The 121,896-nt window shown below is 34.8% G+C and overlaps 15 protein-coding genes and 2 pseudogenes across 19 annotated transcripts in view; 6 read left to right on the forward strand and 11 right to left on the reverse strand.

The window, feature by feature from the left end:
* The window catches only part of LOC110657762 (probable mitochondrial import inner membrane translocase subunit TIM21), a 3,880-nt gene extending 1,180 nt beyond the window's left edge, over window positions 1–2,700 (forward strand). The window contains 8 exon segments of the mRNA XM_021815119.2: window positions 34–52; window positions 635–798; window positions 1,177–1,211; window positions 1,213–1,260; window positions 1,262–1,351; window positions 1,465–1,513; window positions 2,088–2,207; window positions 2,383–2,700. Coding sequence (XP_021670811.2) covers window positions 34–52; window positions 635–798; window positions 1,177–1,211; window positions 1,213–1,260; window positions 1,262–1,351; window positions 1,465–1,513; window positions 2,088–2,207; window positions 2,383–2,559 — 702 coding nt within the window. The 3' untranslated portion in view covers window positions 2,560–2,700.
* A 226-nt stretch (window positions 2,701–2,926) lies between these two features.
* On the reverse strand, window positions 2,927–3,768 carry LOC131177854 (uncharacterized). The gene is made up of 3 exons (XM_058142971.1): window positions 3,481–3,768; window positions 3,284–3,360; window positions 2,927–3,193 (listed from the first exon to the last, which is right to left on the reverse strand). Exons 1-3 carry the CDS (start codon window positions 3,712–3,714, stop codon window positions 3,175–3,177), a joined length of 330 nt encoding a protein of 109 aa, XP_057998954.1. The 5' UTR covers window positions 3,715–3,768; the 3' UTR covers window positions 2,927–3,174.
* A 375-nt stretch (window positions 3,769–4,143) lies between these two features.
* On the reverse strand, window positions 4,144–7,792 carry LOC110657760 (putative UPF0481 protein At3g02645). Of its 2 annotated transcripts, none has more exons than XM_021815113.2 (2): window positions 7,653–7,792; window positions 4,144–5,697 (listed from the first exon to the last, which is right to left on the reverse strand). In XM_021815113.2, the coding sequence occupies exon 2, from the start codon at window positions 5,663–5,665 to the stop codon at window positions 4,352–4,354; it is 1,314 nt and encodes a 437-aa protein (XP_021670805.2). In that variant the 5' UTR covers window positions 5,666–5,697; window positions 7,653–7,792; the 3' UTR covers window positions 4,144–4,351. The 2 variants fall into 2 exon arrangements, with proteins under 2 accessions (XP_021670805.2, XP_021670807.2); XM_021815115.2 differs by having other exon boundaries at window positions 4,144–5,665; window positions 7,653–7,731.
* Window positions 7,793–12,573: 4,781 nt separating this feature from the next.
* Window positions 12,574–18,257, reverse strand: LOC131178001 (UPF0481 protein At3g47200-like; annotated as a pseudogene).
* Window positions 18,258–18,431: 174 nt separating this feature from the next.
* LOC110657759 (uncharacterized) lies at window positions 18,432–20,462 on the reverse strand. The gene is made up of 3 exons (XM_021815112.2): window positions 19,240–20,462; window positions 19,066–19,137; window positions 18,432–18,739 (listed from the first exon to the last, which is right to left on the reverse strand). The coding sequence occupies exons 1-3, from the start codon at window positions 20,002–20,004 to the stop codon at window positions 18,734–18,736; spliced, it is 843 nt and encodes a 280-aa protein (XP_021670804.2). The 5' UTR covers window positions 20,005–20,462; the 3' UTR covers window positions 18,432–18,733.
* Window positions 20,463–21,137: 675 nt separating this feature from the next.
* LOC110657758 (uncharacterized) lies at window positions 21,138–24,633 on the forward strand. The gene is made up of 9 exons (XM_021815111.2): window positions 21,138–21,707; window positions 21,813–21,914; window positions 22,048–22,272; window positions 22,402–22,460; window positions 22,561–22,652; window positions 22,774–22,886; window positions 23,230–23,292; window positions 23,675–23,757; window positions 24,312–24,633. Exons 1-9 carry the CDS (start codon window positions 21,363–21,365, stop codon window positions 24,322–24,324), a joined length of 1,095 nt encoding a protein of 364 aa, XP_021670803.2. The 5' UTR covers window positions 21,138–21,362; the 3' UTR covers window positions 24,325–24,633.
* A 131-nt stretch (window positions 24,634–24,764) lies between these two features.
* LOC110657804 (uncharacterized) lies at window positions 24,765–28,557 on the reverse strand (annotated as a pseudogene).
* A 25,530-nt stretch (window positions 28,558–54,087) lies between these two features.
* On the forward strand, window positions 54,088–56,361 carry LOC110657757 (homeobox-leucine zipper protein HAT3). Its single transcript, XM_021815110.2, has 4 exons — window positions 54,088–54,509; window positions 54,829–55,139; window positions 55,235–55,314; window positions 55,720–56,361. The coding sequence occupies exons 1-4, from the start codon at window positions 54,344–54,346 to the stop codon at window positions 56,063–56,065; spliced, it is 903 nt and encodes a 300-aa protein (XP_021670802.1). The 5' UTR covers window positions 54,088–54,343; the 3' UTR covers window positions 56,066–56,361.
* A 1,066-nt stretch (window positions 56,362–57,427) lies between these two features.
* Window positions 57,428–60,303, reverse strand: LOC110657756 (actin-related protein 2/3 complex subunit 5A). The gene is made up of 4 exons (XM_021815108.2): window positions 60,069–60,303; window positions 59,929–60,001; window positions 59,682–59,782; window positions 57,428–57,794 (listed from the first exon to the last, which is right to left on the reverse strand). Exons 1-4 carry the CDS (start codon window positions 60,164–60,166, stop codon window positions 57,659–57,661), a joined length of 408 nt encoding a protein of 135 aa, XP_021670800.2. The 5' UTR covers window positions 60,167–60,303; the 3' UTR covers window positions 57,428–57,658.
* Window positions 60,304–60,841: 538 nt separating this feature from the next.
* LOC110657755 (uncharacterized) lies at window positions 60,842–63,180 on the forward strand. The gene has a single exon (XM_021815106.2). The coding sequence runs from the start codon at window positions 60,990–60,992 to the stop codon at window positions 62,871–62,873; it is 1,884 nt and encodes a 627-aa protein (XP_021670798.2). The 5' UTR covers window positions 60,842–60,989; the 3' UTR covers window positions 62,874–63,180.
* Window positions 63,181–64,587: 1,407 nt separating this feature from the next.
* LOC110657753 (phosphatidylglycerophosphate phosphatase PTPMT2) lies at window positions 64,588–68,415 on the forward strand. Of its 2 annotated transcripts, XM_058142973.1 has the most exons (7): window positions 64,588–65,266; window positions 65,642–65,762; window positions 66,037–66,153; window positions 66,276–66,305; window positions 66,474–66,556; window positions 66,653–66,742; window positions 67,794–68,415. In XM_058142973.1, exons 1-7 carry the CDS (start codon window positions 65,060–65,062, stop codon window positions 68,166–68,168), a joined length of 1,023 nt encoding a protein of 340 aa, XP_057998956.1. In that variant the 5' UTR covers window positions 64,588–65,059; the 3' UTR covers window positions 68,169–68,415. The 2 variants fall into 2 exon arrangements, with proteins under 2 accessions (XP_057998956.1, XP_021670797.2); XM_021815105.2 differs by lacking the exon at window positions 66,037–66,153 and having other exon boundaries at window positions 64,592–65,266; window positions 65,642–65,764; window positions 66,212–66,305.
* A 1,110-nt stretch (window positions 68,416–69,525) lies between these two features.
* LOC110657752 (cationic amino acid transporter 9, chloroplastic) lies at window positions 69,526–74,417 on the reverse strand. 2 transcript variants are annotated; one of them, XR_009147119.1, is made up of 9 exons: window positions 74,092–74,417; window positions 73,218–73,630; window positions 72,707–72,883; window positions 72,358–72,582; window positions 72,096–72,272; window positions 71,660–71,896; window positions 70,898–70,987; window positions 70,478–70,787; window positions 69,526–70,391 (listed from the first exon to the last, which is right to left on the reverse strand). XR_009147119.1 is itself a non-coding variant. In XM_021815103.2 (8 exons), the coding sequence occupies exons 1-8, from the start codon at window positions 74,327–74,329 to the stop codon at window positions 70,644–70,646; spliced, it is 1,701 nt and encodes a 566-aa protein (XP_021670795.2). In that variant the 5' UTR covers window positions 74,330–74,417; the 3' UTR covers window positions 70,459–70,643. The 2 variants fall into 2 exon arrangements, 1 of the variants encoding a protein (XP_021670795.2); XM_021815103.2 differs by lacking the exon at window positions 69,526–70,391 and having other exon boundaries at window positions 70,459–70,787.
* A 5,383-nt stretch (window positions 74,418–79,800) lies between these two features.
* On the forward strand, window positions 79,801–94,828 carry LOC110657750 (protein ARABIDILLO 1). Of its 2 annotated transcripts, XM_058142975.1 has the most exons (13): window positions 79,801–80,294; window positions 80,561–81,976; window positions 82,420–82,578; window positions 82,664–82,744; window positions 83,658–83,789; window positions 84,493–84,620; window positions 84,989–85,076; window positions 91,251–91,345; window positions 91,924–91,987; window positions 92,302–92,477; window positions 93,399–93,620; window positions 94,099–94,183; window positions 94,343–94,828. In XM_058142975.1, exons 2-13 carry the CDS (start codon window positions 80,621–80,623, stop codon window positions 94,517–94,519), a joined length of 2,763 nt encoding a protein of 920 aa, XP_057998958.1. In that variant the 5' UTR covers window positions 79,801–80,294; window positions 80,561–80,620; the 3' UTR covers window positions 94,520–94,828. The 2 variants fall into 2 exon arrangements, with proteins under 2 accessions (XP_057998958.1, XP_057998957.1); XM_058142974.1 differs by having other exon boundaries at window positions 79,801–81,976.
* A 517-nt stretch (window positions 94,829–95,345) lies between these two features.
* Window positions 95,346–100,672, reverse strand: LOC110657751 (uncharacterized). Its single transcript, XM_021815098.2, has 12 exons — window positions 100,343–100,672; window positions 99,993–100,077; window positions 99,148–99,199; window positions 99,045–99,065; window positions 98,892–98,945; window positions 98,463–98,513; window positions 98,194–98,256; window positions 97,941–98,006; window positions 97,672–97,710; window positions 97,241–97,357; window positions 97,051–97,143; window positions 95,346–95,864 (listed from the first exon to the last, which is right to left on the reverse strand). Exons 1-12 carry the CDS (start codon window positions 100,443–100,445, stop codon window positions 95,601–95,603), a joined length of 1,008 nt encoding a protein of 335 aa, XP_021670790.2. The 5' UTR covers window positions 100,446–100,672; the 3' UTR covers window positions 95,346–95,600.
* A 7,511-nt stretch (window positions 100,673–108,183) lies between these two features.
* On the reverse strand, window positions 108,184–114,604 carry LOC110657745 (plasma membrane ATPase 1). Its single transcript, XM_021815090.2, has 20 exons — window positions 114,466–114,604; window positions 114,274–114,372; window positions 113,918–114,055; window positions 113,680–113,814; window positions 113,288–113,467; window positions 112,893–113,099; window positions 112,634–112,753; window positions 112,132–112,251; window positions 111,695–111,817; window positions 111,505–111,609; window positions 111,276–111,420; window positions 110,578–110,742; window positions 110,253–110,491; window positions 110,115–110,147; window positions 109,935–110,016; window positions 109,655–109,815; window positions 109,194–109,406; window positions 108,813–108,995; window positions 108,537–108,715; window positions 108,184–108,441 (listed from the first exon to the last, which is right to left on the reverse strand). The coding sequence occupies exons 2-20, from the start codon at window positions 114,340–114,342 to the stop codon at window positions 108,345–108,347; spliced, it is 2,694 nt and encodes an 897-aa protein (XP_021670782.2). The 5' UTR covers window positions 114,343–114,372; window positions 114,466–114,604; the 3' UTR covers window positions 108,184–108,344.
* A 3,533-nt stretch (window positions 114,605–118,137) lies between these two features.
* LOC110657744 (non-specific lipid-transfer protein A-like) lies at window positions 118,138–118,914 on the reverse strand. Its single transcript, XM_021815089.2, has 2 exons — window positions 118,379–118,914; window positions 118,138–118,287 (listed from the first exon to the last, which is right to left on the reverse strand). Exons 1-2 carry the CDS (start codon window positions 118,717–118,719, stop codon window positions 118,278–118,280), a joined length of 351 nt encoding a protein of 116 aa, XP_021670781.2. The 5' UTR covers window positions 118,720–118,914; the 3' UTR covers window positions 118,138–118,277.
* Window positions 118,915–121,057: 2,143 nt separating this feature from the next.
* LOC110657743 (non-specific lipid-transfer protein A-like) lies at window positions 121,058–121,669 on the reverse strand. Its single transcript, XM_021815088.2, has 2 exons — window positions 121,273–121,669; window positions 121,058–121,176 (listed from the first exon to the last, which is right to left on the reverse strand). Exons 1-2 carry the CDS (start codon window positions 121,611–121,613, stop codon window positions 121,167–121,169), a joined length of 351 nt encoding a protein of 116 aa, XP_021670780.2. The 5' UTR covers window positions 121,614–121,669; the 3' UTR covers window positions 121,058–121,166.
* Window positions 121,670–121,896: the final 227 nt, after the last annotated feature.

A 121,896-nucleotide genomic window follows, 5' to 3' on the forward strand; every position in this document is an offset into this window, starting at 1 on the left:
AATTTTTTTTTTTTCTTCCATTTTATTCTGCAGGAGATGCTTCATGCTAATGGTTAGTGACTGATTCATAATTTGCACCTAGTATGAGGGTTATCACTCACTCTTTTATTCACATGCTTAACAAAATTTTTACTCTCCATTAGGTCCTTTCGCATTTGGTTCATCTTTGTGTTAGGAGCCTTCAAATTTGTCATTTGTCCCCTTAAGGGTTCTTTTAATGATCATCCATGTTACTTGTTGGAAACATCAGATTAGTTGAGATTGGAGGCTTTTTTTTTCTTTTTATAATCTTTTCTTATGATTTTTGTACACCACTGTAGTATAATATGGATTGTTTTTATTGGTTTGCAGCATCATTGAGAAACTTATACTAGGGTCTGAGATCTTTTAATATTCTGTAAGATACTCTTTATGTAAGGAACTACTAAAATGAAATGAATTATGAATCCTAAAGGTGTTACCATCTCCAAGATAAAAAGGATTTGTAGCCATACAAGTCAAATAAGCCATTTCACATTGGCATTTATTTTCAAGTATGCATATCCGCTTGCTTGCAGAGATATTAAGGGAGTAGAATTTTACATTGACATCTTTCCCATTTCACAATTTATTTCTTGACAGTAATGTTTGGCAGGAAATACTGTTCTTCGTGGAGGGCACCTTGATAAGGAATGCATGGTTCGTCATGGATCACAATACCAACTCATGAAAATCCATGGAGCAAACACTGTTAATCCTTGCTATGCTAGATCATTTGCTTCAAAAGCTTCCAAGCAAACAGAGGAAAGAACATCTGAGGTTTGAATTCAAATTTAAAAACTCTTATGTTTATGTGGCACCTTTTTGTAGCAGGTCAGCATAATAGTGGGAATAGATATTTTGCATGCAATTCTGTCATCTTGATCCATATTTCTGAATATATCACTAAATGAAGGTGTAGCTTTAGTGTGTGTGTGTGTGTGTGTGTGTGTGTGTGTCATTCTCATTGTTGAAACAAAGCTGTATATCTATAGGAAATCATGAAAAATAAGTTGTGCATAAATTAGAATATTTCATTCTGATATGAAAATATTTCAAACATTTCTGTTCACATAATAGCTGAATTTTTTGTTCTCTTGATTTTAAGTTATCTCATATCCTAAATTTGTTACATGTATTCTTCCTGCATGAGGACAGACTAGAAAAGAGGTATCTACGGTTGAGGATCCCTTGATGCTCCTCGTATAATATTCCAGAGAAGCCTGTGACATTTGCAGAGGGCATCCTACAGTATTATTATTCTTGCAGGACTTGGAGTTGCGGCTGCTGCAGGTTATGCCGTTTTCAAGGAACTGATATTTGAACCAAAAGAGTAAGAATTAATTTCCTTAATTAAATTATGTTACGGTTAGAATTTGGGGATTTTTTTTTTTTTTTTGCATTCTTCTTTGATTCCGCCCTAATTCAAAATATGGTCTATCATAGGTACAAGATTTTTAACAAGGCTCTCAAAAGGATTCAAGATGATGCTCAGGTTTGTGAAAACTAGTGCATGCAGTCTTAAACTTGTAATTTTTAAAATGACAGTTCTATTTTGTATGGCTTGTTTTGTTCACCTAAAAAAGAAGTGCTATGTTGGGCTCTAGAGCTGGTTGGTGAAAGTCCCTGGGAAACAGAATAGGAATCCGAACATGAGGCTTTAGCCTTGAATGAAACAAAACTAAAGAAGAAACAAAAATTTTATGATGTTGCAGTAGTGAAATGCACCAACATAATCACCTGTATCATATAGCTACTATATGCAAACGAGGGGCATAGTTCCTGCAGTCTGGTGCAGTTGAATTGTGCAAAACTGCATGGTGGGCTTATTGGTTCAAAATTATTTAAAATGCTATCCTCAAAATCATCAAGGATTCTGAATATCATAGGCAAGAATTTTGGAAATGTAATATGTGATTCACATGGCAAATTATTAGGTTAGTTCTAATTTGCATTTATTATCCTGTGATGTCATACTATGGCGCTACTCTGTAGCACCAAGCCATGAACTGTAATTTTTTTATAGTAATTCTTGTGTTCACTTGAGCTCAAGTGCACTTGCTTTACAGGTCAGGGTGAGGATTGGATCCCCTATTACAGGTTATGGTCAGGAAAGTCGAAATCGTGCTGCTCGCCAACGTATTCCCAATAAGATCTACACTGATGAAGATGGCGTGGAGCATGTACTGGTAACAATGAGAATTTTTTTGGTAGTAAAAGGGCACACAAAAACGGTCTTATGTTATTGATGTCCCCTTCATAAAAGAGAAGGGTTCAAACATCTACAATAACTAATGAGAAATGATTATAATATTGGCCTTTAACAACCATGTCTTCATATGTCTACATTAAAATTGAATGCAGGTCAATTTTTATATTCGTGGGCCACATGGAGCCGGCAAAGTTTCTGCAGAGATGTTTAAAGACAGGGTGGACAAGCAATGGAAATACACATACTTGATTGTCCAGATTATGCAACCCTCCCAATCGCAATTGATTCTAGAGTCTTATATGCCGGCACCTACCATGGTGCCTTCATAAAAGACGTGTACAACTATTCCAAGTTTACAAGTTACAAAGTTTTGGTTGTACCAATTTACTGCACATTATATTCATGACTAATTCTTACCAACAGTCATGCAAAATTTCTGAATTTTTCTATATAAAAGAGGTTTTGTCTTAGCTTTCTCGAGTTCTGGTTTTTTACCTTTCTAAGAGAATAGCGCATAACTTCTGATAAATGATTGAGTGTTACCCTACTTTTCATTTGGCATGTGAATTTTGGAACATTGTACACTTTTGAATCTCAATGCAGCCTAAATTCAAATATTTCATGGCTTCTTCTCATGCTAAATGCTTAACCATTTGATCCTTCAGCTCCTGAACCAATGGTGAGGAGATACATCACTAAAAAAATTAAAAATTTGAACATATCATCTATGGACGGCAATGTGTATTACAAAATCAAGAGACATTCAACTCAAATAAAGACCCATAATCAATCACTCTGCATTCTTGATGCGTCTTCACTTGGTCATTCCAATGGTAAAGAACCAATTGTTTTAAACCTCTTGTTTTCATCACTTACTCAAACGATAAAGAACCATCTGCTTCCTCAACTGAGGTAAAGCTGTGTCTGCAACTTTGAGACCTTCCTCATAGATCATTTGCTCTTCTGGCAAAACAAATGGCAGACAATAATCAATAGCCATATACCAAGTAACAACCCAGCAAAAGTACTGTATGTAAATGGGGAGAAAGCAACACTTGCTCCTCTCGTGCTCTTGGAGGAATCCCAAGTCCGGTCCTTACATTAGTTCCCATTTCTATAAGGTCCTCCACCTGCAAAAATATATGCATTCAGCAATCAACACAAAATTATACAGAAAATATAACCAAATTGGAAAGATTAGATCTTTTAACATTTTATATACCATACAAGAAGACGGAGAGGTGAGATACCTTGTGGAACCCAGAGGCTTGAAGGGCAGCAACAGACGCGGAGGCAGCGGAGCCGACGAAGAGAGAGGCGACCGCGAAGGCTTTAAAAGGCATTAGGCGAGAGTCGCCGGCGTAGCCTTTCCGATATGATGACGTGCCCCAAACGAATTGGGTACAGCTTGCCAAGGCCCACCACCACCACCCCGGGATCCCATGGCCGTCCTCTCCAGCACGGCTGCTCCTGTCGGCGTCCATTTTGCTATCCCAGTGCTGGAGCCACCACCTGCGTCTTTTTTTCAATGTAACCTCCTCTCGATTGTGTTTGGCCCATGGGCCTTCAATTTAATTGCTGGAAAAGCTTAACCCACTATAATGTCTCCTATATTTTTTACTTCTAATTTAATTTATTTATATTTTATTCTTTTCACAATTAAATTAAATTTTATTAATTTATATAATTATCAAAATATAAATTTTACTTTATAAAAAAAAAATGATATAAACTCTCTCCATATCTAATCTCCCATATGTTGATAACTTAAATTTAATCTTCTACACTAATTAATTTATAATCTATGTGACGTAGAACTTTACATATAACATAGTTTAATGTCTGAAAATTTTTTATATTTTAAATAATATACTTCTTATAAATTAAAATTATATATAATTAAAGAAGAAAAGTTAAACAAAATAATTATATAATTAAAACCATGATAATTTCACTCGAGCCCGAGTTAAAATTGAACCAAGAAATAAAAATTAAAACTAAGAAAATGACACGTCCAAGCTCAAAGGAAACGTGAATTACAAACAAAGAAGCTGTGAAAAGCAAGCGAACTGACCAAAGAAAAGAAAACAGAGGAATTAAGACAAGGTATGATTCTGCAAATCATAGTGCTAGGACAGAGCAAATAGTTTGTATCAAAGTGAGAACCAGGAGCACAACTGCAGCAACAGTCCCAGTACCTATCCAAAGATCACCAAAATAAACGCTTCTTAATGCAGCCATGGTATGGTTGCAAAAATTTTCATAGTAGCCATTCAGCTGTTCAGACATGAAATAGTAACAGGACTGGACTTCCGCAATTTGATTGCACAGTTTGTTAACAAGGTCGGCCACAGCAGCACTGTCGCCCAGCCCATTAACAATTATTTTCTTCCCAACAAGCAAATCCACATCTTCAGCTGTGTCAATAAGAAAATCCCACAGCCTAATGTAACTGCAGATGTAAGTTTCGTATGGATAATGACATTGTTCAAGGGCCATAAGATTTCGAACCACATATTCTGTGGTATCGTCAATATCAAAGCAAGGAAGTTGTAACTCAGCTCTCCAAAGACATGGTATTCCCCTTACAAATTTAATGTTGAGGAAGCATTCATTTCGAGCCGGCTTCAGCTTCAATCCTGCCCGGTGCAGCTTGGTTATGCTACAAAGACTTTCAATGCTTTTAGCGTGCATTATTGGAGGGTGCTCAAAAGACCAAAAATATCTAACCAAATCAGTGAAATGTAATGGTTTTCGGTTCACAGGGTTTGGAATCTTTTCTATTTTCCTGGGCTTGTAGTTGGAGAAGTATGTGCAGGTGAGGTCAAGAAAAGGTGGGTACTCGATTTCATAAATATTTTTTTTGGCAAAGTCGTATATTTTCTCAAGAAAGGCGAAGGGTAGCTGATTTTCAAGTAAAACCAAGTCTTGCTGTACATCAGTTCGCAGCCAGGGTTTGCCTATTATAAAATCTTTGGCATGGTCTTTGGTATGTTCTTTTTCTTCGTGATTTCTCAAGAAGAGCTCAAGGATGAAAACACTATCTAACAAAATCATATTAACCAATTCAGTGTTGCAGGTTTGAGAGATATCATCATAATAACCTCGGATGTCTTCTTCACTAATTATATTAATAAGATCACTCAAAAATTCGCTTTCTGTTTTGCTCTCCTGCCTTTTGCAAAATTCTTTTAAATATCTCAGCTTCTGGATTTCCATAGCCTTGAGTTCTGTTTTGTGGTGGTGAATAGGGCCTATAGAAATTACCTGAGGAGTGTAGGCTTCTTCATGGATTTTGCGAAGTGTAGGAGGCACCCTGTAGATACATACAGAATTGGAAAAGGTAGTCTCTAAATTTTCTGGAATGTCAATTATCAGTTGATTGAGTGGTTTTTGAGTTCCCTTGGAAGTGCTTGCTGAGTTATCCTCCCCCATCTGTCAAGTTTCCCACCAATATTAAGTATCAACTGCAACACCATTTTTTCCAGAAAAACACATAATTAAAGAAATTTTATATTAAACAAAGAATTTGGCTGGCAACCAAATAAAGTAAGTGCATATTTTGATTGATAATATTGCCCTGGTAAAAACAGACTCCTATGCCTGAGAACACTTCTTAGAACTGGTATATTATAGCCTTAGATTACGACAAATGAGTATCCATTAATAAATAAAGATGTGAAAACATGATTGAAGGCAGAGCTCAAGATATAATGAGAATTGAGTGCTAAAGATTTTGATATGGGAACTACAACTAAGTTGATTGAAGAATTTAGATAATTTAGGCGATTCAATTTGCATAAGTGGGCGCTCTCTATGAAACAAAATTTCAAAGATATTGGAATTAAGGTGTTCAAGGGAATAAAATTCCAGCAACATCTTAGCTCTGGTATCATGCTAATTCAATACAATATTTTAACTGATGGTGTTAGGAAATGGAAGATATTTTTTAGATAATTACTATAATTAATAATTAAGATAAAATAAGCTAGATTCATGTATTGAGGAAAATAAAAGATTAAAAATACATGAACTATGATGTTTAGTTAACGATGATAATTAGATAATGATCCATATATTTAGGGATGTGTGCAAGGTAAGGATGTAGATGCATGCGTAACATATGCTATATATAAGTACTTAAGCTATTGTATTATGTGTGGAAAAAGTTATGGAAATGAAGTGAATGGTTATGATATTTCTATCTTATCTATCTTATTCCTATTATTCCTTCCATTTATTTATCCATTTTGATTTAGCTCATTATAGTATCAGAGTATAATTGTTAACAAGTGATATCAAAGCTCTCTCTACTTAAAGAGAATTGTGAGTCATCAAAGGAAGGTTTTTCTCGGTGTTTTGTAAAGAGAAAAATTGAACACTGACAAAAAAGAAAAGAAAAGAAAAAGAGTAAACAAGTCTACTAACAACTTTTTAGGGATGGGACCTCCAATGTTGATAAGCAAAAATTACTACATATGGGTGATAAAAATAAAAAAAAAACGTAGGCATATTTGAAGGCTTTAAACTTATGGGTAGCAGTTGAACTTGGTGGTGATCCTCCTCCACTAGGGACAGATCCTACCATGGCTCAAATTAAATTTATGAAGAGATGATGGCGAGAAAACTCAAGACACTCACTCGTATTCGTTTTCACCAGGATAATGGCCTGTGAAACTCTAAATGAAGCATGGGAGAAGTTAAAGGCGAAACTTGAAAAGACAGAAAAATGGACATTTGCAATGCGGGAGGAGCTTGGAATGATCGATAAACATAATATATAGGAGATGGTGGATAGACCTAAATCCAAAAAATACAACAAGTGTCAAATGAATGTCAAGGAAGCAAGATGTTGTCCATCAGTTAACAGCAAAAGCAAAGTAAATGGGCACTACTTTTATTGCTAACCAAGCGACAATGCTAATGAAAGTTCTTAATGATTTGTGTCAAGATCAACATGGAAGAATTGTCATCAAGGTAAGATAATCAATTTGTTATTGTGATGGCTTAAAATCTAGTGTAACATGGATGCACAAAGCATATGAATATCAAATTTCATGCTGTAAGATGAGCTAAAAAGGAAGGAAAAGTGCAGCTGATTCATTGAAGTTTAGATGATCAGTTAGTAGAAATAAGACAAAGCATACAAGGATTTAGCTATTCAAAGATTTGAAGCTAAGACTTACCAAGGAAAAATCTCAAGGAGGAGATTGTTATAAATGCAAGGTTTTTCTTGATAATTACTATAATTAATTAAGATAAAAACAAGCTAGATTCATGTACATAGAGAAATGAAAGTTACTGTCAATATAAGCAAATACAAAAAATAAATAGACAATACTACATATCAAGAGCATACGAGTTATCTAAGAATTAAATGAAGAGCTCATATTTAATAAAAATAATAATAAATAAAACACACCTCACTTGAATGGCTAAAGCTTACTGACTGACAATACCAAGAAGAAGGCTGCAAAGAGCACCAATAAATAGCGAAGAAATAACGAACAATGTAGCACAATAAAGCAATATGAGCTTGCAAGATACTTTGCCTCAATAAGAAGAGAGGGAAGCTCAAAGCAAAGTATAATTCCACCAACAATTAATCGTTTAATGATAAGAGAATGAAGCAATATGAGCTCGCAAGATACTTAGCCTCAATAAGAAGAGAGGGAAGCTCAAAGCAAAGTATAATTCCACCAACAATTAATCGTTTAATGATAAGAGAATCAAGCAATATGAGCTTGCAAGATACTTAGCCTCAATAAGAAGAGAGGGAAGCTCAAAGCAAAGTATAATTCCACCAACAATTAATCGTTTAATGACAATACGTAAATTAGAAAAAAAAAATCAAAGAGGGCATAAAGAACGAAGAGCAGAACTTCATTTTCAGCATTTTTTTCCAATTAAAGAAAATATGCTAATCTTTTGCATGGGGTTTCGAATCCGTTATAAGTTCAAAATCACACACACACATATATATGTATATATATTAGTGTAGAATATTAGAATGGATATGTATGATGACAAGTAATTTGAGGAAATAATTTATTTTTAATTATGAATTCAAAAATATCAAAATTTTAACAGAAAATAAGCAAAACCAATAAATCAGTAAAATGTGATCGTTTTGGGTTCATGGGATTTGTTGGTTTTACCTGGGAATATAGTCGGAGAAATACATGCAGGTGAGGTCAAGAAAAGAAAGCTCGTGTCTTTTATCAAATGTTTTTTTGTGGTTTCACAAGAAAGAAGAAGGTTAGCTGATTTTCAAGTAAAATCAAGTCTTGTTGTACTTAAGTTCTCAGCCAGTGTTACGTTTACCTGTTATAAAATAAAATAAAATTAATTTAAATCTGATGCAATTAAGGACTTTCAATGTTCCAAAGAAAACTTGACAGCATCAATATTTTTAGTTCACTCTTTCTGGAAACAACATTTGATTCCCAATCCCAAATACTGCATGTACCCTGAACTTTAGATGTCTTATTGTGAAGCTACCAGCCGCTGAGAATTATGGAGCAGAGAATGTGTGTTAGATAGCCATTAGCCAATCATGTTTGTTTAGTTTCATCCATTGAATTAATGTGAAAAAATTACTGAGGTTTTCATTGTTTAATGTATTAACATATGGTTTTTTTTTTTAATGAAAAGGACTTCATTAAGCAAGATCAAACAAAAGAACATCACTAAGTAACTCGGAAGGGACAGGGCCCCACTCCCTGAGAACCAAGAGAGGAGGCGCTGAATGCGCCAAGCAATGAGCCACTGAATTGGCTGTTCTACGGACAAAATAAACTGAACATTCGACAAGCTCTGAGAGAATAGTTTTACAATCATTAGTAACAGTACCAAAATAAGAACTATCCTGACTATTACTAGTGACAGCTAAAACAAGGAGCTGAGAATCTGATTTAAAAATAACTTTGTTTAGGCCTTTGTCTTTAGTCCAACTGAGGGATTCACAGAAAGAAAGAGCCTCCCCCACTTTGGGATCAAGGGGACCCACCATCTCCCTATGACAGGCAAGAATAAGGTTGCCCAGATCGTTGCGCAAAACCCAACCAATGCCAATATGATTGTTATGCTGTCTTGGAGAAGCATCAAAATTAAATTTGAGAAAACCTCGCAGGAGATTAGTCCACTGCTCCTTGTCAATGGGAGGAGCATAGTTTGGTAAGGAGATAAGAGGGTTGGGTTGGGGAGCTCTTGCCGATTGCCAATGAGCTAGAGAAGATGAGGCTAGGCTCAAAACTTGCGAAGCATTGCTACTGGAGTTGCTCCAAAGGGAGTCATTCCTGCTCTTCCATAAAGCCTAGAGAATCATACAGGCCAGTTGGCGAGCCTGGAGATTACACAAAGCAAAAGTGCAGCTAGCCAATCAAAAAATTGAGAACCCCAAATGCTACCTATACCCGGGATGGAGTTCCAGCACATTCTAGCTGTTTGACTGTGCATGAAGACGTGCTCAAGAGACTCGACATCAGCCACGCAAACTGAGCAAACACTATCAACCTCAATATGCCTATTAATAAGAAGCAAATTAGTGGGGATGCAGCTAGAACAAGCTCGTCAAACCAAATTCTTGACATTTGGAGGGATATTGAGATTCCAAAAAGATTTCCAGAAAGCAACATTTGAGGAAACATTATAATTTTCCCTATTAAGGAATCTGCAAGCATTCTTAACCGAGTAGGCACCATTCTGCTTGGCACCATGTCCAAGAATCCTCTCGGTTGTGGGTGCTAAGCGAAATTTTTTTAATCAAAAGAAGGGATTTTTACCAAAAAGGCGAAATAAAAAAAATTATACAAAAAAAGATGAGTTTGAGATGAGTTTGAGAGTAATTTGAAAGGCGTTAGCATTAAAATTTATTCAGAAAAGAAAAGTAATAACGTCCAACTTTTCTTTAAATAATAAATAATAATTAAAAAAAATTTAAAAGTTGGACACTACTTATAATAGCGTCCAACTTTTCTTTAAATTTTTAATTATTTTATTTTATATTTTAAATAAAATATAAATATTATTTTAATAAATAAAGGCTGTGGCAAACATCCAGTAGTCCCTCATCGGCAATAGCTCACCATAAACGGCCTGAATCATGGTGAAAGGCCAGTTAGCGTGGAAAGAAGAAGGTGACGCCACCGCAAGCACTCCTAGCTCCTTGTCGGCATTTCAGACCTCTAGTCACTGTGTGATTAATGTCAATGGAACTCAGGGAACTTGAGCCTTCTCCTCCATTCCATATCACCAAAGTTAATAGGGGTTTTGGACGGAAAGTGAATAAAGAGAGAGATAAGGAGGCAGTAGCTTTCCAATGAAATTTCAGATGATCCGATCATCGGATCAATGATTTGACACTATCGATGAATTCAGCGTGTCAGAAACTTTCAAGGTAGGACCACTCCCGCTCCGATTGGCCACCGTCTAAATAAGATAACTATCGGATGGTCTAAGTGCTTGGTGAGATTTTTAAGCTTTTTCTATTCCTGTAAATTAAAAATAATTATATGATAATTATTAATAATTTATGGGCTTTGTTTAAATGCCATTGGATTGGCAATAGCTCACTGGAACTCAGGATTGAGTTTTCGGCCCAATGTAGACGTGTAGGGAGCTGACCGAGAAGTTGGCAATGTTTAGATTTGTTTCCAGTGTTCTCAGACATTTTTGACGCGTTTCAGATAGCAGAATTTGCAAAGGTAATTTTGAGCTTAAGTTGTATAGTTTTTACCTTAGTTAAACCAGCTGATTAATCTGTAAAATATTCTTGATTTAATAAAATTAAGTGAAATAAATTTAATAATACAAAGATGATTTAAAGGACCTCTAGGAATATTTTTATAATATTTGAAGTGCTAAAAATAATTATTTAGACTGCAGAAGAGTTAGAGATCAAAGTTAAAGTTTGGACAATTGAACCTAGATTAGGTGTCTTGTAGGCCTCGGATGGGCATTATAATTATTGTTGTGGGCCTAAGGCCCTATATTGTTGCCTTTGATTGAGTTTTCTTGTATGAGGTTATATCCAGCTATAAGGAAGACTCTGTCAAAATTTTGACAAGAACTTAGGATTTATTCTTACTTCTATAGTTTGAATTAATTAATTAATTGATTTTATCAGTCTTTTGATAAAGGTCAGTGTATATGTATAGGTGATCGGTATCGGCGTCTTCTCCTTTCAATCAGACCAGCTGCAGTCAAGTCCATCAGTCTGTGAGTTAGATATTGATTATTTTTATAATTTCAATATTATTTATATACCTGGCATACTCATACATTTTTATAAATATTTAATTATTTATGCATATAATTCGTTAAGATATTCTAGGAGCATTACTGTTGTTGCATATTTATTTGTTAATAATTATTTGTGATTACCACCTAGAGGATAATTTAGAGTTGTGTGTGTGTGTGTATGATTTGGACGGATAGTCATAATTTGAGCTAGTCTCGCTGGAACCAGTTCTTATGAATATGGAAAGTCGAGGTAAGTCATGGCTTTGAGTTGATATTGCTGGGCTCCGCACTTGGATTTAAGTGAAAGTTAGGATTGAATTAAGCCTGCTGGCTAGATTTGAATTGAGAGAGCTAGGAAAGCTCCCATATTTATGTATTAATATGATACACTGGGTGCGTGAATAGCTTCAAATTATCTCCTCATATAAATTTTTGGTGAATTATTTGTATATGTGTTGAATGTGTATTACATGGTAGAATTGCACTATTTTTATGTGGTTATAGAAATTACATCTATAATCAAATCTAAACTATATGAGTTCAACGCTCATTCATGTTCAAATATTTATTTTTCAAGTTGTAGAAGGAATAAGTTTATTTTTGGGTTTAACCTGTAATTTTTTTCGTAGGTTGTGGTGCTTCTTAAGTAATGATTTTTATTATGTTTATTTATTTGTTTGTTTATTTATTTATCTATTTATTTAACTACTAGAACTTCACTGTGATACTAGTTAATATATATATTATATTAATTAAGAAAAATTAATAGTATTAAATGATTTGTATATGCTATGTATTAGGGTTGAGCTATGCTCCCTTAATAGTGAATTTTTGATAATTATCGAGTTAAATTGGTCTACATTAATTTATAATATTTTATTTTATTTTATTTCGTATGTCGGGCCTTGAATTTTTTGGTCTGGTCATGGATTTGATAACAGTAAGGCCGAGAGTTTTATACTGCTCTAAGTTGTATCAGTTCGGCTCATGCAATCAGGCCGTGACAAAGCAGCTTTTTTACTTCGCCCTACTGAAGGTGGCAAACCTAGGTAAGCATATAACCAACAAATATTGAAATAAATAAACAATGGAAAGCATCATTAGAATGACAAGTTGAAATGAATGCAAAGCAAATAGACAGCCCCAGTGCCTCTTCAAAGATCGCCAAAGTAAACGCTCCTCAATCTAGCCATGGTATGGTTGCAACAATTCTTGTAGTACCGATTCAACTCTTCAGAGAGGTGATAGTAACAGGACTTGACTTCTGAAATTTGATTGCACAGCTTGTTAAGCAGGTTGGCCACAGCAGCACTGTCGCCTAGCCCATTAACAATTATTTTCTTCCCAACAAGCAAATCCACATCTTCAGCCGTGTCGATAAGAAAATCCCACAGCCTAATGTAATTGCAGATGTAAGTTTGTTAGGGATAATGACACTGCTCAAGAGCCATGAGATTTCGAACCACAAATTCTGTGTTATCGTCAATTTCGAAGCAAGGAAGTTGTAGCTCAGCTCTCCAAAGACAAGTTTTTCCCCCTTCAAATTTAACATTGAGGAAGCATTCATCTCGAGCAGGCTTCAGCTTCAATCCTGCCCGGTGCAGCTTGGTTTTGCTATAAAGACTTCCAATGCTTTCGGGCATCTTTATTGGAGGGTGCCCAAAAGACCAAAAATATCTAACCAAATCAGTGGAATGTAATGGTTTTGGGTTCACAGGGTTTAGAATCTTTTCTTTTTGCCCGGGCTTGTAGTTGGAGAAGGATGTGCAGGTGAGGTCGAAAGAAGGTGGGTACTCTTTTTCATCAAATTTTTCTTTGGCAAAGTCGTACAGTTTCTCAAGAAAGGAGAAGGGTAGCTGATTTTCAAGTAAAACCAAGTCTTGTTGTACATCAGTTCTCAGCCAGGGTTTGCCTATTATAAAATCTTTGGCATTTTCTTTTTCTTCGTGATTTCTCAAGAAGAGCTCAAGGATGAAAACACTGTCTAACAGAATCATATTAACCAATTCAGGGCTGCAGGTTTTAGAGCTATCATCATAATAACCTCGGATGTCTTCTTCACTAATTATATTAATAAGGTCACTTGAAAAATCTCTTTCTGTTTTGCTCTTCTGCCTTTTGCAAAATTCTTTTAAATATCTCAGCTTCTGGATTTCCATAGCTTTGAGTTCAGTTTTGTAATGGTGAATAGGGCCTATAGAAACTACCTGAGGAGTGTATGCTGCTTCATTGATTTTGCTAAGTGCAGGGGGCACCCGTTAGATACATACAGTATCAGAAAAGGTAGTCTCTAGATTTTTTGGAATATCAATTGCCAGTTGTTTGAGTGAATTTTGAGTTTGCTTTGAAGTGCTTGCTGAGTTGTCGTCCCCCATCTGTCAAGGTTCCCTGCAATTTTGAAAAATGGAACAATATTCAATTACTTACCAGTATCAACTGCAACACCATTTTTAACAGAACGAAGAAATGGCGCGCATCCTCAGAGAAATTTTATATGAAACAAAGAAATTTGGTCTGCAACCAAATAAAGTAAGTGTAGTGTATTTTTTGATTTATAATTTCAGGTCTCATTCAATTACACAGAGATATTGTACTGGTAAAAACAGACTATTACATAACATTTCTTACAACTGGTATGCTATAGCTTCAGATTAGGAAAAATGAGTATCCATTAATATGTAAAGATGTGAAACCATGACTGAAGGCAGAGCTCAAGACATAATGAGAATTGAGCGTAAAAGATTCTAACATGGAAACTACAACTAAGATGATTCAAGAATTTAGATAATTTAGGTAAGAAATCATGGAAGTAAAATAGGAAATAAAATTCCAGCAAAATCTTAACTTTGATATCATATGAATTCACTGCAACATTTTAATTGATGGGCTGAGGGTGAGGGGGATATATGCATCAAAGAGACACCTTACTCCTATGTTCATGAAGAAGTTTTGTGGAGGTAAAGTATTGTTTTTAAAGTAATAGCTTTGTTTGAGAGTAAGGTTATTTAAGGAATGTAAGGTTTTTTAAAGTTTCAAAATTTTCAAAATTCTCACTTTTAACCTGCAAAATTAGTGGATTTGAGAGGTTTTGATAGATACACTCTATCCAAATATACTATCAATACAAAAAATAAATAGACAAAACTATAAGAATAAAATGAAGAGCTCATATTTAATAGAAATAATAATAAGTAAAACACACCTCACTTGAAAGGCTAGTGCTTATTGACTGAAGCTTGCAAAGAGCACCATCAAATAGCAAACGTTCAAGCATGAGAAAATAAGGCAATAGGTGCATGCAAGACACTTAGCCTCATTAAGAAGAGACCAAAGCTCAAAGCAAAATAAAGTATAATTCCACCAACAATCGTTTAACAATGAGTAAACTTAAAAAAATCAAAGAGGGCATGAAGAACGAAGGGCAGAATCTTCATTTGTAGGATAATCACTTTTCTTTCCAATTGAAGAAAATATGCTACACACACACATATATATATATGGATGGTGACAAGTAATTTGAGGAAATAATTTATTTTTAATTATTATAAATTAAAAAATACAAAATTTAAAAAGAAAAGTAAATCCAAATCAGTGAAATGTGATTGTTTTGGGCTCATAGGGTTTGGAATTTGTTATTTTTTCCCGGGCACGTAGTTGGAGAAATCCATGCAGCTGAGGTCAAGAAATGAAGGTTCGATCTTTTATCAAATCTTTTTTGTGGCTAAGTCATATAGTTTCACAAGAATGAAGAAGCGTAGCTGATTTTCGAGTAAAATAAAGTCTTGTTGCACATAAGTTCTCAGCCAGGGTTACGTTTACCTGTTATAAAATCGTTCTAATATTCATTATCTTTGTGACTTCTCAAGAAGAGCTCGAGGATGAATACACAGTCCAATAGAATCACATTAACAAACTTGGTTAAATATTAAATAAAAAAATCCCGCTCCAGACTCACCTTTTGTATTATTATTTTTTTTAATGTGCTATCATTGTTGCGTGTTTTTCACGCTCTGATAATTTTTTTATGATAGAAATCAGCACATTATTTTGATTTGAGGGCTAAAAAAACGCAGAGACCAACATCGCTGGGAGAATAAAGGAACTACCAGCCAAGGTTTTGGTGAAGAATGCGAAGGGAAATTTCACTATAGACAGTAAGATAAAATTTCAATCAGATGCAAGGACTTTCAATGTTTCAAAGAATGCTTGAAAGCATCATTTTTAATTCAACCTTTCTGTAAGCAACATTTGATTCCCTAATACTGCATCTACCCAGAACTTCAGATATCTTATTGTGAAGCTCCCAACCACTGAAAATGTCAAAGCAATTTGCTGTTAAATGCAATGCCAAATAATTGATAATATTCATTCTAAGGCCCATATATGATTCATCTCAGAAAAACAAAAACACTCATCTGCAATGATGATGATTATTGTAATAATAATAACCAACATATGCAGAAAGTTTGAGCACCTCAATTCTCCTCCGCAGCTTGTTACAGAAGGTCCAAAGCAGCTCAAGCAGAGCAATTCTTAGTTTACACCTAGATTGCATCTCTTAAAAACATTTCAGCAGGCTTTGGAATGGAAAAGGTGAACTGTTCAGCAAATAATGTGTGTGTTCACTTTTATATTCCACTCGTGGGCTGAATAGCTCCAACTATCTACCATCACAGCTGCTACTTTATTTCTGTAATTTAACATAATAACAATAATAATAAAGTTCAAACCTTTCTTTGTCTGCAAAAATAACAGGATCAATGGAAAATGAATAACTTTTCACGCAAAAGAATTGATGCCTGCAAAACCACCAATACACTTAACTCCCCAACAACAAAATCTGGAACCTAACTATTAGACAACCTAGTGAACCACAATAGAAAGAATTCTTAAATACCAATTCTTTCAACTGCTTTGAATGCTCGAAAAGGAAAATCACAAACCACATCAAAGCAATGGAATTCCAAGTTTGTAAAAAATTAACAAGACAGTAACAATATGAAAGCAACTAGTTCTAACTGTAACATTTGCAAATGCACATCAAGTGTTATTTCAACTCATAGAAGTCTTCGCTCCTCCAGGCACAAAGCTTAAATTCCAGAAGCATAACATGACTATCTAGATTATGAGGTGCGAACAGACTTTAGGCCCTAAGATACACATTCAGTGTTCATTTGTTCTTTTCAGTTTTGCAAATGAAAAGCTTCTCCACAGACATGATGGATCAGAACTCCCCATACCATGCATGTTATGAGAAATAAAATGGGAAGAGAACATCAAAAGCATTGCTCAACCCAGCTCCCAACACAGATGACATCAAATTTTATCATTTCAAATGAGATCAATCAATAAGTTGAGATTGTAATCAAGAAAAATCAAACTAAAACATTTATACAGATTTTCACAATGAGCCCACTCCATTTGTGAACCTATCCGTCTCAGGATTAGAGATGATAATTCCAAGACCTTCATGATTGACTTTCATTATTGATCTAGACACATACGATTGGAGATATGCAAAAATTTGCAGATGATATTACCATATTATATCTAATACACAATGTTCATCTTACAAAGCAAGCTGGGAAGTCGAGATAATATACAGAAGAATAAAACTAACATCTATGTCAGAAAAATTCACTTATAAAGCCATAACGTGATCTAAAGTTGTTTGGAGTATGCAAAAAAAAGTCTTTGCCTTGCATGCTTACATCCACTATCTCATTTTCCTCATCATTAAATTGTCTAGTTTAAGGCTAATTCTTAAAATTTACCAATAATACACGTATCAACTAAAGTCTCATTTAAATGATTGTTGCTCAGATGCTAGACCACTTCTATGATCAATTGCTGATCTCATATGACTTCTGTGCATCCCTGTGATCCAGATTACAATTGCAATGATTGTAATGAATCTGCAATAAAACTGCTTTTGTTCTAATCAATTAATCTCGTTGCGTCGCTTGATTGTACTCCTCACTAACAACAATGCTGCACAAATAACTTGCACAACTTTCAAATAAGGAAAGATAAGCAGCATCAAGCTACAACCAACAACTTTTCAAAGAACTAGTTTTTCACCAAATTGATAAAGGGCTGGTGATTTCCGCTATTGCAAGAAGAAAACAACAGAGATAATGAGTACATAAGATAACCATGTCCAGAACTAAATAAGGTTCCAACACACTACACAGGTAAATTGTTCCGATATTTCAGCCTGATCAAACAACTGTGCTCATAAGTTTTCATTAACCAGCAAGCAAATCTCTTGATCTACCATGAAAAGGAGGGAAGGGTGGGGTTGGGGAGGGTTTCTTAAAATTTTTTGGCTACAAATTGCATCAATCAAATATGCTGAAAAGTAGTATAAAATGGTTAAGATAGTAGCTCACAAACTACATCAGACACTTGCCAGAATGATCCTCATTCACTCCTAAATAATCGTTTGACAAATGAAGGCAATCAATTCTGAGTGTGCATCAATTTTCAAATTCTGAAAAATCATATAAATGTGGATGCAAAATCTTAATAGTTGTACTTCCATGACAAGATAAAAAAACTTTAGTACGACTATATATAATGTGGCCCCACAATGCAATGCCTTAGATCGCTGTGCCAAAAACTACTCCGCTTACAATTCTAACAAATAAACAACACAACTTTTAAAAGGAACACGTCTTGCTAATAATAGCAATATCACACAAGATCACGTTTTGCCAATAACGACAATATCACATTTAATTATCAAATAATCACACTTTCCTTAAATTGATTAAGAACTAGTAATATAAACTTTTCCTTTTTCATCTCTTACTAAGTGCACATTAGGAAAGAAAAACAATACAGATATCAAATGTAGAAGTCAATCGCTACACTACACACCAATTATTTGCGACACAGAAGATATTTCAACATGTCAGCTAACGAGAAAAAATATCTCATGAATTATCATGCAAAATAAACAGCCTAAAAAACATTTGATTTCATATTAACTGAAAACATAAACAATGATATTAAAATTTCTACCCATTGATTGAGAGTTCTTATGTACAAACTACAAAGTCAGTTACTCAAAACTACGGACTATAACCCTTCAAACTTGCAGTGAGCTCCTTGCTGTATAGAGAAAAGGCACAAAAACAAGATATATTTGTTACCCTTTCATCTTTACAGGCTCATATTTTTTTTACTCTTTAAGCTGACGTCAACAAGTTGGGCAGCAATTCACCTTCAAGTTCCGAGTTTATATGAATGGATCATCTAACCCTGCATGAACAGCAGAATTCAATCATCAACTCTATAAAAAAATAAAAAATAAAAAATAAAAAAAAATTAACTTGTAATGAAAATATGGTGCAAATTAGAATTCCATGATCATATGATTTTTATTGCTTAAAAACCCATCGAATCCAGTAAGCCGCCTTATGTTGTTTGTTATCTTTGTCACCTTTGCTAACAAGCTTAACAAATGTTAAGTTTCTCTCTATTTTCCAATAAAAAACAAAATCTAGGCAATTTTATTCCCCATTGAAAGGCTAACTCATCTACCCAAAAAAAATAAAGTTGACAGTTCAGAAACATCGATATCGGACCTTCGGAGGAGTATCAGAAACTTTGTATATATCAGGCGTGATCGAAGCCAACCACAATCCAGGAAACAAGCACTGCAAAACCATCATAGAAACAATGACTTATTGGCTAATCGAAACTTCAGCTGAATTTCCATGAATAAAACAAGAATATAGAAACAAGGAAAATTGACGCACATCAAGTTGTTTCTGAACATGCTTAGGTCTCTTCTTGGGCCTCCTCGCAGGCTTTGACCCTGTCAACGCAAAGACATCCTCTTCGATTTCCTCTTTGGTAAGCGAGATCGAGAACTTTAGCTTCTTGTCCTTCTCTCTCTCTTTCTTCTCAGCCATCTTAGCATCGTTAGCATTCCGTAACCGAGTCAATTCAGGGCGACTCGGTTCCTGAGCTTTGGTTTCCGGCTCGACAGCTCCACCAATCTTCGGTACACCTCCATTCCCATTGGGAGCCTTAGTCACCGCTCTTCTTGGCCTCAGATTCCATGTTTTCGTTATCGTCTCCTCTGCATCGTCCACAACTAAGGTCTGATCCCCTACATCGGCAGAATCGTCGGCGGACTTGCTGCTCTTAGTCCTGATGCGAATAAAGATCTTGGATATCTTGTCGGAATTGTCAACCGCAGTATCCGAAACCCCCAATTTCTTCTCAGATTTCTCGGTCCTCCGATCAGGAGACGCCACCGAGTTCCCAGTTTTCGCGCCGTCAGAGACCGGATTTCCATCATGGTCGGCGGTGTCACGGTGTGGATATTCGTGTGAGGAATCAGCGGCAAGCTTGCGAAAGCGATAGTTATTGGTGTGGTTCATGGACCATTTGAGATCCTGTAAAGGGAAGTTATGGAGAGGCTGGTGAGATTTAAGAGTTGAAGAAGCCATGGCTGTGAATTCAGTAGCGTCAGTATGAGGTGAAGTTTGGGTCTGGGAGACGGAACGAAACACCATTGATGGATGGGAAGAGAGAGAAGCTTCTCTGCTCTCCGATAGCGTTTGAAGATTGAATGAAGTAAAATTGAGACTGAGGCCTTTATAAAGAGCAAGAAAGGAAGGAGTTGAAGCAGAGACAGGTTTTGATTGGGTAAAGAGCTGCAATGGAGGAAACTGAATTCTCAAAAGACGAGAGAATTGAAGAGAAAGAGACAGAGAGGAATCTAAATCCTAAGGCCAAAGCAATGAAAGCAATGAGGAGAGGAACAAAGAGAAATAGAGAGGTGAAAGAGCATGTGCGTGTGTGGCCTGTAAGGAAGAGAGGCAGAAGCAGTTACTTGTGTAATGCCTCGTGGCTCCTGATCTGCAGTAGCCAGTTATTTTATTTTTCATATGCCGATAGTGCCCCTCTATGTGGATTTGTATTTGCTGTGTATTGCCCAGTGGACGGTTTAGAATCAAGTGCGTGGCAACTGTACAGTTGAGGCTCTGTTTGGCAAACAAATTAATTACATTTGGCCTCGTTCCTGGACTGGGTTTGGATTTCGCAATAAGAAGTACGTTTTCTTTCCCGGGAATATAATTCAAGATAAGAAAAAATATAATTTAATTTAAATTATTTTTTCTTATCTTGAATTCTATTAGAATAAATAGATTTAATTTGATTTAATTTAAATAAAAATATGATTTTTTTTAATTGAATCAATATACGCTCAAACATAGCAGAGCCCAGTATATGAAAAATACTGAAGCACATATGTATTGAAATATAAAAAAAAAAATAAAGAAAACCCATTTGATGGTGGCCAACAGAGTCCTAGTAAATGTATCCATGTGGAAAGTCAAAATGACGTCAGTATCATTTCCCGTGGTCATTTCCTGTGGTCTTGTTGTCGGATTATTTTTCCTGATTGTTACTTGTTTAGAAACAATCTACCGAGCGAGGATCCTTGAATAACCACATCCAAGCCAGCTTTAACGGATAACGATTGTGATTTTCCTTTTCGGACTTGTCGATTGCATACTATTAAATGCTGTCGCGTTCGAAATTCTGCAGCAACACTGCACAAGCAACAATAATTAATCAAATATTATCATTGAATGTTGCTTAACTTTAAAGTGGTGAATCTCTTTGAACCATTTGATCATTGCCATTATAACAGGTACTGCTTGCAATATCAGAAGCATGGCCAACTCCTGCATAAAATAGGGTGAATCCCAAGTCCATTTTGTATGTCCATGCTTTCACACCATGGCACTAGCAGAGTGATTGGGTCCCAATCCGAAACAGAATTACAGAAAGGGTATAATTGTAAATCCGTAGGTGCAGTTAAAACCCCCCATTTGAGATTCTTTTCGCAAATTGACTGGCCTCAATGTATTTTCCATACCCTTATGTGCAATACTATCCCCAGCCCACATCGACAATTATGGCCCAACAGGGAGAAATTCCGATGAACCCTGCTCCATCTGTCGCCTTGCGCCACCCAGAAATGTCAGTTACGGCCAAGCGCAGCCGTGATGAGTTTGAAGTTGCGACGGTCTCCGCAGCAGGTGAGACGGAAGGATCGGCCTCAAAAAGGGCCAAATCGCAAGACATTATATTTAGGATCGTAGTGCCGTCGAGGCAGATCGGGAAAGTCATTGGCAAAGAGGGGTGTCGTATCCAGAAGATTCGAGAAGAGACCAAAGCCACCATCAAAATCGCCGATGCTATCGCTGTACTCATCGATTTTTCAGTTCCAACTTCGTTCACTTAGGGTTTCAAGTTGTGATTTGTTGGATGAAGATCTAAGAATGCTTTTATTTTATTGTTATTTGTGCAGCGACACGAAGAGCGCGTAATAATCATTAGTTCGAAAGAGAGCGATAATTCCTTTTCCGATGCTGAGAATGCCCTCAAGCAAATAGCTACTTTGATTCTAAAGGTGTGATTGCAAGAATTAGTGATTACCCTTCATCGTCTACAGTATTGAGCTATTATGAGTTTGATTAGAAATTTCACTTTTTGGCTTTTCATAATGTGGCGTTTTTTTTTTTTTTTCTAATATGCATGTACAGGAAGATGATAGTCCAGTGGAAGCATCAAAAGTGGTTTGTGCAGGGCATGTTGCTGCAAACACTATAAGAATGTTAATAGCAGGTTCGCAGGCCGGTTCTTTGATAGGAATGTCTGGTCAAAACATTGAGAAATTAAGGAATTCATCCGGTGCCACCATCACAGTACTGGCTCCAAATCAGTTGCCTCTATGTGCTTCTGCTCATGAATCTGATCGAGTCCTGCAGGTGAGCTTGTTATCTTCAATTTAATTAGCTTGCTGTAAGATTAAATGGGAATCAAATTCCTGGTTGATTCAAAGCAGCAATAAAGAGTCTTGCTAGAAAGAATATGATTAAAATTTCTGTTGAATTCAGATATCAGGAGATGTACCTGTTGTGCTGAAGGCTCTAGAGGAGATTGGTTGTCAACTCAGGTAGGTTTTGTTTGCATTTTTTTTTATTGATATTATGTTGTATGCTTTTTGGACAAATATATGCATGGGATTATTTATGCTTCATTTGCTTCTTGCTTAGGGAAAACCCGCCAAAACAAGTGATTTCTATCAGTCCAACATACAACTATGCTGCAGTTCGACCAACCCAACCATATGTTGACCCAACTTCAGGTTATTCAATGTTTCATATTTTAGAACAATACTATCTTTCAACTGCTACGTTATGGGGCTGCATCAAGTTTTAATGTTTTGTGTTATAACCACATCATCTTTAGGACAACCAATCTTGCAGCTGCTTATGTAACCTTGGAGATGATGGTCTCGGAGACATTAGTTGGTGGCTTGATTGGCAGATGTGGCTCCAACATATCAAGGATCAGAAATGAGTCTGGAGCAATGATCAAGGTAGGTGGATCATCAATTATTAAGTTGTAATCTACAAATTAATTTGTTGCCATGCAGAATTCAAGGAGTGAGTCATGTCCCTTGGCTAATTGATACTACAGATATATATATATATATATATATATATATATATATATATATATATATATATATATATGGACCTTTGTCAGTTTAAGGCTCAAATGCCTTGTTTGCTGTTTTATCAACATTTAGTGGTTTCATAACTTAGCTAAGCTTTCATTACTATAGTTTAGCTTTAATTGATATGCATCATAAGTAATACATGAATATTAGCTGGTTATTTATTTTTGTCCCCTGCTTTTTTGTGGTTGCATGTTGGCAGGTTTATGGTGGAAAAGGTGAACAGAAACATAGGCACATACAATTTGGTGGCACTGCTCAGCAGGTTTTTTTTCCAAGGGTTTCCAAGAAAATTATTAGTGCTTCTTTTTCACAGAAAATAAGAAATTGATATTATTATGTCGTGGAATATATAATGTCAATGTTGGTTTGAGTGTTGTGGCTTGGGACTGGCCATCATTTGTGTAATTATAACCTGTGTTAAAAGGCTGTCTAAAAGAACTATGAGGCTATACTGGTAGGTTAAAGTTACAGAATAGGCAAAGTATTTGCTAAAAGTTTGTCTAAAATATCATTTCTTCAGATTATTTAATGTTGGTTTTCTTAAAATTAATGATGTTGGTTAAAAAAGACTGTTGGGTTTTAGGATGAAACTTCCGGGGTTTTTTTTTTTTTTCCTAAGTTAAAAGTTGTTGATTGTGTAACAGGTAGCATTGGCAAAACAGAGGGTAGATGAATACATTTATTCTCAGTTAGTGCAACAAGCTGGTGCTCAAGCTCAACCGTCATTGTAAGTATTTCTCTTTGTGTGCTCTTCATGGTCTGAGGGAGAGTTTGCTCAGTGTCTACTACTGGAATTTTCCCTCCATTTTCCAACATTCTTGTGGAAGGAAACATCTGGAAAATATAGATCCAATGCAACTGTTGTAACTATACACGTCCCAATCACTGACAGATTTGTTGCTTAATTGTCTTATGGGTATATGAGACAGTTTCATTTTGTTTCAAATTATTAACAAAAACTTTTAGACAAATTTTGTTGTATATTGTTGATTATCACAAGGGCTGAGATCAAGAATTCAAATGTGCCTGCCTATGTATCTAGCATATTTCTTAAAATGATCAAGTCACAGAAATTGTACCACTGAGACATGAAATTCAGAGAGGTTGATGATGATCAAAACAATTACAAAACATGCATCATAGGCCAAAATTGCATCAAGTAGTGATTCCATTTTTCCCCATTGTGACAGCCAACTGTTCATAGCTGTAAACTCAGTACCCTTGCTATGCTAGAATATAAGTCATTTTCGGGGCCTTAATTAATACCCATGTCATTCTCAGCTTGCAGGGGTGATGAAGCTGGAATTTAGGAGCTTTTATGGAAATTCACTGCTACAGAGTTCTTGGCAACTTACGCTCTCTCAAGACTTCATGAATGTTGATATAAAGATGAGCCATTGTAGATGGGGGACCTATGCTTGTTGTGTTGCAATTATGTACAATATCTATTAATAGTAATGATTAATGAAAGAGTATCCTCCTATTGTAATGATTGATTTTAGATCCTTGAAATTTTATCATTTTCATCTGTAAACATGAACATCTTTAGGAATCTGCGCGGTTAGGCAGAACAAGTACAACACAGAAGGGCTTTTCTTTTTTCCCTGGTTTTGGGTGAAACAACGTGATATTTGGCTTCTTTTTGAGCATTAGTTTTGTAGCATTAGATGAGAAACCAAGGATCAGCCCTGGCGTGTTGAAAAGTTTTGTTAGTACTCGATGATGATGATGATGATGATGATGATGATGATGATGGTCGTCGCTGGTTAGGGTGCACAGCACACCGTCAAAGGTCAATAAAAAGGCTTAGAACAAAAGGTTTCGCTCGGAAACCCGATCTCTTAAGGATGAAGCTTTGTGAGGGACATTTTCAGGTACAATAAATTCAAACATAAATGAAAGTTCCGTCATAAGAACAAAAAGTCCGCGAATTTTTAGCCTCGACTCATTTCTATAAAATCGATGGCTAGTACAGGGATACCAGTGAACCGGGTTCATTCAAAAATTTATCCACAAATTATACCCAGCTGCAATACTAACATGCAGATGCAGGTTGGAGAAAGTTGAGTCCAAAAAAATTCGCAAACAACTTAGGGGCCATAGGAGGAATGCGCAAGGGCTGGGGAGCCTTAAAATTCACAATCTTCACATGGACATTGTACCTGCAAGAACAATTTTTAGGATAGAAAGAATATATACATAAAAAAATATATATATGACATAGACTAGCTCAAGATGATGACCCAAAAATAAACCAGAAAATGGTTTAAAGTTACTTAAAAACAAATTACTTTTCACGTAGGTACCTGATCTTGCGAGTCTTTGAGGCACGCCGATCAACAATCTTTCTCTTCTTAGTTTGCAATTTTTTTGGAGCGTAAAAGGCCGTTTCTGAGGGCAAAAAATAAAGAAGATTCAAAACAATTGATACAAGTTATTATTAATACCTAAAAAGTTCAAAATGCAAATTCAGGTGAAGTTCATATGGAAATCTCCTTCGATTATTGATTGTGAAACTAAAAAATGTCCATAAACCATCGATTCAAAGATTCATTTACAGCGTAAAATAGATCTGCGTAGTCAAATATTGGGTGAAAATGCATCCAGCATGTGTAGACAAAAAAGATGTAAGTGGTAAAAATACTAACCAGAGGATGTGGGGTCAATTGTCTCAAAAAATTCCTGCAGTAATTGCTGATAAAATTTGGGGTCATCAGGAAGTTCAGGGTCACCGTCAGGACTTGCCTCCTAATCCAATTTAAAAGGATTTAAATTAAATTCCCGTTAGATTGAAAGAAATCAACCTTCAATATGTAAGTCCACAAGTTGCAAAGACGATCAGAACTAATATTTTTGGTACAATTTCATCCAAATTCTTGTTTGCGCGCTGGTCAGGTTTAATATTTTACTGCTATCAACAATAGGTAGGCACTGCCCTCATCCCACACCTTGATTCAATCTCAAATCTTGACCCTTTAAATGGTGGGATGGCTGAACTTGGTAACTTTATACCAAATTGAGATAAATATTACTTGATTTTTTTTCGCTTTGCTTTTATGCACAGCTGCTAAATTACCTCTCCCTTGGCATTTCCAAGCTGCTAAGAAACCTGTCCATTAGTAATGCAGGCAATCAGTACATTTGTCTTTTTTTTAGTATGGGGAAGGGACTGGGTAGAAGGATAAGAAAAGGATGTATGAATTAAGAATTATTCAACTCATCATGCCATGAATTTTGCATCATTTTTGAAGCTAAACGAGAAAGAATCGTCAAATGACTCGACAGTTCCAAAAACACCGACGATTGATCTGCTTAGCTGCATTTGCTTCATCATTCTACTTGGATCCCTCATATAAGAAGCTACTTGTTCACTAACATTCTGTGATTGGAAAATAAAATACAGTGAGTTCCATTATACTTCCAGTGGCAAATTCATTTCAGGTAGATATAAAGCCAAACCAGATTAAAAGCGTGCAATTTGCCTTTAATAGCAGCAGCACCAGTCGTCACCTGTGTCTTTCTCTGCCATTTATCAATTGATTTGTCTCTGAAAGTAGCTATTCTAGAAAATGAAAGTAAATGAAGGCTTACTTATGTCACATATTTCAAATCAATAAGCATTATTTACTTATCCGTGCAAGCAAAGCAAGAAATCTTATGTTCCAATTCTAGCATATTTAACACTCAGTTTCCTGCAGAAAACGGAGATTGCCCAGTTAGGGTTTTCTTTTAAGCTTTCTATATTGTGGATTAGGTTCATAAGAAATGATGCCTCTGTCTATTTTCGCCACCATTCTTCGGCTTACCTCCTATGCATTTGGGAAATTCTTAACCATTCTTCATCACTGTCCTCATCTGATTTCTTTGAATCTTTTGAATGCTTCTTTGCAGATTTCCCAGAATTACCTTAAGAAGAGAACAGAAACTACAAAATCATAATGAGCTCCATTCAAAAGTTTTTACTGTTATTTGGATAAGCATTAATGGATTTAAATGATGAAACAATTAATTAAAGATTTTTTTTTTTCAACATAAAACCACAGCACAAGAGGAAAAAACCAACCTAATAAAAAATGAAAATTTATTAGGCTCATATGGGAAACTTAATTGCAGCAAAATCAGAACTTTATGTATAATTATATAAACAGTGGACCAGCTTTGCAACAAAATTGCAATTCCAGATCACCAATAGAATCACCTACCAAATTGCATATCAATATAGAACCACTGGAACATCCACAGCATTTAACATATGCTAGAAATAAGTAAACGATTCCATATGCACAAGCCCCAAAATGTTGAAATGTGGCCTAATGCTTGCAACACACCATTAAGGCCTAACTTCTCCATCTGAATCATAAAATGAAGACCTAACTGGTTCCTGCAGGTAATCCCTCAGAATTAAACCATAATGCTTCAAACATGTTATTCAACAAAAATATAGATAAATAAGAAATTAAGGCCACAGCATACCTGTGGCAATCTATTTGAACTTGAAAATGCTTTCTGAAGTACGAATCTAAACTCAGGAGTTCTGTCCCAGAGAGCCTTCAATAAAGATTGAAGAGTAGTTTAGATATGTTTGCAACAGCAGACCAATCAGACTAAAAAAAGGAAGTGAGTAACAAATTATTAATGATCATGGTAACTATAATGAATTAAGCATTCAGCAAATTAGAAAATATATCCACAATTATAAAAACTCATGAATGAAACTAAAAGCATAGTTGTACCTTTTGGTTCTTCACTGCTTGACCTTTAAGAAGATCTTCATCCTTTTGGCGTTTGAGATTCTTCAGTATATCTCTGAATGAGGAAATATGTTAAACATAACCAGATATATTAGTACCATCACCTGTGAGAGTAAAAATTTGCTGAAATTAGAGAAGGTTTTGAAAAGTAATGATATCATTATTCCCCTGACTCAATCTATAACACTAGTCCCACACTCCCACTGTTTCTAAAAATCCATTTTTCTTGTACATCCTTCATCTAGCACTATGCGGATGAGATAATAATTGGCTTACTACAATATTACAATTAAGCATGAAAAATTACAAACATCCCTATTGCCTTTCCAAACATCAACATTATTATTAAAGAAAATTAAAAAAAAAATTAATTCCAAAACCAATAGTTGCATTTATATTTCAATAATAAAAATGGCAATAAAAAAGCTCATCAATGGAAGTCTTACTACTCTTTGATTATGAAGATGCATGTACTCTTTCTCAAGGTCTTCCATCTCAGCATATTTATGGCTATAATTCGGTGTATCTCCCTCTCCTTCACTCTTATCTTCCTCCTCATAAAGCATTTCCTCATCCACTTCTTCTTCTTGCCCTTCTTCATCTACATCATTCTTCCACATCATTAATGCTTTGAGTAAATAAACCTGTGATATCATCTGCTGGGCAAAATATAAAGAAAAACAAGACTGACTAACCATTAGCTTCCCATTTTCCAAATAATAGAAGTCTTCTAAATCACTATCTCTTGTTTTTGTCGACCGCTTCTGTGACCCCATTTTGAACCCTAGCACTAAAATTCAAGGAAACCAAAATTTCATTGACTTAATTGCATAAAATACCTTAAATTTGCCAGTTTTTTTTTTTTAAATTCAATCAGGAATTTTCACTTCTTTTAATTTTCTCTCTTATATCTTAGGTGAATTAGGTTCTGTGCTTAATGACAAGGCAGTCAACATCTTCTCTTCCTGCCATGGATTTGTGCAGAGTTTTGCATTATAATCAATAAAACTAAAAGTGTTGTAATGATGTAAGGAATTAAAAATTAAAACAAAGATAACAGAATAAGATTAGCAATAAGATTACCCCAAAAAATTATAGTTGCAAAACCCTCCATTCAAAGGCATCAATAGTGTTGTGTTAGGAAGTATTAATTCCACAAAATTTTGAGCAGAAAATTAATTCCAAATAATTAACTTTAATTAGCTTATGGAATGGTTGTTTTAAAATTTTAATTATCAAGCAAATTACCTCAAATTAGCTTGAGGAATTTGCTAACCACCAGGCCGAGTTGTAGCAAAGCAGCCATCTAGATATCCGACCTCTGATGGTATGTTGTGAGGAAATTCTCCAAGACCCTCTTAGAGAAAATGAGAATTGAGTGCTAGCTCAAATTATGCCAATTGAAAACTCTCACTTGAAATTGGAAGACAAGCTGCCTTGGCAACTTTTAATAGTTAAAAATTTTGCCCTTTAAGTTTATTAATTATAAATTGACCCCTATAGGAATTAAAATTCACATAATTAATTCTTATAATTCTTGAAACTTTAAATTAAGTCCACAAATAATGTAACACCCATCGTTTCCTGATGTTGGAATTTCTATCACAGATGGAATATTCTGGTGAATTCAAAGATTTCGCGATTAAAAGGAAGGGTGGTAAAAGGTGTATATGTGTGTTTGAGGTGTTCAAAATATATTTAAAAATAAAAATATTTTAAAGGTTTTCTTTCCTAAAAGTTTTAAGAGTGTGTGTTTTGGGCAAAAGGAACTTCAGTAGCCAAAGGATGGACTTTCAGCAATCAAAGCCCCTTTTACTGTTCAAATACCCTTTTTGAACAGAATGGACTCCTGCAACCGAAAGCATGGCTTTCGACAGCCGAAAGTCCCTCAACTAGTAGGGGTATAAAAGAAACTAAAGCTTATGTTTCTGCCAAAACACTTTGATTTTTCTCTTCTTCTCTCTCTCTCTCAACTATTGAAATATAAAATGAGCTCTTTGAAGAGATTTTCTTGGGTTTTCAAGATCTGCAAGTGGATTCTTCCACTTAGAAGTTTGGGAGAGTATATTTATATTTTGGGGGTTTGATTCTCTCACCTCCAAGCTCCAAGAAAAGAGGTAACATTTTTTTTTTTTCATCTAATAGGTAGATCTAAGAAAGTTGATGAGAAATTAAGTTTTTACAACTTCTATTTCAGGTAATGTTGGTTTTAAGATGAGTTTTGAGGACATTTATGTATGTTAGGATTAAAGTTTTGTGATTTATGTTGAAATTGCATGTTTTTATTATTGGTTTAATCATGTTTAAGTGTTATGGGCCTTAGATGGTTAATTCTCCTTGGTGGATTTGAGAGAATCCTCATATATGTTATGTTGAGTTTGGGGAAAATCTAGAATTTAAGTCTTTGGTTAATATATGTGGTAATTGAGCATGATTTCAAGTTGTTTTAGGCCCTAGACATGTGTATATGTGTTGGGTTTAAGTTTTGGAACTTTAGAATGAGTTTGGAGCTTATGGAGAGTTTGAATCTATAGGTTTTTTACTTGAAAATTCCTAGGTTTAACTACCGAAAACCATAATTTCGATAGCTCAAGCATGCAATTTCTCAGAAAAATCTAGAAAATTTCTAAGTTCGGCAGCCAAAGTCCCATACTTTGGTAGCTGCAGTAGCTACTGCCTAAAATGGGCACCCAATGTTCCAAGGTTTGCAGTCAAAGCCCAAAACTCTAGCAGTCGAATTTGGTTCTATCTATTTTATTTCTCCTTCGATTTCAAGGTTCCAAAACCTAATTTCATGGTTCTTAAGGGCCTAAAATATAATTTTTATTATGTGTATAGAGTTTTAAAAGATTGTATAACTTTCTAGAGTCCGATTTTATAGGATCAGACTTGAAAGACTCAAAAGGTTAAGGATCCGTGAATAGCAACCGGTTGAAATAGTAGGTTGATAGGCTACAAGAGGTGAGTGACTCTAACCTTAATAAAATAAAAACTATTTAAATTTAAATTATGATCATCCTCATGCAATATGTCATATTTATTTAGAGTGTATGTATCTAAAACATGAATATATTATATAATTACATAATTATTATTGGTGCATGATGGATTATGAATGACCCACTGACTCTCCCCATGTTATGACTACGTTATGTTATGGATCCATAAAAATCCAAGGGCAGATCTTTACGACGCCCCTAATGCATGACATAGGTCATATTTTAAGTGAAAGTCCTGAAAAACCTTTGTATGAGCCGAGTACATTGGATATATATGTTAAGCGAAAGTCCTGAGGAGCGTATATATGAGCCTAACACATTGAATTCAGAGAGTCACAGGTGACAAAGTCCATCTTATGTAAAATGTTTATTTTGTGAAAAAACTCATTTGGATGATACATTGTATATGTATGAAATAAATGATATAATTAACATTGGTTAATTTACTCACTGAGCTTGTATAAGCTCACCTCTTTCCCCTAACCCCAAGTGTAGGTTTGCAGGATTAGAAGAGTTCTTTAGAGAGAGAGTAAGAGGAGTAGCTTAAGTGTTCTTCTTTATGTATAATGTATAAGTAGATGGACATTTAAAATATGAATGGACAGTACTGTACTAGTAATCATAGAAAATTGAAGTTATATAATTTTTTTAGGTATGTTTGATGACGCTTATGTTTATGTTAACTCTTTTGGGAGTATATATGTTGAATTATGATGCTTTAGAGCTTATATATGTTAAGGTTTAAATTATGAACCATTTTTATGTTAAAATGTTTATGTATGGATGAGAAAACTAAAGTGTAATGGTTTGTTATATGTTTGAGTATTGATAGTATAGGCATTAACGGTATGTTTTTAGGTTCTAAACATCTACGGGTTCCGCAACTTTAAAATTGACGATCCTAAACTTTAAACTAACCCATCCCTAACGCGATAACTAATTAATAATTATTAGGACATTAAGCAATCTAAATAAGATTTGTGCTTTATTCCATAAGCCTCTGGAATTATTTCATTTTATTTTAATCAAGTCTAACTTGATAACCCATTTTAATTCCTTACCTATGATCTTTATGTGTGTGACTTATTAGGTTCCTAATATATTGATAATAAATATAATTAAATAAAATTAACACTTTAATTTTATCATCAATTCATAATTGATTAATTATATTTGTAGATAATCATTAACATCTAGCAATGTGTAATGACCACCCAAATATTAGAACTTGTTAAAGTGATTCGACTAATCTTTCTATGATCAGTCTGTCAATGTAAATAATATCCTTTTATTATAATATTTCGATCTATAAACTGATGTATGGAATGTGTTTGCTATGTATAAATTATTTTTGTTATTCCAATGTGATTGATTAATTAAATAAGATTCTCAATCTCATTAATTAAATAAGATTCTCAATCTCATTTTACCTTACGCAAGGATTTAACAATCCACACTGGCCAAGAACAATTGAAATACTTTCCCTAATTATCTAGAGTGTTGAATTCTTTCTTAACAAATAAATATATCCATATAGCTCATACTATATTTAATAGCTATCACATTTGTTATCTTTATGTAGAATGACATGTGAGCAGTATTAAAATACAGTAATTCCTATATAAGATAACTTAGTATCTCAAGTCTAAAGATTACTTACACGACTGTCATGCAAGTCTTTATATAGACACAGATAAACTTTCGTATGAAATCTTTGTACGGATCAAATTCACAAAATGCAACGTGTATGGTTTCAACAGTTATAACAACATCCAGTCTCGATATAATATTGACCAAAAACATTTTTTGAATAATAATATAATGCAGTGAAAATCTTATAATTATAACAAAATTATAATTTTTACTGCTATGTATATAAGTCCAATGGATTTTATCTTTATTAGTTAATATTAATTAAAATTAACATGAACATTAAAGATAAATCAGCCTTTATTAATAACAAAATATATATACATGTAATTAAATTATCACACTTATAACTAACACATAAATTATAGTGCATATACACTAACAGTAAATCTAGAGGAAACTCAGCATGATACAATCACTTGTTTATTTTTTTTTACTTCCGATATGCTGAAGAATGTAAAGTTGCAATCACGTGATCCTTAGTATAGTATAAACTGCAATCTGCTGTAAATGAGTTGTTGAGTGATTACTTAATCAGAATTGCTTCTTTCTCTAAATTCTATTTATCCCTCTCTTCTCTTACTCAGTCTTCCTGAGATACAAGTTTTCATTGTATTAAGTTCAACAGTAGAGAGTAACGCTGAGACAATTTATCAAACAACTTATCTACCTCCATCACAAACTTTACGCTTAAAAGGGATATCATGGAGAAATTTATGCCATTGGTTGTAAAATTTAATTGCATGCTTCTGCTTCACCAGACCATTAAACTTTAGAAGGCCAAGCAATCCAGAAATGCACAAATTGAAGGAAAATATAAATCAAAACCCTGAGACACCTACACCCAGGCTTCATTGATTTAAATGGTTTGAAGCTAATAGGAGAAAGAAACAGAGAGGAAATAAAACGCAGACCTCAATCACAACCCAATTACAAAGGAAGCCTTGTATTTCTGTCATCAAACTTCATGGGTCATTTTGTTAATTACCAATTTGTTTTCAGTACATCTCTAACACTTTCTGTTTTTTATTGGGCCAACGCCAACAATTGTCCCTAGGTAGACTTGGGCCAGAGCCAGTCTACAAATGGGTTGTTTAGCTTTAGGCCTAGTTAAGAATCGATATCCAGCTATTTTTACACCAAGAAAAGAAATCTATGGGTCCCACTACAGCATGGCTCGCGTCCACAATTGCATATAATAAAAGCGCAGTGCTTGGGTAACACCCCGCACGTGCAGACAAGGGCAACCGTGCAAGTGACGAGAAAATCCAGATTCCCTGTGTGTGGTACCCCGCACGTGCCATCACCGTCTGATTGTCTTTGGTTTTTGCAAAAATCTCCACCATCGACGGCCGATTATGTGGAAAATTCATCCGACGGTGTGGAGTACATGTTGTTTTGATTTCCAAAGTCTGTGGAACAAAAAAAATAATATATGTTTTTTTTACCAGACAATGATGAATAATAGTTGGTTTTCGATATATTGACCTCATTCGCATATGCATGTGAGCACACGTGTGCCTCCTTCTAGTTCGGTGTTTTCTCATACAATATACTGCAGCTTGTACCAACTGCCAACAATAATTACTTTTTGTTGGTATTTGAAATTTAAAAATTTTTATTTAATTAATACAAAATTTTCATAAAAGTGTCTATAAGTAAAAATTGTGAGATGATACATTTAATTTAATTATAGTGAAATTAATTTAAAATAATAAAATAAAAATAATTATTTTAAATCTTTAATTTTTAAATTTGTTATAAATATGTATGATGTGAATTAAATTGAAATTTATTTTTTAAAATATCCAAATAATGTGTTTATTCCAAATCTAAATTTATAGGATTAAATTTCTTATTAAACATAGCATTAAAAACCATTTTCTTGTGAAATTTTTAATATTTTTTATAATAATAATTCAACAAATTAAACTAAAATTATTTAATAATAGATATACATGTGTACCGATTAAAATAAAATTATTTAGCATCCTATTGAGTATGGCGCATATATAAGAAAATTATATCATATAATTAGCATTTTATAAGAATTTAATTTATTTTTTTATTTTCATTTTTAAATGAAAATATTTAAATTTTTTTAATTTTAGAAAAACTTTTATTTAAAAAAAATAAAAATTAAATATAATTGTGTAAACGCTCAATTGAATTTTATTATAAGTGAAGCTATAAAAAGTTGATAATAAAGTCCTGTTTGGCATTGAGTTTTAGAGTCTGAAACTACTTTTCTGAATAAAAGTATCATTTTATATGTTATTAAAAAAAATAGTTTGGTAAAAACTGTCTTATTATTTTAGTATTCTTATAACTAAAACCGATAAAATTTAATTTTTAATTATTTTTTAACACTCTCTAACTAATATATTTAAAAAAAAATAATTTTCTCAATAGCAATTTTAACAATAATGTCAAACAGACCCTAAATGATAAACTAATAAATAATTAACATTATTACATTTATTAAAATTATTTTAAAAAATTACTTGATAATTATAATTTTAAAGAATTTACTTATTATTGCAGATAAATTATCCTGCATAAAAAAAATAAGATAGTAATAATCTCTCCTTATATAAGATATATTTCATATTATTATTAGAGTTATTTTAAAAAATATATATATATATATATATATTCTTAAATTAGATTTCGATTTTGAATTAAACTAAATTAGACTAATAATTGAAAAATAGAAATCTAAAATTAAAGAGTGAAAGAAACCTTAAAAGAAATGCGTTAGGCTAAAGAATGATAATAATAATAATAATAATGCAGAGTGTATCCAATGATTGGAAAAGATTGGGTGTCTGGTAAGGCAGGAACAGAAGGACACGCGTGGCTGTGTTCAATTGGGGCCTTATCTTTCAATACAAATCAATTCAGTTCAAAACACATGCCTGTGCACGTGAACTCTGACGCTGCCTCCTTTACTCATCCTCATCTCCTCACGTGATATTCTATTCTCTCTTCAAACCAATCCAATGGCTTCTGTTCCTTCTTTTTCTTCCTGCGCCCATTGTTTCCTCTTACATATATGGAAAAAATAAAATTAATAATAAAATTATATAAAAAAAATTAACATTAAAGTGTTATACCATATATTTCATAAAATTTATAGTAAACTTTGAATAGCTAAACTATATGATATAATAACGTAAAAATTAAAATATAAATAATTACTAGAATTAAAGATACATAAGAAATTAAAGATTAATAAATTAATAAACTAAAATTATCAAATAAAAACAAATATACATTTAAGTTAATCAATCTAAAATTTACATAAGACTTGGATTCATTGGTTTTATCTACTTATATTTGTACAAATAAAATAATTTTTAAATTTGAATTATATAAAAGATATAAGCTAAATATACATTTTAATAATTTCTCAATAAATTATATAACATTGCAATGATTCTATGTATATTAACCCATGAAATAGCAAATCAATGAAAATTATATATATATTAACTCTCTCTAATAACTGCTTTATTATTTAATTTTTTGAATTGTAAAACTCCACCTCCACACCTTGATTTGGATATCAAAACTTGTATAAAAACATTTGATTTTTATTGCCACGTGCAAGCCATCATGATAGCACTGGAGCAAGACACACGCGCTACCCTTATTATGGTAAGCCTGCACATTGTTTGTAAATTATTGAGAAAAAATAAAAAAAAGTAAAAAGGAAAACTATTGGTAAAAATATTTTTTGGAAAGTAATTTCAAAAAAGAGAAGGAGAGAGAAGATGGGAAAATTTTAGAGAAGGTGGCGACTAGAAAGGAGGTAAATATTACGGCTCGAACTTGCAGCCAAGCCTGTACCATGATACTCATCAACTCCAGGCATTATCATCATCATCATCACAAGTGCGAGGCTCATCATTATCTAATTAATTGAATGATTAAGGATGGGCGTATGGTAGGAAACCGGGAGAATATTGTCGGCCGGTGATGGACTCCATAATTGGATTGGATAAAAACACACGTGGGGAGGGAACTCAATCATCAACCGACAAACTTTGCCCTCATTCTCAAATCATTTTATTAAACTTACATGCTCCAACTATTAATCAACTCGTGTCATTCACATTACTAACATCCGTTGCCATAGCTAGGGGTGCCCACTGGCCCTGCTCGGGCTGCGCTGCTTAGATTCAATGCTTATTAACATTGAAATTGAAATATCAGGGTTTTTTATATTTTGATTTAATTTATTATTTTTTTTTGAAGAACATCAAATTTTAAATTAGATTGAAATAATCTAATTTAAATTAACTTAATTTGAATTTGGGAAATAGTTGTCAATCTTAATGCAACTAAACAAATAATGGTGCAAATGTGTAAATTAACAAAGATTTAATTAGAATCTTAGACTAATTAAATAATCTTAAATTAGTTTTAAGTTATAATTTTAAACTTATACCGGAAATATGCAAAATGTATTGTTTCTTGGTTACGAGGTAATAATAATAACTCATATAAAACTAAATTAAGCACGATTGAATGTAAGAGACATTACTAATATCATACCATCGCTATGGAAAAAAGGAAAAAAAAAAGCCTCAAAAAGGTATTATATAATTAAGGAACATGCAATTTCTATTACTTGTACGTCGGCTTGTTCATGGATTGGATTGTATTTAAATTTGAATTAAGTCCAATCCAAACTAAGTTAAGTAGTGAATATGAATTTTCCGATCAACCCGATGCAAGAATTAGTTGGTTGATTGATCGGATTATTGGATGTATAAGAAATGCTTTGTGCTGTTAAGGCACCAAATTGGTATAAATCAAGGTGTATTTATGCTGCTCAATAAGTATCGTTTTACAAAATCGTTTAAGTAGAATGGTCAGCAAACAACCTAGATGAACAATCTATTACATTAATTTATAGCCTTTAACAATCCTAGGCCTAACAACAACTCATATGCACAATTTATAGAGTCGTTATAGATGAACAGTTCCAATAACAACACATTAAGCAATCCAAAAATTCAACAAAATAACTCTTAAAAATAGATTATAAGTTATGACAAATAAAAACCAAAACAAATATATTGTTGTTGTCAAATTGATGAACAAACAAATAATAACCAACAATAACCAACAACCATTTCAAATTGAAGAATTAACCTTGAAGAATCTCGTTGTCGTAGACCTCAGCTAGCTGGAGAACTCCATGATGAGGTACAGCAAGAAGGCACAGAAGGAGGAATCACGACGAGGTATATTTTAAGAACCTCCAAAAACTTTCATGAAGGCACAATTAGAAGAGGTGAGTGAGAAAAGGGACGCGATATGGGGCGAGAGCACTGGGTTGTGGTGCAGGGCATAAAGACAACAGAAGAGAGACGGAGAAAGGGTCTTAAAATGATGACGATAAACGATTCATGAGTGATGTCTGTAGAAATTGATTTAAGATAAGGGTACTAGAGCGAAGTGGGCATGAAGGACTGAAGGATGTGAAACATCCTAGAAACTAATTTGAGAGAGAGAGGACTGAAGATCGAAGGAAGTGAGAAAGATGAGAGCTGCATGGTTAGTGTAACACACACCATTTTCTGACATCGAAATTTCTGTCACAGATAAAATATTCTAGCGAATTCAAAAGTTTCTCAGATAAGAGAATGGGGGTAGAAGTGTATGTGTATATGTTTATATATGTGTGTGTGTGTGTGAGAGAGAAAGAGATGTTAAAATGCTTTTAAAAATGAAAATGTTTTAAAGGTTTTCATCCCTAAAAATTTTCAAGTACATGGCTTCTGGGAGCCAGAAGTTTCTCGACTATCAAAGGTATAAAAAGAACCAAGGCCTGTATTTCTGTCCAAAACACTTGGGTTTTCTCTTATTCTCTCTCTCTCAACTGTAGAGCATACAAAGAGCTCTTTAAAGAGATTTTCTTAGGTTTTTCGAGACCTAGAGGTGGATTCTTCCATTTAGAAGTTTGGGAGAGTAACTCAAGCTTTGGGGCTTTGATTCTCTCACCTCCAAACTCCAAGAAAAGAGGTAATATTCTTTTTTTTCTTGATTTAATGGGTAGATCTAAGAAAGTTGATGAGGGATTAGATTTCTATAACTTCTATTTCATGTGATGTTGTTTTTAGATGAGTTTTGAGAAGTTTATGCATGCTAGGGTTAGAGTTTTGTGATATATATTGAAATTGTATGCTTTGATGTTAGGTTAGTTATGTTCAAGTGTTATGGGCCTTAAATGGCTAATTCCTGTTGGGAATTTAAGTTTCACATCAGGAATAAACAAAAGTTAAAGGGTAAATATAAATGGTTGGGTTATAACATTAACTTAGCTAGTCATTTTGATGCGTAAAGTAATTTAATTACTTATATAAAAATGAATTAAAATAAATAAAATTATAATTTGACTAGTACTCTCTTCAAATTTAACATGATATCATAGCCCAAACAGAATCATAGGTTTTAAGCCAGCGTACAAGGCTATATAATTAGACTCGTATTGAGTTAAAAATAAACATACAAACTAATTATTAAGTGACAACTATTTGATTGCACTTGATAGGGGAGTGTTGGAATCCCACATCGAAAGAATATGAAGTATGTTTGATAATGTTTATAAAAAATTAGAGTTATGTAATATTTTAAGTATGTTTGATAATGTTTATGTTTATGTATGTATGAAAGGACTAAAGTATAATGGTTTATGGTATGTTTGAGTGATGATACTACACATAAAAATATGTCCACAAGTTTTAGACTTGCTACGGGTTTTTGCAGCCTTAAGCTGACCCAATCCCTAGTGCTGGTAACGGCCCGTAGCCTCGATCGTTACGGTTAGAATAAACAGGTGAAAATTGTGAGAAGATAAGAGATTGTTGAGTTTCTTCTAGATAATTCAACAACCGATCCAAACAAAAAAAGATGCTTTAAAGTAAATAAGCCAAACTAACCAATCCTGTAAAATAACTTGAAATATTTAATTGGTTGATTTGGTTGGTTTAAACCAAATCGTGAACAATCATAATTGTACCTTGAATTTAAGTTTTATTTCTTTTTTGGCCATTTAAAATGTCTATCATTATTTTTTCTTCTTTTAGAAAATAAGAGATATTTTATTAAACAAATACATAATATAAATATGAATTACAAAACTTCATACTATTATAATTACTACCACACTGATGGAGTATGAGATACACAATTGTTTAAAAAATTATCAAATTTTAACTATTAAAAAGTGAGTAAAAGATTAAAACTCAAACTTTATTTTTAGAAATTACTTAAAAATTTACATGTTACAATTTAATAGATAATTATTAGTTAATTATTTTTTAACTTTAAAGCATAAAAGAGTTTAAATGTCTCCATTTTAATTGCTTTTATGTTAAAAAAAAAAAAACTTTATTATCTAACTCCCTAATTATTATCTCATTCATTAAATTTCTATCGAAAAAAAAAACTATATTAAAATATCAAAACAACAACCCAACCAACAATATGAAAAAATGAGCTATAGCGACCTCTTCTATTTGCATGCTCGCATTGTCTTGTCGTGCGTCTCAAATTCTTGCCATTTATTGTTTTTTTTTTTTCTTCTTCCGTTTTACCTCTATATTTATAATTATAGGAGCGTTGTTTTTTTTTTAATTTCATTTTAAAATTAAATAGCTGGTTTCATTGATTTTTATTAATAAATACCTTTATTAGGTTTTTAATAAAATTATTTATTTTACTATTTTATTAATATTTTATTTTTATTGGGTTCTAATTAATTAAAAAATAGTTTTCTGGTTTTGTTTTTATTAATATTTTATTTATATTGCATTTTTCTTATATTAATTTTAAATTTCATTCGTTGATTTTATTTTATTTTTTACTACTCTTTATTTTATTTTTTTTTAAATTAAATTGTTAATTTTCAGTCATTTTTAATTTTTGACTGCTGACGAATTTTTAAATTAATTATTAACCAATGCATGATAAAGTTAAAGTAACTATTTTTTACAAATATTTTCTTTAATAACCTAAATTTTTAAATATTTATTTTATATGTAAATTATAATATTTTATTTTATTTTATTAAATATTAAGAAAATTAAATTGTAATTTTTTGAATTTTTGAAATCGAGTTTGATTTTCTTGAGACAATAAATTTCATCAATTTTTAAAAATTAATTTAAGAACCATGTGGTAAAATTAAAATATATTTAAACTCCATAAATTTTTTTTGAGTTTTTAGTAATTTTTTTTGTAATTTCAGGCCCCATTTTAGGTCACAAGGCAGAGTAAAAATTTAATTTCGGGTATCCTGAATCGAACTGAACCAAGTCAAATCGATTGAATTAGACCAATCCTCTTTTTCTTTCCCTCCTCCCTTGCTCGCGACCTCCCCTCCCTTCCTGTTTATTTTCTCTCCCCTCTCCCCTTCCTACCATCGGCCACCACCTCCCCTCCCTTTCCCATTTGTCGGTGCACTACTAGGACGCCTCTCCACCCTAGCTGCCGCTCTTGTTGCTAGAAAAATCGAGCTTGAATCCCTCCTCACGCGCAGCGTGCTGTTTCAACTTCCAAGGTTGATTCCCACAAATTCGATCACCAATCGAATCGGGTCCAGTCCTAATCATGTTCTATTCTTCGAGAGCTTTCTAAAAACACCAAGAATACAAATTTTCGTCGAGCGGTTTATTTGATTTAAGTCAGAGAAATTTTAGTCCATTTCGATTTTTGAGCTAAATTTCTTCTAAATTGAAAACCTCACGGCAAATCCGAGATTACTGACACGCTCTACTCGGCGAGAGCTTCTCAGCGATGTAAATTTCAAAATTTTCTAATACCGAAATCTGATGGGTCCCATGAACTTCACAGTATTTTTTTATTTAAATAAAAATTATATTCTTAACTCCTGATGTTGTGAGCTTCGCATAGATACTTTCATTTTGTGAAAATTTCACTAGTGTTTGGATCTATATTCTCAGACTGAACAGGTGGGCTGCTGGAATTATCTCAAAAGCAGGTCAATATTATAATCCCTGCCACTAATTTCAGATGCCCCAGATGGGTTCCATGCGTTAAAATTGGCGTAACTAAACCCGAACTCTAAATCCCCTTAATTGCCTAGTACCGGGTTTGGAATAAAAATCTATAAAATATTCGTGGGTAACTAAAAATTATAATTCCTTTTATAATAGCCTTATAGCACTGTTAAGGACTGCGGGATAAAATTTTAGAATTTTTAGAGCTAGTTTGAATGATTTTTGCAAAATATTAGTTTTAAATATCACAACTAAATTTTCTGATTACGTGAGTTTTGCCTAGTTTGGAGGGGCCATGTGACGTTGTTAAGATGTGGGTTTGAGACTTGTGATTTTGGAAGTGTGATTTGAATCACTTTGCAGGTTGGATAGGTCCTAGGTACAGGAAAAATTTTGTCGAATTTCTGATATAAATTAGGATGACTTTTGTCTCTTTAAAGTCTTATTTTAAAGTTAACACTGATAAATTTATAATATAACTTTTTAGGTGATTAGGGTCAGCTATCCTTCTCCACTCAGTCGCTATAATAACTTTTGGTTAATCAGTGAGTAGATATTAATTTTTATTTATGATTTCTATATTTTTATATATTCAAAGCATACCCATGCATTATTTATAAGTATATGTACATAGCTATTATTAGGCATACCTTGTGTTGCATTCTTATTTGATAAAATAGATGAAGGTATCGCCTTAGGGTAATTTAGAACTTTGTGTGTGTATTAGTGTGTGTGGTGTGGTACTGGATATATGTAGGACAAGCAGATTGACTGGAGCTAGTCTCGCTAGGGATCCTTTTTGTGATAAATCAGGGTGAGTACGACATTGAGTTAATCTCGCTAACCCCTGTATTTGGATTATTAAGAGAAAGTCAGGCCCCAATCGATCTTGCTAGCAGACATTCAATTAAGAGCGTTGTATAGGTGATCAGCTCCCATATATAAGTGTATGTTGATATTGTTAGTAGTATGCCCTAGAGCATATCATTTAGTATGTATCTTGTGTATGTTTTTATTAATAAAAGGCATTTTCACTTTTCCGTTTACATAAGATATTTATGTGTAATAGAAAAGGTCTATTGATAATTTGTTAGAAATTCTATTCTTAAGTTGTTAAGAATATGAGTGACAGTATTTCTAGTACAAAGTATCATAAATAGGTTCACAATCGAGGATACTTCATAATAAGGACATGACTTATCCAGAAAGATTGTATTCATGTTTATTTCCAAGTTATTTATATGAGATATAAATAAGATGGAATGGTTAGTCTCATGCCATATGACAAACATGATAGGCACTTATAAATGATAAGTAGGCCGAACCAATGACACTTATGACAAGCACATGGAGTTTACTCTTGTCAATGTTTTGTCATAAATTATATCAGTGCATATAATCTTTAGACCTGAGATAGCACAGTTATCTTGTATATAGGTAGTTTGAGTTTGATACTGCTTTCATACTTGTACTGTGTATGGGTATATGGGCATGTGTTGGCTCCTACTAGTTATGTATGGAGGTAGGTGTTGATCAAGATGGAATCTGTTCCTCTAAGTAAATAGAGATAAAATCCTATGTTCATTTAATTATTCTTGATGTTTCAAGTTCCTGGCCAGGACAGATAGATTTAATCAGAAAAGAGTTTCTGATGAGAAAATCTTTTTAATCAAGAACTGGAATTAAAAGAGAACATAATATTCATAGCAAATGGAGTTTGACATAAAGCATGACTCCAGCTTGAGTTGGGATTTTGTAACAGAGAGATTCTAATGCATGGTAACATATGATTATAGGTTCATTTAAGGTAAACCTTATTACTAATTAGGTGGCCATGACATGCTATGCTAGGTGTTAACCATGGTCTATGAGATGCATAAAATGATTTAGAGAAATCATTTATGGTAAGAAAGAGTTCTGATGATATTAAGAGTTGATATCATATCTCATTGCCAATTAGTGATGAGCCTAGTAAGTCACACACATACACAAGTTATCACCTAATTAAATATGATTTAATTAATTAATTAAAGAGTTTAATTGATTAATTAAATAGGTATGGCTTGCAATTAGATTGCAAAGTCCTTAGCATGACTTGAAACCAAATCTAGATTATTGGATGTATAGTATAAGTTAAATTTATATTTAAAGTGTTTAAATATGAATTTAATTAATGAGAAATTAATTAATAGAGATTAATTAATTAATTTATATTTGATATAAATTGATTAGAAGAACATAAATAATTATTTTGGGTTAAGGACTCAAAATTAAGACACAGGGGCATTTTGGTCATCTCACAGGGTGACATGTGGCACCATAAGATGGTGACACATGGAATTATACATAAGCTTGCCAAAAGTCTTTTAATCATGTAAGATGATTAAAATTAAGATTAAATATAGGTTTGACACTTGGCACAATGTGATTGGGTTAATTAAACCTATAACCAATCAAAAGGTGACATGTGGCAAGGGTTTAAGTGGTGACCAAGCTATATTAGTGTTGTTATGGAAAAATAAAACATTCAAGCTGCTGCCTCCCATTGTGTGCCGCCACCCTTGAGACTCACATTCTTCTCTTCCTCTTCATCTCTCATCTATTCCAAGAGATTAGCAAGCAATTTCTTGAATTAAAAATACTAGAAATCATTTCTAGTGTCCTGTTTACATTTTTAATCTCTTAAAAGGCAGAAATTGATTTTATAAATAATAGAAAAAAGCTGTTCAAGGGCTGCCATAGGTGTTCTTGGTGTGGACAAGCTAGAGGGACAACATCTAGTGTCCTGAAGATGCATCTCAAAGGCGCAAATACACTGCAGTGCATCAAGAGGTTAGTGTGTTTGTTCTTGATTTAATCTAGGGTTCTAAAATTGATCTGATTAATTCTAAAATCTTAAATGGCAAATACAGATCCAAAAACATATTAAAAGTGTTTTAATATGTTGTTTATCATTGAAATCAAATAGATAAAAATAAATCTTGCATGGAGCATGTGACCCTAGGTGAAAATTTTTTAATTCAATGGTATAAACTTGTGTTTTTCTCGCTTCCGCTCCTTCAATTGGTATCAGAGCCACTATATTTGCCATTTAGATTGTTGATTATATGATTTAATTGTGTTTTAATCATGAGATGATTTATCCATTGCTAGTTGCAATGGATGTGTGGCAGCATGCAAGAGAACACCTAATGGTGCACAAGGTTTGTGGCTTCATAGGTAGCTCAAGGTTTGGCTTTTTAATTTGCAATTGTTGTATGATCTAAAAGCTCATCATATGTCTAATTAAATTGTTTAATTAGAATTTCAATCACACAATTAAATTTTGATTCAAATATGAATTTTAAAAGTTGTTTGAATGTGATTCAAATCTGAATTTTTAAACTTGTTTGAATCATATTTAAATCTGATTTTTTAAAGTTGTTTGAATAATATTCAAATCTGAATTTTTAAAAATTGTTTGAATATGATTCAAATCTGAATTCTTAAAAATTGTTTGAATGTGATTCAAATATGAATTTTTAAGGTTGTTTGAATGTGATTCAAATCTGAATTTTTAAATTTGTTTGAATGAGATTCAAATATGAATTTTTAAATTTATTTGAATTATATTCAAATTTGAATTTTTAAGTTGAATATGAGATATTCAATTTAATTTAAGTATGTATGTTTTATTTAATTGTTAAATAGTGATATGCATGATGGATGATCATGGACTATAAAAGACCAATGTGATCGAATTTATTTCTTTTATGTTTCTTTGGGATTGTAAATTAATTAATTTTGGGCATGTATTATTAAGTTTGTAATAATTTTTGGGTTGTAATTTTATTTATTTAAGTTCTTGTAAATTCGCCTTGGTATGCCAAAGATTACTATATAATATTGGATTACAAGAAGTTCAAGGAGGTCAAGAGCATTGGTGGGACCAGTGGGAGGAATTCAAGATTAAGTGTTGATTATGTACTCCTTCAGCAACTCTTGTAAAATGAATGAATGAAATGCACCTAGGAATGCCCTGATTCAATTCTTGGAAGCTCAGAATTGAATCTCTTAGAAAGTCCATGATCATACCATATTTACTGCTTATCCATGAATGCATGAGATATATGGGAATGTATGCAATTATATGATATATGCATGCTAAATGGATAATGTGCAAAGTGAGACCTTAATAGTAATTAGGATGACCATAAAATCTTTCAAACAAATGATTAAGTTGGAAATGCTATAATTAAAGTAATTATAACATGAGCCCTCCATTGGAACAATTATTTTAAGAAATTTTAAATAGTTGCATAAGATGCAATTAATTTAAAAGATTTTCTTAAGAATAATTGTTAAGTATGAGATGTTGTAAATATGTAAATAGTTTGGTGGCCAATATTGGATATACCTGAGGATATTAAAATTATTTGCATAATTACTGGCTCAATGGGATCAACTTAATTAATGCAAGATAAATCAATAATGAATGTACCTGAAATTTTGAGCATTAGGGGCTAGGTAAAGGATTGAACCTTACATGAGATGTGATAGGCAAGGAATTGCTCACTTATAGTTTATTGTAATTCCAATAACTGATGTACCTGAGGATGATCAATAGAATTATAAGAATTCAATCACCTACTAGAAATCTATCCAACTAGGATTTCCGTTTTCTACTTTGGAAGTGTAGGATTTACTAAGTTAGTGGGAGGACCAATTTGATTAAAAGACCATAATCATTTTGGTTAATTACTTGATACATTTATTAATTAATCTGGTTATTTTCTGTAGTTAATTTTCTGATAATAATGAGCACAGAATAACCACCACCATCCAATATTCTTGCAAGCATACTTGATCGCAGGTTGACAGGACCTAATCTCTCTGATTGGCTAAGAAATTTGAAACTTGTCCTGAATCTTGAACATATAGGATATGTTCTAGATTCAAATGTTACTGGTCCCTTACCTCCAAAGGCCACTCAAAAGGAACATGAAACTTTGGGCAAGTGGAAGGAGCATGATATGAGAGCTAAGTGTTACATGCTTTCTTCCATGAGTAATGAGTTACAGAAGCAGCATGAGAACATGCAGAGTGCGAGTGAGATCCTCCTTCATCTACAAGAGTTGTATGGTGAGCACAGTAGGAATGCTAGGTATGAGATATCTAGGCAGCCGTTCCACATGAGGATGTCTGAAGGACAGAATGTTGGGGATCATATCCACAAGATGATTCGGCTGATTGAGCAGTTGGAACATCTTGACTTCAACATGGATTTCCAACTACAGACGGATTTGATCCTTCAGTCCCTTCTTGAGTCTTTTGGGAATTTTGTGACAAATTTCCATATGACTAAACAGGAATGCACCTTAGCTGGTTTACTCAACATACTGGTTATTGTCCAAAAGAATATGTCGGGTAATAAAGGAAAAGAGGTAGTTTTGATTGCATCTTCTTCTGTTAGAAAGTCCAACAAGAAGAAGGGCAATAAGAAAAAGAAACCTCAGATTCCTGGTCCTTCCAATAAAATAGCTAAACAGAAAGGGAAGACTAAAGCTGATGGAGGTAAAGAAAAGTGTTTTCACTGCCAGAAGGATGGGCACTGGAAAAGGAACTACCCAGAATATAGCAATCTAAAAGAATGCAATGCCATGATGAAAACCAACTCAAGTTCAAAACATATTTGGCACTTAAGGTTATGTCATGCTGCAGAAGATAGGATTGCAAAACTGGAGAAAATGGGGATTCTATCTTCATTGAGCTTTGAGCCTACTCCAACTTGTGAATCTTGCCTTTAGGACAAAATAACTAGATCACCCTTTGTTGGACAAGGGCTAAAGGCTGAAAATATTTTGGAGCTAATACATGTAATATATGTGGTCCATTTAAGAAAATGGCTAGAGGCGGTTTTCATTACTTTATTACCTTTACTGATGATAAATCAAGGTTTGGGTATTTGTATTTGATGAAATATAAACATGAATATTTTGAAAAGTTCAAAGAATTTAAATCTGAAGTAGAAAATCAAACAGAAAAGAGTATTAAAGCTCTTCGATCAGATCGTAGAGGTAAATATTTGAGTACTAAATTTGATGAATACTTGAGAGAGCATGGAATTGTTTCCAAGCTGACTCCTCCAGGAATGCCACAGCTAAATGGTGTGTCTGAAAGGAGAAATCGTACCCTATTAGATATGGTACATAGATTAGAATCAGCCTTGTATATTCTGAATAGGATTCCATCAAAATTAGTTTCTTCCACACCTTATGAGATATGGCATGGAAGAAAACCAAGTCTTAAGCATGTTAAGATTTAGGGTTGTCCAGCTTATATCAAAAAACTAAACACTGATAAATTGGAAACCAGATTAGAAAATGTTCGATTTGTTGGATATTCAAAAGATAGTTTTGGATATTATTTTTATTTGCCTACATCATAAAAGGTTGTGGTGAGTAGAGATACCACATTTCTTGAACAACAGTTTGTTCAAGAAGGAGGCAAAGGAAGGCAAATAGAGTTGGAATTAGAGAATTCTGACCAACCAATAGATCAGATGGATATAGATCCATCTACTCAACCTACACCCGTTGATGAAACATCTACAGCTGTTCCTCATAGAACAACCAGGGTATCTCACCCACCAGTGAGATATGGTTTCCTTCATGAAGAAGAACAAGAGTTGTCTACTCATAAAGAAGTAGATCATGGAGATGATCCACTTACCTATGAAGAAGCTATATTAGATATAGATTCTTCAAAATGGATTGATGCTATGAAATCTGAAATTGATTCTATGTATAAGAATCAAGTTTGGGATCTTGTTGACCCACCTGAAGGTATTGTACCTATAGGGAATAAATGGGTTTTCAAGAAGAAAATTGGTTCTGATGGAAAGGTAGAGACCTATAAGGCAAGGCTAGTAGCGAAAGGGTTTCGCCAAAGGCAAGGAATCGACTATGAGGAGACTTTCTCGCCTGTTGCCATGCTTAAATCAATTAGGATTCTATTAGCAATAGCTGCATACTATGATTATGAAATTTGGCAGATGGATGTCAAAACAGCTTTTCTCAATGGATACATTGAAGAAAACATTTTCATGGAACAACCTAGGGGTTTTGAATCCCAAGATGGTTCCAAGATATGCAAGCTAAAGAGATCCATTTATGGGTTGAAGCAAGCTTCGAGGAGTTAAAACATCCGTTTTGATAAAGCCATTAAATCCTTTGGTTTTATCAAAAATGAGGATGAGCCATGTGTATATAAGAAGGTTAGTGACAATGCTATCACTTTTCTTGTCTTATATGTGGATGATATTATGTTGATGGGTAATGACATAAGTATGTTGACAACTGTAAAGGCATGGTTGTCAAATACATTCTCCATGAAAGACTTAGGGGAGGCAACCTATATTCTTGGGATTCACATCTATAGAGATAGAGCGAAAAGAATAATTAGTTTATCCCAAAGTCTATACCTGAAAAAGGTGTTAAAGAGGTTTAACATACTTGATTCCAAGAGAGGATTGTTACCAGTAAGACATGGTATCCATCTTTCTAAAGAGATGTCTCCAAAGACACCTGAAGAAAGAGATAAGATGGCCAGGATTCCATATGCTTCGGCTATTGGAAGTTTAATATATGCAATGTTGTGTACTAGGCCGGATATCGCATATGCTGTTAGTTTGACTAGCAGGTATCAATCCAATCCAGGTTTAGAACACTAGATAGCTGTCAAGAATATCCTTAAGTACTTGAGAAGAACTAAGGATTTATTCTTGATCTATGGAGGTGGAGATTTGCAATTGGATGGTTATACTGATTCTGATTTCCAATCAGATATCGATGATAGAAAGTCTACCTCTGGATATGTGTTCATTTGTAATGGAGGTGCAGTCAGTTGGAAGAGTTCCAAACAGAGCACGACTGTAGATTCCACTATCGAGACTGAGTATATTGCTGCATCAAATGCTGTAAAGGAAGCTATTTGGATAAAGAAGTTCGTGACAGAACTTACAGTAGTTTCTTCCATTGAGTCAGCAGTTCCACTACACTGTGACAATAATGGAGCAGTCATACAGGCTAAGGAACCAAGGTCTCATCAGAAATCCAAACATATAGAAAGGCGCTACCATATTATTAGAGAAATAGTTGGACGAGGCGATGTAGCCATGCAGAAAATAGCATCAGCTGAAAATCCAGCTGATCCATTCACTAAGCCTATATCACAGACTCAGCTAGACCGACATCTTGAGAATATGGGTCTAAGATATTGTAATAATTGGCTCTAGTGCTAGTGGGAGATTGTTAGTAGTATGCCCTAGAGCATATCATTTAGTATGTATCTTGTACATGTTTTAATTAATAAAAGGCATTTCCACTTTTCCGTTTATATAAGATATTTATGTGTAAAAGAAAAGGTACATTGATATTTTGTTAGAAATTCTATTCTTAAGTTGTTAAGAATATGAGTGACAGTATTTCTAGTACAAAATATCATAAATAGGTTCACAATCGAGGATACTTCATAATAAGGACATGACTTATCCAAAAAGATTGTATTCATATTTGTTTCCAAGTTATTTATATGAGATATGAATAAGATGGAATGGTCAGTCTCATGCCATATGACAAACATGATAGGCACTTATAAATGATAAGTAGGCCGAACCAGTGACACTTATGACAAGCACATGGAGTTTACTCTTGTCAATGTTTTGTCATAAATCATATCAGTGCATATAATCTTTGGGTCAATTAAACTTAGAACCAATCAAATGGTGACATGTGGCAAGGGTTTAAGTGGTGACCTAGCTATATAAGTGTTGTTATGAAAAAATAAAACATACAAGCTGCTGCCTCCCATTGTGTGCCGCCACCCTTAGACTCACATTCTTCTCTTCCTCTTCATCTCTCATCTATTCCAAGAGATTAGCAAGCAATCTCTTGAATTAAAAATACTAGAAATCGTTTCTAGTGTCTTGTTTACATCTTTAATCTTTTAAAAGGCAGAACTTGATTTTCTAAATAATAGAAAAAGCTTTAGAAGCTGTTCAAGGGCTACCATTAGTGTTCATGGTGTGGACAAGCTAGAGGGACAACATCTGGTGTCCTGAAGACGCATCTCAAATGCGCAAATACACTGCAGTGCATCAAGAGGTTAGTGTATTTATTATTGATTCTAAAATTAATCTGATTAATTTTAAAATCTTAAATGGTAAATAGAGATCCAAAAACATATTAAAATTTTAATATGTTGTTTATCATTGAAATCAAATAGATAAAAATAAATCTTGCATGAAGCATGTGACCCTAGGTGAAAATTTTTGAATTCAATGATATAAACTTGTATTTTCTCGCTTCTGCTCCTTCAGATATGACCTATGGGTGTGTGAGTGCTCTAAATTATTTTTTATGCGGATATTGTTCAAATTTGGTTGAATATGTTGGTATTTATTGTATTTCATCCTTAGGGATGCATTAGTCTTAGGTAATTATAGAAATTATTTTTAAAAATAATATCTTACTCTAATAGTCGAACGCTCACTCCTGTTCACCCTATTTTTTCAGGTTACTGGAGAATCTCGTTCTTGTTATTAACTTGTTTTCTTCCTCGCAGGTCTCCTAGCAACAATATCAGTATTTCATAGTATTAATTAAAAATCTAGAGTTTCGCATGTGTTATAAGTATTTTATTTAGTTTGAGACTGTAATAGTTTATTTATTTTAAAATTATAAACATATTTTTTATGCATGTGTGGATATATGGGATGAGTATTTATTTTGGATGAGAGAGCTGAGCTCCCATTTTATTAAAATTGCTATGTTGAAGATTGTGAGAATGAGCTGAGCTACTCAAATTGATATATTTTGTGATTACCGGTTGGGTGAGCTAAAAACTCCTCTTTGGATAGTGTAATTTATTGCCAAACTCTGTCTATTTGTCTTCTTGAAATTAGACTACAGTGATGGGTCTTAGGTTTGAGCTTGAAATAGTTAGTCTTCCTACAAGTTTTAGAGGCCTTATATTGATCAAAATCTTAATATTGGTCTGGCTCATAATTTGAGTCATGTCATTTTCATTTTAGTTTGACTTCTTAATAATATATTTGGTTTAGTGTATTTTATAATTATTTTATTTTTTAATATTTTTTATGTTATTATATTCACAAGATACAAATGCCTTTTTATTTAAAAATAATTATAAAATAATAATTTAAGATAATTTAATTAGACGTTATTTATTTAATATCAAATAATGAAAAAGTTAATCACATGTTTCATAAAAAAAAAATGAGGATAATTCAATTTATTCTTATGTAAATATAATACTTTTTTTTTTCATCTAAAGGCATTTAAATTGTGTATATAGAAATGGTGCTTTACAATATTAAATTATTATTTTTTTTATTCATTTTGGATTTTTTTTTCTTTTGGATGGTCACAAATTAGGCAAAAGGAGGAGCGTGTGTTCGCAAGCGCCTGTCAAAGGGCGTTCACGGGACCAATGGATTAGGGAGAGAATATAATGATTGTATGGAAATGCGTGTCTGGTTGTCAACAGACAGAATGACATGCACGAGTGTTGCCATGGGGCCACGTGGCATGACCGTCACATGCTAATGCACGTGAAATTGTGCGGGACCACGTGTGACCACCACCCATCTACGGCTCAAGTCTCAACCCATTTCCATTTGGTTCTCGTGTTTGGCTCAACTGCTCAACCGAAGCTTATAGCAGCAAATAACCCACTTTAAATTAATAATAATGTTTACCCCTTTTTTATCCTCCTGTAAAATTAAATAATAATAATAATAATAATAATAATGATCTCCGACTGCTCATTGTCGTGTCATCAGTTTTATTTTATGTTAAATACTAGAATAATAAATCATTCACATTGTATTTAGCTGTTGTATCACATTTTGAGAGTTAAACAAGTTGTGGGTGATGGTCTATTGTATTCTTATAAATCATAAGTTCAAATATTTTAAGAGGATGATAAAATGATATTGTTATACAAATCCCAACATCAACCAACATCCTGTTTTCATTGCTGATTAATCACACTGATGAAATATCTTAATTACATTGATTTAGGGAGTATATATATCCACATCCACAATTAATACGGACAAAGCAATACTGTCAACTGTGAAGCTCAGCGCAGAGAATCATCATCTGCTGTCTAGTGGAGTGTTTCAAACTAGCCGTGTTATTCTTGGTCTCTATTTTTTGTGGATTTCTTATTTATCCTGTCAGAATATTTTGCAGAAAATATTTTTTGAAAAATATATATTTTTAATATTTGAGATACTTGGAAAAATATTAATCAAAATATTTTATTAATTAAGAAAATTAAGTAATTTAAAAAAAAAATAAAATTTTCATTTTAAAAAGAGATTTTTTTTGTATTTAATAAATTTATGAAATAAATATATATGTTTATTTAATATTATAAATAAATAATATTCTTGTGAAAAATATTTTATTAAAAATAATTTTTATTTAAAATAATTTTTATATATAAATATGAATATAAAAACATGAATCTCATATATATATATATTTTTATTTTGAAACAACCTGAACCCCATTATCATGAAACGTTAATTACCATTATTAATATGAAACGTTAAATTCAGAAAATTTGACCCATATTAATTAAAAAGGGAGAAAAACAATTAACTCATTCAATTACGGGGAAACAGAAGACATCAAAATAGCATTGAATGGGTCACTCAAAAATTGCATTGATAAGTGTTTGCATGCTTTGCTCCCAATCCTATTGAGCTCAGTGCCAACTGTTACGCGCTTACACGCGCTATCATTAATGATATTTGCCTGATTTGAAACTGTCTCCATTAATGGGTCCTACCGGATGGAGAGATATGCTGCTGTCACGTGATTAAGCATCATGATCTGATGATTTTATGCGCGTGCTCCCAGCGCGTGGGAGGCACCACGTACTTTGTTATCCTCAGTCAACGGTCAGCGACCGAGAAAGCCACTTTTTAAGCGAAGTTAATAAAGACCAAGACAAAGACTTAACCCTGGTTAAATATCTTCTTAGAGGCTTTTCTCTCCCCGTTATTAATAAAAGAAACTCAGTTACAAGTCGCAACTCAATAAAGCCTTACTAACCAAGGTTAAAAACCTAACCATGGTAAAAGGTCCTTAACTAGAGTGAAGTGTACTGTAGCACATTTATAGAGAGACCTAACCATCTGTCCGGTCTGAATCAGTTTCAGGTTGAATCGATGATTCAAAATCAAGAGAAGGAATGAATCAAAACCTGATCGGCTATAGATGATTGCAGCAAGTTCCAATTCAGAATTAAATTTGGTCCACTTTTATGTCATTTTTAGCTCCAATTTGAGATCATTTTAGATTGAATATAATTTTAGATTCAATTTTTAAGTAATTTTATTTGAATTGATTTCAGTCTAATTTTAACTCGAAACTGCAGGGAAAGATATCTAAATTCTATAAATCATTGATTAGACTCGATCCGTATTTAATCAAAGCTGGGCTCGGTCTGGTTCAGTAGCCCTGAACCCGCCCTGGCATGTTCTGTATATATATATATATATATATGTATATCATGATTTGAGCCAATAGATGGCACTGACACAAGTCATGATTGAATCTATACCCACCTGTCACTCTCTACCTTCTCTCTCTGTATCTTTATATATGGATTAGTCCCATCCTTTCACTCTACTGCTAAAAGCAAAAGGCTGTGACGCCTCTGGCTGCAAAAACTTAGCCATTTTCTACCCTTCTTTTCCACTTTGCTTTTTCGGAATCCTATTACACTATAAAATTTTTAATATATCACACCAAAAAACCCTGGGGAAAAGGGATCCGGGAAATTTTGTTGCAGAGGAAGAGATGGGCGAGAAAGAGGATGGATTGGGTTTGGGGTTGAGTCTCAGCTTGGGTGCCGCAACTCAACAGATTCAGCCTTCGTTGAAGCTACATCTCATGCCATTTCCTTCTGAGTTGGTGCAAAATAATCACCAGAGGATCTCCCTGAATGACCTCTTTCAATCATCTGGTACTTGTTTTTCCTTCCCTTGTTTTGGATTATTTGTTCTCTCTTCAGCAGCAAAGTAGTTTTTTTTTTTTTTTTTTTTTGGGTAATCAAAAGTCAGGATTTTTATTCAGATCTATTTCCAAAGGAATTATTTTATTTCCCTTCCCTTTTTGTATTTCCTCTTGAAATCGTGTCCTGTGGATTTTCCTTCCCCACCTAGTCTGAGTTATTGTTGCAAAATAGGAAATTCAGTAAAAGACAGTAATTTTCAAAACTAACCTTCGTGGCCTCAATTAATTACAAGATTGCCATTTTCTAATTCACGATGAGCGCATGACAGATAGGAACTCTGATGCGAGGACGTTTCAACGAGGGATTGACATGAATCGGATACCATCAGTGGCCGATTGCGACGACGAAACCGGCGTTTCTTCTCCCAACAGCACGGTTTCAAGCATAAGTGGAAAGAGAAGTGAGAGGGAACAGATTGGAGAGGAAACTGAAGCGGAGAGAGCCTCGTGCTCTCGTGATGGCAGCGATGATGAAGATGGCGGTGCCGGCGGAGACGCTTCCAGAAAAAAGCTGAGGCTTTCAAAGGAACAGTCCTTAGTTCTCGAAGAAACCTTCAAGGAGCACAATACTCTGAATCCTGTGAGTGACATTTTGGATAATCTGTGATTAAGCGAGGATAGTTTTGTTTTTCTTGAATCCTGGATGTGATGAGATGCGGTGTTTTGTGGTTACAGAAGCAAAAGCTGGCCTTGGCGAAGCAGTTGAATCTCAGGCCTAGACAGGTGGAGGTGTGGTTTCAGAACAGAAGGGCAAGGTGAGGTTCCTCACTTTGGTAGGGTTATTATTGTCTTTTCATATCGGACCGGTAATTAATTTACATAAACAAGGGTACAATAGTCCTTTCAACTAACATGGATTCAATGCCTTCAAGTGCATATTCCGGCTCTACTTTAATGTTATTACCACTCATGTCTAGTACTACAGTTTAGGATAAGAAACTATTAAGTACAATATAGCCATTTTTGCTCACTGAGCTTTTCATGGTAAAGTGGCAGTACTGCTAATTGGATTGCTCCCTGGGTTTAATTAAACCCAACAACCCATATGTATGTAGAAGTGATTGATTATGTAGAAGTCAATGGGGTGGCATAGATTATTGTTCCCTTTGTATAAATTGCTCTCTGCATTATGTGAGAAATTTGTACTGAAATTGGTGCAGGACAAAGCTGAAGCAAACTGAAGTTGATTGCGAGTACCTAAAGAAGTGCTGTGAAAATCTAACACAAGAAAACAGGAGGTTGCAGAAGGAAGTTCAGGAACTTAGAGCATTGAAGTTGTCTCCCCAGCTCTACATGCACATGAACCCTCCCACCACCCTCACCATGTGCCCTTCATGTGAGCGTGTTGCAGTCTCATCATCATCCTCATCTTCAGCTGCCGCTGCATCAAGTGCCCCGAACCGCCATCCGGCAAATCCCCATCCTCAACGACCTGTGCCCATTAAGCCATGGGCAGCACTGCCTATCCACCATCGATCTTTTGATAAGCCTGCTTCGAGGTCATAAATGTTAGGTTGAGACGGGAATATAAAAGGTGGTTGGGATGCGATTTTGTTCCAAGAGTCTGGGCTTGTATAGAGTGGAGTTAGTTACAGAAAGTAGTGTTTATAAATGAAAATGGCGACTAGGATTTAACTTGAAGGGATATGATATGAGAAAAGAATCTGAATATCTTTCTTTTGGCTAATGTTATTGTTGGAATCTGATGTTGGACAAAGTGGAATTTAGCATTTAGCGAAGTTAGCATTTGCGATTATTATATAATTCTAATTCTAATGAAGGAATTGTTGTCTATTGCTGGCTATGAGATTCCAACCGTTCCCTGTGATTCTGTGAATCTCTCCACTAATTAATTTAATTAGATTTCTTCGAACGAGATTATTTCTTATTTTAGTTTAATGTTCTTGATTCTTAATCAAATCATATTTGGATATAGCCGACGGAAACCTTAAACTACCCAGATTGGGCTAATTATCTAAAACTGACCAGTGAGATTCGTGGAAAGAACTCCCTACAGCTATAAGCTGGCCTTGTAGCCAGCTTGGGCCCAATACTATAAGATAATGCTGTAATAGCTTCCGTCTTGTCTAATTCTAGGCTCAGTTCGTACACCAAATATTCAAGACGGCCCTGCAGGATGCTTTGGATCGAACTCTATTAAAATGATTTTGAATAATAGAGAATGAGATTTATAACTGGAAAATGATAAATGGACTAATATTTATAAATTTAATTATTTATATAATTAAAATTTTCGAAAATAAATTATTATTGATAAAAAAAAAATATATATATATATTTTATTAAATTTAAATAATTTTCAATAATAACAATTAAATTTAAAATGAACACGTATAAAAAAGTGAACCAAGAGAGCCGTGGACCCCATTCTTGGCTGGATAAATCTTTTTGCCTTCTCCTACGAGATGCTTACCAGCAAGAGAGCGATTAGGAAAACCAGAGTCCTGTTCACCGATCTCGATGATGATCGTATCCTCTTCCCTGGATCCTACGTCGTGTTTATTGACCTTTCTCATGGTCAACAACAGCAAATCTGACAGGCAGTTGAACCCCATCCAATATCCAATTTCCCCATCATCTTTAAATTGATGTGATTAAAGATGAATGGATAAATTTTGCATGCTATCATTAGACTTCTAACTAATGGTCACTGCAATAATTAAATTTGAATATGTTAATTATTAAATCACTCAATTTTCATTAAGTCAACAAAATGGTTTAAGCTTAGGATATAATTCCAGATAGACCTCAAATAATGTTGGCAAGCAATGATCACTTTGTCAAACACCTTACCTAAGATTTGAGAACAAGGGGGGAACTGCTTCAACAAGCATGAAACAAAGAAAATTCACAAAGCTTCTGGAAAATTAAATCATTCAAAGCATTTATGGTCCCTAGAAGTTGCATTATCTTGTGGACTTCAACAAATACATAAATGAGAACCATAAATTACAAACAAGTACTTGTGAATAACATATATTGTTTAATAAGAGCAAATGGCAAACATTTTTTCTTATTTTTTGAGAAGGCATGCAATTCTTTTTGAACAAAATTTATAGATGTATTGAGCGGTTAAAGTCAAACAGTATTCACAGTGTCTGCGAGGGCACGCAAAATGCAACCCAAGCCAGCTTTCTCGGTCAACTTTTCATGTATACGTAAACACTGGTCACACGTGGGTCGATCTCCTGTAGACAAACCCCTATACAAGTACCTGTAAATTAAGATAGATATTAATTATTAATTAAATTTGCAACACATTATTCATAGAGGGAAACAATCAGAAGTACACATTGTTAGGCAGATATTCATAATTTCCTTTATCACACCCTTTTTTAGCATAAATAGTAGGAAATATTATCATCCTTGCTGAAAGTTAAATTCAGTGGTGCAAAACTGATGGTGGCATTAACCAGAAAGGTTCTCCCATTTGAAAAAACAAGAAGAAAGGTTCTAATAACTAGAAAGGGCACACTTTGTACCGAAGTTACAGCCAGCATTTAATGAAGTGTTACGCTGTAAAACAAATAGCCCACGATGGAAATTTTTAAATGCTACTTCAATCATCATGCCTTGAAGGATAAAACCAATCCTTTTGAGAAGACATCAACAGGCTATAAAAGTCTGGTTAAAATAGGTAAAGTGCAAAAATCAATATATATATATATATATAACAATGGACAAGTAGAAAAACCAAACACATCAACTTAGCTGAGATATCGCAATCAGTATCTATAAATAAGCTCTAAAGGCACGACTATGACTGATGGGCTATATATGTTTCTACCTTTTTTCTCATCACCAAATAGCCAAAGTGCTGAGAATACCACAATGAAATGGTCTTACAGTAATTACATACTGTTGCAAAGGCAGTGATGACTCAATATATTGTTCTTCAAATGAAACCGAGTCAAATGAATCCTTTCTAAGATAACAATAATTAATAAGGTTCTAGGCTAGTCCAAATCCTTGCACTTAAAGGCAGAATGTGGATGTGCATTACCCACAGAAGATATTGGTAACTAGGTGAGGATCCCTTGCCCCAAGAAGTTACCTAGAAGCAATAGCATAAAATGTGTAAGATATTTATCTAGCACAATTTATGTCCTTCAATCAATTAAGACTATATCAGATACTAGGCTAAGAAGCAGATCTATTTGGAGTATATTCTGCTCAAGAAAGAATGATTTGGTGAAGGCCAAGGTTACTTTCTGAGGATGGCACACCGCTACTCCAGCCAGAAGAATTTTAACTAAATTTCAGTCTGTTTAGTAATATTCATAGAGGGAAACAATCAGAAGCAAACATTACTGTTCAGTAATATTCATAGAGGGAAAAAATCAGAAGCATACATTACTAGGTGGATATTCATAATTTCCTTTATCACACCCTCTTTTAGCCTGTTTAGTAGTAGCGCAATGAAAACACAGAGAAAATTAGTTGAAGTAATGGAATAATCAGGAGGCAAGTCAAATGACTTGAGCAGACATCCAAGTTAAGAAACAATCTACACGAATGAGCCAGTGAAAAAGGAGCATTTCATTTCAATTCCTTCTGGGGCGACAAAAGTTGTAGACCCAAAATCAACTGGAAGCATCGCTATCATCAGATTTAGATATTCTAAGTTGTATTCAAATTCCTCAATTCTCTTACCAGAATAAGGGGACTAATCAGGTTCCAGAACTTTAAAAAATTTAGAGGGCAGTAACTTCCATTTAGACAGACTATGTATATCGCACTAGCTAAAATCATAATCAGGTCAATCAAATTTTAGGATTCCACCAATTAGCTTTCACCAACATACAAACACAAAAAGGAGCACCAAAAACATGGCCTTTCAACCGATTTTTGCTTAAAATGATCTTATAATGAATAAAATACAGGAAAATCCTAGGCTTAAAAACCAAGTTTAGAATTGAATTTGCTATGTTAATACAAGAGTGGGCGTAAAAGATGGAAAATAAACTCCCTTATAAATATAAGGGTCAAAACCGAATTAGCAAAAAATTTGAATTGAAAAATGTCACCCTCACATAAACTCATATCAAATAGGTGCAAATTATGATCAATGTTGAGGATAACTCAGAATAAAAGTGCTTACTTCATAAGAATATCATAGTACTCAGGGTCCAAAGTAGAGAACATCCCATCCACATCTTTTATAGCCATGATCGCTCTATGCACCACTATCCAATTCGCAGACTGCAATAACCCTAAGTCAATTTCTCTTCATTCCCGCTTACAGGCAAACATTGGCATTTAATGCATTAATGAAACTTGAGAATCGAGGAAAAGGAGGTCCATTAGGAGAAACAAAGGAAAAATATCAGTTAAGGAGATGGAAAAACCTTGCATCGCTCGTCCCTGGTCTTAGGAGGCGAGCCTTCGAGGGCGGTTTTGAGAGCTTCCACAGGTTTGAACCTGTGATATAGAAAGTGTTAGGGTTTAGAGAGGGAAGGAAAGAAGAAGGAGAAGAAGCTGATGATACAGTTTAAGTAAGCTTTCGATCTTGCGAGATTTGTGTTCGATTCTGGTGATTATGGCCTCTGCATTATCTGCCTCCACAAATTCCTCCTTCCCAGCCATCGGAGATCTGCTCTCTCGCCCTCTTTTCCTGTAACGGTGCCGTATTTCTTTTACTTCCTGCCTGTCTCTAATCAGTTTAGTCCAGTAGATTATGATGGGAAAACTCCCATCTCTAATCAGTTGACGACTGGTCGTTTCATATGTTAAACGGAAAACTGCTTGTCTATTTTGTCAAAAATACAGAAAAGCAATTTAATTAAATACGAAGTCGTTTCAAGTTAATGAGCTTTAAATTTTGAATGTAAATTAAAATGAAATAAAAAAGTACACAACTTTAGGCGGTGGAGTATGAAAATTAATGACTAGAGTCTATTAAGAAATTTATTTGACAAAAAAATAATTTTAATTTAATATTTTTAAAAATATTAAAGATAATTTAATATTAAATTTAATATATTTTAATTATAATAATTCTAAAATAATAAAATCACGATAATATTTATTAGAAAAAGCGCAAGTTAGCTAAATGGTAAACATCTCTTAAATGGAAAATGAGAAGCAAAAACAAGCAAGTCACGAGTACGACCTTCATTTTTATTATGCAAAATTTATATCCATTTGCAAACGGAAAAACCTAAATCACCTTGCTAAGTGGACAAAAAGCGAGGACAATTCTGTCTTTTAAACCAACGGTCATAATTACGACCCTTTTGAATTTTTCCTCCTCTCCCTCATGCCTTTCCTTTCTTCACTCTAATTTTCCTTGCCCTCAAAGTCTTCCTTTCTTTCTTCACCTTCTCACCTCGCCTACCCTCCCCTCCCCTCCCCAACCATTTAACACACACAAACTAGCCTATCGGGAAGCTCTAACACAGTTCTATCAATGGCAGATTCAAGATCTTACACTAAGCCCCATCTCTCACCTCAGGAGTTTGAAGCAAATCACTCCCCCGTCACCAGACACAAATCCTACACTCACATCTTCTGTAAGTCTCTTTTCTTTCTCCTCTTTCTTATTGCTATTCCTCTCTTCCCTTCTCAAGCTCCTAACTTTATCAGCCAGTCCATATTTACCAAGTTCTGGGAGCTTGTTCACTTACTCTTTATCGGCGTTGCTGTCTCCTATGGCTTGTTTAGCCGCAGAAATGTTGAAGTGGACTTTGAAACCCACTCCAATAACTATGACGATGCACAATCATCTTTTGTGTCTAGGATTTTTCATGTTTCCCCGATTTTTGAGGATGGGTATGAAAATCCATGTGGCTTCGATGAGAAAAATTTGTATCAATCTTGGAATTCTCAGTTTTATAGGGGTGAGTCTACGGTTACTGTTACTAATGGTAGCTCTGTTATCGGTGGAGAGAGCAAAACTGGATCGATCAATTTTGAAAATGAAACTGAGGTTTCACATGAGCAAGATCAGGATAGTGTTGTTCAGACTTGGAATTCTCAGTATTTCCAGGGTGAATCAGTGATTGTTTTGTCCCAACCAAATTATGCAATTGGTGAATGGGAGAAACCTGGGCAAGTAGTTGGTTACAAACCGTTAGGATTGCCAGTTAGGAGTTTAAAATCAAAGATTAGCAACCCAGGTAGTGCTCAATTTAGTAATGGAAGCGAGTCTAGTTCAAGCTTGATTGGTTCTCCCAGTAGTTCTGGAAGGAGTATGGACGAGGAACGGATGGGTGATATGGGCCCCTCAAACCTGGAGGAGAAATTTACTGAAAGTTTTTCCTCACCCTCTCAAGTTCCATGGCGTTCTAGATCTGGAAGGGGAGATATGTGGGAGAAAGTAGGTCCTGTTACTGGTCGTCCTTCTCATTTTAGGCCTCTCTCAGTAGATGAAACTCAGTTTGAATCTCTCAAATCGCAATCTTTCAGGTCTGCAACTTCTTTCTCGTCCCAAGCTAGTTCAATGTCAAATTCACCAACCAGGCTCTCTCCTTCAGACTCTGTGCCTTCTGATTCGCCAAATTCAGGAACAGAAGAATCGGGGAAAAAGAAGGATTTCCGTGCATCATATCCTCCTGCTTCACAATCACCACTAACAACAGTGAATCGCGAGGCTCGACTGAATGCATTTCATTTAAGGAGATACAGTAGTGGCTCCTTGTTCCAAAAGGATTTGCGCGGAACCTCAAAAGATAAGTTAAAGGATCTGAGTGGCAGAAAAGAAGATTCACTGGCTAGTAAAGAGAGGGGGCAGGGTGCTTTGAAATTGGATAGGAAACTTGCAACTGCAACGGTCGCTAAACCTACATCGAAGGGAAAATCAGTTAGGACTATTAGAAGTGGTGTATATACTCCAGAGTCAATAAAGTTTGGAGAGATGATCAAAACCCACATCGATGATAAGGCTGGAGAAGGTTCTGATGTAGCAAAAGCAGTAAATACAGGGAAAAACGAAATGAAAAGGGAAGGAATGGATAATATGTCAGGTGGCATTAACAAGAAGAATCTTGATACTCACTACGATGTGCCAATGCCAACATATGCAAAATATCTGAAGAAAGAAAAGGAAGAAGGTTTGGGGAATGTTGCTGTGGAATCTGAAACTGACTTGGAGAGTAAGACTGACAGCACTCCGGCAAGCTCAGATGAAGGTAGTGTGACTGACTTTGTGAGTGATGCAGGAGGTGACCCTAATGAGGTTGATAAGAAGGCTGGTGAGTTCATAGCCAAGTTCAGGGAGCAGATTAGACTTCAGAAGGTGGCTTCTATTGAAAAATCAAAGGTGAAGCGCATGAGTGGTAAGCATTTAAGGTGAAGCATAAGGTTGAACACCCTTTTCTTACTGGTCTCCATTTGGTGTGTTCGTACTTGCGGATTCTTTTTAAACAAAGCTAATTGTCTTATTGAAACACCTCTCTCTGTAGAAGTATTTCTGCATCTTCACATGAATGAAGAGCATGGTGATGGTACCTACCATCTTTGACTGTTATTGATTTCATTCTAGGAGGTTATCTTAGAACACTTTATCGTTAATGATATTTGCAGTACAGATGTAAGATATCCTTGTGTTTTGCAGCAGGTGAAAACGAAATTGAAATCTTTTACAAAATATTTTACAGATATGAACGATGACTTCTATTTGATTTCTGAAATCCTTCAATGAATGATGAAAGTTGAAGGTATTTTTATAGCTTTCCACCATGATTCTTGATGTCTGTCTAGAGTTTGATTAAGTTTTCACCATTTTTGAGCTTCTTGGTAAGGAATAAAAAAAGAGCTAAATATTACGCTCCATGGCTGAACGAATTGCTTGATTTGGAAGAATGGTTTGCATATTAACAATATATTGTTTAATGAAATAAAAAAAAGAGAGAAAGAAGAAGAAGAAGTAGTTCAGTGACAGGAATATGCCAACCACCTGCATTTAAGGCAAGTGATATATAATTAAGAAAAATTAAGCAATTGCTTTCTCAGAGAGCCGCACGGCCCCTAGTTGTAATTAAAAAATAAAAATTGACGGTGGTAATGTCGGCAGTCGACACGTTGTAAATAATAATTATTTTTTGTATTTAATTGACCTTTTTATAATTAATTTATTATTTTATGTAAAATATTATTATAAAATCAAAATTATATTATGTACTATATATTATGTTTTGATAGCTAAATTTAATATTTTTTTGGATATTATGAATATAATATTATTTTATTTATTTATAATTTATTTTTTAAATATATAATTTTTATATTTAATGAAATTATAAAAAATAAAAAAATGAAATAGGTTATCATAATTTTATAAATTTATAAATACATACAGTAATGAATAACAAGGCTAGACTCGGTCACTGAAATTTCTGTTCTTATTTATTTTTGTTATTAATTAAAAAAAGTTAAACTAATAACAAATAATTATGAATATAAATTAATAAATAATTTCATTATAAATTAACAAAAAATAATCTACTTGAAAGGGTGAACTAATCGTAAACTCTTAAAATCCAAACAAATTATCTAGATTTTTTTTTCACATTTTTAAAATTCAGTTTAATTATGATCTAATTCATTTGCAGCTTAAGTCAATGACAAGTTTGATCAAATTTTAATCTGATTTATTTGTAATTTGAATAAAAATAAATTTAACCAGTTTCAGGCCGATTCCTTGGTCAGCTGGTCCTGCAATATCATTAATCGTATTTTAGATCCCTTAACACTTGAGTGCTCTTAGCTTGTAAAGAGGCCATTATTCTTGCTTCCAGTCGAGGTCTTCATTCGGTGATAATAGAAGAAGGTGATTCAAGCTCTTCAAGGCCACGCAGCTCTTCTGCAAATGCAAGAGTCATTAAAATATTCAATGAATCATATCCTCTTAAAAAAAGTTGTAATGACTAAGATTCAAGTATTTTTTAATATGTGTTGCGTGATATTTTAATTTTTTATATAAATTTTTAAAATTTTCATGTTAATTAATTAGTGAAATTAATAGAAATTAATGTGTGTAAGTGTAACGCATATGGAAAATAAAAAAAAAAAAAAAAGGAATACAAGGGTAGGAGGTTACTCTCGTTTTCGAGGGTTTGTTGGGAGAAAAGGAAAGCTAAAGAAAGTCACTGAAGAAGAAGCAACAGCCCATTTCTGTCTCTTTAAATTCTCCGTTGAAATTGAAGCTTTTGCCTCTCAACCAACCTCCTACATTGCTGTCCTTTCACATCATTATTTATTTTTACCTTCCTTTTTCCTCTCAATTTTCCTATTTAGGTTTTTATGTCTAAATAAGTGATCAAGACGCTGGAAATTCTTATCTCTGTCATGATTTCGACGATTCACGCCTCCATGTGGTGTCAAAACCGTTCTTGTTGGCTAATTAATGGGTTTCTAGCTGGTCTGCGCCGCTGATTTTGGTTTGGTTTGGTTTGGTTAGTTTTTATTTTTGGGGGGAAATAGTGGGGTATCAGAGGTGAAATTGCAGTGAGTGAGTGAGTGGACGAATTAGGGGAGGGCATGTATATCGAGGAACTGAAGGAAGGGGAAGTGGATGTGAGAAGCGTAGATGATAAATTGCGAGATGATATGGATGGTTCTTGCAGTGATGCGAAACGGGTTTTGGTAGGAGCAGGGGCTCGCGCTCTTTTTTACCCAACCCTCTTGTACAATGTTCTAAGGAACAAGATTCAATCGGAGTTTCGGTGGTGGGATAGGGTTGATGAGGTATACCCTTTTCCCCCCTTCTTTGTTGTTAGTTTCCTGCTATGTTAAGATGCAGTAAGAGTTTCTATTTGCAATTTGAAATGTGAATGGATTCAATGGAACAATAATTTCCAATGTATGCTAGTCTTATTAGCTGTGCTATTCCACTGTGTAACGGTAAATATGAGAAACCTTGCGTTTTGTGGCTATGTTACAAATCTTGAAATAGAGAGCTTTTGGTACACACACACACACACACACACACACACACACACATATATATATATATATATATATATGGATTGATGGAAGGTGTTAAAAATTTCTGTTTCACAATTTTACCAACACTTGCGTCTTCTTCACTCTCTCTCCCTCTGTTTTATTCTTTTCTTTCAGTTCATATTGTTAGGTGCCGTTCCCTTTCCTACTGATGTTCCTCGCTTAAAGGAACTTGGCGTTTCTGGAGTTGTTACCTTGAATGAACCGTATGAGACTTTGGTACCAACATCGCTATATCATGTGAGTTTATGCGTTTTCCTTTTGGATGTCATGTCATTTTCAAACTATGATCTTTGAAATATTACTCAAATATTGAAATAAATCAGTGGTGGAAGTATGACATTGATAATATCACATGTGTCATTAAGAAATATATTCTCCATTGGGCTTTGGAGCTGCCCAACTCAAACTTAAATTGGTTTAAAATGAGAGTAATGTGTTCTTTTAAGTCCACCTTCTACGGATTCTTTTGCTATTTAGTATTTACCTTTTTTTTTTTCTTTTGGGGACAAATTGGTTGTATGGTTTCCAAACAAATTGTGTTCTCAAAGAGCCAATGGTAGTAGTAGCAGCCAGCATATGTCACATTCCGCTGTCCTATTTTTTTTATCACAAACACACAAAGACAGGTATGTAAATGTGCAAGTGTCTGAATGCTCATATATTTATCATTAATTTATTTTTTAGGCTCACGATATTGTTCACTTGGTGATTCCAACTAGAGATTATCTGTTTGCTCCCTCATTTGCAGATATATGCCGAGCAGTAAATTTCATTCATGGTAAGCATATTGTCAATGTTCCTTTCTGCTTCTGATTTGCAACTACTTTTCTTTGGTTTTTTCTTCCCCTTGTAGATTATGATTAACATAATAGTCTTCTCTCTCTCTGTGTCTCTGTGTGTGTGTGTTTTTTTTTTTTTTTTTTTTTTTTTTTTCAACTCTTTGAAGAAAATGCCTCCCAGGGAAAGACAACATATGTTCACTGTAAGGCCGGCAGGGGGCGCAGTACAACAATTGTTCTCTGTTACCTTGTATGTTTGATTCAAGGTTAATCTTATTGATTGATTGACTTTAATAGCATTCTTTAAACCTTTTTGAGATATGTTTTTCTTCTCTCTCTATAAAAGGTACAACACAGGCACATGACTCCTGACACTGCATATGAATACGTAAGGTCTATTCGGTCGAGAGTTCTTTTGGCTTCTTCCCAGTGGCAGGTATGTTTGATTTTGACCTTGCACTTTTCTGTTTGCTTATTATTTGCATTCTCAACTTCTTTTGGACAACACATGTTGGAATTTTCTGATTGTGAAGTAAAAATTGATGCTTGAAGGTTACAAACCTGTAGTTTGTGAATGTGTTGACCATATCATCAATGAGTTTTGACATAGAAGCATGATTTCAGGTATTGCTGATTATGACAATCTTTCTATGTTGTGTCCATGACTTGATAGCTCATTTCATAGTTTAAATAAACAAATTTGAGTGTGGAAGAGATGAAAATCCTTTTTCCTCTTATGAGTTATTCTTCTCTTTTTTTAACTTCAATTGAAGTTATTGATTGAACAACTGACAAGGAATTCTAAATGCAAATGGGGATATGATTTCTACTTTTTTCCAAATGTTTGTTCCCAGTACTTTCAGGATAGATTGGAATTGTTAAGATACACATTCTTTTTGAATTAGTTTTATTGACCATCTGTATGAATCTCACTACCCTTGCTACATCTCACTGCAGTCATCCACTGGGGTGTTTGTGCACCATTGAACCATGTTCACAGCCCCAAACTCCATCTTGCTGTCCAGTCGCTACCTAAGCTTCCCTCTTGGATTATGTGTTGAATTATATCACAACCATTCACCTATGCCTTTCAGAACCACATTAACCTAACTGCTGTTTCTGAATCTAATAGAATCATGCCATTCAACTCCATTTTCAAGTGTTTTCGCAGCACCTGCAGCTCAGTCATGAAAATCAAGCATTGTCTGGCTATATAGGAAATTTCTTAGTTATTCAGCACAACCACCTGTGACAAGTCTGGCTGCTGTTCCTAAATTACCTTCTTAGTTTGCCATCAACACTTAATCTTACCTTCTTTCAGATAGGACCAAGCACAAATTTTGAGACTTAAGCATTTGTAAGCAAACTGGGTTGAGAATAGCATTTAAATTTGCTGAGACCAAGTGAATTGGATATCGTGGATATTTCAATGAAGCTTATTTTCGTGTAATTCTTGAATTCATAATGTGGTAATAATGAAAATACAGGCTGTTCAAGATTACTATCTTCTCAAGGTGAAGGAAACTGGCAGCATCATAGCAAGGAAAAGTATAGATTTTCTAATTCGGGAGGAGGCCAAACAGGGTACAGAAGCCTCTGATGATAGCACATTTGTGGTGGTAACAGATTCAGATCTTGATGGATATGATGTTGGTTGTGAAACAGTTGTAGTGAATGACAAGATGTTGGGAGAACTTAGCCTGGCCTGCAGGGTTCAATTTGCCAGTCAGGCAGCTATGTCCAGAATTTCATGCCTGTGGCTTGGGTGCATTGCAAACCATAAACCCTCTAATAAAAAACATGGAAGCTCTCTCTGCAATGATCAATTGAGAAGCCTAACTGTTGACATCCGAGTTTATTGAGACATCAAAATCTACTGGGTGTTGCTTCTAGGATTGGGTTTTGTTTTGTTATGTTTTGTTTTTGCTTCCCCTTTTTCTGGTAAACACTAGGAAAAGTGAATATTTTAAGAGACTAATTTCTTTCTTTTTTTCCTCTTTATTGTGATTTTGCTGGTTTGGATAAGTGTGACTGGGGCTATGAAGGAGATTGTAGCATCCCTTTGTTGTTGTGAAGATGCTTGTAATGAAGCAGCATAGATTTCTTGAATGAGTTCCTGATGATGAAATCTTTTCGTTCTCTTTTGTACATGTTTGCAATCAAATGTGCCTTTTGCTTTTGAAGGAAATTAATCCTTATTTTTTCACAAGCGCTTATTTGTGCGGTCATTGCTTTGTTCTATAAATTTTATGCTATTTATTTACCGATTATAGGATTATTAAAGAAAATATAAGAATAATATTCAAAAAATAATTTGTATAATTTTAAAGTAAGAATTTATATATTTATAATGTTGGATCTGGAGCTGGCCACTGGTTTTATTGTGGTGAGATGAAAAAAGAGATTTTAATTTATCCTATAAATGAGATTCGAGTTGAAGATAACACGAGAAGAGATGAACGCCAGGAAAAGGCTGTCCTCCGCTTCAGAGAAGCGATTCTGATGAGTATGCTTTGGTCATCTCCTTCTTTCTTTCCAATCCAATCCCATCCCTTCGTTGTAAGCCTTCAATAATTTGGAAAATATCATTTGCAAGAAGATAATTTAATTTAATTTTTATATAATAAAATTAAATTATTTTTTATATAATTTTTAATTTTTTAAATGAATTTTTTTAAGTTTAAAAAATTAAATTACTTCATCTATTATATTTTTAAATATGAAAATTGATAAAAAAAAAATCAATTAAATTGAATTTTTATAAATTTCAGTTTTCAAATAGGAGAAAAGTGTGTTAGCTGTCACAATTCCACTGGTGATGGGTGAGACGCTAAAACTCCCTTTAATTTTGGAGGTTAAAGTACTGGCATGAGAGGCTTTTTATACTGAGATTTCGAAGTTGCTAAAGGTGATTGCACAAACGCTGATCAACATGTTTTTCTTTCGTTTTCTTTAAAGTCACAGCTGCTTTCCTTATTCTGTATTTAGATTTGGTAATCACAAAACCGTTCAGACGATGAGCGCTAGAGCTAGAATAGTTGCTAAGTTATCTGATGCAATTTGAAATATAAGTTAGATGCCTTTGTTGAACCTTTTTAACTTCTTTCAGGAAGCAGATGCCCTTTGCTTCTTTATTGCACCTGTGAAATAAGCATGATATATCACTCTATATGTTAAAATGCACTTTAAATTGTGAATCATTCCTGGGAAGAGTTCTAGTAACATTTAAAGTTTTTTCCTTCAAATGATAGGAACTGTTAAATCTTTGGATTTGCGTTCTCTTAGGAAGAGTGTGAACTAGGTAAGTTTGAAGTAAAGATGCATCATACATCTTTCATAATTTGTAATCAGTTACCTATCTGTTATATAACTAATCTGTAACCCTCACTATCTTTCCCAAACAGGGTGTAATTTTTCAAGCGAATCTGTGAAATTTCTATGTTCCATTCTTGAGCTGCAGTTGACTTGAGAATCTTTACAGGTGACTTTCCACTACATTGAATATAATGAGTCAGGCCATCGCATTGACAGCACCTACTTACAGGGCTCTCCTGCCAAAATTCTCATGGGCACAAATGCATTAGTTCCAGGTGGAAACACAAATTTCTAGAAATTATTATGGTCTGGACTACATTTTAAAGAGCTTCATTACACTCTTCTCAACCTATTTTTCTTTTTTCAGGTCAAAGAAATGCATGCGATAAAAGCAGTAGATAACTTAGTATGAATAGCAGCAGTTGTTTTGATAATTCTGTAATTTGCCTATTTTGTAGCGTCCAGGATTGCCAAAGGAGGAATATGGCATTCTATTCCGATGTATGCAATTGACAGGCTTTTCTTCTGCTCCCCTCTCTCTCTCCCTCTCTCTCTCTATCTCTCTCGCTTCAGTTCTTTTTCCATTTAAAAAAAAAAAAAAATCCACTTACTAGTTTGGAACATTGTCTAAAAACACAAGTTCTGCTTGGAATTTGACTGATGAGTATATCGATTGAATGCAAATCTTTTCACCTTTTGAACTCATTTTTCCTCTGATAACTTGGTGGCCCCAATATTAAGTAAAGCACAAGTAATGTGTGAAAAAATGGCTGCAATTAAAGGCAAAATAATCAAAGCTTAATACAGATATATACATTCAACAATAGAAGAGGAAAATAATGTATAACGCATTCACCTTTATTCCATTCCTATGTTTCAATACATCTCCATTTCTGAGAGGATTCCTACAAATAAATGTCTTCAGCCTTACAGATGATACATTGTAAATACAAATATACAATATAATCATTGCTACAGACAAGCAGCCACACCATCGTTGTCTAACACTGAACATTTAATTACTAACTTGCTGCTTCCCCAGGAGCTCTCCGGTAAACAACTATCTCATCTGAACTTGGTTTGGCATTATATTGCCCATAAAATGCATAAATTGCAGCCATGATGATGCTCAGGACAAAGAATCTCACCCATGCTTCATGATGCAGCTGCACAAGAAAACAATCATAGCATCGTTAATTGTCTTTTAAATACAACGTTCAAACATAGGCCACAATAAGGAGGCATGGTTTGTGAGAATGGGACTACGTTAGCACACCTGAGCAAACAGGAAGATGTTGAAGAAGATGCCAACAACTGGCACAATTGGAACACCAGGACAAGAAAATCCAGGAGGATCCGTGTAAACCTAACAAATAATGGAAGGCATTAGAGAACTCAGAAGGCACAGTAAATCAAGACAGGATAGGCCCTACTCCTCCCTTCATATCCTCAATAGAACATTTTCAAACTTTTATTTTTTTCATTCATTAGAATTATAACCAAGGTGTAATTGTGTAGACAGTATATCTAATCCTTTCCTGTCAAAAAAAATATAATGGGAAAAAAAAGAAAAAGACCAAACATGTCTGGTGACAAAGATAATACTGCTCCATAAAAATCACAAGGTACCAAAAAGTTCTAGTTCCAAAATCCTTTTGACCAGACGAGAGTAAAAATACATAATGGTTGGACATGTCCAAGGAAGAGATCCAGCATTGTAATTTCAAAAATGGCTGTCATGCTTTAAGATCTCAACTACTTATGTCTTTTGGCTTCTAAAGAAATCAAGCAATAAAAATTATCATTCCAACAATCAAGACAAGCAACACACTAGAGATCTGAACTGCTAACATGACAGGAGATTGTGAATTCAAATTAAGCGAAGTAGAGTGCTTCATTAAAGCAACCTTTTGACCTCTACAACTGCACAACCAGATCAGATATTTTCCCCTATTAGAAGCACCTATAGCCTTTTATAACACAGAATTGTGGCCGATTATAAGATATATATATATATATATTACAACATAATACTCACTTGACGAAAATAAAGAGCTGCAGCAGCAAGTACAGCTATAACAATTGCTATAACCAAGAAAACAACTGAAGCACCATAACGAAAAAACAGACCAGCAGCAAAGCCACAGCAGGCAACTATGATAAGGCAAATGACTCCTTCCTGCCAGGCTGAAGTCCACCTTGAAGAAACTTGACTCACTGCCTTATCCTTCCAACGCAGGGTTACTACACAAGCTGAAACAACAGAATAACCTGTCTGCAAAAGTTTAATGTGATGTGAGGTGCATATAACCTGCTAATAATAGTTAAAGAAAAAAAGGTACTAGTTCACTAGTCCTGGTTACTAGCACAATACATGTCCATATATTCAGAAGATATATATTGCTGCATCCCAAATCCGAAAAAAAAAATACCAGATGATTATGGTACATAAAAAAAGTATCAGCATGACGTACCAATGAACCAACAGAAAGAATGTGGGAAAGCACATGCACATTAAATAATCCCCCCAAAATGCTGGCAACAATACCAACCCAAACTTGAGAATGAATAGGAGTATGGTGCGTTGGGTGAACTTTAGCAAATATAGAAGGCAGTAAACCATCTCTTCCAAGCCCCAGGTACAACCGAGACTGCTCATAAGAAACACAGCAAAATTCACATATGCAAAGCCATATAATAGTATGCCAATTGTGTAGAAAGGCTGAAGCAATTCACCTGAACATAAAGACCAACTAAAAGAGTGGTTGTAAGTCCAGCAACAGCACCTACGCTGATTAAAACAGAAATGAACTTCAAGCCCTTGGATTTAAAAGCCTCAGCCAAAGGAGCATCTTCACCAAGGAGATTGTAAGGTACCATCCCAGTGAGCACTAAACAAACTCCAATATACAAGACAACGCATATAAAAAGGCTTCCTATGATGCCCAGTGGCAAATCCCGCTGAATATCAAAAAAAATTGAGAAAAACAAAAAGCATTCAAGAATGAGATGGCTTTGAGACATTATAAATATTGCATGAGTTACAATAGTTTACACTAAATAGCATCAAAACAACAAAACATGCCTGTGGTCTCTTTGCTTCTTCAGCTGAATTTGCAACAGCATCAAACCCAACATATGCAAAAAATACTACAGTTGCACCAGTCAATATTGCTTTAACACCCTTCGGAGCAAAAGGAGACCAATTTGAAACATCAACCTCAAAAGCACCCACAAAGATGACAATGATAACAATAACAATCTGCAACAGAGTCAAAATAGTTGTTATATCTGTTTAGATCTTTTACGCAATGTTTATATAAACCTTCAAGATCAAAACTTAAGAGTCTTACATGTCAGCGAATTAATCAAATACTGAATTTAATTTCAAAAAATAGATAAATAAAACACCAAAAAAAAAAAAGAAAAGACAGGTCAGAAACAACACCCCACCCCCTTAGATCATAGGGTGTAACTTTTCCATGAGGTGCAGAAAACATATTCTTTCCAGTCCTCAAGACTTACACACCATTTATCTAATTATCATCTATAAAGAAAGAAGAAAAATAAATAAGAAGGGAAGTGGGATAAAGCACCTTTGTCACAGTCATGAAAAAGTTCAAAGTCGAAGATTCTCCAACACCCCAGCACAGAATTACAGTCAGAAGAGTAAGGAGAATTGGTGCTAACACGTTGATAGAAAGTGTTCCTCCGAAGAATTCTTGACCACCATGTCCAATCCAGCTTGGAATGTGATCTCTAAAAAGGGGAAAGAGTTCTAAAATTGTGACTACATAACTTGCTAAACTTCGCGCTATGCTAGCTGCCCCAATGTGGTAATCAAGCATCAGTTGACCAAAAACAAGGAAAGCAGTGATTTCATTGAAAGCTGAATATGCATACAAGTATGCTCCTCCAACAACAGCAGGGAAACGAGAAGCCAGCTCAGCATAACAGAGTGCATTTAATATACATGATACTCCGGCTAGTATGAAACTAATTGTGACTCCTGCATCACAATACAACAGCGCGATAATGAGCATCCTGGACATTGAAATTCATAAAGCAAAAAGGCACATATATTTTTCCTAAAATGAATAGCTCAGATTTTCACATAGGAAGTTTACGTGAGGTATCTTTAAATAAGATTGAAATCAATTTAAGACAATAACAATAATCACTTTTTGTTTCGAAATTTAGCAATCAAATTAATTCATCCAAATTCATACCAAACATTACAAAACAAGAATTCATGAATATCTGCACGACAATTTAAAATGCAATTCGGTAAATAGATAAAAAGGGGGAGGGGAAGGGGGGCCGCGCAGGGGGAGAGAATTCAATTGACGCTGGAATTCATACATTAATCTGAACAACAATCAAATTGAAGACCCGAGGATCTTAAGAGACATCATAAGGATTTGGATAATGAAACAGTAGAAGGATAAAATAGTGAAACAGAAAAAAGACCAGGTCCAGCATCGCGAGCGACGGTTCCGGTGACGACGAAGATACCGGCACCAATGGAGGCACCAACGCCAAGCAGAATAAGATCAAAGAGACCGAGACGGCGGACGAGTCCATCGGAGGAATTTGTAGCGACGATAGTGTCAAAGGGTGAATTTATAGGTTTGGTCCTGCGAGCAGAGGACCAACACTGAGAAAACCAGGAAGGCGGTGCTTTAGAGAAAGAGTTGCTGCTTGCCATCGACAACGGTTGCCTGCCTTCACTGTTAGGACCAATTTAGATTTTCATTTTCAACGCGTTATGGTTTCTCCTTCTATTTATACGGCGTCCAGGTACACTCCGTTGTCGTCAGCATCTGTACCAGGTAAAAAAAGAAATAAAATCCTATTGGAATCCTATTAATAAATGTGAAAAATTAATCCTCTCAATACGATTTTAGCTCCAATAATATTTGTAAATTTATAATATGTAAAATTATTCATTTTAATATAATTTAATGTATTATAAATAATTTATAACACTCTAGAGTAATTTAATTCAGTGATTAAAAATATATTATTTAGATATTAAATTTAAACCCTCACACTATTAATTTTCTTATAAAAAAATAATTTATGATAAATATTAATTATATAATATATTTAATATTTATTGAATAGTATAAGATTTAGGTAAAAAAACATTGCTTTTATTATTGGGATTGCTTGCTTTTTTTTTTTTTTTTTACCTGTAAATCATAATTGTATTTCATGCCTCAAATGAATGAAAAATTAAATAGGGTTTCATTGCAGAAATAAAAGGCCATAAATCAATATTAGTCCCCTACTAAAGAATCAAGTCTAAATAACAACCCTAGCCCATAACCAAAGAAACTTAATAGAAATAACTAACACTTCATTTGAAGCAAGTTTTTAAAGGTAAGATAATGTTTTTTTTTTTTAATGTAATTAAGATATATAAACTTATTTGGGAAGGAAGTTTTATGAAGAGGGTAAGATTTTTGAGAATTTTTAAAACTTTCAAAGACTTCAATTTCTCAACCCATCAAATTGGAGTGTTGGAAAGGTTTTCATAAATTAAATATTAGTTATTATCAATTTTTATCTTCTCGTACATTTGATACAAACAATATAAGGTTAGTAAACCATCATTGATCTTACATTCCTCCAAAACAATGTAATAAATCTAAATAACATAAGGTTAGTAAATCATCATTTACCTTACATTCCTCCAAAATAACGTAATATTAAAAAATATCACCTTGCTTTTCATTATTTTATCTCACCTTCTTTAAAAAACATTATCTTATCGCCTTACACTTCTCCCAAATGAAGTGTAAACAACCTATAAGCTTTTATCTTTTCTGCAGCAGAGACTAGGCTAGAGCAAGCCACCTGTCACGATCCGATCCCATGGGCTGGACCGGTACTAGAACCTGGGCCGGCATGAAGCCTCTGAGGCCCGAAGTAAGTCTTACTGTTTTCAAATCTATAATCAAGGCTCAAAAACTAAGGCCCAACATATAAATAAAATAAAAGTAAAATATTTCATTTTAATTTAGATCAACCCAACCCGATGATTATCAGCTACTAAAGCGAGGGGAGCCCAGCTCAACCCTATTACCACTATATATAAATTATTTATATATCATAAACATTTTTGTTTAGTAAAAACTAATAACTCAATTTAACACCGTCTCTAATAAGATTCCTAATACTGCTAACACATGCAGAGTTCTATATTATAAATTTTAGAAAATAATATTACAAATAAATAACTGTTAATGAACCTACGAGGAAGAAAGTGAGTATTTAGCTCATAGAGTAAGATATTTATTTTACATATAATTTCTATAACTATCTAATTTTAATGCATCCTTAGAAATGAAATGCATCATCTTCATACAAGTATTACAAATCATATTAGGTCATATCAAAGATAATCTGGAGCACTCACGCACTTTTGTCAAATCCATACTCACACATACATATATGAAGAGCTGATTCCCCTACCCAACTTTCTTAATCCAAGGCCTACCAGCGAGATCAACTTAAGCCAGACTTTTGCTTAATAATCCATATGCGGGGGTCAGCGAGATCAACTCAAAGTCATACTCACCCCGACTTCCTCAAGAAAAGACCAAGCCCCAAGCCAGACTAGCTCAAAGCCAATTTGCCTGTCTTACCCATATGCATATATACCACATACACACCCACTCACACACACAACTCTAGATTATCAAAACACAGTAACCAAAGTAATATCATCAAGTATGAATGCAAAGCAGGGTATGCCTAATATTTAACTACATAAATATAAGTATAAATGATGCATGAGCATGTCAGAAATATAATAATATTAAAATTATAAATAAAATAAATATCTACTCACAGATTGACCAGAAACTACTGCGGTGGCTTAGGAGAGAAGGATGGCTAATTCTGATCACCTAGACAATTATATTATAAATCCATAAATGCTAACCCAAATCAAGGATTTTAAAGAAATAAGGACACCCTAATTTTATGCCAGAAATCTGACAGAATCTCCCTTGTACTTAAGACCTACCCAACTTGCAAAATAATTTAAATAACAGTTCTAAAATCACAAGTTCATATTCACATCCCATCAATATCACATGACTCCTCCTAGGCCCTCCAAATCAGTCAAAACTCATAATATAATATAATATAACTATCTTTATATATATATATATATATATATATATATATATATATATATATATATATATATATATATATTTATATTTTCATTTTTATTTTTATTTTTTTTAATTATCTTTCTTTATTTTAAAATCCCATAATATTAATAACATAATATTTTCTTTTTATTTTATTTATAATTTAAAAATTCAGGTTGTTACACCATCGGAGGCAATGCATGGAGCTTCCTTCATCCATAGACCAACAGATACAAGTCACACTAGCCTAAGCAAGAAAGAAACGCCTACCACTTGCACAAACAGAGCTGCTCTATGTAATGAAGAAAGCAAAGGGCTCAGCACTAATGGCATGGGAGAGAAAAAAAAAAGCAGGGTTATAGCATTCTTAATCTCTTATAACTGTAGAAAGCGAGCAAACTGCTCTTTAAACATTGACTTTACAAACCCTAAGTAGCTCTTCAAAACCTCTCCCAATTAAAGGCCTTCTGCACCATAGGGGACCACTGCAACGCCCCTAAGAAGTAGTAAAAGAGAACAATTTCAACAAACACAACTTCCACTAAACAGATTTTCAACATATAACACTCTCACCATTGAAGCAAAAAGATCTGTCCAAACAATCACCAAAATCAAAACTACACAATCCAAGCTAGAAAAGGAGAGAACCTAAGCCAGCCAAATGAGATGTCATCTCCTATCTCAAAGGACAAAGAAAACCACTAAAAATGCACTCAGTTAAACTGAGAAAACTAAAACTGAAGAAAAACTCTAGAGAGGATTTTCTATCTATATAACTCTAAAAAGGGATATATTGTTAGGCATATTATTGGGATTGCATGCTATAAATGCATATATGTAACATTTATATAACGCATGCATCCATAGTTTGGAGTCAATATTAAAGCATAAGTTACATCAAAATTTATTGTAAAAAATTGGATGAATTACTATAAATCTGGATATTATCTTTATTTATTAATTTAATTTTTTTATTATTTTATTAATTACTAAGGCTGCAACGCCCCTACTCTAACCACTAGAAGAATTGTCCACTTTGGCCTACTCCATCCTGAACCTCACGGTTTTGTCCCATAGGTGGAATGGAGAACTTCTCAGGAGGTCACCCATCCTAGCCTTTCTCTTAAGCGAGCATGCTTAACCCCGAAGTTCTTCAAACTCTCCAGGCCATTCCACCTAAAAGGCGCTTCTAGTGATTAATTTTCTCCATTTCAATGTATGATTCGATTCATTCTTGTGCCTGCATTTCACTACTCCAGGTAGCCTCGCCATCCTATAAACCTATCGGGAGTTTACTCTCTTATGCCACTCCCCGCCCTCATCGGACCGCTTTCCCAGGTCGGGTTGTCACAGGCCCACCAACTTTTGCCTGGTTCATCCTCAAACCACACATCTACTGGAGGAGGGTCGACTCTGATACTATCTATAACGCCCTTGCTCCAACTACTAGAGGAATTATCTGCTTTAGCCCACCCTATCCCGAGCCTCACGATTTTGTCCCATAGATAGAATGAAGAACTTCCCAAGAGGTTACCCATCCTAGCCTTCCTCTCAAGTGAGCACGCTTAAACCCGGAGTTCTTCCAACTCTCCAACCCATTTCACCTAAAAGGCGCTTATAGTGATTAATTTCCCTCCATTTCAATGTATGATTCGATTCATTCATGTGCCTCGCATTCCACTGCCCTAGGTAGCCTCGCCATCCTAAAAGCATATCCAAAGTTTACTCTTTTATACCACTCCCCGCCCTCATCGGATTGCTTTCCTGGGTTGGGTCATCACAAAGGCACTCTATTCAAATTTTCAACTCCTTATTGTAGAACCTTTCTAAAGTGAGAGAACTTTTTTTTTAATTATTTTTTTAAATTTCTATATTACCTCACATCTCCTTCTCCCTCTATATAATGGTTGAGCTAAGATATTATTTTTTGGGACTAAATAAAAAATATATTGTAATTATAGTGATATATAAAATTTAGTGTACATATAATTATATTATAATAAATAATTTGCAAATTTTCTAATTTATAAAGTTTAAATTAATTAATAAATAAGTAATAAAACAAATTAAAATATTACTTATCCATTAAAAATTTTTAAATTTATAATCAAATATTTAAAATGTAAATAACTAATAAATTAAGTTAGAATGCATTAATTTTAAATTGAAATTTTTATATTATATGCACATATTATGATAGAAATATTTATGATTTTTCTTAATTTAAAGTAAAATTTAAATAAAAGTTTAATCACTATTAAATCACAATATTAATTTATAAAGTTAATTCAATAAAAATAAATTAAAAATAATTATATATTATTATAACTTATTAAATTTGTAAAAAATTTTGAGGAGCCATGGTCTTTCGCCCCTGCCTCTACATATTTATCTCCCTCTCTCGTCGTTCTCTCTCTCTTTCTCTATCTCCATTGTATCTTCATCACTCTCTTATTTTATTTTTTTTTTTTTGTCTTCTTTTCATGTCTTTCTATTTTGGTCTCTCCTTCGTCTCTCTTTCCCCCTTTCTCTAGCAGTCCTCTTCCCGGTTTTCTTTTGAGAACCATTTGTTTCATCCATTTTGTTTGGAGTTTATTGTCTTGTTACCTCTTCAAACAAAAGTGGCTTAATTATATAACAACTTATGGGCTTATTTCAGCCCATCGTCTCAATTTTAATCTATATTTTAAAAATATTTCACTTTATTATATAATATCACTTAAAACTCTTTTTATTTAATTTCATCAAAAATAATAAAATTAAATAAAATATTACTAAGAGAAGAAAATAAATAAAATTCAAGATTTTTTCTTAATAAGGGCACGAGCCTCTAATATTTTAAAAGAAATAATGAACGAAATAAAAAATTAAAAAATGTACTAATCTATTAGTATAAATAAGAAAAGAGTCAATAAACAATAGCAATATTGAAAAACTCGAGTAATTCACCCTAAGCAAGACAAATACAAACTAACAAGTTTCGAGAAATGATAATTCACTGTTTTAACTGAACATGACGTTTGTTAATGGAAAAAAACATAGATAACAAGATCCATTTTTTCACAGATAAAGAATTTTATATTTGAAGAAAGACTTGTATTAGGCAATGGAGGCGATTCCCATTTGATACTGCCTTATGTGCAGTGGTTTCACACCTTTTCATCCACAGCCTAAATGCAGTCATTCAATCTTTTTTCTATTTGGTCCTTTCTCGCACAGACGGTCTCTCTACTCTCTTTCTTTTACATTTGTTGCCTAATCGGAAATAAATTAGAGGAGAGAGTAAACATATATGTTTGGAGGGTTTCTTTCTTTCTTCTTCTCTCTATCGCGCGCCTGAATTCATCTAATATCCTTATTGTTTTGTTTTGGGTTTTCTTTTTATAATTTATTGAAGCTCCATTGACGTTTCTTCTATGCAGTTCCTTATAAGGCAACTGATTTATTTCACAAGCTTCAACATTTAAAAGTTTACACGGAAGTTAATAAAGCTCGAGTTCCCAGGTATGAGAAAGCGGTGATTGCTTTCTCTGCAATGCATTTGTAACTCAAAGACTTTATTGGGCTACCTATATCGGTGGCGTTTTAGGGTGACTGTATTACAAATCTTAATCCTGCGTGATTTATATGCGCAATTCTATTTCTTATCTAAAAGATTAGGGTTTTTTAGTTAAAAGAGCATTGATTTCCTGGTCTCTTTTCGCTTATCTGGGTTTTAAGTTCAAAGGGTATGTTCTAATGGGTTTTGTTTGTTTCTTCACTGGTTATAGGAATTAGGTGTCTGAGGTCCAAAGGTATTACTACCTGATACTTTTTTATTTGATCGAGATATGAGTCGTAGGGTGCGGCGTAAAGTGGCAAAGAAGGGAAAGGACAAGGTGTTTTTGCCTAGTCTTCCTGAAATTGATGATGAGGTTTCATGTTCTGATAGCAATGAGGCTGTTGATTGGACCAGCTTGCCTGATGACACAGTAATTCAGGTATTTTCCTGTCTAAGTTATCGTGACCGTGCAAGTTTGTCATCAACATGTAGGACATGGAGGGCTTTAGGCGTTTCTCCATGCTTGTGGACTTCATTGGATCTCCGTGCCCACAAATGTGATGTTGCAATGGCGGCTTCACTTGCTTCTAGATGTGTAAGTCTTCAGAAGCTTAGGTTTCGTGGAGCAGAATCAGCTGATGCAATAATACATCTCCAAGGTAGGACTTTGCGTGAAATAAGTGGTGATTACTGTAGGAAAATAACAGATGCAACTCTTTCTGTGATTGTGGCTCGGCATGAGTTGCTTGAAAGCCTCCAACTTGGGCCTGACTTCTGTGAGAGGATCAGCAGTGATGCTATAAAAGCAATAGCTTTTTGCTGTCCTAAATTGAGGAAACTTCGGCTGTCTGGAGTTAGGGATGTTTCTGCTGATGCCATCAATGCCTTGGCCAAGCATTGTCCAAATTTGATTGATATTGGGTTCTTGGACTGTCTCAATGTTGATGAGGTAGCACTGGGAAACGTAGTATCTGTTTGTTTCCTCTCAGTTGCTGGGACGTCAAATATGAAATGGGGTGTGATTTCACATCTTTGGCATAAGCTGCCTCAACTGATTGGGTTGGATGTTTCAAGAACTGATATTGGTCCAACAGCTGTTACTAGATTGTTATCATCATCTCATAGCTTGAAGGTTTTGTGTGCATTGAATTGTTCAGTTCTTGAAGAAGATACCACCTTCACTGCAAATAGGTACAAAGGCAAATTGTTAATTGCCCTTTTTAGTGATATTTTTAAAGGATTACTATCGTTATTTGCTCTTACTACAAATTCAAAGAAAGTGAACAATGTGTTTTTGGATTGGAGGAATTCAAAGACCAAGGACAAAAACTTAGATGATATTATGACTTGGCTAGAATGGATCCTATCTCATACACTTTTGCGTGCTGCTGAGAGCAATCCTCAAGGTCTAGATGATTTCTGGCTAAAGCAAGGTGCGTCAATATTACTCAGTTTAATGCAGAGCTCACAGGAGGATGTTCAAGAAAGGGCAGCCACAGGCCTTGCAACTTTTGTGGTCATTGATGATGAAAATGCTAGCATAGATTGTGGAAGGGCTGAAGCAGTTATGCAAGATGGTGGTATACACCTCCTTCTAGACCTTGCCAGATCCTGGAGGGAAGGTCTACAGTCAGAGGCTGCTAAGGTTATTTATTATTATTATTATTATTATTATTATTATTATTATTATTATTATTATTATTATGATGATGATGATGATGATGTCATTAGGTGGGGAGGATTGGGGGATCGGGGACTCGAACTTGGCTCTGCCAAGTGCCAAGTCAAGTGCTATGCCTTTAGTCACTGGACCAATGCATGCTAGGCCTGCTATGGTTATTTCATCTGTGGAGATATTGTGGCAATAATCATAGCCAGTTATTATGTGGTCCAATCATTTTAAATAATATTTAAATTCCATTATTCCAATATAGTGAGTGGCTTAATCAGTTTTGGATCAATTGTTTTATTGTTTTGTATAATCTCCACTACCTGATTACCAGTCCAATAACTTGCATACTCCTGAACTTGATTTTCCAATGAAAAGGTGGAATTCAATTGAATAAGTTATTTTGTTAAATAATGTAGGCTATAGCAAACTTGTCTGTGAATGCAAATGTTGCAAAAGCTGTTGCAGAAGAAGGAGGAATCAATGTTCTTGCTGGGTTGGCAAGGTCCATGAATAGGCTAGTGGCTGAAGAGGCTGCTGGAGGACTTTGGAATCTCTCAGTTGGAGACGATCACAAGGTTGAAAACCTTGTGTTTCATTGTGTCTATTATCACAGGGATTATGTTCTATACTTCTAATTGTATGTTTGAAAATTGTTGTCAGGGTGCCATTGCTGAGGCTGGTGGAGTAAAAGCTTTAGTTGATCTTATATTCAAATGGTCCTCTGGCAGTGATGGAGTTCTGGTGTAGTCTTTAATAACCTGTGCAACATCTTTTTTCCCATGAAATACTTCAATTGTGTGCATTACTTTTTTTTTTTTTTTTTCTTTTGCACACAATTCAAGTACTCTAGAGTCAAAGGGTTTTAAGTTAAGTAGAACGAAGACAGAATACATGCATTGCAAGTTCAGTGAAGGCCAAACTGGTGATAGGGAAGGAGTTAGTTTGAATGGAGTGGCACTGTCCCAAAGTAATCACTTTAAATATCTAGGCTCAGTCCTTCAAGTAGATGGGGGATGTGAGGAGGATGTTAGTCATAGGATTAAAGCCGGATGGTTGAAGTGGAGACGTGCCACGGGAGTTTTATGTGATCGTAAGATTCCCAATAAATTAAAAGGAAAATTTTACCGTCTGACCATACGACCGGCTATGCTATATGGTAGTGAGTGTTGGGCACTGAAAGAGTCGTATGCATCTAAGATAAGAGTTGCAGAGATGAGAATGTTAAGGTGGATGAGTGGTCATACTAGACTAGATAAAGTCCGTAATGAAAATATTAGAGAAAAGGTAGGAGTGGTGCCAATTGAAGATAAGTTGAGAGAAGGGAGATTGAGGTGGTTTGGTCATGTGAAGCGTAGACATACGGAGGCTCCAGTTAGACAAGTAGAACACATTAGGCTAGATGATAAAAAGAAAAAAAGGGGTAGACCTAAATTGACTTGGAGGAGAGTAGTACAGCATGACTTAGAAGCATTACACATTTCTGAGGATTTAACCCAAAATCGTTCAGAGTGAAAAAAACGAATCCATATAGCCGACCCCAAATTTTTGGGATAAAGGCTTAGTTGAGTTGAGTTGAGTTGAGTTGCACACAATTCAAGTAGCCATTGCATGATATGCTAATTCTTGTGCTGGTTTCCATTTTTGTGTTTTTCAGGAGCGTGCAGCTGGTGCTTTGGCTAATTTGGCAGCTGATGACAAGTGTAGCTTGGAGGTTGCATTGGCAGGTGGTGTACATGCTTTAGTGATGCTTGCTCGTAACTGCAAGTTTGAGGGAGTGCAAGAGCAGGTCCGTCAATTTCCGTTTTTAATTGCAGGTGGAGAAGAAAAGTTCATAATGAGATATCTGAAAGAAACATTTATCAATTATTACAGTATGCAGTTCATAAAACTGTAGACCAAAATGAGATAATGGAAAAGCCTAATTTGATAGTAAACCAGATTCATTTTGCATAATTACATAGATTGTTCAAAGCTTTATTAGAAAATAAATGTTGTGAGAAAGTTCAGGTTTTCGCAGTTTTGGATGTGATAATACCTTAATCAAGGTTCAAGTTGTGGGGACAGATAAAAACTTGCTCAGATAAAAAGCACACATGCATTTCCAGTTTAAATGCCTTCAACGAATAGATAGCTCATAAGGGTATAGTCGACTTCAATGAAGAGATTCTGAAATTCTAAGTTTGAAATTTCAGAGGTTGTACAACTTTACTGGAATTATTTCTTTTTTATGGTGTGTTGTGTTAGCTGTAATGTGTTTCCTTTTGTACCCAGCAATCCTAGCCATTTTATTGTACTTTACGTTATCTAAATAACTGTGTTTTACTCATGCTAGCAAATGACATCTGGTTTCATTCTTAAACACTGCTCTGTTGATGTCTGGTGATTCTGTGCTCTGTGTATTTGTGCGTGTGTGTGTGTGTTTTATTTTTTGGATTAGGGATGTGGGATTGATCTGTTGCATTTAAATTTGTCAACTTGGGTTTTGCCAGGCTGCTCGTGCCTTAGCTAACTTGGCTGCTCATGGAGATAGCAATACTAACAATGCTGCTGTTGGACAAGAGGCTGGTGCTCTTGAAGCACTTGTTCAACTTACGCATTCACCACATGAAGGTGTCAGGTAATTTATTGATGCAGTCCCAATTTATATTACTTTTACCTCAGCGGCTTTCAGATTTTCGGTAATTATCTTTTCTTTTTGTTCATTGCACATAATTATGTATCATTATCTAATAATTCTTGGCCTTTTTTCCAGCCATTTTTAGTGAAGAACTATGTTAGCTTATGTGTTTGAAAATCATAGTTTATTCTATGGTTTTCCATTGTTGATGTGTAGATATCTTAGACACGCATAACTCCACTCATAGTTGCCACAGTTAAAAAAGTATTCTGTAGGAAAATTGTAGTTTAATAATAAATGGGCCAATTATATTATATATTGGCGGGCTTTATCTAATATACGCTATTTAAACTGCTCATATTAAATAGGCAGGAAGCAGCTGGTGCTTTGTGGAACTTATCATTTGATGACAGGAATCGTGAAGCAATTGCGGCAGCTGGCGGTGTTGAGGCTTTGGTATGATATTTTGACTTTGCTAAATCTTGAATCTTTTTACACTTTATGATAGTCATGGCATGATTTCGCGCAATAAGAAGTGCTTTATAGGATGTGCTTGTAGAAGACAACAAAGTGCCATTCAGTTGACTTGCTTGGCTGGAAGAACTAATGAAGCTTTTCATCCCCTAATTATTTTCTTATTTAGTAACTAAATGACACATTTCTGATGATACAACCCTAAATGATGTACTCCTTGTCAAATAGAAATACTAGTTTTGTGCGTGTAATGACAAGTGATTAGTGATAAGAATTAATGAACACTAACAATACCTTTGGATTTTCTTTGTTTAAGTTGATGTGTTATGATATAAAATTGCTAGATATTTGATTCATTGATGAGAAAGGTCTGTTTTTGGGAGGGAATATTTTGTTTTGCCTTGTTGCGGTAAAAGAGTCATGAAACTGAATATGATAATTAAGTAATAAATACATTCACCTTTAGAAAAGTCACGTATCTGTTAAGATATGTACCATAAATAGCTAGAATATATATATCTGTAGTGATTGTGTGAATATATTTAGATGCTAGAATCGTGGCTATAATTACATATTTAATTAGGATTGTATTTCTTATGTAGTTGTCCTGTACAGATTATAAATTGACACCATTGGCTTGAGGGAATAATCAAGCTCTTCAATCATTCTCAATATTCTTCTTCTGTTCTATTTTCTCACATGGTATCAGAGCCTCGATGGGTCTGACTTGAAATCTGAAACAAAGTCCTCATAGGGAGGAACTTTCCCTCTTTTTTCGGTCATTTTTTGGGAGTCCATGGCTATCACAGCCTAGCTTAGTAGATTACCCAGCCCAGGATCGGCCTCTCCATTGACCGCCGGCGAAAGACTCCGGTACACGCGCCTTCACGTGCCGGCGCGTGAGCCCTCTCCGGCGACCGTCTATAGCCAGCGCTTCTTCACGTCGACTCGCCAGCCTTAGGCGACCTTAACCACGCTAGTCCCATCACCTGTTTCTCACTTTTTTTGTCACTACCTTTTCATACAGTAGGCTTTTTTGATGTATTTCAGTGTCCTCTTGCCAACATATCTGAGATTGAGGAGTTCTCCAATACAGCCTTCAACATAGGTTCTGAGACTCTCAAACCCATATCCAACAGGTTCTGAGATTCTCAAACTCATATTTTCTTTCATTGGTAATTCATCAGCTATTATTACTGTTAAATTAGTAAGAAGTCAAAATTATATGTCTTGGGCTGCATCAGTGGAATTATGATTTATGGGGCAGGGGTATGATGACCACTTGGTTAAAAATGCCATAGATATAGTTTTAACAAATAGAGCTAATTGGATTAAGATTGATGCTCAATTATGTAGTCTTTTGTGGCATTCTCTAGACCCAAAATTACTTAATATTTTTCAGTCTTGTAAAACTTGTTGCAAAGTGTGGAGAAAACCTTATATACAAATGATGTGTAGCGTATTTATAAGGTAGTATTAGATATGATTCATCTGCAGCAAAATCAATAAGATATGTCTATTTATTTAGGACAGGTAGAATCACTAAAAGATGAATTTAATTCTATTATGCCATGTACTGATAATACTTTTAAGCAACAGCGGGACAGGTTCTTCATGGTTTTGGCATTGATTGGGCTAAGATTTGACCTTGATTTTGTTAGAGACCAGATATTAACTAGTCCAGTTGTTCCCACTCTAGAGGATGTGTCTGCCAGGCTTCTACGCATCTCACTCAATAAGAATAATTTCTTCATAATTGAATCTTCAATTTTAGCTGCACAAAGTGGAAACCAACCGAGACAAGGTACTTATCAGAGAGGCAAGGGTAAAAGGCTCCATTACACTTATTGTAATAAGATTAATCACACTCGAGACACTTGTTGGACCCTTCATGGTTGACTACCACGCCCCATTCAATCAAATAATGTGGGCCGATCAATGACTCATATGGCTCAATCTAGTAAAAATGGTGTTCTTCCATTACCTGATGGAAAGGATCAGGTATCAGATTTTATCCTATTAACTGGAGCTGATTACAAGGAGTATTTGCAATATCAAACAGCCAAATAGCAATCTTCTAATGGTGCTCATTCTGGTAATTCCTTTGCTTGTCTAACACAGTCTTCGCTCACTGGTCCTTGGATCCTAGACTCTGGTGCTTCTGATCATATATCAGGTAACAAAAGTCTTTTCTCATCTCTAGTTTCTCCTTCGGTTTTGTTTAAAGTTACTTTGGCTAATGGTTCACAAACTTTAGTTAAGGGCATAGGAGAAGTAAAAATCTTTCCATCTATTCCTTTAACCACAGTTTTGTTCACTCCATAATGTCCATATAATTTAATCTCTATTAGTAAATTGACTAAAAATCTGAATTTTTCTGTCATCTTTACGGCTAACTCTGTTGTTGTGCAGAACCGGAGTACGGGAAAGATGATTGGAGTAGGAAGTCAGTCACAAGGGTTGTACCATCTCTCTACTTCAAATTGTCCAATTGCTCTTGCCTCTACCACTTCCGTTGATCTTCTTCACAATTGTCTGGATCATCCGAGTCTTGCCAAATTGCAAAATTAGTTCCTAGTCTTTCTAGTTTATCTTCTTTTGAATGTGAGTCCTGTCAACTTGGAAAACAAAGTCGTGTTTCCTTTCCCAAGCGAGTCAATAATAGGGCTAAGTCCATGTTTGAAATTGTCCATTCATACATTTGGGGTCCAAGTCGTGTCAGTACAACTTTGGGATTTCATTATTTTGTTATTTTTATTAATGATTATTCTCGTTACACTTGGTTATTTTTAATGAAGACTCGTTCTGAATTATTCTCTATATTTCAAAAATTTTCTACTGAAATACGTAATTAATTTGGTGTTTTTATTAAAATACTTCGTAGTGACAATGCAAAAGAATATTTGTCTATTCCCTTTATTCATTTCTTATCTTCTCAGGGTATTACTCACCAAACTTCATGTGCTTATACCCCTCAACAAAATGGGGTTATCGAACAAAAGAATCGTCATCTAGTTGAGACTGCCCGCATTTTACTCATTCACCATAATGTTCCTCTTCGTTTTTGGGGGAGATGCTATTCTTACTGCTTATTACTTAATTAACTGAATGCCTTCTTCTGTTTTGCAGAATCAGAGTCCTCATTTCATTTTCTTTCCCAGACCAAGATGTCCATCAGTTATCCCTACGTGTATTTGGTTGTATTTTGTTTTGTTTATGATAACACTCCTGGCAAAGACAAACTTCAGCTCAAATAAATAAAATGTGCCTTTGTGGGATATTCTAGGTTTCAAAAAGGTTACAAATGCTACAATCTACTTACAAATAAATACTTTGTGTCAGCCGATGTAACCTTCTTTGAAACATCTCCCTATTTTTCCTCCAACACCGCATCCAAGTTTTTTATTCCCACCGCCTTATTAGTTCCTACTCTTCCTCCACCACCAATCAGTCCATCTCCTCTACATGTCTACTCACGTCGTCCTCATCCTCCCGCTAACATCATTGATGCTCCTTTGCTTGATACAGGTACAACACCAGCTCTTGGTGACTCTCGCCCTCCTTCATTTTCATCTATTCTGGTCTTGCCTTCAACAGACGATGCTACTCCTCCCAATTGCCATCTGAAAAGGCATTCGTTCGTCTCGAAATCCTTATCCTATTTATAATTTTGTGAGTTATCATTATTTGTCTCTCTCCTACTATGCTTTTGTCACCACTTTGTCTAATGTATCTGTACCTAAGATTGTTAGAGAAGCTTTGGAACATCCAATGTGGTGTAATGCAATGGTTGAAGAGATGACTGCTCCCCATAACAATGACACTTGGGATTTGGTGCCACTATCGAAGGGCAAATCTACTGTTGGCTGTCGATGGGTTTATACAGTTAAGGTGGGGCCTGATGGCAGATTGATAGGCTTAAAGCTCGCCTTGTTGCAAAGGGCTATACTCAGATCTTTGGCCTCGATTACAGTGATACCTTCTCTCCCGTGGCTAAGATTGCCTCGGTTCGCCTTCTTATTTCCTTAGCTGCCATCCATCACTCGTCACTTCATCAACTGGCTATCAAAAATGCCTTTTTACATGCTATGCTAGCTGAGGAAGTTTATATGAAGCAATCACCAGGGTTTGTTGCTCAGGGGGAGTTTGATTTGGTGTGTCGCCTACGGCGTTCTTTATATGGCTTGAAACAATCTCTGAGAGCATGGTTTGGACAGTTCAATACTGTAGTCCAACAATTTGGAATGTCTCGGAGTGAAGCTGACCATTCAGTATTTTTCCACTATAATGGCCATGATAAGTGCATTTATCTCGTTGTTTATGTTGATGACATTGTTATTATAGGAAATGATCATGTTGGGATCTCAAAACTCAAACAACACTTGTCCAGTCATTTTCAGACTAACGATCTTGGGAAGCTAAAGTATTTCTTGGGGATTGAAGTGGCACAATCCAAGACAGGTATCGCCATTTCTCAAAGAAAATATGCTTTGGATATACTGATAGAGACGAGCATGTTAGACTGTAGACACGTAGATACTCCTATGGATTCAAATGCCAAACTTGTTCCTGGACAGGGGGAGCCATTGGAGGATCCTGGTAGATACCGGAGATTGGTTGGAAAACTCAATTATCTTACAATCACACGCCCAGACATCTCATTTGCTGTAAGTGTGGTCAGTCAGTTCCTTCAAGCACCCTGTAGTAGTCATTGGGATGTAGTTATTCGGATACTCAGATATATTAAAGGAGCTCCAAGACAAGGCCTATTATATAAAAACAGGGGTCATTCACAGATTATTGGTTATTCAGATGCAGATTGGACAGGTTCTCCTTCAGACAGACGGTCTACTTTAGGATATTGCATTATGATTGGAGGTAATTTGATTTCTTGGAAAAGTAAGAAGCAAGATGTGGTTGCTAGGTCAAGTGCAGAAGCAGAATATCGAGCTATGGTTTTAGCAACTTGTGAACTTATATGGTTGAAACAACTTCTCCAAGAGTTGAAGTATGGAGAACTTAAACAAATGCAACTAATCTGTGAAAATCAAGTTGCACTTCACATTGCCTCTAATCCAGTGTTTCATGAGAGAATGAAACATATAGAGGTGGATTGTCATTTCATCAGACAAAAGATTGAATCTGGATGTCTTGTCACTAGATTTGTTAGCTCAAATGACCAATTAACAGATATCCTGACAAAGTCTCTCAGAGGCTCTCGGATGGAATATATTTGTAACAAGCTTGGAGCATATAATTTGTACGCTCCAGTTTGAGGGGGAGTGTTAAGATATGTACCATAAATAGCTAGGATATGTGTATCTGTAGTGATTGTGTGAATATATTTAGATGCTAGAATTGTGGCTATAATTACGTATTTAATTAGGATTGTATTTCTTATTTAGTTGTCCTGTATAGATTATAAATTGACACCATTGGCTTGAGGGAATAATCAAGCTCTTCAATCATTTTCAATATTCTTCTTCTATTCTATTTTCTCACAGTATCGTTTGGCAATGGGCAAATCATCATTAGGAAGTCAAATTGCACATGCATGCATCCATGCGACATAAATATATTGACATATATTTTTGCTGCTTCAAGCTATTAATCCAATGTCTTGTTTTTAGTTCTTTCTCCAGGATTGTATAGGAATTAGGAATAAGGGTGATAACTTTACTTTTTACCTTTTTCCATGAGTACGAACATCAATGCGACATCTTATTATGCTATAGTTGACACTTAACCTAGGTATGTGGCATGTCTAGGATAAGGCCATTCTTCTAGTTTTTCTAAACTTATATGCTCTGAGAATGGGTAAACAACGATAGTATTTCTTCAGCTTACTTAACCAAATGCGTAGTTTTTGAGTGACAAGTATAAATCATGTTCATGGTATCATGCATGTGAAATTTTGCTTAATCAATGTCTTATAAGAAATTTTTTTTATTGATGGTTATTGCTGAAACTATTTGAGATATTTCTTTATAGGTGTGTAATGCAGCCAATGGCTAAGTTCTGAGGGTTGTACAATTTCCTGACTTTTTACAAATTTTCTTGTGGAATTCTTATGATTGCAATTGCCAGATTGTAGCATGTTCCTATATAGTTGAAAGTGCCACTTAATGTTGAAGGTTTGATCTTGTGGCTATTCAGGTTGCTCTTGCACAATCCTGTTCAAATGCCTCCCCAGGTCTACAAGAGAGAGCTGCTGGAGCTCTTTGGGGATTGTCAGTGTCAGAAGCCAATAGGTATGTGGATTAGTTTTGTTTTATTTTTATTTTTTAAATTTTTTTTTCCTTTCATTAGAGTTAATATTGCTTAGCAAATATGTTTATATTCGTTCTGTCTTTACCATCAAAACCCAAGAAATCCAGTTCCCTTCACCCCATTGTGTGTAGATTCTTCAAACCACAGTGGTCTTCCTGGTGAAGGCAGAGATAAACATTGGCTGCAGAAAGTGGGTGGTATGATACACGGTTTGATAAAATGAATTTACAAATAATCCACATGGTGCCTTATATGATTGAGGATGGAACGTTAATCCCTACCAAAAACGTGAGAAAAAATGTCCGTTATTTAATTAATCTCAATAATTTACTTGCAGCATGTGATCATTGTAGAGCTAGATAAGGATGGCATGCCTGCATCATCAAAATGACACAACTGGACTTGTATGATTGATCAAATTATTTTTGTCCTTTTTGAACTGCCAACTGCTTAGATATTTTTCATTTATCTTCAATCCTTGCAATTTTATATTATAGTTTTTCATGGCACTGTGGTAATGTTATATATATGCATATGTTTGTTTGTTGGTCTTTATTAGCATTGCCATTGGACGGGAAGGAGGTGTTCCACCTCTGATTGCTCTGGCACGATCTGAGGCTGAGGTTAGTGTTTTGATTTCATAGTAGCCAATGTGTCTAAAATTTCTAGCCATCTCAAGCATTTCTCTGAGAGAGATGTGAATGAATGCATCACTGGGCATTTTATTTATTTGTTTTTCATGTCATGATAAAGAAGTACTTAACCTTTTTTGTTCGAAGTTTTAAATTGTATTCCCTTTTTTTTACTGTAACTTCAGTATTCATTTTATCCACCTATTCTTAAATAAGTGGACGACTACTTGAAACTTAACAACTTTCCTCGTGCTTTTCCTGTTGCTTGTAGAATGTTACTGAAACTCTATATTTTTCACTTTTAGGATGTCCATGAAACTGCAGCAGGGGCACTTTGGAATCTTGCTTTCAACCCAGGTAACGCTCTGCAGATAGTAGAGGAAGGTGGAGTTCCCGCACTTGTGCATCTATGTTCTTCATCAGTATCAAAGATGGCACGCTTCATGGCTGCATTGGCATTGGCATACATGTTTGATGGAAGGTACCAAGTCCTTTGAAATCCCCATGTGGTTCTGGTCTGTGGGTTAACCATCTCCTTTCTGTGTCCATGGACTGCATATAAACATACTTAACATTCCTGGTAAGTTGTGTTGACAATGTTTGTTGAAGTAAATCTATTTCGTGGCCACCGAAATTGCAGTCTCAAAAAATAATATGAAGTACTTCTGCTGTCCCATTATAATAGTCCTTGTTTCGTTCTTTTAAGGGATGTCCTGTAATATCCTTGAACAAAAGTCAAAAGGTCAAAGCTACTCCTTTTCTCATGATATTCTTTCTGCAAAATTATTTATATATATGCCAAGCAAAATAATTGCTATTAAAATATGAGTGTAATTGATGGTAAAATTGGAAAATTAACTTTGGAGCATATATCTGTCAGTCTGTGAATGCTATTGCAGTTTCCTGAAATATCAAGTCTATAGGACTGCTTTTAGGGAATGTAAGACATACCTGATTGCATGAAATTGTAATTAACAGGGAAATAAAGCTTCTCCCCTCCCTGTTCCCCAAGCATCCCTCTATTATCACCTTGAGAAAATAGAAAAGGGAAAACATTACTATGGTATCCCTTTATTTGGGAAAGGTTTTATTTGACGTAAAAAATTTCAGAAGGGCATGCTAGTCATCCCTGATTAATCCAAATGTTTAGTGTTTACACATAATATGTGTTCAAGTTCCAACTCTGATATTTTTTTTATCATGGATCCTATAAAATACTTAAAAAGAGAAGGCAGAAAATGCACTTAATTGCTTGATATCATTCTCTATTACCTCTTATTAGAACTTGTGGTATTTGTCTGTTTTCCAGCATTTTAGAGACCCTTATTATTTCATACATAAATCCTCCAATAATGAAGCAAATTTTGATTAAAATAATACTTTATATTTTCTCTTTATGCAGAATGGATGAATTTGCATTGATAGGAACTTTGACAGAAAGCACTTCAAAGAGCATGAGCTTAGAAGGGGCTAGAAGGATGGCTTTGAAGCACATTGAAGCTTTTGTCCTAACATTTTCTGATCAACAGACATTTGCAGTTGCTGCTACATCATCAGCTCCAGCAGCATTGGCACAAGTAACAGAGAGGGCTCGTATTCCGGAAGCAGGACAACTCAGATGCAGGTTTTTTTTCTCTCTTCTCAATCCTGTTCTGGGAGTCAGACCCAAATCACTCTAACTTCTTACCGTTTCAAGACATTTATTTTCCATATTTTACTGCATGGAGCAGCAGAAATTAAGAGTTGGGCATATGAGATTGCATTACACAATTGTTTTTGTGTTGGACTTCTGATTTTCTGAGATGCAAAATTCTCGTTTCTTATACTACATCCCAGTTTCCTGGAGATCTTTTCTGTTCTACACCTAAGGTTATGCTGAAACCTACTTAGGCTATCATGTCTTTTGGCACTCCTTGTCTTCTTGGGGTGCACTACACAAATATTCTTCATTTGAATATAGGGTCATCCAATCTTCATTGTTGTTCATCAGTCTATCTTCTCATGAATGAATTCATATCTACAGGTTCACTGTTTATTTATATTAATACCTGCTAGTCTTGTTTTGATATTACTGACTGGGCATTTCTTTTTTGGGGTCGTAGTGGAGCTGAAATTGGACGATTTGTTGCCATGCTACGAAATCCCTCTTCTATACTCAAGGCTTGTGCTGCATTTGCTCTTCTCCAGGTATTATTGCATGAGGAGATCCCAAAACTGCCTCTCCCTAATCTCTCTCTCTCTCTGAAAATTTGAGGCTCATTGTCACTATTACTCTTCCCGTAAGATTGATTGGATGAATGTTCTTATCCTAATGATTGATTGTTTGACTGTGGTACTCTCCTGCAGTTTACCATTCCTGGTGGCCGGCATGCTATGCACCATGCAAGTCTCATGAAGAATGTTGGAGCTGCACGAGTCGTTCGTGCTGCAGCTGCTGCAGCAACTGCACCGCTTGAAGCCAAAATTTTTGCAAGAATTGTACTGCGTAACCTTGAGCGCCACCAGATAGAACCTTCAATATGAAGGCAACTCTCAAACCTGCTTAGTCATTGATGGAGCCCTATCCACATATAAAGCACTTCCTTTCTTAGTGAAGGTGAGAATTCCTGTGTTTTGTAATCTCAATGTAGAGAGCCAACCAACGTGCTCAAGCAACAATGCTCAATGTAACTTCTTTCCCTTCTCTCCCCCTATTTGTTAGGTATGTAGAGGTGGTTTTTTGGTTTTGAGAAATATTTTTTTGTCTTCTTATTGTAACAATTCCTCGTCATATATTATAAGTACTTTTGGTGGGGGATTGATATAGAATAATCAGTTGCCCCTTTTCTTCTATTTTATCTTTATATTCGTTGTGGCATTCCTTCCATATAATGATATCTGAAGCTGTTTGAGACTTATCGAGGCTCCACGCTTGACATCTTTGAGACTCCTGTGGAATCTGAGTTTACAACTGACTTGGGTGAAGTGGCGCAAGGTCTCGGTTGCAAACTTGCCATGCAATTTGCATTTGATAATGGTAGATTCACCATTTCCATTTCATGAACTCCAGGCCATGTGAATAGTTATACTTCATAATGGTTGATGAGACCTCTTGGTACTTCGATAGCGTCCAATAATTGTGGCGACAAATTTGAAATTTATGCATCAAAGGCTAAAATTATATATTAAATAAGATTGTTAGAAAGATCTGGTTAAGGGGAGGCTCACAAGTGCTACAAAAGTTGAGGTCAGCAATAGGACCACATTGGCATTTTATTTCTGTACGATCTTCTGATAACACTTATTTCATCTTTTGAATATTGTGGGTAGTAACCCAACACAGCTAGCCAGTCTCTTGTCACAACAAATGTTCAGAAATCAACTCAACTGTAACATTTCATTGTACGCATACAACTACAGTTCATGGGTTTAGCTAATAACTTGCCATAGATCATAGCATCAATTGCATTGTTTGGAAGCGGAGGCATACATCATAAAACCATCAGATGGGATATACAGGGCTTTTTTTTTTCTCTACTGGAAATTATGCACGAAGAATAAAAGGTATAATTTCTCCATTCCCCTCCTCCCCCAAAACAATTAATTCTTGAGCAAATGAAGGTGCTTACAGAATATGCAGCAAAGCTTGATCCTCAGTAAGCCCAAATAGGTCAATAAAGAAGTTCCTGATTGATGAAACCCATCTACAAGATGAAGGTTCCGTTTTTATCTGCTGGTACGATGCTTGGCCCTCCAAATAGGGTACTATATACTTCTTCATATCATTTCGCGAGATTTCAAGGTGATTCCCAGAGACATTAATGAATTTAACTTTTCCCGCTTCATCCAGTGTTTTAAACCCAATCCAGTCTTCAGTGTAGAGGTTAGTCTGCAACAAATATATGATGGTGAAAGAATTACAAGCTGTCATTTTAACAAAATTAAGGGAAATGATAATCGAGGTACAAATACTACATCAAAATGTAAGACACAAGAATAACATATGAGGACTTTCTATTATTTGCTTGGATATGTTCTTTCTAACGCCTGTTCCAATCTATTGATTAATTACAATTTAGAAGCCCTCAACTGATCCAATTATTTGTCCTGCAACATAAGCAGGACTCTGAAAATGATGAATTTTCATCCTTCCAGCATTTACATGAAGACTTGCTCTTAGGCCTTGGACCTGTACCTCATGGCTGCAAGCCCAATAATTTGTCATGCTAGATAATAGAACTTACAGTGTAATTTAAAATAACAGCAACACAAATAGCTGCTCAAATTAGACCTAAAAGACTTCTACAACTATAGAATCTTAGCGCCATAAAATGATCATGTTCAACAGACACCTTGTGAATAGCGATGATACTAACAAAAACATGAACTTAAACAATATCAAAATTTCAATTTTATGGTATCTTCTGAGAAATGGGTAAAGTCCATGAAGCACCAAGGGAAATTTGCTTCCAGGATTAATATTTTCCATGAAGATCCTGGAAAGAGTTTAACAATGACATGGGAAACCTCACATCTAAAACTAACTTGAGTGATTGAAAAAAAAAGGGAAGAACTACATCTATTAGGGTAAACCCATCTCCTTCGAATGTGCTAATTATCAAATAAGTCATGTGTACTCACAGGACCTAATTAGTTAAGATGTATTCCAGTTTCACACTGATTTCAGTGATAGATCAGATAGTTAAAAAAAAAAAAAGAAGAAGAAGAGATCATACATCTCTCTCTTTTTTTGTGAACATGCATGCGTGCTTACTCTAGCACCCCCATAGTAACTTTCTTTCTTTTTCTTTCTTTTTTTTTTTTTAAACAATGTTTCAATCTTAGTTGATGGATTTGTGTGCATTCAGATTCCAAGAAAATCCAAATGATTTTTGTTAATTCCTTCTGCCAGGCAAAAGGAAGAATTAAATGATACTTTTCTGACAGTCTGAAGTATCATAAAGAAGCTTCACCTAGCTATAGATTTAATGTACATTTAGTACAAAGTTCAATTTCAGCAGCCTAGCCCCTGACACTCTTTCCATTCAGGTATTATAATGGAATGAGAGAATTACCTCTTGTGCAGGCAGAACAGGAGTAAAGGCCCCATCTGGATAATATCCAAACCAGGAGGTTTCCTTTGGTATCAAAACTGTATCCTGCTCAAACTGATAAGGATGGCCAAGCTAATCAGTATAATTGTTAACGACATCATTTGAATTAGATAAGAAGAATGTTACAGAAACAAAGTATAATTTAACTGACCATGATTAAAACCAAATTCTCTAAGCTGGCAAAACGTTCCTTGTAAGTAGAATTTTTTATGATTTCATTGTTAAGTTTGGGAAGAAACTTGCACCCTTTCAGATAGTCAGCAATGTCCTGCAGAAAGAAATAATTCTCATTTTTAAAATATGGTTTAAGAAAATAAATTCAAGTGAAAATAATCAAAACATGCTATGGGAATTGCAAAAGAATTGGCATCTTGATCCAGAAACCCAAATGATAATACAAAACAAATTGTAGAGAAGTAACCACTTGTAATCTGAGACAGTAATCCCTTTTCTTTTCATTTTTGTCTTTAATATTTTCCTTTTTCCCAGGCGATGGTGGGATTGAAGTCTACTGAAGAATGAAAGTCAAAAAATTAAGAAGAGAACCAGCAGTAGATCAGCACAATTAAGTGATAGACTCACAGTTGGGATTTTGAGGTAGCCACTAGGAGCCAAATGTTCCTGCAATTTCATCACAGATAAGCAATTCAACATGAATTCAATGCAAAGGTGTTAGAATAATCAAGGGCCAAGGGAACAATGAAGTCATCTGTCTATGGTAAGAATGAAGTCAAATCAGAAGTACCAAAGCATGTGATTTTTCCAAGGCAATTGTTGTTGACATGATATAAATTTTGCCCTTCACTTCCCATTTCAATATATCAAGGTTCAAAAGTAATTTATAATTATACCTGGACATAGCTGCTGTAGATCTCTAACCGAATTAAAGCATCCACAAGAATGCATACAAGGCCAGACTGCAAAAACAGGACATTTCAAACTAGACAGCACTAGAAGTCTGACAACAGAAGGCCAAACAAATATCTCCAAAAGATAATAGAAGTTCAAACATTTCTGATTTCCTGTTTAGCTAGTAGGCTTTATTTAAACCAAAATAAATTAATGGAGCAATGAACTGAGACAGATTAAAGAACCAGCACTTACTCCACAGAATGGAACTGAAGCAGTACCAGCATGGGGACCTCCCAGTGAAATAAAATTCTTAACCTGTTACAAGCACACAGAGCAAGGGGCATTATAAATGGAAATAACAATGATGATGGTGTAGAGGGGACTTCAAAAACAATGACATTACATGGGATGATTAGAATCTGGTGTGGAGCATCTTCTAATTTGTTGACAGATATCCAGACATTAAATGAAACAGAAGAAGATATATCATGAATATAAGTTTTTAACAAATTAGTACTTACAGCAGGTCCTCCTTCACAAAATTCAATAATTCCTCGACCAAGCATGTTCCCCTGTAAAGTAGAATGACTATGAAAAATGTTGATTTTTATGCTAACAGTAAAACTGATCTAAGAGTTGAACAATGGAAACTAGAAGGGCAAAATTATTTCCAAAATCAATATGAAGGATGGTATCATCTCTTGCCCAGTTAATCCCATAACAAATACTACTCGTCATCAGAATGCAAATCCTATTAAAATGCATTCAATTTACAAAATGGTGAATTGACAAAAGATCAATTTATACAAATAAAGAAGGAAAAAATAAGAATAAGAAAAGAAAAAGCTGGCCGATGCTCCATAAATGCTCTAACTGGACAAAACTATGCATCCAAATGGCAAAAAATAAAGTATAAATTATGCAATATGAAATTTTAACTTCTTAATCACCTGAGAAAGCCCAACAATGTTGTAACCATTGGCGAGCTCACTCATACTCATCACCTGTAAATTGAAAGAGAAATCTTGTTCGAAGACAAATCAAACTTGAAGAAGCAAAACAACATAGCAACATTAAAACAGGTTTCCTAACAGCTTTACCACCTTCTCACAAGCAGTTGCCGTCTGCAATCACAATTTTAACAAAACACCGTCAAATTGTGAGATACAGCCCTGTCAACGACATGAGCTCAAACTATAGTGTCACCTGTTCATGAAGGGGTATAGTCCAAGAATCCCATGATCCATCTCCAATCTCTCTGCAGGAAGTAAATGAAAAACAAATGACAGCATACAGGATGTGGGTAACATGCAAACTTTGGATTCTGCCTTGGGTATAAGCTTGATCAGAAAAACATAATTCCAGGTGCACAGATGCAAAGGAAAAGTCAGAACACATTGTTACAAGCACATGTACATGCACAAGTGAGCACACAGACAGCACATGGTTTACCTTCCTGATACACCATGTTGTTGTAAAAAGATTAACTCTGTGATAAGTCAGGACAGCTCAAGAACTAGCTAAAAAAAATTTCGCATCTTAAGTGGCCTCAAAAACCTTGTGGTTGTTGGGGGGAGCGGGGGCGGCGGGCAAAGGCGTCCATCTATACTACAAAACCACCACATGTGCAGTTGGAAATGTGGTTTCTGGCTATTTTGAACACTAACACAGGTTTGATCCACTTTTTATAATAGTATCAATTATCAATTTAATGCTTTTCCTAAAGAAAAGTGAAAAAACAATTCCGCTTCCTATCCAAAAGAAGCAGAAAAAAAAAATGGAAAAGTGGTGAAACCACAATTCCAAATAGAGCCTAAGTACAAGCCACATAACTTGTGCAATATACTGTTATACAGAAGCAACCTTAGCTCCTGCATCACCACCATGCTAGCGTCCTATGAACTGTGTCCTCATGGCCGACAAACAGATAGAAAGTGTAGTTGATGGCTAGCTTATGTAACTGTGACTTTGGGTAGGTCAGCAATTAGATAAATTAAATTTAATGGTCGTCAATTGTGATTAACATAATGATGCCAGAGGTTATAGCATACAGGCAATATCCTGGAGCACCAGACCAATTGCTTAAGAGCTCAGTGAAGCGAGTGATCCCCCGATTAGTGCATTTATCACCAATACCTGACACAAAAATGGATACAAGTTAAACCAAATCAAAGTTTTGTATTAACCATATAAGAACACATATTTAACAGACAAAATTTTCCAAAACTGAGAATGGTGAACACATGATTTAGAGACTAATTTCCATAATCCGTCACCAAGCTAGAGAAAATAACCCATTTCAAGTAGCGAAGCGAACAAAAGAAAATCTTGAAGAGAATGACGAAATATAACTGCATAAACTTGAAAAGCAGAGAGAAATAAAAGGCAGAGAGAGAATTACCGTGCAAAACTATGAAGGGAACAGAGTGTGTGATGGGGATGAGATTGAAAGTGAAGGAGAGTATTAAGATAATCATAATAAAGGATGTTGGAAGAGAACCCATTTCTCTACTTGAAGGCTTCTAGAAGCCCGGCATTAGGATTTTGCAGTTGAGATTCCTGGGATTTGGGAGATAACAGAAATCTCAGCTCTCGGGATTGACGCCTGTGGGAGTCAACAAGAGAAGCTTGGGGGAAGAGAGAGAGATAGCCAGCCGCCAAGGGGAGATCACTAGATCGATAATTGAGTGGTTTTGTCCAGCTGGAGACAATGCTGTAACTACCCGTTCTGGAGTTGACTATTCCAATTACAATTCGGTATGGGTTTTATAGTAAATTTTAATTTCTTACCAAGAATAATATAAACGTTTTCTGTTTCTTCACAAATTTTAACAATGGAGCGCGTGGCAACAAATATTTTATTAAAATTGTCATTGTTTTAAGTTGTATGCGTTTTATTGCTCATAAAAAAAATATTTTAAAATTAAATAAAAATTTTCTGATAAAAATTAACTATAAAATAATAATTAAACATCAAAATAAATAAATCAAAATTTTTTAGAAGAAATATATCAATTTTCATCATTGGAAATTAGACCAAATGAACTATAAAGTTGAAAACGCCCTTAACATTTTTTTTAGTGAGATTAAAAAAATTTTTGTGTATGTATTGATTAATAAAAAAAAATAATTATTATAATTTTAAAATTTAATAGATTTTTAAATATAGTTTATAAATAATGTGTTAATTATTAATTAAATAGAAGTCTCTAAAAGCATGAACGGTGCTTCTAGCCTTGTACCATAGAAGCATAACAAAGTAGCTTTCAGCCTAATGCATAAAGACTGGCCCTTAATGTCGCAATTAATTGATCAACGCTCCAACTCTTGGAATGTTAACATTCTCCGGCAAAACTTTGAGCCGGAATAAATTGATAACATTTTGGCTATTCCGATTGCTATTTTCAGATCAGAAGATAAATTTATTTTATGGGCGATCTGGAGGAGCAGGAATTTTTTTTTTTTAAATTTTTAGAGATCATCTTGCGCAGGTTCAAAAAGTCATCAATTCGGCTATTTATCTTAATGAAGAATTCTCTGTCGTTTCCCAGTCAGATAGACCCTTTTATTCAGAATCTTCATCTGAACCAATCCTATATATGGTCTCCGCCTCCTCCATATGTCATCAAAATCAATTTTGACGCGGTTGTCGCCAAGTCTACCAATAGAGGAGCTACCGCTGCTGTAGCAAGAATGCATTCAAGGTATCCTATTGCGTGGACCTGTAGGCGATATTCAGCTATTGTTTCCCCACTTATCTTGGAAAGCCTTGCTTGCCGCGACGCCATATCTTTGGCTAAAAACAAAGGTTTCCACAGGCTGATTCTAAAAGGCGATTCTCTTACTTTTAATCAGATATCCTTCGATTTTTTCAAAAAAGACAGTAATCAAGCAGCACACTGCTTGGCTTCGAAAGCTCTTCACGATGACTAATTTTATTTAAATCCACTTGTCCAGGATGATTTTGTGTCTTCTCATATGCCCGTTTAGTGGCTTTCAATGAAGCTTGATCTTTGAAAAAATAAAAATAATAATAACCGTCAAGCATTGCATTATAGGCTGCAGAATCTTTCGCAGGCATCTGATCAAAACGTATCTTTGTTCTGCCCGTATCTCCTGACCTGACGTACCCAACAATGAGAGCTGTTCATCATGACACCAAACTTCTCTCATTAGAGAGATTATTGAGCGTTCCAGGATCCCATGCTATTAAGAGATTGTTCATTACTCCAGGAACACATCACTCTCCCAATACATGAAAATTCATTTCTCTTGAAATTAAGGAATAATTTGTGTGCGTGAAGAACAACACTTTAAACAGTACTTTCTTGGAATATCTTCGCATACATGTCAATCAATGCTGTTAAAACATCCAAATCTAAACAAAACCCAATCTTTAGAACATGACTATGCATCTCTAAATCTTCCAAACGACTTAGCCAACGCAGTAAATGTGAAATGAGCGGGAAGGAAAGGCAGGTAACAGCGAGTAGTTCAGGTATGGAGGTTACAATAGCAAGAGAGGCAGAGGTGGTGATGAATTTTGCGAGAATGTTGACGTTGGTTTCAATGGCATTCCGAAGCATGAGTGCGTGGATTTGCGGGAGGGTTTCTCTCGTCTTTATTCGTTGAATAAAAGAGAGGCATTTTCTTTCTATTGTACTCCTGATAAGGGGTACAAACTGTGATTTACCGGAAAGCAGAGAAATAAGAATGGAGTGGGCATAATCATAGACATGATATTGGAAGACGCAGTAATAGCTATGAAAAGAGTAGAAAATAAAATTATACTAGTAAAGTTAGTACTAGAAGGAGAAACAATAAATGTAGTTAGTGCTTATGCTCCACAAATAGGACTAGACAGTGAGAGTAAATAAAAATTTTAGGAAGATATGGATGATTTAATGCAAATCATACCGAATGAAGAGAATATTTTCATTGGTGGAGATTTGAATGGACATGTAGGAAATGATAGACAAGGTTATGAGAATGTTCATGGAGGTTTTGGTTTTGGTTTTGGTTTTGGCAGTCGAAATGAGGAGAGAAAAAACATCATGGATTTTACTATAGCATATGACCTAATACTAGTAAATACCTACTTTATAAGAGAGTCACATTTAGTGACTTTCAAAAGTGAGCAATATAGAATTCAAATCGAATTCCTCTTAACTAGGAAGACAAATAGAGCTCTATGCAAGGATTGCAAGGTCATTGCAGGAGAAGCTTTAAAAAGTCCACATCGATTGGTGGTCTTGGATGTCAAGTTTAGGAACAATTCAAGTAAAGTCAGAAGAAATAGTACAGATCGAACAAAGTAGTGGGAGTTCAAAGAAGTAAAGCAAGTGAAGTTCAAAAATGAGCTTCTCAAATCCAAAGTATGGGAGCTAGATATGGAGGCCAATGATATGTGGATATAGATGGCATCAAAGATGTAACACCCCTAATTTTTAAATTTATTATTTTATGAGTAAATATTAATATTTTATTTTATTTAAATTTTAGGAAATTATTTGAAATTTTTCTGATTTTAGAAATCGGGTTTGATTTTTCGAAAATATAAAACTTTGATGATTTTTAAAAATTAATTTAAAGACCACATGGCAAAACTAAAAATATATTTAGATTCTACGAATTTTTCTGAGTTTTCTAGAATTTTTTTTCGGAATTTTTAGGCCTCGTTTTCGGTCCCAAGACAGAGTAAAAATTCAAAATTTTGTATCTTGAATCGGACCGGCTGAATCATTCGGATCGATCTAATCGGACAGGTCTCTTTCTTCCTTTTCTTTCTTCCCCGCGCACATCTCGTCTCTCTTCCTCTCTCTCCTGTTTTCTCTCTCCTCCCTCCTCCCCACGCCGCGCCGCCGCTACCCAACCCTCTCCACCTCGCCGGCGCACCGCCCCAGCCTTTCCCCATTGCCGGCCAGCCTTCCAGGCTGCTGAAAACGACCCGCGAAGAGACGCGATGCGCAGCGCGCTGTTTTGACTTCCAGGCCAAAATCCATTCGATCCGGCTACTGATTGGGCCAAGTCTTGTGTTAAACACCATCTACATCTCGAGAGCTTTCCATAGACACTAAGAACACCAAAATCCATCGAGCAATTTACCCAATTTTTGTCCAGCAAATTTTAGCCCATTTCGATTTTTGGGCTAGATTTCTCGCAAACCGCCCCAAGAGAAAAACGAGAGTACCAGAGAGCTCCACTCGTCGAGAGCTTAACGACAATATAAATTTCAAAATTTTTCGACATCATTTTTTGGTGGGTCCCACGAAACTTCGTAGTATTTTTCCGGGTACTAAATGAGCTTAGAAAATTCCATAAAAATTATGTGCTAACCCCCATGTTATGGGCTTCGTGTAGGTACCTTCAATTCGCGGAAATTCGATGGTTACCCGGGTCTGTAAATTTTCGACCGGCCAGACAGACAAGCTACCGAAAAAGTCTTGGAATTGGATTGAGATTTTAGCTACCCCACCATTGTCAGACGTTCCGAGCACGTCCTCAAAGTCGGAATCAGCATAGGTAAACCTGAACCTTACTTTTTTGTAATTTTCTAGTGCTTCAATTGGATTAAAATTTCATAAAATATTCGTGGTAGTTCAGAAAATTATGATTCCTTTCGCATTAGCTTAGTAATGATGCTAAGGACCGCAGGGTAATGTTTTAGAATTTTTAGAACTCATTTGGGTAGTTTTTGCAAAAGGGTTAATTATGAGGACTAAACTATAATTTTACATGTTGTGATTGATGACTGTTTGAATGGGCCCAGGAGGGGTTGTGTGATGTGATTGAGTTGTGGATGTATGGTTTGTGGATATAGAAGTGCATTTTAAGCCCTTTTGCAGATTGGGTAGGTCCTAGGTATAGGGGAGACTTTGCCGGATTTTCGGTACGACTTAGGACATCTTTGGTCTTTTTCTTAGCTTGTATTAAGTCAAATGTACTAAATAATTATAATAAAATTGTCAGGTGAGCCGGGACAGCCTTCTTCCTCCGCTCAGCCGCCACAGTGACTTCGGTTAAGTCTGTGAGTAAAATATTAATTTTAATTATAATTTCGATATTATTATATGTTCAAACATGCCCATGCATCACTTATAAATATGTATCTATGTAGTTAAACTCAAGGCACTTTTTATGTTGCATTCACAACTGTTAAAGTGCCATGGATATTGTTGTGATAATTTGGAGTAGTGTGCGTGCGTTGGCGTGCGTGTGGTATAGTGTTAGATATGGACAGGACGGGTAGACATGGCTTGAGATCTTCGCTAGGACCCGATCCTTCGGGGTAGACACGGCTTGAGTTCTTCGCTGGGACCCCGTATTGGTTTATTAAGCGAAAGTCCGGCTTGAGTTCTTCGCTGGCAGAGGTTGAATTAAGAGGGCTGTATAGGGGATTAGCTCCCATATATTTATGGTTTGACCTTATCGGATGTGTGAGTGCTCCAGATTACCTTTTTGCTGTTATGATGTGAAAATAATAACGATGTTGTATTTCACTCTACATGGTGCATTAACTTTAGATGGTTATAGAGATTATGGTTAAAATTGATATTTTATTCTCTGAGTCGAACGCTCACTCCTGTTCAATATTTTTCCAAGCTACAAGAGGATTATTGTTGTGGTTAACCTGCTTTTCTCCTTCATAGGTCGTCTATTCATGTTTGTATAATTCTGTTAACTCCTAAAATTTTCGCTTGTGTTAAAAATATTTAATTGATTTGGGTCTATAATATAATTTACTATGTTGGACCTGTAAACTTATTATATGCATGTATGTTGGACTGGATGAGGAGCTTTTATGTTATTATGAGTATGTAGAGGGTAAGTGAAGCTCCTCAATTGATTATATATTATGTTTACAGGTCGGGTGAGTCAAAAACTCCCCGTTTAAAGGTCCATTTTATGGCCGGACTCTGTCCGATTGAATTCTTGAAATTGGGCCCAAATGGGCCTTAGAGTTGGGTTGAGGAATAGTTAGGCTTACTACGGGTCTCGAGGGCTTTAGGCTGACCCAGGTCCTAGTGCCAGTCCAGCCCATAGGTTGGGTCGTGACAAAAGATTAGAGAAGTAGCTAGAAAAGTACTTGGAGAGTCTAAAGGACATGGACCACCCTCAAAGGAGAGATGGTGGTGGAATGAGGAAGTACAAAAGGCAGTGAAGAGAAAAAGGGAATGATATAAGAAATTACCCAAATATTATAATAATGAAGCATATGAACAATACAAGATAGCAAAGAAAGACGCAAAAAAGGCAGTTAGTCAAGAAAGAACACATGTCTTTGAAAAGTTATATGAGAAACTTGGAACTAAAGAAGGGGAGAAAGATATTTATAAATTAGCAAGGAGGAGAGAAAGGAAATGTCAAGATCTCAATCAAGTTAGGTGCATTAAGGATAAAGAAGGAAAAATGTTGGTGAAAGATGAGGACATTAAAGAAAGATGGAGAAATTATTTTAATGATCTCTTTAATAATAGTCAAAATGGTAATAGTGTGAATATAGACTATAAAACAATAGAAAAGAATATAAATTATACTAGAAGGATTAGATCTTTAAAAGTAAAGGAAGCACTTAAGAGAATGAAAGTGGGTAAAGCCTGTGGACCCGATGAAATACCAATTGAAGTGTGGAAGTGTTTGGGAGATATGGGAGTGGTATGGTTAATTAAATTATTTAATAAGATTCTAAACTCAAAGAAAATGCCTGATGAATAGAGGATGAATATTTTAGTACCTATTTTTAAAAATAAGGGAGATATACAGAGTTGCTCAAACTATAGGGGAATTAAACTCATGATCCATACTATGAAGTTGTGGGAGAGAGTTATGGAGCATCGATTACGTCATGATACTTCTATCTCTCTCAATCAATTTGGTTTTCATACCTGGTCGTTCAACTATGGAAGCGATCTTTCTCATTAGAAGCTTGATGGAGAAATATAGAGATGTGAAGAAAGATCTACACATGGTTTTTATTGATTTGGAGAAGGCTTATGATAGTGTTCCAAGAGATATCTTATGGAATGTGTTAGAACAAAAGATGTTATCTATTAGGTACATATAAGTGTTGAAAGATATGTATGAAGGAGTAACTACTATTGTGCACACAGTGAGAGGGGACACAAAAGATTTTCGATCTCAATTGGATTACACCAAGGATCAGCCATAAGTCCTTACCTTTTTACATTAGTTTTAGATGAATTTACGAAACATATACAAAAGAGTATTCCTTGGTACATGATATTTGCGGATGATATTGTTCTGATAGATGAGACACAAGAAGGAGTCAATAGAAAGCTAGAGCTTTGGAGAAGTACTCTAGAGTCAAAGGGTTTTAAGTTAAGTAGAACGAAAATAGAATACAAGCATTGCAAGTTCAGTGAAAGCCAAACTGGTGATAGGGAAGGAGTTAGTTTGAATAGAGTGGTACTGTCCCAAAGTAATCACTTTAAATATCTAGGCTTAGTCCTTCAAATAGATGGGGGATGTGAGGAGGATGTTAGTCATAGGATTAAAGCCGGATGGTTGAAGTGAAGACGTGCCACGGGAGTTTAAAGTGATTGCAAGATTCCCAATAAGTTGAAAGGAAAATTTTACCGTATAGCCATACGACCGGCTATGTTATATGGTAGTGAGTGTTGGGCACTGAAAGAGTCATATGCGTCTAAGATAAGAGTTGCAGATATGAGAATATTAAGGTGGATGAGTAGCCATACTGTACTAGATAAAGTCCGTAATGAGAGTATTAGAGAAAATGTAGGAGTGGTGCCAATTGAAGATAAATTGAGAGAAGGGAGATTGAGATAGTTTGGTAATATGAAATGTAGACATACAGAGACTCTAGTTAGACAAGTAGAGCACATTAGGTTAGATGATAGAAAAAAAAAGGGGTAAATCTAAATTGACTTGGAAGAGAGTAGTACAACATGACCTAGAAGCATTACACATTTCTGAGGATTTAACCCAAAATCGTTTAGAGTGGATAAAGTAAATCCATATAGCCGGCTCCAAATTTTTTGGATGAAAATTTAGTTGAATTGAGTTGAGTCATACTCCAAAGAAGAGAAGATGCTTTCGCTGTTGCTGCCCCTCCTCTATATGGCTTGAAGAGAGAAGGGAGAAATTCAAAATGGCGTTTGTGGTAAAAAGCGATGTCGCTATTGTCATCTTTGTTTTTTTAACAACCGTTATTGTCATCTTTGGTAATATCCAAAATCCAAACACACGCAAATTGCAAATTACTTGGAAAATCGATATTATTATTATTTTATAATAAATCGGTAGCAACAAGTGTCAAGCTTATACATAATGATAATCCGCCATATGATTTGAAAAGTAACATAGAACGAACATGGAAAGGCGAGAAAGTAACGAAGGAGGAGAGGAAAAAATAATAAAAATATTCAGACGGTGTAGTGCTGGTTAATGGCATCGATGTCCAAGCCCCTTAACTTGGCAAATGATTCAACCTTTCCTTTGAGTGTGTGAAGTTCTCTCAACCTGCAGCTCCATCAAAAGGACTCAGAATTCAGAATCAAGAAATTTCAGGTTTCATGGAAAAAATATATATATACATAAATTTGGTGAAGACTGACCTTGCAATCTCTGCACGCCTTTTAGCTTCTTCAGCCATGACGCTGATTTCCCTAAAAGGGGTCCTCTCCGAAAACATTTTTGTCTCAACTGACTGGAGGCCATGTAGTGTTCGCTGTTCAGTCGCCCACGCAGCTTCACGAGCTTCCTTTCCAAAATCCTTCTTACTGGTGAATGCAGTCTGGTAAATGGCAAAGTTTAGTTAGTAGTTGAGGACTTCAATTTGGAAGGATGGTACTTACTAGTTTACTGATCAGTATTCATTACTTAGCACTCACCCTTTGCTCTACCACCAGACCCCAAGCTTTTCCACTGAGTGCATAGCGCACAGCAAATTTGATAGGATCAAGAAGGAAGTAAGTCAGTACATTGTACAACCAAATCACACCTGTCCACCCCCAACCAATACTTCTGATCCCAGCAAATCCCCAGTTTGCATGGGCAGATATCACCGTTGCAATCTGAAATCAACATAAAGCCTTCCATGAAGAAACTTGTAGGCGTCAAGCCAAAGTTGTGGCATATATCATATGTTCATTATAAATTTTCCAGTGCTTGTTATTAGAGGCATGGAAGAAGAATAATGCCATTGGTTTCAGTTGATAGCAGTTGATGTGTAATTTAAAAGGTAAAATGATAGGACATCTAGGACTCGTTACCAGTTGAGCAATTACGAAGGCAGCAACAAGCAGAAGGCCTGGACGTTCTGTGAATGACCAGCCCCTGGAGCGGGTCACAAATATCAAGGCCTGACTAATGGTACTGACTTGAAGATATATAGCTGATGCTAATTGTTCTTTAAGTTTGTTGGCAATGGCTTCATCATCCATGTTCAAGTGGTGCTGGTTGAAGTTCCGGACACCGAAATGTTTCTACAAAGTTATTGCGTTACAAAAAGTTAATGCAAGCGTTAAGGAGATTATTTATCCCAACTAAAGAAGCATCAGGAATGGAGCAAAGGTATAGAGGAGCTTCTGGGCTCTGACCATCCTCCCTTTTCCGATAACTTATGGAACTGATATGCTGTTTATACTTTATATTCTGGTATTGACTTCAGAAGATTTATGGAAATAATTGAAATAAATTAGAGGAATGTTAGGAAACAAAAGAAGGGAATTACCGGAAAGAAGTTAGTTTCGTAAGCTGCCCAGAAGAAAATGACTGTCATTAGAGCCAGGTAACCGCCAAGGACAATGCCAGTTGCAAAAATTTCACTAAGCTTCCAACTGTCAGGAAGGGGAGAAGGCTTGACTCTGTCTTTGGATATGGTCATGATAGTACCTGGCAGCCAAATGGGAGGCTAAATTGATGAGCAAGAGGATGAATAGTGTGCATAAAAACATGAGGCACGTAAATACTATAGAGAAATAACAATAGGTTGAGAAACTAGAAAAGCTAACCATCATTAAGAATGGCAATTACAAGAACCATGAAAGGAGGAAAGTCAAATTTCCAGAAGACAGTCAGCAGCATAAAACCAAGCTGTTAAAAGAAAACCAACCGCAAATGAGCATGAAGGATGGTAGGATGCATTTCATAACTTTTCATTCATGAAATTTCAGTATGCAAGAGAACCTTACCACTATGCGTATAGTGATAGACACTGCATATATCTGGCAAGGACAAAAAAATTAACTTTTAGATTTCTAGTCATACGGTTGAAGCATTTCCAGATAATTTGATCATATCTTGGATATTGTAGCTAATATAAATATTACCGTGTAATTTTTCATCCTCTGGAATATAGCACGACTTGTTAAGACAGCACTAATGATTACACTTAGCCCAGGTTCTGTTAGAACTATGTCAGAGGCACTTCTGGCAGCATCTGTGGAATCTGCTACAGCAATTCCTATGTCAGCTTTCTTCAAGGCAGGTGCATCATTCACTCCATCACCAGTCATTCCACATATGTGTTTTCTAGTTTGTAGTCTTCGTACAATCTCATATTTATGTTCTGAAGATGAGAAAATGGAATCCAAATTAGACAGCTGACACTGGAAGAGTTTTCCCTGAGCATAATGGAAGAATTAGCAGATTTACCAGGGAAGACACCAGCAAAACCATCAGCTTTCTCAATGAGCTCATCAATTGGAAGTGATGCAATTGCCTCATCCTTGCCTTCACCGAGCAGAGATGAAGATGGGTACATATTTGTACCCATTCCAAGCCTCCTTCCAGTTTCCTTGCCAATTGCAAGTTGGTCACCTGCAAAAATCTTATTTAGACTGTATTGCAGTACAAAAGCTTTTTCTTTCAAAAAAAAAAAAAAACTTCTGATATATTAGGAGGTTCATTGGGACATCGATTACGCAAGAGGAGTAGCCCACATGAAAGGGTACATTTCACTGTAAGTTTAAGTGAGCTGTTTACCCATATGCATACCGGGATCTACGAATTGAATTTCATCATCTCCCAGAAAAGATGTGTGATATGAGGCATAGAATGAACATCACCAAATCACAAAAAACATGAACTACTACTAATTACTATCAATCTTGATGGCTTTCCTATTTAACATTAATTTTAACCTAGTAAATTAACCAACTGATACCAACAAGATGGCTTATAGACATTGATGGTAACAAGATAAACCTACAGTCTCCCATAAACTGATAGGCATTATAACTTTCCAGTTTTAGTGCACATATAAATCGCTTGCAAATAATTGGACAGAAGCTGAATAGGAATCGGATGAGAGAAAGAAAAGCACTTAAATCACGAGGAGAATAGTCTCACACCTGTGATCATTTTAACACTAACACCAAGATCCAGAGCTCTTCTGATTGTTTCAGCACTATCATGGCGAGGAGGGTCAAATAGAGGAAGCAGCCCAACAAATTCCCAGGGGCCACCCAGACTTTCTTTTTTTCCAGCAGGCACTTCCTAGAGAAGACGGAACTGCATATTTTCAGAAAGTTGATAGAGAAAAACATGAATATATTAGATATAGAAGTGCATGTTAGTCACCTGGCGTGCAACACCAAGAGATCTAAGTCCTCTTTCTGCAAATTTGTCGATTATTGCATGTACCTTCTTATCTATTTCTGATTTGTTATGTGCCAGATTGAGAATCTGAATGGAATTCGTGTAAAAGGGCTCAGAAATTACCCTTTATGGTTAACTGGTTGCTTTTGTAATGTTAATGCTGATGTTATACCTGCTCTGGTGCACCTTTGCTGACTCTATGCATTTTACCAACAGAATCTATGTATGTAAGCGCAGTCCTTTTGTCAGTTGGATTAAATGGGAGGAAGTGAACTTCAGTAATTCCAGCTCGAGCCTTTAGAAAGAAGTACACAGTAGAGAAATAAGGTTACACATAAATCACAGGAAAAAAGGACAATCAAGCAATAAAGAACTGCAGATATAAAAAAATTGCAGAAACTGCACATAGTGGGTATCAGAACATATGCAAGAAAAGAATCTGTTACACATTTTTAAACATAATGCAAAAATTTCGAAAATTCTTAGGAAATTGTATTCTTAACACTTATGAAAAAATAACAAACATTTTGAAAATTAACATTTCAAGACATACTAGAAGCATTTCCATAGCATCAACAGAAATTATTATCAAAGCACTTAATCAGATACCTCCTTAGGGTCTGCCAACATTGAAACAATTGCAGCATCAATAGCATCCTGATTCTCCAACCTTGAGGCTCTTGCAGCCATGAGCACAACCATATCCCTGTCAACACCTTTGGCAAAAACCTGAAAAACACATAAATAATGTTTCTGATATTTGTAAACAGCAAAATCAATGTTATTATGAAAAAAATAATTCAGTCCAGAGATTGATTGGTTGGGGTGCCTAGACAGTTTTTTTTTTTTTTTTCTTCCCTCAAGTGACAAGTGGATCAGCCAATTTCATGGATTTCTAAGTAGCCAACTTTTCCATTCATCTCCAATATGCAACTTCTTTTGGTGAAAGAAGAATTTTATTTAAAAAAAAAATGCAAATGATATGTGCTTCTGTGCAAGGTACTCTGCAAATGTAGTTCTGAAGGTGCCAGTTTTTTTCGGGTGACACTATATTTTGTATTGTGATGCTACGCTCTAGGCAGACTAAAATAAAGAAATCAAGAAGTAGAACCTCAATCATATTTTTGTCCACCGTAAGCTTGTTAAGCGTCAATGTGCCTGTTTTGTCACTGCAAAGCACATCCATTCCAGCCATTTCCTCAATGGCAGTCATTCTTTTTGTAATTGCACCCTGCAGAAGACAGATGCCTGTTATTTGAATAATGCTCTCTACTTCGTGCACTTATTTCATTAATGCTGACTTTTTAAAATTGTATATCTGAAGACTATTTTTTGAAGCTAATCGAGGCTACAGATGAGGTTCTGCTGACCTGCTGAGACAAACGATGTGAACCGATGGCCATTGTAACGGAGAGAACAGTAGGCATTGCAATTGGGATGCCACCAATCAATAGGACAAGTAGATTATCAATACCAACACGGTATTTCCTTTGTTGAATCCCATATATTGCAATGATCTCAATAAGCATCCCAAATGCAATAGAGCAAATGCAGAAGTTTCCAATAGCTGTTAAAACCTGGAGCCATCAAATGAGTTTAATAACTAATTCTGAAGTTATATCATAATGATTTTCATTCATATAATACCAAGTTTAGTCATTAAATTTCATTTATCATAGTGTTTCACAAGTCATGCATGAGATTAAGATTCTCCTCTTTCTTGATTATTTTAGGTGGAGAAAGCACAAAAAGCTCTTAAACAAACCTTCTGGAAATGCCCAACATGCGTTGTGTTTTCAACAAGATGAGCTGCCTTCCCAAAAAATGTGTGGACACCAGTTGCAATGACCACTGCTTCAATTTCACCTTGCTTACATGTCGAACTCGAATAAACTCCATCACCTGGATTTTTGGTTACTGGAAGTGATTCTCCAGTAAGAGCGGACTGCAAGTGATTACCAAAATGTCAAATCCAGAATTGCAATGTTTGTAAAAGCGAGGTAAAATTTTATGTTCCACTACAAAAAGGCAACTTCAATTAAAACTCTCCTCAATTTTCCTCTTCTACAACGCAAAATAATATCAACACCAGGTCATGAACAAAGAAATTATAACTCACTTTTTACCCTGAAGTCAAAATTGTGAATGAGCAATCACCTGATCAATCTTTAGAGGATCTCCTTCCAATAGACGTGCATCAGCAGGAATGATATCACCAAGTTTAATACTAATAATGTCACCAGGCACCAATACTGACGCATCTTCCTCACTCCACTTTCTGTCTCGTAGGACCTGGTAAAAGTAGCTAGAAAGTCATAACTAAGAAGCAACTGAGATTTGATGCCTTTAGCATTACGGAAAATTCACATGACAGATAGAAGTAGCTCTAACAAACCTTGGCTTTTGGGGCCAATCGAGCCATAAGGGCAGCAGCTGCATTTCCAGCATTGTTTTCCTCTACGAAACTGATGGTCGAATTGATTATAAGTAAGATCAGGATGCCAAAAAAATCATGATAGTCTGCACTCTTGCCCTGCACAACAAGTTGTTGTCAACAGCATTTCATCAAACACTCGGCCACCACTAATGCCAATCACCTTATATAGTAGTTCGTTAATTCAGATATTTTGTCAAAACAATTCATATTGAAACAGAACATAGCTAGGATAGAGTTGGAATCAGACCACAAAATTTATCATACAAAAGAGATAAAAAAAAAAAAAAAAAAAAAGAGTTGAGATATAGACTTACCCCTCCATGTGCCAGAGCAATGGCCATGATAGCTGCAGCTTCCATGACCCATGATAAAGGATTCCACATAAAGCCCAAAAATTTTAATATTTTATTTTCCTGTTGAAGAAAGAGTAGGTTAATCAATCTAGTAGAAAAATATAAAAAGCAAAGACAAAGTGAAAGTGATCCAATGAGCTTCTCACTGCTAACCTTTTTCTCTTCAAGTTTGTTGTATCCAAACAAATCCAACCGCTCTTGAACTGCATCAGAACTCAAACCCTCTCTTGTACATTTAAGATGGACAAAAATTTCTTCAAGGGGTATATTTTCCTGCAGGAACCCATTTTGAAATTTAGCGGACAGGCATCATGCGTAAGACTTCCAGACAGAATGTTCCCAAAATCACCTTCATCCAACTTTGTCTTTCCTTGTTTATTCATCTTATGAAGTTTAATCATTATTGACTTTTATAATCTTTTATCAACAAAAATAATATGTTCCTGTTACTATCTTCATTCTAAGGCCCAACATTTCGAAGCAAGGGAAAAACGTTAGTTTTAGGTGGGGAGAAATATTTTATATCATGCAAGAATTGAAGAATTTCAAACCTTTGTATCAAGAATTGGAGAATTTTAAACCTTTATAACAAAGAATATGTGAGTCATTTACATTAGCTTAGCTTATTCTTGTAATATTAACGAATTAAAAAGCTTAAAGGAGGATTCTTCAGTTAATAAGCAAACAAACCATGATGCGGAATTGAACATCTTAGGAGAAGCAAGATAAGCACATACCAGATCAACAGCTTCCTTGATAACAGCATCGAGTTCAAACGACTTCTCAACCATTGTTGATATCCTTGAGCTTAGACTCTCTTCTCAGCAAGTGTTGGTACTTGGAAGAGATTCTGCACTGCCAAACACTTCATGTGAGGCCATATACTTCTCTCCACCAAATTTGCTAAAAAACAAATTACTTATTTGTTTCCTAAATTTTTATCCATTAACTTGAACAATAATTATTTTACCTGCTTTTGTATCCAATGACAAAATATCTCCACTAAAAACAAGAAAAAACACAAGGAAAAGGAAAAACTAGCAACCCAGGAAAACCTCAAGTTTCAGGTCATTAAATGGCAATTAAACCAAGCAAATTCAATCCCATTAAACGATATTAACTACAGGTTTGAATTAATCAGCAGCGACCTATATAATGGAACACTAACAATCAAAATTCTTCAACATAAAGATGACCTTAGAATTTAGCCAAGATTCTGGAGGATCAAGAGAGTACAGGGAATAATTTATCCTAGCAAGGCACCCATGACAGGAATGTACATATATACACATATAATAAAGCAACAAGAAGTGACCCTATCAACATCAAATTGAAATGGGCAAAGTGGCACACAAGAAGCAAAAATAATAAAGAAATGACTAAGAGAAACCTAAGGCAATTAGCTAGAGACAGATGGGCGCAGATGCGGGCGTAGAAATGGAGGGGCATGGTCGATGAAGGAGAAAGCTCCATTTTGCAAGGAGACGATGGGAATTGCTTGTGAAGGTCCGCCGGCCTGCGTCAGCTAATTTCTGGCTGGACTAGAACTGACCATAATAGAAGACACATTCAAAAGTTTAACTGCCATTTAACTTTGCCGCCATATCATAGAAACGGTTGCAGTGAGTGTAGCTTCTTTGAATTCAACGTCTGGTCGTCTACTTCCGTACAGTACATTCCAAAAATCGCATCTTTTACATTTTGGCCTCTGGTTGGTGAAATATTTTTAAAAGCTGATCATGTTGTATAGCTGTTTGGTACTATGTGATTTCATTCCTGATAGTGCAGCCTCTTTATTTTATTTTCTCGAGTAAAGATTGCTTATATATATATATATATATATATATATATATATATATATATATATATATATATTAACTCAATTGAATTGAAAGAGGTAATAATGAGAGGTGATCAATCAACTTTATTAATATTTTTATGAAAATTATTAAATTTTAATTTTTTTTATAAAATTTATTAATTTTAATTTAATTTTATAAAAATATTGATACATTAATTATTTTATAAATAAAATTATTTTATTTAATATATTAATCTTTTTTATAAAAAATTAATAAAAAAATTAAAATTTAATAAATTTTATAAAAACACTCATGATTGCTTGTGATATTTACTCATTAAAACAGCATAGAGGTTAAGCTCATATCATTTTATTTTAATTAATAAATAAAAACATTCAATTTATACCAACGTCTCCAGCAGTTAGTAGTTATCATATAGTGGTGGCGCACAAGCCAAATGGCTCTCCGCATCAATATCATCATTTTGGTAAGGAAAGCCATCTGAGAATACCAATGCTCCAATTGGAAGCAACAGCTTTTCCAAGGTCCCATTAGTCATTAGATACTCATCTGTTTTCCACACTTGAATTCTCTCAAAGGACGGCCTTCGTATCACCATTGGAAAAACTGAACTAAAAACGTTAAATTTTTTGGCTTCTAGAGGAAGGAAAATCGTAAACATGAGTACGGTTTTTTTCCGTATAGAATGTCCTTTTTTTTTTTTTTTAATGATTTTCTCTTTCCACATTCGTATGTCTGGATTGAATTTTTTTTTTTATACCCCATAATCCCTAATTAACAAAAACAAGTGGTAGTAATATAGCAAAAATGTGTGATTAATATATTTACATATTTTTATTTTTTAATTTTTAAAAATTATGATTGAAGATTGTTCTGTGCTTTCTATATATAAGAGAATAATATTTTTTGGAATTCATATGGACATAAATATGTCTCTAAATCATGCATATATACCCATAATTATGGTTTATATTTAATCACATGTCATCAAATTAATTACATAACTCACAATTTAGATGTACTTTCTTTGTAATGAATTTCTACTGGGGAAGAAAGAGTAACTAAAATTGCACTGAGAGAATGCTTGCTTCCAGCTATGGACAAGATACATCTAGTAGCAACCACGAATTTTCAGCTAATATCAAGTATTTATATGTACTCTTCTAATCCCTAGGATATGGGAAGATTGATTTTGATTTCCAATATAATTGAGACTAATAAAGAGTCATAATGAATCATGGAATTTAATCCCTTGTAAAAGGATTACATGACCATGCAGGTGAGATGGGTCACCCACTGTGCTTCGGCCAACACTTCCAAACAGCATCACAGAGATCCATTATGCGGATAAACTCTGTTGGTGCATAGAACACTGACCATAATGTGATTGAGAGATATCCAAACGTCTCATGCAAGGAGCTCCAGGAATTTGTTTTGTCCTTTCATACGCCAAGACGGTGGAGTGATAGCAGGAGAGTTCTGATACGTAATGAAAAATACAAGTTGGTTCATCTGCTTGAATCTGAAGCATAAAGGAGTGGAGGAAAACTAAAGGTGTGTGAGAAATTATATTTTGTTGATAGACCTCTAGATCTGCAGTTGGGCTTAGAGTATTGATTTGCAAATTTTAGTTGGCACTCTTACTGCTCTAACTACACACCCAACTTAATTGAGAAGATGATGAGATTCAGTTTGTTCTGTGCAGTGCTTGAAAATGAAGTGATTGCTATATTTACTTTTCAAGTTCTTTTGATTAATGAAATCTGCTGCATAAATTTATCAATTGCTGAAGTGTATAAAAGAAATCTATACTGCAGCATCAACTAATTAAAGAATCCGGAAATACCATTATGATTTTTATGGAAATTGAGAAGTGTGATTGCTTTAGGTTCAAATCGTAATGTTTCTTTCTTCTTTCGTATGTGTTATTTTTCGCATGCAGGCACAAAGAGAAATGCACACACATGCAGAGACGAGGGAGGAGTGGAGGGAGTAATTGGCAAATCAAGTTTTACTTTATTATTACAATAATCTCAGTAGAAGAAAGTGTAGTACGTAGCAGATTCACACTTAATTAGATATAACCAATATCATACTCTCCTAAATCTTTATTTCTCTGTTCCCACCGCGATGGCCTTCATCTTAGTTGATGCTGAACCAAGAAAATTGGAAGTAGCCATCGTGTTAGAAAGTGAGTCACCATAAAATTAAAAAGAAAAATGGAGCAAATGAGAAAAACTGACCTCTGACAATCGGTGGTTTTGGAGATGGGAATATTCAACTCAACCCCACACTTCTTAGGGAGGGAGGAGGCAGCATCTTCCTTTATATTTGGGTAGAGAGCAGCAGCTGTCTTAACACGCTCACATGCAGCTCTCCTATCGGCGGTAGTTGGAGCAAGTGCCTCTAAATTCTTGATCCCTGTACAGCATGGAGACGAGGGAGAAGCTTCCCCTCCTGTCAGGAAGGGAATGCAAGATGCCAAGCACGAGCTTACTTGCCCACAATCAACTGCCTCTCCGGGCATCACCATAAATAGAACCAGAGCTACCACTACCAACACTGAGATGACTAATCCCTTCATTTTTGCTAGAGTGTGTGAACTGCTTAACTGAGTTTTCACGCTTGTAATTCTGTGTGATGAACTGATCGGAGAGGCTCATGTATTTATAGCCTCTTCAGAGATTATAAAGTTTATGTGGCTTATGGACTGATGCATAACCATATATTATCAGTTACATTATTTTGGCTTCTTCTCTACTTTGGAGTATCCCTCATGTTGCCTACCTTCAACAGCAAAGAGGATGAGCTTCTCAATCATTTTTCAATCTCCCAACAGTTCCTGAGGGTCTTGCCAGTCTTGATGACAAATGCACCGCTCATTTCAACGTCCAAGCAGGTAATCAATAGTTCAATACCTCACTACAGTGGCGTGCCAAAACCAAAAAGCAAGCCATCTCTTTCAGGCAGTTACATATGATCAGCATATCCATATATGCACACTACGAATTAAGGATAGTGTATACCAAATTTGGCAATGAAAGGGAGATAAAGAATCAGGATCCTCCTTTCTCCTTTCCCCCTCGTAACAAAATTTAGAAGCAAACAAGATTAGAAGAGCTACAAATTCCATTCTCTTTCCTTTTCCTCTATTTATCCCCAGCAATGTGTGTGCTTTTTCCAAGGGAAGAAAAGGGAGAGTAGAAATTTGAACATTTGCTTTCTAACTGCATCATAACTTAATATAAATAATAAAATAATTTTAGAAAATCAAAATAGAATGAGAATAAAAATACATATAAAATTTACTTTATAATAACAATAATTTCTAGATAATAATTAATCATTATCAAAAAAAATTTAGTGAAATATAAGTACAAATTAATTAATACAAATTATATTTAACTTATTAGTTTGAAAATGGGTTAATTTTGAATTGAATAAAAAAAAATTAATTGATGTTAATGGCTAAGTTAAAAAAATAATTAATGGACTGGAGATTAATTAGTTCGTGCTCACCCCTAGGAAACAGAGTTCTTGGACTCACTCCACTTTCTTAAAAAAATTATCAGGAAAGTATTAAATTTATTATGAAAACACTTTGATTTTTCATGGGATCCCTTTATTCTATCCCTACAAACACATACTGATAAAGGAGAAAAAAAAAATTGATGTTTCTGAAAACTTTTGTAAAGTATTTTATATTTAAATTTTTATTTATTTAGTTTTAGTATATATTATATGAATCTTACTTTGAAAATTTTCATTATCTAGTATATAATTAGACACTCTCTGAAAATTAAATTTTAATTTTAAAAAATTCAATCATTTATATAAATAATATGATTTACGTAATTAAATATAATCCCTTTGAACAACAACATGGCAATAGTGGCTACACGGATGATTTACAAGGAATAAATTAAGAATATTAATAGGAAACCCAACAACATTAATTCAATCAGTAATTAAGAATAAGAGATTGCCTTTTTTGTCAATCAAAGTTTGACTTCAATAGAGAACATTCCATTCGTTTCTTGAATTTCATACTAATATTCTTGATTGGTTCTTTTAATTTAACTATTTTAATAAATTTATGTATTTATGAATTTATGTTAGCACAACTCTTCAATTAAATATGAATCAACAATATATATTTTTTTAGTTCAATAATTTCATTAGCCATATGTCCTAATGCAGCTAATCTGATTTTGTCCATGCGTGCATGTTGTGATGTGAACGGGTCAAGTTTTTGCGAGTATTCGATCAGATCAAATCTTAATAAGATGAGTTTGGATATTATATAATCGGATTTGGGTTAGATTCAGGTTTGAAAAATAATACCAGTGACGGATTCAGATCGAGATCAGATTTTACATGTTGGATATCCGTTACCCAAACATTTTTATATAAATACTTAATTAAATATAAAATTTATATTTTTATAATAATATTTATAAATTTTTATATATTTTATTTTATATAAAATCGAATTTAAATATTTTATGAAATTATTAAAATTTTAAAATATAAATTATTAATTAAAATAATATTTTATATAAAATATTAATTAAAATATATAAAATTAAGCAGGTTTAGATTTTTTTCGAGTGATAATAATCAGGTTTAGAACAGGTTCGAATAGTTGAGAATAAATTTTAATCCGATTTGAAACGGGTTCGAATTTTGATAGTATTGATTGAGTTCAAGTTCGGATAGGTGATTTTTACGAATACCCTATCCGTTGTTTACGTACATATACATGTATACTTGTTGGATCCATCGCTTTATATCGACAAGAACAAAATGAAAGAGAGATTTAAATTTAATTATAGCAAGAAGCTTTTTCATTGATTCATGTTCACACACAATCTCGGTGGAACTGCTGAACCACCAAGATTTATACAGAACAAGCTTATTTTATTTGAAAGTAATGAAATAAAATGGAGATGCAGGAAGCTAGCTAGCACCCAAAGCTTCCACATGTAGTAATGTAGCTTTATTCTTCACCAGCGATACGTCCTCATCATCTTAGTTAATGCTGGACAAGAAAGGAGAAGAAGACAACATTCATCAACATTATAAATTAATTTCGAAATAAGAAGAAAAAAGAAGAGATTTAATAAGAACAACTTACGCCTGACAATTGGTGGATTTGGAGATGGGAATATTGAAGTCAATCCCACATTTCTTAGGAAGTGAAGAGGCTGCGTCGGCGTTTATGTTTGGATATCGAGCGGCTGCTGTCTTAATACAATCACAAGCAGCTCTCCGGTCAGCAGTAGTCTGAGCAAGTGCGTTCAAATTCTTCACTCCACCGCAACACCCAGTTGACGGAGAAGCGTCCCTTCCTGTCAAGAAGGGAATGCAAGGAGCCAAACAGGAGCTCACTTTTCCACAATCAATAGCCTCTCCTGGTGTCACCATGAAGTGAACCATGGCTACAACTACCAACATTGAGATCACTGCTACCTTCATTTTTTTTTTTTTAAATTTGTTTGCTGCTAACAAAAACAAGTACTAAACTCTGCTAACTTTTGTATGAGATGTTGTGAATGGTGATGCACTCAATTGCGGTATATATAGGCGATTGGTGATAAGAAAGTTACGATGTGAGGATCATGGACTCTTGGGATAACAGCATTAGTTACATTACTTTTGGCTTATTCTCTGCCTCGATGTGTGAGTAACTGGAAAAGAAAGATAAACTTTTGGCTGGTTATTGAGTTTGATCAATAAATATTTTTTAATCATATAAAGT

This window comes from Hevea brasiliensis, chromosome 2, assembly GCF_030052815.1.
Source record: "Hevea brasiliensis isolate MT/VB/25A 57/8 chromosome 2, ASM3005281v1, whole genome shotgun sequence".
Classification (NCBI taxonomy): Eukaryota; Viridiplantae; Streptophyta; class Magnoliopsida; order Malpighiales; family Euphorbiaceae; genus Hevea; species Hevea brasiliensis.

Bases quoted from the DNA above. Each gene is read 5' to 3' on its own strand.
- LOC110657758 (XM_021815111.2), top strand. From the start codon at position 21,363: ATGTATTTTCCATACCCTTATGTGCAATACTATCCCCAGCCCACATCG. The intron at 21,708-21,812 runs GTACTCATCGAT...TTATTTGTGCAG, and splicing joins AAATCGCCGATGCTATCGCT to CGACACGAAGAGCGCGTAAT. The intron at 22,653-22,773 runs GTTATTCAATGT...CCAATCTTGCAG, and splicing joins ATATGTTGACCCAACTTCAG to CTGCTTATGTAACCTTGGAG.
- LOC110657755 (XM_021815106.2), top strand. From the start codon at position 60,990: ATGGCAGATTCAAGATCTTACACTAAGCCCCATCTCTCACCTCAGGAG.
- LOC110657756 (XM_021815108.2), bottom strand. From the start codon at position 60,166: ATGGCTGGGAAGGAGGAATTTGTGGAGGCAGATAATGCAGAGGCCATA. The intron at 60,002-60,068 runs GTATCATCAGCT...TCTATATCACAG, and splicing joins ATCGAAAGCTTACTTAAACT to GTTCAAACCTGTGGAAGCTC. The intron at 57,795-59,681 runs GTAAGCACTTTT...CTTAATTTACAG, and splicing joins TACTATGATATTCTTATGAA to GTACTTGTATAGGGGTTTGT.
- LOC110657757 (XM_021815110.2), top strand. From the start codon at position 54,344: ATGGGCGAGAAAGAGGATGGATTGGGTTTGGGGTTGAGTCTCAGCTTG. The intron at 54,510-54,828 runs GTACTTGTTTTT...AGCGCATGACAG, and splicing joins TGACCTCTTTCAATCATCTG to ATAGGAACTCTGATGCGAGG. The intron at 55,315-55,719 runs GTGAGGTTCCTC...AAATTGGTGCAG, and splicing joins TTTCAGAACAGAAGGGCAAG to GACAAAGCTGAAGCAAACTG.
- LOC110657750 (XM_058142974.1), top strand. From the start codon at position 80,621: ATGAGTCGTAGGGTGCGGCGTAAAGTGGCAAAGAAGGGAAAGGACAAG. The intron at 82,745-83,657 runs GTGTAGTCTTTA...TGTGTTTTTCAG, and splicing joins CTGGCAGTGATGGAGTTCTG to GAGCGTGCAGCTGGTGCTTT. The intron at 94,184-94,342 runs GTATTATTGCAT...ACTCTCCTGCAG, and splicing joins CTGCATTTGCTCTTCTCCAG to TTTACCATTCCTGGTGGCCG.
- LOC110657744 (XM_021815089.2), bottom strand. From the start codon at position 118,719: ATGAAGGGATTAGTCATCTCAGTGTTGGTAGTGGTAGCTCTGGTTCTA.
- LOC110657745 (XM_021815090.2), bottom strand. From the start codon at position 114,342: ATGTGGAATCCTTTATCATGGGTCATGGAAGCTGCAGCTATCATGGCC. The intron at 110,743-111,275 runs GTGTGAGACTAT...AGATTTTTGCAG, and splicing joins TAGTGTTAAAATGATCACAG to GTGACCAACTTGCAATTGGC. The intron at 108,716-108,812 runs GTGAGTGCTAAG...GCCATTTACCAG, and splicing joins GTCTGGTGGTAGAGCAAAGG to ACTGCATTCACCAGTAAGAA.
- LOC110657753 (XM_058142973.1), top strand. From the start codon at position 65,060: ATGTATATCGAGGAACTGAAGGAAGGGGAAGTGGATGTGAGAAGCGTA. The intron at 66,154-66,275 runs GTATGTAAATGT...CCTCATTTGCAG, and splicing joins TCACAAACACACAAAGACAG to ATATATGCCGAGCAGTAAAT. The intron at 66,306-66,473 runs GTAAGCATATTG...AACTCTTTGAAG, and splicing joins AGCAGTAAATTTCATTCATG to AAAATGCCTCCCAGGGAAAG.
- LOC110657743 (XM_021815088.2), bottom strand. From the start codon at position 121,613: ATGAAGGTAGCAGTGATCTCAATGTTGGTAGTTGTAGCCATGGTTCAC.
- LOC131177854 (XM_058142971.1), bottom strand. From the start codon at position 3,714: ATGGACGCCGACAGGAGCAGCCGTGCTGGAGAGGACGGCCATGGGATC. The intron at 3,361-3,480 runs GTATCTCACCTC...ATATTTTTGCAG, and splicing joins AAGCCTCTGGGTTCCACAAG to GTGGAGGACCTTATAGAAAT.
- LOC110657760 (XM_021815113.2), bottom strand. From the start codon at position 5,665: ATGGGGGAGGATAACTCAGCAAGCACTTCCAAGGGAACTCAAAAACCA.
- LOC110657752 (XM_021815103.2), bottom strand. From the start codon at position 74,329: ATGGCAAGCAGCAACTCTTTCTCTAAAGCACCGCCTTCCTGGTTTTCT. The intron at 72,273-72,357 runs GTGAATTGCTTC...TCTTATGAGCAG, and splicing joins TAGTTGGTCTTTATGTTCAG to TCTCGGTTGTACCTGGGGCT. The intron at 70,988-71,659 runs GTGAGTATTATG...ATTATTTGTTAG, and splicing joins CAGCTCTTTATTTTCGTCAA to GTTTACACGGATCCTCCTGG.
- LOC110657751 (XM_021815098.2), bottom strand. From the start codon at position 100,445: ATGGGTTCTCTTCCAACATCCTTTATTATGATTATCTTAATACTCTCC. The intron at 98,514-98,891 runs GTGATTAAGAAG...TCTACTTTACAG, and splicing joins ACATTGTTGGGCTTTCTCAG to GGGAACATGCTTGGTCGAGG. The intron at 98,257-98,462 runs GTAAGTACTAAT...TGCTTGTAACAG, and splicing joins TTTGTGAAGGAGGACCTGCT to GTTAAGAATTTTATTTCACT.
- LOC110657759 (XM_021815112.2), bottom strand. From the start codon at position 20,004: ATGGTGTTTCGTTCCGTCTCCCAGACCCAAACTTCACCTCATACTGAC. The intron at 19,138-19,239 runs GTGCGTCAATTT...ATGGTTTTGCAG, and splicing joins ATGTTCAGAAACAACTTGAT to TGCTTGTTTCCTGGATTGTG.